The sequence below is a fragment of the Nilaparvata lugens genome, chromosome 1 (assembly GCF_014356525.2).
Source record: "Nilaparvata lugens isolate BPH chromosome 1, ASM1435652v1, whole genome shotgun sequence".
NCBI lineage: Eukaryota > Metazoa > Arthropoda > Insecta > Hemiptera > Delphacidae > Nilaparvata > Nilaparvata lugens.
Window position 1 is genome coordinate 52487468 of NC_052504.1, and position 109172 is coordinate 52596639.

Below are 109172 nucleotides of genomic sequence, written 5' to 3' on the forward strand. Positions count from 1 at the left end.
TCATGTGAGTAAAAGTTACCTAAAAATTACCTAGTTACTCAAGCTATCCACCACAATGGATGAAGGACCAATTTCTGTTCAAACGTGAACAGTTCACAATATTACAGCATCAATTGGATAACTTTTGCCGAGAATTTAAAATTTAAAAAAAATGTATTTTTAAAACTTTTTTCAACCTATAAAAAGATGAAATTTTGCATTGAACACTTTCAAGTTTTAATTCCTACAAAAATGAAAATTACACTTCTGAAGAATGAATCAAGTAATGAACAACATAATAAAAAGGAGACACTTTTCGAATAAACATGTGCCAAACATGTGGACTGGGAGAGAGCAATATTTCGTAATGAAGCATGCATAAATGACAGTACTATGTAATCCAGGAATGGGTAAAAAGGGTAAACATTCAAGGATGAAACACTTGGTTTATTTACTGATGCTTCTAACTCCACTTGGACTCGATTTTCCACCACTGGAGTCCATCTCTCTCTGTCTCCACTTGGACTCGATCTTCCACTACTGGATTCCTTCTCGCTCTACCTCCACTTGGACCCGATTCTTCCACTACTGGATACCTACTCGCTCTATCTCCACTTGGACCAGATCTCCACTACCAGTTCTTCCTCAATCTTCATCTTATCACCATTAGGATTATTCATCACCGAAACTCCACACATCTACATCTTATTGTGTTTAGTGAATTTTTGAACTAGTGCTTTAAATAGTGAAGGGAGCCGAACTGTCAAGGCATACTGAATGCACTCGAATCAAGAGACTTTTTCATTTAGGTTAAGTTTTATCAGTTTCATCCCCATTTCCCCCGTCATGTGTCGTTCTGAGGTCGGTTCACGATTGGTCTGCTGCTTCCATGATGCCTCTCACTGACACGTCAGCTCGCTCGCCCTCAAGTAGGTATGATTATTTCAATAATAGTCATAATGACGCAGGTATGTTTCTAGCAAATAAGCTCCACTCTTTCAAAAAACTTTTCAAGGCTGCTCACCTTAACGTACAATCCCTCAGTTGCCACATTGATGAACTCAGAGCAATCTTCCGTTTTCAGGACTTCAATATAATCAGAAATCCAAATCATTTTTGAAGCCTAGTATTTCATCAAATTTTGTTGCATTGCCTGGATATAATCTTTTCCGGAATGATAGATTAAATAAAGCTTGTGGGGGTGTAGCAATTTATGTGAAAGATGGTATCAAAACAAAAGTTTTAATCACATCTAAACAAGAGTATTGTTCCAGACCAGAGTTTATGCTACTTGAATTATCCTTATCTAGTAATGATAAATTACTCGTTGGTATCTGTTATCGCCCACCAAAAATAGGTCATTTCACAGATTTCGAAAGTGCCTTGCTTTCTCTTATGCCTTGTTATAACCGTATACTAGTTATGGGGGATATGAACACCGACTTGAACATGACAAATCGTAACTTTGACTACTTTCAACTGACTACAATTTTCCAATGCCTAAACATGACTATTTTACCTCTCGAACCAACTCATCATACTAATGAATCAGACACATTCATTGACCTTCTTATTGTTAGTGATCCCAATGAGGTTGTTCAAGCAGGCCAAATCTCAGTCCCAGCTATTTCTAGACATGATTTGATCTACTGTATACTTTCCCATAAGATACCCAAGCCAGAACAGAAAATTATCACTTATAGAGACTTCAAAAACTTTGATGAAGCCGCCTTCCTGACTGATGTGGCTCAGACTCCATGGCATCAAATTGAAGCATTACCCTCAGTTGATGGTCAGACTTTCGAGAATTGGACTTTGACTTTGTATGACAAACATGCACCTTATGTGACAAGGAGGATTAATAGAAAACGACGAGTACCGTGGATGACTGAAGACATACTTAAGATGATGGGACGTAGAGACAAAGCACATAGAAAATTTAAAAAGACATTTGACTTGGACAGTTTGATAGAGTATAGGAGCCTTAGAAATAGGGTTAAACAGGAATTACGGAACTCAAAGATTAGGTATTTGAATTCGTTTATGACAAACAATACACAAGACTCTAAATCACTTTGGCAGGAATAAAAGAATTCGGGCTTGGCAAACAGAAATCGAATCCACAAATTGACTTACCATTGAATAATATAAATGACCATTTCGTTTCACACTCTAACTTCTTCTTCTCTTCTTCTTCTTCTTCTTCTTCTTCTTTCTTTTTCTTTTCTTCTTTTTCTTCTCTCCTTGATTAATTCAAGATCACAATACAATGTTCTATTTCTTATTCTATAGTTCAGTTTCATAAGTTCTTCTCAATTTGTGCACATTCCTTCTTTCTCTTCTTTCCTTCCCTATTATTATCATTATTTTCCTGTGATTTTTCCACTAGCTATCCAGCATGTTCAAATGTTTATTTTTCTTTCTATAACTATTTATCTTTCTACCTTTTCTCTTTCTATCTGATTACCTTCTACTAATATCCATATATTATATTATAATATCCATATATTTATCCATATAATATTCGATTCTTTCCACATTAAATCATACTATTCCTCTTCAATTTTATGCGAATATTATTCATTATCAGTTGTATTATGTATCTTTCCTCTATTGATAACTTTCTTCAAAGATTTTTCGTTTTTCTGCTGGCTTCTTCTTCTCTTTTCAGTTTTTACCGGATTTCATCTCTCTCTATCTCCACTTGGACTCGATTTTCCACCACTGGATTCCATCTCTCTCTGTCTCCACTTGGACTCGATCTTCCACTACTGGATTCCTTCTCGCTCTACCTCCACTTGGACCCGATTCTTCCACTACTGGATACCTACTCGCTCTATCTCCACTTGGACCAGATCTCCCACTACCAGTTCTTCCTCAATCTTCATCTTATTCACCATTAGGATTATTCATCACCGAAACTCCACACATCTACATCTTATTGTGTTTAGTGAATTTCTGAACTAGTGCTTTAAATAGTGAAGGGAGCCGAACTGTCAAGGCATACTGAATGCACTCGAATCAAGAGACTTTTTCATTTAGGTTAAGTTTTATCAGTTTCATCCCCATTTCCCCCGTCATGTGTCGTTCTGAGGTCGGTTCACGATTGGTCTGCTGCTTCCATGATGCCTCTTACTGACACGTCAGCTCGCTCGCCCTCAAGTAGGTATGATTATTTCAATAATAGTAATAATGACGCAGGTATGTTTCTAGCAAATAAGCTCCACTCTTTCAAAAAACTTTTCAAGGCTGCTCACCTTAACGTACAATCCCTCAGTTGCCACATTGATGAACTCAGAGCAATCTTCCGTTTTCAGGACTTCAATATAATCGGAATTTCCGAATCATTTTTGAAGCCTAGTATTTCATCAAATTTTGTTGCATTGCCTGGATATAATCTTTTCCGGAATGATAGATTAAATAAAGCTTGTGGGGGTGTAGCAATTTATGTGAAAGATGGTATCAAAACAAAAGTTTTAATCACATCTAAACAAGAGTATTGTTCCAGACCAGAGTTTATGCTACTTGAATTATCCTTATCTAGTAATGATAAATTACTCGTTGGTATCTGTTATCGCCCACCAAAAATAGGTCATTTCACAGATTTCGAAAATGCCTTGCTTTCTCTTATGCTTGTTATAACCGTATACTAGTTATGGGGGATATGAACACCGACTTGAACATGACGAATCATAACTTTGACTACTTTCAACTGACTACAATTTTCCAATGCCTAAACATGACTATTTTACCCCTCGATCCAACTCATCATACTAATGAATCAGACACACTCATTGACCTTCTCATTGTTAGTGATCCCAATGAGGTTGTTCAAGCAGGCCAAATCTCAGTCCCAGCTATTTCTAGACATGATTTGATCTACTGTGTACTTCCCATAAGATACCCAAGCCAGAACAGAAAATTATCACTTATAGAGACTTCAAAAACTTTGATGAAGCCGCCTTCCTGACTGATGTGGCTCAGACTCCATGGCATCAAATTGAAGCATTACCCTCAGTTGATGACATGGTCAAGACTTTCGAAAATTGGACTTCGACTTTGTATGACAAACATGCACCTTATGTGACAAGGAGGATTAATAGAAAACGACGAGTACCGTGGATGACTGAAGACATACTTAAGATGATGGGACGTAGAGACAAAGCACATAGAAAATTTAAAAAGACATTTGACTTGGACAGTTTGATAGAGTATAGGAGCCTTAGAAATAGGGTTAAACAGGAATTACGGAACTCAAAGATTAGGTACTTGAATTCGTTTATGACAAACAATAGACAAGACTCTAAATCACTTTGGCAGGGAATAAAAGAATTCGGGCTTGGCAAACAGAAATCGAATCCACAAATTGACTTACCATTGAATAATATAAATGACCATTTCGTTTCACACTCTAACCAACGCGACGAAGTTGTCATTGCTAATCATATAGATGATCTTGAAGAGCAGGTTACAAACTTAGATTTACCAATCACTGATCAATTTCATTTCCATCCAATCTCAGAAGAAGACACTTTCAGAGCAATTCAACGTATTCATAGTAATGCTATGGGTGTAGACAAAATTCCTATTAAATTTATCAAGAAGATGTTATTTGCTGTTTTACCAACCATTACATACATTTTCAACAAGTCACTTGAAGAAGGCATTTTCCCTGAAAACTGGAAGTTTGCTCTGGTTCGCCCTCTAAATAAAGTTCCATCACCCAATAAAGTTGAGGATTTTAGACCAATCAGTATTTTACCTGCATTGTCCAAAGTGCTAGAAAGACTCATTCATGCTCAAGTTGTAAAATTCTAGACAACAATAGTAAGCTTCATAACTTTCAATCAGGCTTTAGAAAATTCCATTCAACTGAGACAGCTCTGCTTCGTGTCACTGATGATATAAGGTTAGCTATGGACCAAAGAAAATGCACCATCCTCACCCTATTTGATTTTTCTAAAGCATTCGATACTGTTGATCATACAGTCCTTCTGAATAAGTTGGCTATTCTTGGTTTCAGTCACAACTCGTTAGTTTGGTTTAAATCCTATCTATTAGGTAGGAAACAATGTGTATCTGTCGGTGACAAAAAGTCAACTTGGAAAAACGTTATGCATGGAGTACCACAAGGTTCAATTTTAGGCCCTCTCCTCTTCACTTTGTATGCTAATGACCTTTCTTCCATTATCAAATTCTCCAGTTTCCATACTTATGCAGACGACCTTCAAATCTATTTAAGCTGTCCCATAACAAAAATTAATGAAACAGTTGGAATAATGAATCAGGATATCAATTCGATAGTGGAATGGACAAAGAAAAATGGCCTTAAGCTTAATCCCATCAAAACACAACCCATTATAATTGGATATTCTCGTCTTATAAACAATATTGACCTTGAATCGATTCACAAAATTAGTGTAGACGGTAATGACATTCCTTACTGTAGCTCAGTTAAAAATTTAGGCATTATTATGAATAATACTCTTGACTGGTCAGAACAAGTGAACAAAACTTGTAAAAAGGTATTCTCAGCCATGCATGCATTGAAGAAAATGCACGATATCCTCCCTAGAAACATTAAATTATTATTGGTTCAATCTCTCATCTTCCCACATTTAATGTATTGTAATTCTGTTCTTAACGATATGCAAGTCACTCTGAATGATAAACTACAGCGTTGCCAAAATTATTGTCTACGTTTCGTCTACTCTCTCCAACGCCATGATCATATCACCCCAGCCCACATTGCTAGTTCAACATTGAAGCTTCCCGATCAGAGGCTTTTTCGAATAGTCAAGCTTGTTAGAGATATCTTGAAATACGGTAATCCGAACTATTTTAAAGATGATTTCAAATTTGTCTCTGAAGGTAGGAGGATAGATGCTTCACATACTAGAACCGGAGAAAGTACTTTAAGGATACCCAATCATCGAACTACTATTTTCACAAAATCCTTCTTAGTCAGTGCCTGTCGTGCATGGAATACACTTCCTGTTTCTATCAGGTCTATCGAGAGCCGAGCGAGCTTCAACCTGACTTTAAAAAAACATATTTTGGAACAAATGACTGAAACTGTCCGGCCCTAGAACGATCACATGACAACCATCCCTCACCCATTCCACCAATATAAACCTTTAAACCATGTTATAGAACGAATTGTATATATATATATATATATATATATATAGATATATATATATATATATACAATTCGTTCTATATATATAGAACTCTATATACAATTCGTTCTATCGTTCTTATATATATATATTATATATATATATATATATATATTATTATAAACTCATGTTATTTCAATTATCCACTGCATACTGCTGTATATTACTGAATTTGATAACCCTGATCTACTTTCAGCCTACTTCATTTTATTAATCAATTATTTGATCTTATCTTGACAACTCTCAGCTCAATTATTATACTTACATCAGTAGTCAGTCGACTCCTGGAAGTCACTTTTTCATGAACTGGGCAACTTTCTGAACTTTACTGTAAAATTAGTGTTGAAAATTGAAAGTTCAGATAAGCAAGTGAACAAGAATGCCATTTATCCGCTCCTGATTGAGAGTAGAAAGTTTCGATAAATCGAGCATTTAGCTAAGAAAATCTTTCATGAAACAAGTTATACAATGTTCTAAAGTTAGGGTGTACACTCAATGTTCCCAGTCACGAGCATTGCAGTTTATAATTATTAGTGGAGTAAGCTCGTAAACGAGGTAGGCTACCAATTATTCATGACTAGCAGGTAACCCGTCCTTCGCAAGGGTCTTTCTTAAAACTTGACGTGATGAAATCTAGAAGAATTCAAAATAGGCCTATAAGAATCCTCGGTTGATTAAGAATTTATATGCTGCATTTCAAGTAAATCAGTATGACCACCTTTCAATTAAAAAAAGAAGTTGGATTCAAAATGGCGGAAAAAATTTGGGTGTGACGGAAAACCTGTTTTTATCATTCGAAAAGGATCCTCAATCATACATATCTTCTAATTTCCCTTTTAAGAGAAATGTTCTCCTGCTTCCATACAAAACTGGAAGCATGACAAATAATTGAAAACTTGACAAACTGAGAGCTTGGTGTAATCAAATCTTGAAGAATTTAAAATTGGTCTTTAACCACCCTCGGTTAAGCAAGAATCTATCAAGTTAATCAGTCCAGTAGTTCTGACGTGATAATGCGTCAAAAATAATTTCCCTATACTTTACACCTGTATAGGCTACGTTTATAATCCAGTTCTTTCCTTTATTATAGTATAGAAGATGATACATGGATGGATGAATATTTTACTAAGAGATAGAATAAGTTGAATAGTTTCCCTTTCAGAGGGAGTTTTGACAACCCACAAAACTCATTTTACTTTCCTTGCCCTATTTTTTACTTTCCTTGCCCTATTACCATAGGTAAGGAAAGTATTGCTTTCCGAAAAAAATTAAGGTACCCCAATTTCTAAATTTCTATACGTTTCAAGGTCCCCTGAGTCCAAAAAAGTGTTTTTTGGGTATTGGTCTGTATGTGTGTGTGTGTGTGTGTGTGTGTGTGTGTGTGTGTGTGTATGAGTGTATGTGCGTCTGTGTACACGATATCTCATCTCCCAATCAACGTAATGACTTGAAATTTGGAACGTAAGCTCCTTACAATATAAAGATCCGACACGAACAATTTCGATCAAATGCGATTCAAGATGGCGGCTAAAATGGCGAAAATGTTGTCAAAAACAGGGGTTTTCGCGATTTTCTCGAAAACGGCTCCAACGATTTTGATTAAAGTTATACCTGAAATAGTCATCGATAAGCCCTATCAACTGCCAGAAGTCCCATATCTGTAAAAATTTCAGGAGTTCCGCTCCATCTATGCAAAGTTTGATTTTAGATTCTTAATTATCAAGCTTCAGATACAATTTAATCAAAAAAATTGGAGTGGAATAGATTTAGCATGAGAATCTCTACTATTAATGTTCAGTAACATTTTCACCTAAAATTAGAAATAAACTCGAAAATCGAGAAAATGTGATTATCCAATTGCAAACTATTGGCAACTGTTGATTCTGTTAAATGATTCACTATGAAAAGATAGCAGACCTCGTGTGTCTCCAGCGTTATTACCCTGTCACCAGCTGGCTCTAATCTTTGAATAGTAGACTTGAGATGCGCGGGAACACTACCGTAGCGTCAGGTGATCAATTTTCATAACGACAAGAAAAGTTGTGTGAGTGCACCACACCAGATTTTTTCATTTGAAGATATAACGAAAAGGTGCATATGACCTTATTTTTTTGCTCAGCTTGCCAAAATACCCCTCATTCCAATATTAAAATTTTCGACTGACTACAGTAAGTCAGTCATTCTATCAGGGCTTGAATAATTTTGAAATTCTAATTAAATAAAAATGGAAGAATATAATTTATTTATGTAAATAACAACACCTTCATACAAAGACAATACTAACTGCATGCGTTTTCATATTGCCGATACAGCATTGATTAAACTGTAGACGTTTATTTAGCACTTTGTCTCAAAAATTATTGTAGCTGAAAAATTAATAATCCATGCCACGTGTAGGCCTAAACATTGCATCAGGAAAACGAAGTTTCAAAACTATGTTTTACAGGTAGAAAGCAATATAGAAACAGGATGTTACTTTTTTAATTTCGACCATATGATTTGGTGATTTTTTAATGAAATCGAATACATCATTAATGAAATTTAAACATTAGTTCTGAAAAATCTAGAAGGAAAATTAAAATTTGGGCTTCCAGGTGCACGAGATTGATATTTTTAGAAGCTATGTGCAAAATTTGGAGATCTAAATCATTCCCGTTTTTCCGGTATGCAATCCACAAGTTGACATGTTTTTATGCGAACAAACTAACACACGAACACAACCCTACTCTCTCTTATTATACAGATACATGATTATATCAGTACTCTCTCAAAAATAGTAGCTTGATCCTCCATTGAGCATTCCCACTCTTATAAGTTGAAATTTGTACTCTCAGTCAACATTCTTACTTTTTGAAACTCTTTCCACTCTATTATTGGTGTTATTAGTGTTGTAGTGAAACAGCTTTAAATTTTTTTTACAAGGGTAATATTAAACAGTAGGTTCTATTGAGGATGGGATGAGAATGGAATAGATTAGTACATAGAAAATCTAAATTATCAAATTATACTTTTTCAAGTGTTGCGAAAACTTAGATAACATTTACCACCAACCATCATTTAATATAATAATTTTCATATTGATTATGGCACAACTCTCACTGTGAATGTCAACTTCATTGAGGTCCACGTTATAATGGCAGTGGAAAAAGATAGCAGAACAACGTTGCCGATCCTCTCCCTAGCCAATGTATTCTATAGACAGTAACTGATACAGGTTTATTGATGTATAATTGAATGTTCATTCTAGTTTAAAATAATCAATTATATTTTATTAAGCAAGAAATTATATCTTTCAATAATTTCATAATGAACTTTCATAATAAGGATTATATACTTTGATGATCAATTATTAATTCTACATTGTTTAAAGAAGATCTGGCAACAGAACAAAGCGAGAAAGAGCTATTGCTATCTGCTTTGTTGAATGGTAGAGAAGGATAGCAATACCATTGCTAATTAATCACTGCCATTATAACGTGGACATCACTGTAGTCAGATGACCACACATTGAAATGCTGTTTAGCACTCAACAAACTCTCAAACGCCTATAACGAAGCTGCTACAACAGTGGATTATCACTTCAATATTCACCTTATCAGGTGACATGAACGAACAAAAATTGATAGCATTATAACCTTTGAGAAACAATGAATTTTAGACTATTTATATTTGAATGAATCTCGCTATAGCAATTCCAAATATATTGTCATCAAAGCTTGATGCAGGTACTTGCAACATGACATGAGTCTATTGAAATGAAGATCATTGTTGGGGATTCAGTTACACGTATCCTGATTATTGAGTTACAGTGTTCCGAATTTACAGGGAAGCATGCAGGGTAGTTAGAGATCGGCTAGCTACAGAGTTCCGTGTATTTTAGGCATGATGGCATTGAATCAACTATCAAAAACGAAACAATGGGTTGGACAAGGACAGTAAATAACAGCATATATGGTTGTCTGTAATTAAGAGAGATGAATCGCCCCTTTTTTCAGCGATCGACGTTGGATGAGCAGTCAAATTCGGCCGGTGTTGTGTTCCAGATCACAACAAATGACTCTCTCCGTCAACAATCGAGAGGTAAGCAGAACTACAATGTTATTTCAGTTTTAACAGCGATCGAGATCTGTCAGAGATATTCTGACTGCCAAAAAAAAAATTGCGATTTCGAGTGTATTACATGAGTGTTTCGAGTGGGAATCAATATACTGTAATATTCTTATTGTTTATTTTTAAGTTATATTTATCTTATTGTTTATTCTTCTGGTGATTGAGGGAGAACAAGCAGTGTAACGATTTAGACTCTCTGGTTCCAGGCTATTTACTATGTATACTCAAACCCTGCAAAAATTCAGCTTTACCCTAATTTGTAGCGCACCAATGTCTTTATTGACTGGGCTATGAAGTAAAGTTATTCATTCATGAATATTTTAAGGTATCAATACAGCAGACAGATAGTAATGAACGCATTATTTGGTTTAAGAGGTCTAATAGGCTAGCATTTTTAAGGGAGAATAAAAGTTCTCAAAATAAGTTTATATTCCCATTTGAACTCTGGTATCACAATAATGTACCATAATATGTGTGGCGAATCATATGATTGCCATCGTCACCTGTGATGTTTTCAACCGGCATAGTTTGTTTATCACTTGTAACAGTTCATATCAAATTTTATCCAGATTCCAATTATGTCATTCCAACATTAAAAATATTTCATCATTCATCTAGTTTCATTTAATCAATTTCAACATAGGAAATCAACAAATTATATTCCTATATTGGTGACCCCGACATGATCAACAGCAAGCATTTTTACAGATATATTTCATGTGAGTAAAAGTTACCTAAAAATTACCTAGTTACTCAAGTTATCCACCACAATGGATGAAGGACCAATTTCTGTTCAAACGTGAACAGTTCACAATATTACAGCATCAATTGGATAACTTTTGCCGAGAATTTAAAATTTAAAAAAAAATGTATTTTTAAAACTTTTATCAACCTATAAAAAGATGAAATTTTGCATTGAACACTTTCAAGTTTTAATTCCTACAAAAATGAAAATTACACTTCTGAAGAATGAATCAAGTAATGAACAACATAATAAAAAGGAGACACTTTTTGAATACAGCCAAACATGTGGACTGGGAGAGAGCAATATTTCGTAATGAAGCATGCATAAATGACAGTACTATGTAATCCAGGAATGGGTAAAAAGGGTAAACATTCAAGGATGAAACACTTGGTTTATTTACTGATGCTTCTAACTACTCAGTTGGAGAATGCTTACAACTGGTTGAAGGCGTATGGCAACCTCTTGCTTTCTTTTCAAAAAAATTATCTTTGAAAGAAAGTTGCTGGCCAGTATACTATCGCTAGCTACTTGCTGTTTATGTAGTGATGCGGTCTACTTACCAACCAATCAACTCTACAAACTCAATCAAACAATCAACAATCAACCAATCAACTTCCACCAATCCAACTCAACCAATTATCATTCACCTCTGAGTTTCCGATGAATATACAATATGTCAAAGGTACCCAACTTCAGAAGATAACACCAGAGAATTCTCCTCTTCCTTTGAAACGTGTACCCATTCCTGGATCACCACTTACTGTGCTCTGTGATGTTTCTACAGAGAAACCTTGACCGTTCATTCACAAACTTTTAGACGAAAAGTCTTCGACAGCTTCTACAATCTGAGTTGTTTTCCTCGATATCAATTACAACGATGTTCTCCTGTGAATTACGAATTGAGTGCCGCAAATGGAAGCCAGCATACATCCTTCAAGACGACTCACCTCAGCATTCCCACCCTGTTCCAGGAGAGAAGTGAGCTTCAAAATTTCGGATAGCCAAATCGTCTGCCCGGGGGGGGGGGGTGATGTGGCGAATCATATTATTGCCACCGCCACTTGTGATGTTTTCAACCGGCATAGTTTGTTTATCACTTGTAACAGTTTATTTCAAATTTTATCCAGAGTCCAATTTTGTCATTCCAACATTAAAAATATTTCATTTAATCAATTTCAACATAGAAAATTAACATATTAAATTCCTATATATGCCAAAAAACTGTGGATCTATGGTATTACCGATGAGGTATACAGTTAAAAATTAATAGATTATTATATTTCTCCAATATATCAATGCCGATTTTGTTCAGAATGGTTGCTGGGTTTAGCTAAAATATCAGTTTTCAAATACTAAATAATCTGAGTTTTAGTATTAAATTGGAAAAAATGAATCATTTTATTCCTAACAGACTCCAGAACAGCTCTCTATTAGCCTTATAGAGCTGTTATACAGCTGATGTGTTTCTTATTAGAAAATAATAAAGCAGGGAACCCACTATGCCGTCACCGTCAGGCGCCGTCCCGTTGCGTACCGGCAACATTGCTTTGCATTGTTTTAAACGAACGGCAACCCACTATACCCGTCCGTCACCGGCCAAGACCGTGTCCGTCAGTCACCGTCGGCCACCATTGCTGTTTGGGGCATTCTTGCCGGATAGCCGGTCCGTTTTTTATCATTCTTCCAGTCGACATACAACTATCAGTGAAGTCACACCGCCAGTGTTTTGTTGTAGTGCGCCTTTGTTCTGTGAGCGATGAGTACGGACGAAATGTTGATAGAGGCTATTAGGGAGTATCCCTTCCTGTATAATACTAGTGAAAATAGTTATCACGACAACAGGAACAAAGATGATGCTTGGCAGGAAATCTCAGAAAAGTTTGATACCATGTCAGGTGAGTTATTTACAAATATTATTCTGTTAGCGAAATTATGAAATCAAAGTTTTGGCCGTTTGACAAATCACACAATGATGGGAAAATTAACATGACATTTATATATTTACTTACTTCAGTGTCAAGCCCAGCCGTTCCTCAGGACCAATGACCTCACGGAAGTTACTGTGTTTCACTGGGAATTTCAGTAACTCGAGCAATTCGTAGAACTTCTTTGGAGTCATGCGGAAATATATAAATATCAAAATCCAGCACTAACGCTCAATTATTATTTTCAAGACAATAATGTACGTAGTAGCGTTAGTGCTGGATTTTGATAGAGAAATATAGTCGGCGCTCACCTTTTGCACGTAGCGGAGTTTTGAGCCGAGCAGCAAATGGGAGCTGAGAGTGGGTATGGTAGCCAAGGAGAAAGTATGACCGTATTTTGGATTTTGTCGAGTACACCTAAAACCCACATAAAGCAGAGCAGAGACCCATCTGGCCCAACCCGGAAAGGATTTCTGTTACACTTACTTTCACGTCACTGTTCCTTTTTCTTTCTCACTCTTCTATTTTTCCGCTCTACCTTTATTTTCTTTGTCCTATTATTGTCGAATTGTCAACCCTATTCCTCGGCATCTCTCTCATACTCATTCATTTCATTTCGTCTCACTCTAAAATTGGAGTACTCAATTTTTCGCTCCTCCTTCTTATTTACCTTCTTCTAATCCACCTCCTTCATCGTCTTCTTCTATTGCTACTTTTTCCTCTCTCTTTTTTCCATCCACTCCACCCTTCATCTTTTATCTTCATCTCCACTTTCTTTCTCACCCTATTCTTCCTTCCTGTATTGCTTCTTCTTGTCTCTTCCTGGATTTTTCTCTTCCCATCTCTTTCATTTTTTTCTCACTGCACCACTTGGTCATTCTCAATCTATCATCTATACCTTGTCGCTTTTTTTTAAATCCATCCACATTATTTTGCCTTTGCTAAACTTTTCCATTTTCCAACACTAATACCCTATTCCTGCTCTCCCTCCCCCCACACTATTCAGATTAATTTCTGGTCTTTTCCCATTTCCATTCTTTTTTCTCACTCAAGGTTCTTCAATTTCCATTTCTCTCCTCAATGCTCCCTCTCTTTATGTAATATCATTCTCTTCTTTATGATCTGCTTATTTCCCTTTCTTCTTCTTCTCCACTCAAAGTCCTTCTTCTTTTTTGATTCAACTCCTAATCTTTCTCCTTCTTCTCTTCCTCTTCCATCTTTTTTCTCCTCCTCCTTTTATCCTATTTCCGCTTCCTTTCTTTTCTTCTTCCATCTCCTTCCACTTCTTTCTCTTTCTTCTCCTTTTTTCTTCTCATTCCCTCACTTTCCCCCTAATTTCTCAATTCTCTTTCCTCCATTTCTCAACCTCCTCCCAAATTTCGAGCACCTTCTCTTCCCGTTATCAACTCAACCCTTCAAAGCCATGAAAGGGTAGCGCGCAAAACGACTGACCTAGGTATAATTGAACGACCGTGCTGTACCGAGCTGTGTTGCTGACTCTTTTGTCCACATGCAAATTTCACACATCCGCATTTCCCACATGAAACACTTAACGACCTATTAACACACATTGTAAGCCTGTTATGATATTGAAGGGCCACCCATTTAAGCCCCCACTCTCACTTCCCGCCTCAACACAATCTTCAGATCTCAAATCGACAGTCAATATTATGTTGAGGATAGGAGTCCATTTATAGACTATATAAGTATTTATTGTGAATGAGTAGAGTCAGGATACGAGTTCGTTTATTGTCTATGAGTACACACCTTTACAGTTGCAGAATCAACTTCGCCATAGGTACACAGTGAATGATAAAGCTCTCCAAAAGCGTCAGATCAATAGAGTCTACTATCATTGTGTTCCTCAACAACTGAATGACGTAGCTTAAGTCCCTTTCTTGGATACATAAGTACAATACAATAATGAACACTTACTCATTCTGTAACCCATATTGCATGAGAGATCGAGTTATTCTCAATGTGAGGACTTGAAATTTATTCAATAATAATATGTTGTGTCATTGATACAATAATAATAATAATAGGTCTCTAATAATAATAAAATAATTATAAGTCTGTAACGACTTCATCATCTCTTACTATATTTTTTAGATTTCGTACAATATTATCACATTTTCCTGGAGTGTTAATTTTTTGACAATTATGCATAAATATATAAATATGAAAGGTTCCTTTCATTGAAAAATGAAATTTTTCATTTAAACTTCCATTAAAACGTGAAAGATCGGCATTCAGCTGCTTAAATCATCCTGCCTAGCCTTACAATACGGTGAAAAGAGATTAACTGTAACCAATCAATTTATGAAAGAACGTATGATCACTGAAATCCTGCATTCTGAGAAAATGAATTCCCTGTTTGATAATACAAAGAACATAGCATGAAAGTTTAGATATGACAAAACAAGAGAGGATATAAGAGATTTAACAAAGTGAGAGGACACAGAATATTCGGCGACATATTGAAACCGCCTGCTACTTTTAGCTTTCAACAGCTTATTGTCGACTTTCTTTCTATTTGCACACTTCGCAAAGTTTTCAAACCATCTACATACATGTGTATGGGTGGAGTGAGTAGATTGATACATGTATGAGGTCCCCAAATCCTCGCTCAATACTCCTTTCAATCGTGAGTTTGTTGTTACCATCTTTAACCTGTCTAGCCTGTTGCTGTGGCGCAAGTATGAATCTCTGAGATCTCACCTCTTTCTGACTTTTCCTCACTCTATTACTGGCACTCTCACTCATTCTTTCTCTTTCCCTCTCTCACTCTCTCTCTCTCTATCTCTCTAAATAAATAATCAATCTCTCTCTCTCTCTCTCTCTCTCTCTCTCTCTCACTCACTCACTTTCTCTCTCTCTCTCTCTCTCTCTCTCTCTCCTCTCTCTCTCTCTCACACTCTCTCTCTCTCTATCTATCTATCTATCTATCTATCTATCCATTCAACATTAATTTTTGTACAAATTATTTTGTATTAGTTATCAATTTGAAGTTTGGATTTTCTGTTCATTTTTCTATTTTTTTATAATATTGATTATTTTGTTATGATAGTATTCATTTGTATGTAATGTAAAGGGTTGTGTGGCAGAGAGGACCTGGAGTCCCAACTCCGCCCTTAATAAAGGCCCTTAATAAATCAATCAATCTCTCTCTCTCTCTGTCTGTATCCCTCTCTCTCTCTCTCTCTCTCTCTCTCTCTCTCTCTTTCTCTTTCTCTCACTATGACTTTTACTCTCAATAATATTATACTCACCCTTTCTTCAAATGTCTCTCACACTACGTACTTACTCATTCTCTCCCATTTTGTTTATTCTCCCTCTGAATAATTCTCTATTTAACACTTTTCTCTCGTTCTCACTCTCCAAAAATCATTAACTCTCTTTCACTACTTCTGAATTTTTTCAAACTCTTCCAATCATTCTTTCTCTTGCACTCTCTTGTTTCTTCTCTCAATAATCATTCCATTTATTCGTTGCTATCTTCTTAAACCTGAGCAGCATGTTGCTGTCCAGAAAGAATTAGACTCACAGATTCAATCTTTCTCTCTCTCCCTTCCACTCTTGCTCTCTCCCTCTTTCTCTCATTCTCTCTTTTAATCTGTCTCTCTGACTTTTCCCTCTCATTCACAATCTTTCTTTTTTCTCACTCTATAGTTTACTATTTATCCTACTCTTTATCCTATTTCTTCCTAATTGATATCGTCCCTCTAATTTACTCACAATTTAAATCTACATAAGTTACATAAGAGTATGCATATCTTATCAATATCTCACACTCTATCTATTATAAACACATACTTGAATACTATAATCTGTCTGAAGCACATCAATTTCTCTCTCATTCTTCCATCTCTCTTTCTCTAACATTATCTTTCGTAATCTCTCTCCCTCTAAATCTTCATTGAATCCTTCTTTTTTTATCCACTTTCTCTTTTCTTCTAGGCTACTGATAAATGCAAATTTGCGAAGCACAATGCACCCAGTTCGAACATACAGCTCCACCTTTTCGGGCAGGCAGTCTCGCTACGAGTCGCATATACAGCTTTTCGCGTCTGAATTATTCAGCTATCGCCTTATACTCACCTGATCAACACGAAGATGTTACTACAACTGGAGGTAGCTCGGAAAAGTAGCTGCGGAAGCTTAGGAAAAGCTCAATGCATGAAGCGTTGAAAATGTGGATTTACTCGTTTTATCTTGAAAATTTGATTCTTCAACAGTGTTCTAATTCCTTGTAATTATTAACTGCATAGCCATCAATATAATCTTCATACTTTCTGAAAATTTTTCTCAATTTTTCCCTGCTTCTTTAATATCAGAAGCATCATATTTAATCACTATAATTTATTTATTGTTGATTTGGCCAATGCTGGATTATATCATCCAGGATGAATCATTCAAATTCGGGATTAGTGAGTGAGATCAGTTGATGCAACCAACGCGATTCAACAGATAACACAGGATGAGGGAAGAAGTCTTCATCTTATTGGGAGGCGAAATATGTGACTTAGTATTTTTCATTGTAGATGCGATACCCAAAGGTGAGCTCTCTCATTCAAGCCAGTTACACACACATCGATTTTTGGACGTTTAATTTTTTGCCGTCCTTATGAATTCTACCAGATTGAACAGAACCTGAAAAACAGACTCTGTTTGACATCATCTGTTTAATGTAATAACATTTATAGGGACGGGAAAAATCTATAGCCTTTCAGAGCTGTTGAAGATATCGATTATACCAGAACATCATACTGGCTCAAGATTGAGGCTGTTAGCATCCTAGTTTCTAAAATTAATAGAATATTAGCAATGCCTAACCTTCGAGTAACTGTACAGCACTCTCTCTCAATAATCGACAGAGAAGGAATTATGCTAATGTAGCCAATAAAAGTCAGATTATGATAACAAGGAATTTATTCAAAGGAATAAAATTAATGATGAAATACAATTCAAGGCCAACAATTTTGGCAAGAGAATGAAATTAAACAATTTAAGTAATTTTGAGCAAAATGTAATTAATAATTTTGGATGTAGATTTCAAAGTGATTGACAATGTCTGAAATGAAAGAACCAAATTAATGAAACAGCAAACATGAAATGGCTTCATGAAGGGAGTTGGTACAAGAGATGCCTTGTTTTGTCTACAGGTCTTGTTCCAATGCTGTAGAGACATGAACTGTAATGTTTTTGCATGTTTCATCGATTACAAGAAGGCATTCGATAGGATTCAGCATGTGAAAATGATGGAGATCTTGGGAGCACAGGATTGGATGAGAAAGATTTTCAAATCATTCAAAACCTGTATTGAAATCAGTCCTCCACTATAAGGATCAGTGCAGAGGAGCAGACCAATGCGGTTGACATTCTTCGAGGCGTTAGGCAGGGCTGCATCCTTTCACCATTGATATTCAATCTTTATTCAGAGGAAATCTTCAGGGAGGCCCTTGAGAATACTGAAATGGGAGTATTGTTAAATGGATAACGCTTGAACAACATCCAATATGCAGATGATACTGTAATTTTGCTGACAGCATGAACAGCCTGTAGGAGCTTGTGAACAAGATAGGAGGCGTCAGTGAACAATATGGCTTGGAAATCAATGTAAACAAAACAAAGTTCATGGTGATAAGTAAGGGAGCAGTGGGAGGATGTGACTTGATGCTTAATACCGAGCCGATAGAGAGGGTGCAACAGTTCACATATCTGGGAACCTTGATCAATGAGAAATTGGATTATTTTCAAGAGGTAAAATGCAGAATAGAAAAAGCGAGGGCTGCATTCAATCAGATGGCAAAACTGTTCAAGAGTCAACATTAATATGCACATCAAAATCAAACTCCTCCATTGCTACATTTTCTCAATACTCTTCTATGGGATGGAGTCATGGACATTGACCAAGTCAACTGAAAAAAGACTCGAGGCTTTTGAGATGTGGCTGTAAAGAAGAGTGTAGAGAATTTCATGGATGGATAAAGTGACCAACAAAGCTGTATTGGAGCAAATGGATAAGGATTTGGAAGTGATGAACATCATTAAGTGCAGGAAGCTTGTATATTTTGGGCCATATCATGCGCAATGAAGAAAAATACGGCCTGCTGAAATCCGTTCTCAAAGGAAAGATTTATGGCAGAAGAGGACCAGGAAGTAGGAGAATATCATGACTGAGAAACCTGCATACCTGGTTCTCCAAAACTACAACAGAACTTTCCAGGATGGCTATAAATAAGATATCCATAGTCAGGCTGATCGCCAATATTCGGAACGAATAGGCACTAGCAGAAGAAGAAGAAGAAACATGAAATCAATAATTTAATAAAAAGGCAATTGGCAATTGAAATAATAGATCAAAAGAATAGCTAGAATCTCTGAATAAATGAAGTTACACCTGAACTGCAGGTAAGGAAATTTACAATGCTGAATTTGAATCAAAGTTAATAATATGCATAGACTAATATTCAAAATGAAATATAGGTAATTCTAAATAGTTAATTGAATTAACCTTATTGGCAGGTAACATGTTTCACAACAGTGAATTTCAAAGTGGTCAAAATAGGGAAGTAAGTGATTGAATAGAAATTCAAATTACAACAATCAATTTCCAATGTAGTCAAAGCAGGGAAGTAAGTGATTGAATAAAAATTAAAATTACAACAATCAATTCTCAATGTACTCAAAGCAGGTAAGTAAGTGATTGAATAAAGATTCAATTCACAACAATCAAATTTCAGTATAGTCTAAATTGTAATACAATTGACTAGTAACAATTTTACAATAAACAATGCAAATGAATAAATAAATTGGAACAAATACCGCCTTTGTGGATGCTCCAACCTCGCTGAAGCTGAAGAGGGTCACAATGGACATAGGATGTGAATTGGAATGAGTTGTGAGCGCACAGAGCCAACCATGACAGAGATCAGCCAACAACCAAGCCCAGCACCATCAGAAGGAAATCTCAGTTGTTGAAAGTACTTGAAGAAATTCTTGATACAATTATCAAAGGAATGTAGAATTGTAAATAGCAGTGGAATATATGTGGTTGAGTGTATAGTTGAATGGCACAACACAAATAGTAGGTTGAATGCAAGTGCATGTTATTTGAATGTGGCAATAGCACTATCCAAAGTTTAAAAGTGAGAACTAACCTTAACAAGCTAGTAAGGTAAGCTAGTGGAATTCGAAATAATTATGTATGGCAAATCACGAATTCATAAGTCATGGCACAATAGTTAGTTTTTGACGTTGCAGTTGTCAATAAATTAAACGTTTTAGAAGGTTTAATTCTTGAGTGAAACTTGAGTTCAGTGAAGTTAACACAATACTATCTCAGCGTTGCAGTTGCTGAAGAATTAATGTTTGAAGAATAAGATGTGAATGTAATAAAACAGTTAAATTGGTGTTGCAGTTGCCAATAAATACTTGAAACTTGAGAGTTCAGTGAAGCTAACACAATAATATCTCAGCGTTGCAGTTGCTGAAGAATTAATGTTTGAAGAATAAGATGTGAATGTAATAAAACAATTAAATTGGCGTTGCAGTTGCCAATAAATACTTGAAACTTGAGAGTTCAGTGAAGCTAACACAATAATATCTCAGCGTTGCAGTTGCTGAAGAATTAATGTTTGAAGAATAAGATGTGAATGTAATAAAACAGTTAAATTGGCGTTGCAGTTGCCAATAAATACTTGAAACTTGAGAGTTCAGTGAAGCTAACACAATAATATCTCAGCGTTGCAGTTGGAGTTGCTGAAGAATAATGTTTGAAGAATAAGATATGAATGTAATAAAACAGTTAAATTGGCGATGCAGTTGCCAATAAATACTTGAAACTTGAGAGTTCAGTGAAGCTAACACAATAATATCTCAGCGTTGCAGTTGCTGAAGAATTAATGTTTGAAGAATAAGATGTGAATGTAATAAAACAGTTAAATTGGCGATGCAGTTGCCAATAAATACTTGAAACTTGAGAGTTCAGTGAAGCTAACACAATAATATCTCAGCGTTGCAGTTGCTGAAGAATTAATGTTTGAAGAATAAGATGTGAATGTAATAAAACAGTTAAATTGGCGATGCAGTTGCCAATAAATACTTGAAACTTGAGAGTTCAGTGAAGCTAACACAATAATATCTCAGCGTTGCAGTTGCTGAAGAATCAATGTTTGAAGAATAAGATGTGAATGTAATAAAACAGTTAAATTGGCGATGCAGTTGCCAATAAATACTTGAAACTTGAGAGTTCAGTGAAGCTAACACAATAATATCTCAGCGTTGCAGTTGCTGAAGAATTAATGTTTGAAGAATAAGATGTGAATGTAATAAAACAGTTAAATTGGCGATGCAGTTGCCAATAAATACTTGAAACTTGAGAGTTCAGTGAAGCTAACACAATAATATCTCAGCGTTGCAGTTGCTGAAGAATTAATGTTTGAAGAATAAGATATGAATGTAATAAAACAGTTAAATTGGCGATGCAGTTGCCAATAAATACTTGAAACTTGAGAGTTCAGTGAAGCTAACACAATAATATCTCAGCGTTGCAGTTGCTGAAGAATTAATGTTTGAAGAATAAGATGTGAATGTAATAAAACAGTTAAATTGGCGATGCAGTTGCCAATAAATACTTGAAACTTGAGAGTTCAGTGAAGCTAACACAATAATATCTCAGCGTTGCAGTTGGAGTTGCTGAAGAATAAATGTGAGACATCGAACGAACAAGAAACAGGAGTGAAGAGGTTAGAACAAGCGGGGGAAAGAAAAGAACATGAAGAAGAAAGGATATGCAACAGATGCGGGAGAAAAACTGCAGATGTTGGCAATGAACTGTAGCGCGCGCTGTACAAAAATTTGAAAAAGCCTTTCTAGTTTTAACAGAGGCTTTATCAATTAACAATCTCACGATACAATCTAAGCCGATGATTATAAAGTGCATCTTCAATTCAATTCAATTTATTCACAACACACAAAAATCTGTTGTGGCGCACTCACACAACTTTCCTTGCCATTATGAAAACTGATCACCTGACGCTAGTGTTCCCGCGCATCTCAATTCAAAGATTTGAGCCAGCTGGTGACAGGGCAATAACCCTGGAGACACACATGAGGTCTGCTATCTCTTCATAGTGAATGATTTAATACAATCAACAATAATTTGCAATTGAATAATCACATTATCTCGAATTTTAAAGCTTATTTCTAATTTTAGGTGAAAATGTTACTGAACATTAATTGTAGAGATTTTCATGCTCAATCTACTCCACTTAATTTTTTTTGTTTCAATTGTATCTGAAGCCTGATAATTGGTAATCTATCTACATTGATGGGGCGGAGCTCCTGAAATTTTTACAGATATGGGACTTGTGGCAGTTGATAGAGCTTATCGATGACTATTTTAGGTATGAATTTGATCAAAATCGTTGGAGCCGTTTCCGAGAAAATCACGAAAAACCCTGTTTTTGACAACATTTTCGCCATTTTAGCCGCCATCTTCAATTGCATTTGATCGAAATTGTTCGTATCGGATCCTTATAGTGAAAGGACCTTAAGTTCCAAATTTCAAGTCATTCCGTTAATTGGGAGATGAGATATCGTGTACACAGACGCACATACACTCATACACACACACACACACACACACACACACACACACACACACACACACACACACACACACACATACGTGTTTATAAGCCGAGTTGAGATCCATGTGTTCCACCAGCTGAACGAGATCCAGCAGAAGGAGCCATTTTAGAGGAAAAATACCTGACACTTTTGTAGTTCCAATCTTCTACATCACTGCAATCACTTTTGTTTTATCATTATTCCAATAATCAAAATGAGTTGGGTGCTATCACTGCGAGATCCAATATGTGAGTCGCTGTGAGATCCATCAACCTTTGAAAAGTGGTGGGGAGAGCACACCCTTGTTTGATTACGGTCACAAGCAGATCCGACTAATACACATCCTTGGTTGATTGCGGTTGGAAGCAGATCCGCCTAATGCGACGTTGCCAAGTGATACCTGTGTTGCCAGATCTGAACTAAACAGCAATTTAGAGGCGCACCGTATTTTTTCCCTTTCTTGTCATCCAAGCTGTTCACACACTGAACAATACAACATGGTCACTGTGAGATCCACTAATTGATGTGTGATATTATTCAATTATCATTATTATTATGAGATATAATTTTAATCAGCAACATTATTTCTGACTATAAAGACATCAATAAATATGATTAATTTGCATTGCATGAAACATTTCATTATATTAGTATATAGGCCTAAGGTGTTTTTTAAATAATAATACAAAAATCACTTTGTCCAGATTTCAATCAAAATTGTGCCATAACTTGGTGCTGAATAAGTTTTGTACCTCTTTCAGGGCGGGGGCATCTTCACAGTGCTGACAAAATTTGCAGCAAATAGCTGCACATGTGGCCTTGGCCTTATAATAAACTGAATTATTATTTTGATGGAATGAATCTTTATTTTGATTTTTTATACACATTAAATCCTCCATATAGAATTTAGTTTTTTAAAAATTAGTCTAAATACAAAATGAATCATAATAGAAACTATTGAAGGTTGCAATGTCAACAGGTTCTGATCTATTCTGAAAGTTTCAAGTCTCTAGCTCGTTAGGAAGTGGATGAAAATTAATTGACAAAATTCCAACCTGACCAACAACCCCCAAAGCAAGTTGAATAAAACGCTGTTAGAAAAAAATGAGAATAATTGTGGGCTATCGATAGAACTAAAAAAAAAACTTGATGAGTTGAGAATGTCTCATTATACATTGTACTTTCACTCATTTTATTCAAAAAGTTTACTGTAGAAAAGTTCTGTTTGACTGTTCTGATCAAATTTTATAATCAGTAAAATAAATATCCAATGTTCACTATCTAATGTTGAGTAATTAAAGTAGAGGATAAAATAGCGACAATGGAATTGCTGAAGGACTCTTTTTAATTCCATCTTAAAAGTGAGTAGTTTCCACTAAAAATCTCTTATGGCATCCTTTTGGGTACCAGAATATAGAACTAGAGTAGTCTGCCATCTGCCATCTCAATTTATAAGCATGAATGAATAATCTTTCCTCTTTATTCCTTATAACAATGAATGATATTGATTGATCTGATAAAGTAGGACTCCAATTATCACTAATTAAGATTGGACACCATCAAATAAATGAAAAAAAATTCAATTTTATTCCATATTCATTTAATTATCAAAATTATGAATAATAATAATAGCCTACATTATAAAGTTACAATATTAAGCCACGGGATGACCCAAAACGGCTTACATAGTGAAATAAAATTCTTATTATAGAAATCAGTTCAAGCTTGATAGAAAAAAACAATTGAATTTAAATAAACATTTCACTAATAAATTAATTCATTTGAAATCAAAACATTAGATCTCCAGACTCAACTTTCAGCGGACAATGGATCTTAGTTTTTTTAAAATTTCAGCTCTAATTTATATCAGAATCAAAAAAATCTAAATACTGACTGATGTCAGTCACAATAAAATTTGTAGTCACCAAAAAGTTTTTAGTCACCAAAAATTGTATATACTTTTTTAGAACAACAAAAAAAGAGGTTGGTTTTGTATAATTTTGTGGTGGTGAAAAACAAAACAATACAATAGAGTCTATATTAGCCTATATAAGGCTACATTGATATCAAAAATCATAAATTGCAAGTCCTGACAGGAGAAGAGGAAAAAAGCCACGTGCTGGTAGCATATTACAATACATGCATTAATAACTATAACTATAGGTGATGGCAATGCTAACTATATAATCATATTCAATAGTTAATTCATGGAAAATTTAAAACAAACAATTGTATAGAACATACAATCATATTACATACGGTAGTGAATTCATAGAACATTTCATATAAACCATATTAAAGTATATAAAAAGAGTTTCTTATTCCACATGATCAATTATAGATGAAATGAAATGAGAAAAACCATTCCATGAACGTGGAAAATCAAAACCAAATGTATTATATAATGTATCAAGTGTACATGTTCAAATTCATCATCAAATTAGTTCAAATAGAAAAGCTTCAAATTCCTTATGTAGTTGTTTCTGGACAAGTAGGGATTTTAGTTCACTTCACAAAAGTAATAATCATGATCTTAATGCTAACTATTATATAATCATATTCAATAGTTTAGTTTATTCATAGACAAAATAAGAAGTATTTTATACTATATAACCAGAGTTCCTTATCTTACATGATCAATTATACTCGAAATAAAACAAAAATTACATTCCATGAACGTGGAAAATAATTCAAAACCAAATGTATTATAAAATGTACTGAGAGTACATGTTCAAATTCATCATCAAATTAGTTCAAATAAAAAAAAGCTTCAAATTCCTTATGTAAGAATTCCTAGACAAGTTGGGATTTTAGTTCACTTCACAAAAGTAATAATCATAATCTTAATGCTAACTATTATATAATCATATTCAATAGTTTAGTTTATTTGTAGACAAAATAAGAAGTATTTTATACTATATAACCAGAGTTCCTTATCTCACATGATCAATTATATATGAAATAGAATGAGAGAAACCATTCCATGAACATGGAAAATAATACAAAATCAAATTTATTATGGAGTTTTAATAGCAAAAAAGGTTTAGGCCTATCATGTATTTTATTTCGACATCACGTGCATAAACGTTGCTAAAAATATTTAGATATTGTTTTAGAATAAGTTTGAAGTTGAGTTTAAGCTTTAAAAACTACAACATTCATAGTTAGGTTCTTCACAAGTTGAAACAGTATAAAGGGAAAACTGTTTTTTAATAATAGAATTTCTTTGAAGGAAATTGAAGCAATTGGGAGGAGTTTGAAGCTCTCTTATTTGTGGGAATTTGATGAAAAAATTGATAATGTATGCACAGATTAAGGTATTAATTGCATTTCAACGCAGTTTATTAAACATGTTTTTCACATGATATTTAATGTTAGACCATGACCTATTGCTCAAACAAGCTTCTTTTTCCAAACACCGGTCACATTCTTCTTTGTTTGGAACCTTTTTCATGATTATATGTTTTTGAAAGTGTCTTACTACAGCATCGGTTTCTTCTTGGGACCACATCTTTCTTACAACAGTAACTCTACGTTTCTTCACTCTAGTGTTGGCTCTACCAGAAGCAACGGTAGACTGTCCATCATGAGGCCTTTCACTTTTATTTTCTGGGGATGAAGTGTTTGAGTCAGCTTCATAAGTTTGAGATGTCAAAGGTTGATCTTCATTTATCTCAACACTTCTTGTCCCCTCATCTTCATGATCACTAGCATCTGACTCTGTTAAGCTATCATTGCCCATGTCAACTTGAAGGTCATCAAAGTTTTGTCCTTTCATTTCTTTCAACTTACCTGATTCTAAAGCTAGTAGTAACTTGCTTATTTTGGCTACTTGGCCCACATCGTCTGGGAGCCGGTAATATTCTTTGTGAACATTGACAGAATGACCCATAAATGTAGCCAAACACTCAATCTCATTTCCAGACAAATTCAGAAGTTGAGACATTGTTGCTACATGTTTACGCAATTTGGTGGACCTGATCAGCTCTGGGTACTGCACACCAGACTGTTTAGCAAAATGCCTTAGAACATCACAACCTCGAAAACAACTGTTTTTGGTTCTTGGTATGGCAAAAAAATATGGATTTTCAATACAGATGTTTGCTATGTCCCTTGTTGTCATAAGCAGTTCCATATTTTTTCTCATCCCTTCAGTTAAGAGAACAGGGACAGGGGCGCCTCTTTTGCCTCGACATTGAAATCTAGCCCATGTCTTGCACAATTTTTTTTCAGTTTCTGTTAACAGAGTGTCAATGTCAGAAGTAGTCTTGGGGTTATTTATAGTTAGGTAATGAGCAACCTCAATTCTTTGGGCTTCGCCAGATCTTCTCCTATTCAGTAGAATGATGTGGGCTAAAGATATTTTTCCTAGTTCCCTCCATACACTTTCAGAAGGAAGCTTTTTCATTTGGTCATACAAACTCTTTTCTTCTTTTATTATAAAATCATGAAGTTGTTTCAAATCTTCAGCAAGGGGAATTCTTGTGGGTTTATTCCACTTTGCTGTACTCAAAGTTTTTGATGCATTGGAAGATACATCATACTTCCACATTTTGGGTAAAAGCTGATGAAACCTCTTTCCTCTCTTTCGTAAATATTCGTTACTTGTTGTTGTACCCTTGAACTCAATGATTTCGGAGCAGCTCCTAAGGGAGTGCCCTAGTTTCAAGGCCAATGAAGGCACTTTGTATTTACCATTTTCTTCATTGAATCCGGCAATTGTGTTAACCGCCTTAACTACATCATTGTAAAAGTCAGGGTCTAAATAGTCTTCAAGTGTTTGAAGCTTTTTAATTTTACCTGACTTGTCTATTGCTGTTGGCTTATTTGTTAGAAGTTCTATCTTCAGTCTTGCTAATTCTCGCATCTTTTGGGATATTATTGGTTTTACATGTTGTTCTTTATGTTGTTTGAGCAACCTCAACCCAAATTCACATATAAGTTCATCTTCCTGTGCAGTTTTGCTTATTTTGTCATTTCTCATAATAGGAAAAATTTTTGTTTTCAAGCTGTCTGAACATGAAAAGTTAGCAACTACCAATAAGGCTTGACCTGCACTCTGCGCATTCCTAGAGCTTTCTTTTCCACTGTTTTCTTTGCAGTCTTTCATGTGTCGGTACAGTCGATTTTTGGAAAAAAATCCCAGACATAATTTGCATGGGAGATATTTTTCAATATTACAATCATTAGTTGGTCTTTGTACGGTAATAATATTACCAGATTTTTCTCTCAGAACGTTTGTGTTATAATTGAAATTTCCTTTCTTTCGGAGCTTTTCGATCATAGATCTCCTCATTGCAGAACCTTTGGGTTGAGCTAAAATTTCGGCAACTTTCATTTCTTCAGAATGGTTCCTTGTTAGATGTCTTATGAAGTTTGTGACTAGTAAATCACAAAAAATACAAGAATCTCTTTTGTCCCAAATCCTCTTTCCATCTTGTCTTTTTTTGGCAACCATTACATTAATGTTCTCTCCATCAGATAGGCCTGCACCAGAAGCACTGGTAGATTGGCCTGCGCCAGAAGCAATGGTAGACTGCCCACCGCCAGCAGATTCCTCTACACCACCTGAAATTGTGGATTGGCATGCGCCCAAAGCAATAGTAGACTGTCCACTACCAGTACATTCCTCAGCACCAGCTGAAATGGTACATTGGCCTGCACCAGAAGCAATTGTAGACTGCCCATCACCAGTAGATTCTTCAGCACCAGATGAGATGGTAGATTGGCCTGCACCAGAAGCAATTGTAGACTGCCCATCACCAGTAGATTCTTCAGCACCAGCTGAGATGGTAGATTGGCCTGCACCAGAAGCAATTGTAGACTGCCCACCAGCTGAGCCTTCTTCTTCAAACTCATCAGGATCCCAATCAGTAAGCTAGAAAGAGGAACAAAAGATTAACCACTACTTCATGTGTAATAAGTAGTTGAGATGATATTGTGGTAGATATCTCTAGTGAATAAAGACTAGAAATTATTAGACTACTACTTCATGGTAAAACTGAATCAAAGGTATTGTACTGACCTTACTAAGGTATTTAATAATTCCTCATCATTCATGTCATCCTATTTCCCACAAACTTGCTGCTTTCAATATTATGATTTATAGAGCTTCAACTATACCATTGACCCACCATAATAATTTTAGTCAGAAGATAAGGATCATTAAGCAAATAGCTGCCAAAAATGGGTATGAGGAACTCATGGTGGATAGAATATTTCATAAAATTAGCAGACATTCAGGATGGTCCTGATGTAGCTTTTAGAACAACACCTATTTAGTTGTAGTAAGGACAAAATTAATATGTGGTATAAGAGTGAAAGTTAAACTGTGCTGATAGTAAAGCCTGTTATACAGGCCAGTCAAGCCGGATAGAAGTTTCAAATGTAGGATAAGGAAACATATTAGGCACTAGAAGAGAACTAGGAGGGGAATTAATAATTAATTATAGAAAATATATATATTTCATCTGTATATTTTATGAAAAATATGCAATTTTATGAAATATTAGTGGTATATGGGTATACCAATATGAGTTTTTCAGGTATGAAAATGGACAAATTTTATGCAAATTTGACATGATGGGCTAAAAAAAACTTGATTTCCCATTTGATTGTTAAAACCTGATCTAAATCTCATGAATATGGAATTCTATTGAACAGAACAAAATGATTTTTCATTTTTGCTGTTTTTGTCTGTTCTTTTAATCCTGATATCTAGGTTTGGGTGAGTTATTTGACAGGCCATTTTATATCCAGAATTGAATTCTCTACAAGTCTTATCAATTTAAAATACTGGTTTATCGAACAAATAATCAAGTTTTATCCCTTCAAAGTTGAAACATCAAGTTTTCCAACATATTTTGACAAATCTCAATAATAATGAAATTTCAATAACCACTGCACTCACAAACATCTGATTCTAACAGATTTCCCAGCCAATTTGACATAAAATCTGCAATTTTCCGCCATATTTATCTTAGTAACAAAGCATTTTTGGGACTTTTAAAAATATATATTTTATTTGTACTAGTGTTTGAGAACCGCTGACCTAAGGTATAATTCAGCTGAGTTCTGAAAAACACTGGAAGATGAATATTTGAAAAAACATATCATTATTAACACGTAGCCTATACAAAGATCAAAAGTTACTTACGAAGTTACATGCTTCAGTTACAACATTCAACTGCTCTTGTGTCAATGGCGATTCACAGTCTGAAATCAAACAATGAGTTTTGTCTTCAAACAAGTTTTCTGAGGTTTCAAGTAAGAGAAATTGTATTGTCTGTTTCAAGGTTGGGATGGTACAAAACTAATTGGGGGTCCTCTTAGCAGGAATCAAGCACAACAATTCACACATTGAATTCAAGAGCAATAAATAAACCAGTTTGCTCTCAGTATGATGTGCATTATTCAAGGTCTATTGGAAGGAATTGTTTTGGCTAAAACCAAACTTATAAATACAGAACAGCCTGTATTCTCCAAACTAATGACGTAAAATATCTCTGATTAGAAATTTGTGCTTGATATAAACATAGCTTTACAATGATAGGTCAAATGTGACTATTATTTGAACAAATAAAATTTTCATAAATAGCTTTACCATTTATTGGACTTGAAAAAAAACAAGTAATTAGTCAAACAACATTTTCATTAGGCCAAACCAAACAAAAAATTTATAAGTAAGTTATTCAGAAAAATATCCCCTGGGCCTACTAGGCTGAATAATGAAAAACATTACATACAAATTATAATAACTTGATCTTCAAAATAAATAAAAGTTTGTAACCTGAGAACTGTACAGTAACCTGAGAATTTGTCCTAACTTAAATGGGAGGGCATTCTTTCACATCACTACTCTTGTTTACAATAAATTGTGCAAGATCCACACAGTAATAGTTCTATTATCATAGTTGATGATATGAAAATATGATTTTCAACTCTTTTCATAATCATGATGAACTATGATACTATAAATATTAATGTGTAATACCATCCTTAAGCCACGTTTACACTGGAATGTTAATAACATTTGTTAATAACATTTTATAATTAGTTAGGCCTATATAATATATAAGTCTACATAATAATATGTACGTTATTCAAAGAAGTTATTAACAAAAATGTTATTAACATTCCAGTGTAAACGTGGCATAAGACCCTTTTATTCCTTGAAATGAACAATTTCCCAATTTTCCCAGCTGTAACTTAAGTCTCATAAATAACAACCAGACAATAATTTTTTAGTCAATGCCACATAATTTAAATTGATGATATGAATGTGAGTTTGTTTTAAATGTAAAAGATTTTTGCAAAAAATTTCCCATAAGTTGAAGTAAATTGAAATGTTGGATATTCTAGCCTTGAAACAGAAAAAATTCCAATCATGTTTTAAAATACATGAATAAAAAAAAGATAGTAAGCGATAGAGAAAAATTGCCTACCTGAAGAGTATTCACTCCCAGAGGGACTCCAAGGGGGATCCTTGTCCGAGTCATAATTCAATGAACTATCTGAACTATCTTTGGACTCAGCTGCAACCTAGAACATTAAACCATTTTTGTACTGGTAGTAGGTACCATGATAGCTAAAGGTTATATTGTATTTAAAAAATAGGAAACTAAACAAACAACATATAGGCCTAATTTATTGTTTGAAAAATGATTCATCTAATGCAATAAGAATACCGCCAATGCATAAACCATTTCCCCAATTATATTTTTAACAAGAATTTAATTGGAACTGATTTATTACCAACTCAAATAATTACAAATAATAATTACGGTACAATTAGTAGGTTTGCTACAACAAGAACGGTGAAAAATGGGTTCTTGTGTGAAATTTTTCCATGAATTAAAAGCATAATAAAGCTTCAGTTCAAAGCACAATATTTGTAAATTCTGAGTTGTGGTTGATAATTTGTGTAGGCTATGAGTTTTTTTTGTATTCAAGTTTCAGAAACTTGTTGAGTTCATAATTTTGAAATGTTATTTCATTCATTACGTGGGCCTAAATAGTATATGATTAGTGAGAAAGTTTTTTGTATTATTTTCATACATTAAAATTTATGAATGTCCAAGTAAAATACATGAATAAATACAGCTGACGCCAATTAGTTAGGAGGTAGGCAAATGCCTTTTATTAATTCTCAGCTCTGTCAGGACAGTCTGAAGCTGTCTTTGAGAGCAAATTAGTATTGCTGGGGTCACTCTCTTTTCGATGTACATGTACTCTCGTAGACAGCTCGACAACTGTCCTGACAAAGCTGAGAATTACACATAATTTCCATGTTCTCGATCAAAGCCTGGGCATTATATCGTAGCCACAGTCATTATTATAATAGATATTATGGGATCTCTATTATCACAGATGATGCTAAGCCAGATAAGGGCCTTATTAAAAGACTACTTCAAGTCTCAAAATTCAAGAAAAATAACAGATAAAATTCATACAGAAAATTGTTGTAACTTATTATTAGGTAGGTAGTTTCAAGTTTCATGAAAAAGATCTCACATATAATTTGAATTATGGAACGATTAGGCAGGTATTGCTAACCTGTTTGCAATGCTCTAAAATTAGTAACTTATCAAAACTTGAATAAACTTATTAGGCTACCAAGTTATTAAGTTATTCCATAATCTGTGACATGATCTATTTGAAACTTGTTCCAGTCAGCAATTCACTCCGATACAATAGTTTTTATAGTAGATTTACAGAATCTGAGGGCCTTATAAAACGATCATAATTATATTATATAGGCCTATAGCCTACTGTATTATAATATAAATATTTTAAAATAGATCTTTGATATTGCAAGTACCTTGAATTACTTATAGGCCTACAGCTACAAGACACCATAGCATAGAGCCTTTTAATGGAACATTTTATGCTAAAATGTTGATAGTAATTTATTTAGATAGGCTAGATTGCAAACCAACTAAGACGTGAGGAAGCATTTTTTCAACTTACCTTGTCTCTTTCTCTGCACTTTGAAACGTGAACCATAAATGCACATCTTTTCAGAAAATTCTGACTGCAGTGGCCACAACAAAACATCACTCCTACAGAACATGAACATGAACATTCCAGGAGTTTGTGAAGAGGATAAGGAAGCGGGAACAGCCCAGGAGTCCAAGCACTACGCTAGAGAAAAATTCCCTAGGTCTACAAAAAATTCCCTACTTTGGCAACACTGAGCTGCTGTGTGTAGGCGACGCTAGCGCGACGTGGTATCAATTTTCAAAAGCTTTACACCTCACACGCACAGACAATATTAGTCAAAATGAGATCCAAGTTGAAAAACAAAGTGGGGGACTTTTTTTCTATGAATTCGATGCGTAGACAACGAATCAGAGGCTTTCGCTCACTGAGATCCGGGGGATAGGATCTCGCCGAGCCAGCGGATCTCGCTGCGTGGGTGTGCAACCATATACCAGATCTCGTCCCGACACATTCACAAGAGCACACACACACACACACACACACACACACACACACACACACACACACACACACACACACACACACACACACACACACACACACACACACACACACACACACACACACACACACACACACACACACACACACACACACACACACACCACACACACACACACACACACACACACACACACCACACCACACACACACACACACACACACACACAACACACACACACACACACACACACACACACACACACACACACAGACCAATACCCAAAAACCACTTTTTTGGACTCAGGGGACCTTGAAACGTATAGAAATTAAGAAATTGGGGTACCTTAATTTTTTTCAGAAAGCAATACTTTCCTTACCTATGGTAATAGGGCAAGGAAAGTAAAAATAGAATATTGCTAAAATTATGTGTGCTGGAAGAAAGAGGAGGAGAATGATCAAGTAATCACTATCCCAATCAGTTTATCAATCAAAATAAAAATAATTATCTATTGAATGTCAAAGTCATTTATCAAAAAATCTATGATTGTTATTGGGAAATATACAGTTTTCATCAATTATTTCAAAAATACTTTATGAATTACAGTGGGGATTTATTCATCAACTTGAAAATAATGAGCTGAATTTTAGCTCATAGCTTAATTTTAACACTGTCTAGTGAGAGTTTTGATTCGTCTAGTGAGAGTTCTAACTAGTTCTTTTAACTGAATGAATTCCAGAGTTCAACATTTTTAGCATTCAGAATGGGTCAACTCATCAATTTTGAATCCAGTGTCCTACTCATCTCTAATCTAATTATAAAGTTTTGCGATTTTTCTAAGTTTTGTGTATATGTTTGTTTTGCACTCGACCACATAAATAGGCGCCGGCAATTGTGTAAAATGGAGAAAATTCCAAGTTCTGGGATAAGTCAAGTGTCTTCCTGGCAGAACGAAGGGAAGAAAGCGTAATCAAGATAGCATTTCAGACGTAATTCCCTACAGGAGAATAAAAACGACGGTGGGTATCGAACAGAAGGGTTGAAAGAGTGCGGAAGGAGTAGGAAGAGGAAGGACGGAGGAGGGAAAGGAGAAGGATGAGGTTGAGGAGTATTGGTAGAGAAGGGTTTGAAGAGAATGAATAGGATGTGGAGCAGGAAATGATTAGGAGGAGAGGGGATGACGAAGAGGTGGTGGAGGAGGGGGATTATGAGGAGGAGGTTGAGGAGGAAGGATGTTTAAACATATCCTCAGGAGGTGTGCGTTAAGACCAAGCCCAGGGCACACAAATCAGATCCCGCCACGGGCTAGCCACGACATTTGGGCTGGGGCCAAGTGAGCCTCAAATCCCCTAACCCTTCCTCGCCACTCACTCCACTTATAAAATAACATTCTTTTTAAAACTTCGCGCCACCGTACGATCCGCCACGCTAGAGCTACCCCCGATTTATTATTATTAAATTTCTAATGTTGGCTTTTACGTTTTTACCCAATGCTGCTACCCACAACCACCACTTACCACCGCTTGAATCTAGACTAGATTTTATCAATTCTCCCACAAAATATTTCTTGCAAAATACAATCTTCGAGTCACTCCCTTAATACTCCAATCATATTTGTAGGTGTGAAACAGCACAGGTTGGTTAAAATATTTATGTAGTGACACTGAACACAGTTACAGCTTATGTAACAACATGTTTTATTGTTTTGAGTTTATTTAATGAGAATGTCAACAGTGTTTGATGCAAGCCATCGTGATACAGGCTCACCTCCCAAGACATGGAATACCTCTCTCTTTTATGGAATGAAAAATAATATGCTCTTCTCGAAAGAGAAAAATTTCACGTAACACTCATTTTGTCAATTTATATTACTGGTGCTTTCACTTCCATTATTCATATTCGTCATTTCCTTTTTAAAAATCATATACTGTGCTTGTAAGTGAAGAGTTGTGTGATGAATTTACTTGACCTCCAGGTACCAGAAGGCAATGAGTATTTAGAGTATTCTTATTATTACCGTAGTTCATGAAGTTTGAGCTTCCCTCACACGAGAAATCATCTATCTATGCTGAATGATTTTTTATGATAATAATAATATTATCATTCTCCACCAACAGGCTTTTAAGAGCTACAAAGCCTGATTTTCTCCTTGACATTGCTTCAAATGCAATGTTCGTCAATGATTTTTCAGCACCAGCTGAGGGTACATGTTTACCTTCTGGTATAACTGACAATCATTATCACCAAAGAGGAGGAAAACAGACAAAATATCATGACCTACTAACAGAGCTGCGCAGGCTAAACCCAGGCTACTCTATGAGAATGGTGGTGCTGATTGTAGGTGTACTGGGGGGCATGAGACCCCCTCATTTTTGGTTAATCTAGAACGATTCCAGCCTGTGAGAGAACTGCTGCTGTGCTCGCGGGTCAAATGCAGAAGGCTGTCATCCTTGGTTTATTACGTCTACTCAGAGCGAACTATTTTTTATTTACTTTTTTTTAATTTATTAGAATATTACAAAAAGTAACATTACACATATGCAAGCTCTTTCGAGCATGACCGCATATGGGAGAAATTGATGGTAATGGACCCAGTATGATTGTTTACCACACGGACATGTGGAGCAGTCACTCTGGTAAAATCGCTTGTCACTCTTCCTTGGGGGTCGGAGCCCAGGGAAAGGGTGGTCAAGCAAAACCTCAAACAGGAGAATAATAATGATGAGATTTCTAAGCAATTTCTTTCATATTATTTATATGATACTGAAAATTGTTCATACTAATACAGAAATCTGTCCAAAAAATTTCCCTCTCCTAAAGTTGGTTAATTACAATATTTAAAATCATTGCAAAACGAGAGCTCTAGGCTTGCAGAAGCACGAATTACCATAATGAAAAGTAATTAATTGCATCCTAAATTGAAAATTCTCAACAGTAAGGCTCGATGAGAGCAGCAGCTATCCTCTAAGGCCTCTTTCACACGATAGGAGACGTACAACTTGAACACTGAACAGAGTTCACGTTTTTTGGTCGAAGTACATTGAGTCCAATCGTGTCTTTCACATGGTGATCCCGAGTCAGGAACCTCCTTTTGTCACGTCTTTTTCCCTCGAGACAAGCAGAAACCTGATTTGATCGAGATACTAGTGGACATATCGCCGCTTTCACATGGTGATTCTACGTCTCTCCAGTCATCACTTTTTCTCAAAATCTATCTTTCTTGAAAATAAAGATAGAAAGATTCTGATTTTGGATTTGGATTCAGCGACCCCAAATTCAGTTCCTATTTCGCATAGATCGATTCAGATTACCACAATGTTTATAATAGATTTTTCTGATTGTTGCAAAGAAATATTTACTGGTATTTTGGAGTTATATTCAACTATTTGAACCTGATATACTAGATTGTTGAATGACAATTGAAATTCAGTGAAGCTTACTTGTCCTTTTCCTCGTATTTTATTGGGTGATGAGTGGAGATGATTTATGGGTTCATATTTGGATTCATCTTTTCAAAGTTTAATTTCCTTTTGAACTTTTAAAAATTAATAATGTTCATGTTTAAACTTTTTAGGTGTTTGAAAACTTCTTAAAACCTTTGCCTGTCTCTTCGTGAGGCAGGAGTATTGTTATCTTTGTACGTTTACTATATAATCATATGATAATGGAAAGCTGTATTAAGAACAGCTATAACTCCCTTGTTTTTGGGTATTTTTGAAAAGGGGACTTACGCTTTTTAGAATTTGGGGTCACTGAATCCAAATCCGAAATCAGAAATCTTCTATCTATATTTTTAAGGAAGTTAGACTTTGAGAAAAAGTGATGAGTCATACTTTGAGCAAACGTCGGCGTAATTGTTAGATCCGTCGGCTTATTTGTGAGATCCCCATGTGAAAGCACAGGAGAGCTGCGAAATATGAAATATGATCTTCCGTAATATGATCTTCAGGAGCTAGGATTCTGCCGTGTGAAAGAGGCCTAATAGAAATGGTATATAAAAAAAATTATTCAGAATCTATACCTATTGAAATAGTTAGGCCAGTTTCACACGGCAGAATCTTGGCTCCTGAAGATCATATTAGGGAAGATAATATTTCAAATTTCGCAGCTCTCCTGTGCTTTCACATGGAGATCTTACAATTAAGCCGACGGATCTTACAATTAAGCTGACGGTTGATCAAAGTATGACTCATCACTTTTTCTCAAAGTCTAACTTCCTTGAAAGTATAGATAGAAGATTTCTGATTCCGGATTTAAATTCAGCGACCCCAAATTCTTTGTGATGTAAGTCCCATTTTCAAAAATACCCGAAAACAAGGGAGTTATAGCTGTTTTTAATATAGCTTTCCATTATCATATAATTATATAGTAAACGTACTAAGATAATAATACTCCTACCTCACAAAGGTTTCAAGAAGTTTTTAAACACCTGAAAAGTTTTAATATAAACATTTTCAATTTTTTAAAGATGAATCCAAATATGAAATCAGAAATCATCTCCACTCATCACCCAAAAAAATACGAGGAAAAGGAATATTGTACAGTAAACTTCACTGAATTTCAATTGTCATTCATCAATCCAATCTATCAGGTTCAAATCGTTGAATATCACTTTAAATTCTCAGTAATGACTATTTATTTGCAACAATCAGAAAAATCTATCATGAACATACAGTATAAACATTGTGCTGATCTGAATCGATCTATGGTAATAATAGGGAGAATAAAAAATGGAATTGGATAGGAATTGAAAGAATAAAAAATGTCATTCCATTCCAAGTAAAACGAAACTGATGTCTGTGTTACTGTTAGAACTGCTGAGTTGATAATGCATACTGAAAAAGTAAAGTCAAGTAAACAACTGACAGTGTCAACTTGAGAAGTGAGTGAGCAAGCACAGTGTTGTCATTATGCGGAAAGCATAACTATTGTACCAATCATCCTAAATTTATCATCGTACTGTATTTCGTGAAGCCATGTTTTGTTAAAGCCAGTTACTCAGAGAGCGATTTTTTGGTGTTCGATGTTTTGCCGTCCTTATGAATTCCGTAGAATCAAACATAATGTTATTTAAGAAGTTGTGCTGAACCTGGTAGAATTCATAGGAACGGTAAAAAAACAATTTTACGAAAATCAATGTACATGTAGCTGGATTTAGAAGATCAATACGATAATGTGTTCTATCACAATTTAATGATTATCACAGAAATGTTCAAGTGAAAAAGTTGGGCGCAAACCTACTGCCATGGGGAGACAAATAAGTTTATGGAACGCTTGATAGCTTGAATAGTGATCTGGATATCTGTTACACGTTTTTAGTTTAAGACATAATATGTCTTAGAATAATTTTTTATCTGTTTTGTCAATCGGCAGGAAAACGTTGGTTTTTCAAAGTTATCTAAGGCTAGTTACATACACATCGATTTTTGGTCGTACGATATTTTACCGTCCTTATAAATTCTATTAGATTGAACAGATGATTTCAAACATATGATGTTTGCCAAGTTCCGTTTAATCTGATAGAATTCATAGTGACGGTAAAATATCGTACGACCAAAAATCGATGTGTATGTAACTAGCCTTACTCCCATATTTTTGGGTATTTTCAGAAATCAAGATAAATAACCCACCAAATTTCCAATCAGCAGGAAAACGTTGGTTTTCCAAAGTTATCTTTCTCCCACCAAAGTTATCCCACCAAATTTCCTACACGGATACAGTGTAGGCTACATACATGCAGTATAGTACAGTACCTGTTCGTTTTTACAGTAAAATTATATGATAATAGAAAGCTCTATTAAACAGCTATAACTTCTTTGTTTTCAGATATTTTCGAGAACGGGACTAATGCTTAGTAGAATTTGGGGTCGCTGAATCCAAATCCGAAATCATTCTATCTTTCTATCTTTATTTTCAAGAATAATAGATTTTGAGAAAAAGTAATGATCGGAGAGGCATATAGGATCCTCATGTGAAAGCGGCGATTTGTCCGCTAGTATCTCGATCAAAACAGGTTTCTGCTTGCCTTGAGGGGAAAAGACGGTAACAAAAGACGCTTCCTGGCTCGGGATCACCATGTGAAAGACACGATTGGACTCAATGTACTTTGACAAAAAACGTGAACACTGTTCAGTGTTCAAGTTGCACGTCTCCTATCGTGTGAAAGAGGCCTTATGGTGATAGCATTTTTCAAAATGATCTCAGTCGAATAACCAACAAATTTGCTTTATTTGTATCTGAAAAAATATGGAAATCAAAATGCGACTAGGCCTATTTTGGCAGTATAGGCCTACAGTAGTACCTCGCACCAAAATTAAAGCCTATAGCCTCTTAGAGGCGATATAAATATTATTTGAATAGAATGTTCTGAATAAGGGATTCATAACTCAAACCAAACAAACTATTGCAGCTATCAAGGAATAAAATGGAAGTTATTCAAAGTCAAGACGTTCATCATTCTAAGTATAATGTGATCCAAGAATTTTGAGTGCTAGCAAGCGCTGACGAAGAATTTGTTTTGTTATTAGAAGGAATGCTCGGGTGCGGTAGCTTGCGGAGTTGATGACATTGTAAACGCTCAGCTCAAAATCTAAGACACGTCTTGGCGCCCTTTGGCATCTCTTCATTCGGCTTACATCTCATTTTCTCCTCTTTGTCAGCAGCTGTGGCGCTTCCTCGTTAAATTACCTGAAGAGCAAGTGGCGCCACTTTGTCACTGAGAGAGCAGCGCCTCACAGAATGCATTGTCTCTGAGAATGTGCGCGTCATGAATGAGAAAGTACATCAGCGTAGTGGAAGCGCAAGACATCTCACTAGCTTGCAGCAAACTTGAGAAAACTTATACTTATTTAAATACCTATTAGAAATTAGATTGTTCTATTCTATCCTCATAAAGCCAGCGACACACCTGACATGCAGCGTTCTATTCTCACTCCGGTCATACAGGCCGACCACAAATAATATTAGGCAACAGATTTTATTGCGACAAGCCTCATCCGTTCGTCATATGACCTGTTCCACCAACAACCCTCCACAGAAATCGGACATGAGTCAGATCGGAACAATGCATGTCAAGTGTGTCCCTGCCTTAACTCAGTCAAATTACACTGTGTAATAATGCTGAAATACGTCACATCTTCTACCAAAATATAACTATATAAATATATGATGGGAAGTACAGTATTCACGGTTTACGGACGCTACACGCATGATATAGTTTCTAGGTGTTTTTCCCGCCTCTGGGACTTCCTGCAACTACAGCTAACGCAGTATTTTCGTCTTACTAATCCACTAAGAGGGATTTCTATTTATTTGAAACAGAAACTATGTCAGTGGAATCATTACCTAAGGTCGTGAACATTGAATTGAATTGCCAAAAATCACAAATACATATTTTTACAAGAGTATACAATACAAATGAAAAATAGATTGTAACTTGAGTGTAACAAGCTAATTGTAAATAATATCAATGTAATATTTGGCACTGCCAACATAAGATTCCTTGTGTGTTGGCAGTGAGTTGCAGTTAACTGATTATGCTTCAATTCAGGTCCAGTACGAAATGATATACAATTGAATTCAATGATGCTAAAGAAGATATTATACCTATTATAAAAAATCACAAAGGCTCCGAAAAAACCCTCGAGAATACTACATACTATATGACAAAGTTAAAATCAAATTAATCATTTCTCATTAAGAAAATGCTAATAGTATTACCAAGAAATGCTTTATTACAGTATTTCAAATGAATCCTGAATAATACTATCAATTTTATATTTGTTTATTGGCATCATTTCTTGAATATTAATAATATTAATTTGTTGATAAATTTCCATTATTTCAAATCAGTTAATCTAAATTTCAATTCCTTACTTGGAACCGTTACTATAAGTTATCTTTCAGTTTATTCAGCTTGTCAATCAAACTTGATTGTAATATATCACCTATGGAAGAACCTGACCCCCCTATCACCCTCATGGATCACAGAAAATTCTGGATTTATGTGAGCGAAGGTGGACGTATTCCTCCTGTGGTGATCCTCTCAACAAAAGTAAACTCAGTAAACTCAACAAAAACCTACCTATTCCGGAGCAAAAAGAGATGGATCATTACAATACATAAATAAATACATAAAATACATACATACAGAAATTGCTCGCTCAATATAATAGGATACTTTTGATTAAATCACGTGTGATTTGTTTATCTAAAAAATCGCTTGGAATTTTATTCATAATATAGCTACAATAATATGTGGATTGATGCCTGCATATGGTTAGCTAGATGAGTTCTGTGTTGAATCTATTGTTAGGACGTGTATTATGGGGTGAAATGTGTGTCGCAAAATTGGATTTATTTTTAGTGAAATGGAGTAGGCCAATTATGTTTTTCATATAATTCTGTCTTATAAATTCAAGTACCTTAAATTCAAGAAAAATTTCCCCACTAGGATAGAGTCGAGGCCTTCCCAATGCTGCTCTTATAATATGTTCATGTAGGATGAATTTTTCTTTTTTTTTTTTTTTGTTAACATAAAAGTGAAGTTAAACCCAAGGTACCTTCGTCTTCTTACAAGCATAATGCATTAAGTCAAAAAAGGACAAAATGAGGTTTTTGCACTAAGTGATACATTTTTCGATGCTGTTTCGACTGGTGAAAAGCACTAAGCTCTGATGTTGATATTCCCAGAGATACAGGTGATTCAAAAAAGCATCAAGTCAGGTTGTGTTGTTTTATTTCAGGAGAAAATCACTAAGAGGACTTAGTTATTTCATTCAAACTCACTACACATTCTTGATCAAGAGAAACGCATTAAATCGACTTGGTGCGTTTCACCAGTAACACAAATCTTATTATATAACACAGATAATTAGAGTGAGCATGCAAACTTTCAAAATCGCTTTTCTCAAAACTATCATGTTTGACCTGGTGCCTTCAGCTTGTAATCTGACGCGTGTATTCTAGGTACATTTGTTGAACCTGTTGTAGAAGTGCAGCATCGATCAGCTGTTCCGACTTGATTGATGGCGATTCGCTTTTCACTTCGAATATCGGGGACCGAGCTTCGCTCTGGTGTACAAAAGCATAAAAAATTTATTACGAAAGAAGAAATTATAATAACATTCATACATGAAATTTTCTATCTGATCACAGTAAATTGAGATTAATTCCCACAGGAATGCAGAAATTTCCCTCACAAAGGCCCGGTTGCACAAAAGTTGAATTTTAATACTGATTAATTTCACGTGAATCAAATCAAAGAAGACCATTTCAGGAAATTTTTTACTTTTCAATTATCAGTTCAACAGTTTTTTCACACACTTTAACTTATTAACACTGTTATTTCACATTTTATTTACACTGTACTTACACACTTTAATCAAATTCCCCTCTCACACTTTATTTACACTGTTCTTTTACACTTCATGTAAACTGTTGTTTTGTAGGATTGAAGTTCTTTTTGTTATCGCTTGTATAGGCTACATTTTCGTTTCAAGTTTTATCTCTCGGAAAAGAGAATACAAAAACTTTTGGAGTCTTGTTATAATTCCCGCGACAATTGGGTACACAACAACAGATTCCCATGATTTAAAACCCCAAATTTACCATTACTTTTCACAAACTATTATTAAAAAAATGATAAATGAACCATATTCATTGAGATGGAAGAACGTGAAAATCGAATTCGTAATTGGATTTTTGTTGGTTACCATAACAGATGTGATAACAAGCATCAGTGCTCTTATTTCGCTTGCCTATCGCCAGTAGATCATCGATCTACATGTGATGACGTCATAGTTTATCATAGCTTCAGTTGTGGGGCCTGAAGTAATAGTAGGTATTGGTCCCACACACATGAACTCGCTCACTCACTTCCATCACCAACAGACGACGAAATAATTATTATCAGCTGTTTTCCTAAGGATGAATAATAATTATCCTTTTAATGTCCTTCAGCGAGTTTTCCCAGGGATGAGACCTAGTGTAATCGAATCTTTATATTATAAACCTACTATGTTCTGAATTTCGTGAGAATCGTTAGAGCCGTTTTCGAAATCCGGAGGAATACAAACATATAAATATCTAAACATCTAAACATCTAAACATCTAAACATCTAAACATCTGAACATCTGAACATCTAAACATCTAAACATCTAAACATCTAAACATCTAAACATCTAAACATCTAAACATCTAAACATCTAAACATCTAAACATCTAAACATCTAAACATATAAACATCTAAACATCTAAACATCTAAACATCTAAACATATAAACATAATAAACAATATAAAGAAGTTGCTCGTTTAATAGTACAGGATAAGTGATTGAAGTGTGACTGAATATGATAAGCATGACCGATGATAAGCACTAGATACAGTTGAGGAGTGGAAAGTTGATCTCTATTTGTACGGTGCGGGGGCGGGTGGAGATACTAATGTATTCCTAATTATTATAAAACTATGGAATGCTGGCTGGTTAAGTTGAATAGCTGGATAAAAATCTACATGATCAGAATTTGATGTTGTTGCAACGTATAGTAGGTTATGATGCAGTGGAAGGGATAAATCGACCCACTGATCTACAATCCAGTCCACGAATGTAGAAAATTGATTTCGAATTAAGTTCGATTGTAGTAGGAATTCAGGAATTCATCACTCTGTTTATGAATCAAGCAATATTACACACAAGGTTCATATTATTCAAGTGTCAAGTTGTATTGTATTTATGGAGAATGAATCTCTCATTATACTTTTCTTAGCCTATTACTCTTCAGTACTCTGGCTCTGGCTCTTTTCTTCAATAATGCTCCTTTACCTGAAATTGATTATTATTTCTTTCAATTACAAAATAATATCCAACGTTTCTCAGAATTTATTAATTGATTTATTTATTAGTTGATTACACCTATAACTAGTAGTTCTGTGAACAGTAGACCTCGCGCTCAGTAAGTTACATTGACCTGTTGTTATGTTTTCTCAAAAATTGATAAATAATTTATCAATTTAAAGTTTCTAGAGAAAATCCTAAATAAACATAGAGCATTCTGTCCTATCGTACCGTGACGTGTCTTCCTGGAATGTGAGTGTGAGCGCTGTTATCAGGTCTGGCTGCAACTGTCTACAACGTTGATGGAAAGATACATTTTCAAGATGTTCGATGTTTTTGAACGGGTAGTATTATAGTCAACTGTCTACAACTAACGTTGATGGAAAGATACATTTTCAAGATGTTCGATGTTTTTGAACGGGTAGTATTATAGTCCACTAAACAGCTGATTTCTGATGAATTATTCTATAGTCTGATTGTTACTCTAATATTTTCGTATGAAGGAGGCTCCTTTTTCCTTTTATATTATCCTTGAAATACAAAATTTCCAAAAACCTTGTATATACGTCGACGCGCAATAAATTTAAAAAGGAACATACCTGTCAAATTTCATGAAAATCTATTACCGCGTTTCGCCGTGAATGCTCAACATAAAAACATATAAACATTTAAACATTAAGAGAAATGCCAAACCGTCGACTTGAATCTTAGACCTCACTTCGCTCGGTCAACTAGAATATAATACTATTTATAAAGCAGTAAAAACATCTATGAAAAAATAATCTTATCGTATTACTGTTATAATAAACTTGGGCGATTTAACTTTATTTGTGGATAACCTTTAATAATTGAATCCACTTCTCGACCCGGAATAACTTGGGTGTGAGAGCCAACCCAAGGAATTCTGCCGAGCTCATCAACAAGAGGTATGAATATAAATCTGAATGAAAACTTCTTTCGGTTATCAGTTTTGCGTTATAATTTAATTGTCTGGCCGTGCTTTATTGGGGATGAATCTTTGCTGGTAGGGTAATTGCCTATTCTTAATTGACTAGTTTCGTGGAAAGTGTGGAGAGAAAAAGAAAGAGTTTGTGAGAGAGAAAGACAGAGTGCTTCAGATAAAAAGAGTGAGAGTTCGTGAATGAATGGGTGAGGAAGTGAAAGAGCAGAAGTTTTAGTCTCAGCAAGGTGGTATAGTTCGAGAGCAGAAAAGTGTGAGAATTGAGACGGAATAGAGAATGAGAAATAGAAGAGAGAAATAAGAGGGAGGAAGTTGTGGAGAGTTTGAAAGAGAAAATTCTCGTGGAAATCAGGAAAGCAGGACAGGAATAGGACGACCCATATTGAGAGATGATAGAAAGAGAGAATAAAGTTTAACAGAGAATTTCCAGGAGAGAAAAGAGTTGAGGGCAAGTTGATAAGGCGGAGAGTAAAGTAGTGTAGGAAGGAAGGCAATTTCATTACATTACGCCCCTGGAAAGTTGCTCGTGAGAGCTACCGGACTCACTTTTAAATGTCCAATCAAAAAGTTTCTCATAGAATTAAAATGTTCTGGAAGTTGACTTGCCCGCATAACTTTCCACCGATTCATGGAGCGCTCTAGCTTCCCTATCTGCTCAAGCAAATGGCCAACATAGAAGCTATACTGCTTGCGGCCAAAATCTAGGGAGTATTAACAACTTGTTTCCACTTATAATTCAGATGCTTGTTAATTATCAATGAATAGTCCAGTTTCTAGATGGTAGAAAAATCGCAAACTTCTAGGCTACAGTATATAATTAGATTCAAACTGATGTAATTCCATCAGGAGTTCAGGAGATATGAATACGAAACCAAAATAACTGCTATAACTCCACGACTGATGAACTTAACGTTCACTGAAGATGAGTTCAACCTTGCCAAATAAGAGTTGTTCAACATCGACCACAGCTGATTTTATAAAAATGTGAATCTATATCTATATTCTATATCTATATCTATCTATATATTATATAAAAGCGAAATGGCACTCACTCACTGACTGACTGACTGACTGACTGACTGACTCACTCACTCACTCACTCACTCACTCACTCATTCACTCACTCGCAGAACTAAAAATCTACCGGACCAAAAACGTTCAAATTTGGTAGGTATGTTCAGTTGGCCCTTTAGAGGCGCACTAAGAAATCTTTTAGCGATATTCTAACTCTAAGGGTGGTTTTGAAGGGTTTAAAGTTCGTCTTTTAGCATGTATATTCTTCTTATTCCAATATCTTAAAATTATAATTGGAATGTCCATACCATTTATGTTAATATAGAACTATAATCTAGAGAGAGTACCTCTTCGAAACAGTTGTTCTGGTAACTAAATTAAAAATTTTGTCAGGTTGGCATTAAGTTGAGTTGACTTTGTTAGGTTGGCACCAAGTTGAAGATTGGAATGCATTTATCCAGGACCTCCTAAATACCAATTTATCCAGTACCTCCTAAATACCTATTTAGGAGGTCCTGATTTATTGCGGAAAAATTGATTGGGCACTGCTACTTCAATCAGAGCTATTCCTGGGAATATTATATTACTAGCCGTCAGGCTCGTTTCGCTCGCCATATCCGATTAGCCAGACGTTTAGTCTGGACCCCCGACTGGATCGTCCTAACATATGATAAAAATATGACATAACATTTCAAATTTGGTAGGTGTGTTCAGTTGGCCCTTTAGAGGCGCAATAAGAATGAATTTGGAAAAATTTCCAAAGATAACTTACGCCCAAAATCTGCGTATTTTAGCGTTTTCTCAGCTTTATCGAGAATAAATAAACAGAAAATGTTCAATTTTACTACAGAAGCTCAGCTGGGGTGCAATAATGTTGTGTTAGAAGGAATTTGAAATAACGCCAAAGATACGCCCAAAATTAGCGTTTCCTCAGCTTTTCTGCGTTACCTCTCCTTTTTCAATAATTGATGGAAATATATTAAAAAAAATTCAGTACACAGGTTTAGCTGAGGTGGAAGAATTTTGTTCGCCAAAGATACGCCGATATAGTAACAGGTGTTTTTCGAGATCAAATTGACATACGTTCAAATTCGGTACAGAGGTTCCGCTGAGGTCTACATGCAGGCGAGCGAAGCGAGCCCGCTGATCTCATATTTGGACGATTCAGTCGGGGGTCCAGGGGGCGGAGCCTTCTGGCTAGACGGATATGGCGAGCGAAGCGAGCCTGACGGCTATTTTATTAATATTTTCATAATACCCTCGACGAATTGGCAACGTTTCTATGGGCATTAGGGGGTGAAGGGGGGACTAATCTGTTCCAATTTCCATTGGACTATTTTCGTACAGTTGACTATAATAGAGTACTAATAAGTATTGTAATCTTTCACACTCTATAATAGATTGAGGTGAGATGAATCAGTCTCAAAAAATTAAAATACTGAATGCTTCATGTACTTTAATGAAAATTCAAGAAATTCATAAGTTAGTATTCAGACGTGATGATTCATGAATTCCTATCCCATACATATTCAAGCCTATTCTTTCCTTCATTTTATCATATATATATATATATATATAATATATATATATATAGATATAGATAATAGATGGATAAATATAGAAATATTTTATCATATATAAGACAATAGATTTAGGAACTGTAGAGTAAGCACTTTGTACTACTATTTAAACCTCTGTAAGATTATTTCTCGTGTCATTCCGTTACCAATAGTCATGCTGCCATTATGTACGTGTTTTATTTGTTAAATAAATCTTTTTAAAAAGTGAGTTGCGCGTTCGTTTATCTTATCTGGCGCCCGATGCACAGGGACTACAGAAGTTTTTTCGGTAAAAGTTCAATTAACTTTTTCGCGACCTACGTTCTCGAGTGCCGAAAAACGTGAGTTTCAACTCTTTATCTGTGGTTCTACAACCCTACACGGACAACTCAACTCCAACTACACGCTGGCAAGCAGACAAGACATCACTTGATACGACGCTTGCAGAACTTTCCGCAGCCCATCGTCGGACGAGGAGGAAGACCCGGATGAGGACTCTACTGCAGTAAGTCCTTCCGTCAACGCAGAGATCATCCATCAAGAAACAAGGTTAGAAACTCTTTCTAATATTACCATGGCAACTAGCAAGCCCTTACCACATGAACTTCTTAAGTGCTGTCACGTGGTATTTTGGCACCACAAAATATTTTTGAAATAAACTATTGAGCTTCAATGGAATTATAAAATTGAAAGGAAAGATAGCCTAGTCAAAGTACCACTCAAGTGAAATCGAATGTTATTAGTGATAAAGAGTAATCATATTATCTAAAGCGATAAGAAAAATATGCATAATTGTAATTCAACAATAATGAGAATCCATTGGCAGAATTAAAAATTATAAAGCGGCTTATTTATTATTGGCAGATCATAAAAAATAAAAGTTTGCATGTACATTTGAGGTTAGAATTGTTTGTTTATGTTTTAAAATGAATCAATCGATCTAGGATGAATCGATAGTTATTTGAATCAACACCTAACGAATCAGCTGATTGTTCGATCAACCAGAATAAGTTGAATTATAAAGTTTACTCACAAAATATTGTAACGTTCGAAATCCGAATAGATAAATAAAAATTCCTATTTGAAGAAATTTATAGGTCTAAGTGAAATAATAGGCTAATATCGCCAAAGATGATAATGTTAAAGATTAGATAATATCAGGCATCATGGCTAAATTGTACAACAGCCGAATAGAAATGAAAATAATTTTTGCTACCTACATAATATTACATAAAATATTGAAAAGTTGAGGTTAGGCGTAAAACATCTACTGATCGGCGACCTAATGATCGACCGAGTCGCATAACGTGGCTAATTATTGTAATATGAGAAACAACCTATAATCTGTAAAAAATTACTTTGCATGTAAAAAACGTATTAAAAAACCCAGACAAAAATAATTAAATGTATTAAGGAAGTAGGAGGTTCCTAGGCGCATGAATACTATAATAATTTGCATGCACCAATCAAATGGTAGCAATTGATAGGCGGCAATAGTGAGCCGATTCAAATATATTTCTACAAATGATAAGAATTTATGAGTTATTGTTGTACAGTTTATGTTTTGGATATGGCCCGAAGGCAAATAAATTATTAAAGATGTAACATAAGTAATAATTTAATAGTTTGGTACGGTCTATTTGAGCCATGAATGGCGGAGGAAAAGATTATTTAAATTTTATGTAAATTTGGAAATCGGAAATGAAAATTGTAAATTAGAAAATAGAACTTCGACACTTGCCTGCCAACGACCACCATGAGATGTCACCAAAAATTATAGAGCGCAATATCTTACTGTACCTTTTTAATAACTTAAAGTTAAATCGAATTATTAATTTTTCATAAGACTTTGTGATGCTATAGTAAAGCAAAAGTCATTTAAATATTTTTAATCCCTTGGAAGAGACGACTTCGGCCACCAGTAATCCAGGACTACCAGGAGTTTGGATCGCCATCAGCAACTTATAGAAAATCCAGCACGTGAGTGAATAATATTTGAAATAGTGATAGGGCGCCCTCAGTGCTTTGAATGAAATAAGAAATAAAAGCTAGCTCGTCGAAAAGGTTTTAAAAATTAAGAAATTAATAAAAATACTTGCACAAGTTTTAAAATGGTATAAGAAATATTTTATTGAATAGTAACGATTCAATTCATATATCAAAAGATACACAAATTAAAAGGAATACTAAGTTCTAAGCAAATAATACAAATGTTCACATGATCATTGTTTCTATAAGGTAATTTGTGATAATATAATGTAGCTCTGGTTCATTAGATAAATTGATCTATCTATTTCTGTCAGGTGCCGAGTCTTGCACCCTGAGATATATATATATATATATTATATATATATATATTTATTTATTTATTTATTTATTTATTTATTTATTATTTATTTATTAGAAACCGTAGGAATTAATATATATTTGATTATTGATTTGTCAATTTATCATGTTCTGATTTGGGAAGTTAATTTATATATGAAATAGGATTATCCAAATCAACAAGCAACAGCATGCAGATAAATGCATATGATCAATGAAATGAAAGCACATGGTAAAGTTTCGTGCTATAGAACTAGAAAATAGTATCAATCTGTGATATTTTATTTGATTTCGTTTCTTGTTTCATCATATATTTTTGTTGCTCTATATATTTTTCTTTGACCTAAATTTTGAGATTATTTGTTTAATATATGTATCAAATTTTTCATGGTGTACCATTCATTTTATTCCTCAATACCATAGGATATAAATTATATCTATATATATATCTATATATATATATATATATAATATATATATATATATATATATATATATATATATTTTTTTTTTTTTTTTTTTTTTTCATAAATTATCAGTATTATATTATTGCGAAAGCTCCTGTCTGAGCCTATTAAGATTTTAGTGAGATTATATCCTAGAAAACCACGACCAGATTTTATAGTTATTAAGCTAACTCTCATGCTCTACCGATTGACGCCAAGCAAGAGGCTAAGCGTTATTCCACCAAAAGTAACGTGACAACATTTAAACATTTAAACATTTAAACATTTAAACATTTAAACATTTAAACATTTAAACATTTAAACATTTAAACATTTAAACATTTAAACATTTAAACATTTAAACATTAAACATTTAAACATTTAACATTTAAACATTTAAACATTTAAACATTTAAACATTTAAACATTTAAACATTTAAACATTTAACATTTAAACATTTAAACATTTAAACATTTAAACATTTAAACATTAAACATTTAAACATTTAAACATTTAAACATTTAAACATTTGAACATTTAAACATTTAAACATTTAAACATTTAAACATTAAACATTTAAACATTTAAACATTAAAACATTTAAACATTTAAACATTTAAACATTTAAACATTTAAACATTTAAACATTTAAACATTTAAACATTTAAACATTTGAACATTAAGAGAAATGCCAAACCGACGACTTGAATCTTAGACCTCACTTCGCTCGGTCAATAATATTGATATTGAACTGTTAGTGCATTCAAATATTGAATAGCAGCTACAGTTGCTATTAAATGAGACTTTTTGATAAAATTTTGCATAGAAAACTATCTAATACACCTTTTACTGTTTACAATCAACTGGACGGTTAAATCAGAGTTTTCATCAACTTTAAGATAATTATGCAACTCTTTGTAGAAAATCTTCACAATAACTTAAGAGATAATTTTCCTTCAAGTTTTTGAATTAAAGGAGGCAATACTTCTCTAGCCTTCTTTGTACAGGACTTTTTTCACTGTGACTGCAGACTGCAAGAATTTGAATCCTGGAGATCCTGACCTGCAAGTCTTTGTAAAATCAATCCACTAATATTAATATTGGATGATCCATCGAATGCTTACCACAACAGTTAGCCGAATAAAGTCCAAGATTTGCAAAGTCTTGTGAAATCAAAGATGCCAATTTCACCACTCGAATTCACTGCATCAACAAAAGTGATGATTTTACTTTTTCAATCTTGCATTCTGTGGAAGAAATCATTTTTATCATTTCATCGAATTAAATTTGAAATGGAATGAAATCATCCACAACTCCTTATCCTTAATGATTACTGAGTAACAATATTTCAAAAATAATACCTTGATGGAGCTATAAAACTTTTTTACTTCAGTCATTTTCTCCCTCAGGAATATTGTTCCCTCATCGCAGTTTCTCTCGAAGAGAAAGAGTTCCTCTTCAGTTCCTATAGTCAAATTCATTTTAAACTGTCAGCATGCCCTGGAAATAACATCAATGCTCCCCATCCATCCTGATAATAGTTATTTATGTATTAAGAGTGTAAAACGCGACTTTATAGCTCGAGTCAAAACAGTTACTACGTGACGCGTAGCAGAGTGTGGTAATTTTGACGAGAGCGATAAAGAAGCTTTCCACTTGAATTACATACAAAATTTTTTTCCACAACTGCAGTATTGAATTCCAATACAATAAACAGTTTTTTTTAAATAATTTATCCAACTTTTTTGATAAATCAATGTGATAATAATAGAATGATACAATTTAATTAGTCTATCTAATCATAATGATTTATTATCCGAATAAAATAAAACAATTAGTATCATCTGCAAAAGAAATTGGTAGGATCGTGATTTGAACCTGGAACCTTCAGCGTGAGAGGCAATGCTCTACGAGACTTTGACACTATGACTGTTGAAAGTGGAGCGAAAAAGTAGGGACATGAACTTATTGGAATTGCATTTTTCTAAAATGTAGCCTACTGCACATGCGCTGCGGTTAGCCAGCGTAAAGAACAGCTGGCGAGCTTAAAGTAGATTATCGCTCACTCCTCACAAAACAACTGTTTTATGATGATTTTTCAGTTTGTAAAGAAGAACTTTAAAGAACTTTGTAAGGCCAGTTGTTTCACATGGCAGAGTCCTCGCTCCTGGAAGATCATATTACTGAAGATCATATTTCATATTAATTAGCAGCTCTCCTGTGCTTTCACATGGGGATCTTACGAATAAGCTGACAGATCTAACAACTACGCCAACGTTTGCTCAAAGTATGGCTCATCACTTTTTCTCAAAGTCTAACTTCCTTAAAAATATAGATAGAAGATTTATGATTTCGCATTTGGATTCAGTGACCCCAAATTCTTTAAAGCGTATGTCCCATTTTCAAAAATACCCAAAAACAAGGGAGTTATAGCTGTTTTTAATATAGCTTTCCATTATCATATGATTATATAGTACGTACTAAGATAATAATACTCCTGCCTCACAAAGGGACAGGCAAAGGTTTCAAGAAGTTTTTGAACACCTGAGAAGTTTAAACATAAACATTTTTAATTTTTAAAAGTTCTAGTTTTCCAAAAAAATATTGAACTATGAAAAGATGAATCCAAATATGAAATCATAAATCTTATCCAAAATAAAATAGGAGGAAAAGGAATGTTTTACAGTAAAATTCACTGAATCTCAATTGTCATTCAACAATCCAATTTATCAGGTTCAAATCGTTGAATATCACTTTAAATTCCCAGCAATTATTGACTATTTCTTTTTAACAATCAGAAAAATCTATTATGAACATACAGTATAAACATTGTGCTGATCTGAATCGATCTATGGTAATAATAGGAATTGAAAGAATAGAAAATGTCATGCCATTCCAAGTAGTGATGTCTGTGTATTAGAACTGCTGAGTGGATAATGCATACTGAAAAAGTCATGAATAGTTCAGACCAGCCTGGCGACTTTGATGCTTTTGAAACCGGAATCTTGTTTTATTCTTATTAAAGAATTATACGGAATGAAAACCATGTATCATAGTACAAAGCAGTTCGATACTTTGTATCATGAGTAAGATTAACATAATCATGGCCTGTCGATTTTAGTCGCTGAGCTAAATCCTCAGTGTTGCCATAATGCGGAAAGCATAACCATTGTACCAACTATTCTAAATTATCGTACTGTATTTCGTGAAGCTTTGTTAAAGCCAGTTACTCAGAAAGTGTTTTTTTGTTGTTCGATGTTTTGTCGTCCTTATGAATTCTGTTGAATCAAACATAATGTTATTTAAGAAGTTGTGCTGAACCTGTTAGAATTCATAGGAAAGGTAAAAAATCAATTTTACGAAAATCAATGTACATATGTAACTGGATTTGGAAGATCAATATGATAATGTGTTCTATCACAATTTAATCACAGAAATGTTTAAGTGAAAACGTTGGGCGCAAACCTTCTGCCACGAGGAGACAAATAAATTTATGAAAAGCTTGATAGCTTGAATAGTGATCTGATATTTGTTACTCGTTTTTAGTCTAAGACATAATATGTCCTAGACTAATTTTTAATGTTTCTTCAATCGGCAGGAAAACTTTGGTTTTTCAAAGTTATCTTACTCCCTATTATAATACAACTTACACTGTATTCGTGTGGGAAATTTGGTAGGATATTTATCTTTATTTCTGAAAATACCCCAAAATAAGGGAGTAAGATAACTTTGAAAAACCAAAGTTTTCCTGCCGATTGAAGAAACATTAAAAATTAGTCTAGGACATATTATGTCTTAGACTAAAAACGAGTAACAAATATCAGATCACTATTCAAGCTATCAAGCTTTTCATAAATTTATTTGTCTCCTCATGGCAGAAGGTTTGCGCCCAACGTTTTCACTTAAACATTTCTGTGATTAAATTGTGATAGAACACATTATCATATTGATCTTCCAAATCCAGTTACATATGTACATCGATTTTCGTAAAATTGATTTTTTAAAAGTAGATTCTCCTCAGAAATAAGCTGTTTTACAAGGAGAATTGAGTGTGTAAATTCTTTCTTTACACACAGTTGTAGAAAAATTTTCTTTACACTCGCAAATCATTCAAGCATGCACAGAAGAGTTTCTTCACGCTCGCCAATCAGATGATGGTAAGCAGCTCGCCAAAACGTCAGATCTTAACCTAAAAAGTCGGTAATTGTAACTCCACTTATATATAAGTAATTTAACAGGTTTGTGCAGTTGTAAAAAAATTGTGTAAGTAATACGCACGTAATGCTTCTTTATCGCTCTTGCAAAATTATCACACTCCGCTTCCCGTCGCGTGATAACTGTTTTGCGCGAGCGATGAAGTTGCGCATTATGCTCTTAATACATAAATAGCTAATTCTGATTATTGACAGGTAAAAAATAAAAAAAACATATTTGAACATTGACATACATAATATACAACATCAATCACAACTTTATAAAAGTCATAATACAAAACATAAATTATCTCATATAATATTAAAAACTGGAATGGCTCGTACAAACATTTAAATAACTTACAAAATATCGAATGAAGTACTTATTCTAGAATGTGATGTATCGTGTGTCTATTCTTACAAAAATTATAGTTAGGCTATACACTTATCATTTATACTCTGAAGCTTCCTATACTCTTGTACTAAACGACATTTCACAGTTATTTTGAATCATTATTTACAGTAGCACCTCCTACATTCACAACTTAAAGGTTTATGCTCCACGAATGGAATGTGAATATATTATAATATTCTACAACACAATATTTGCTTTATTCTGGAGGAGGAATCCATCCACCAAATTCTTTTTCTAGAGCCTGACTCACTGCTATTGTCAAACGGTCCTGTCCTTGCCAACCAACCACCTGTCAAAGTAATAAAAATTCAAATTAATCTTATCCACAGAACCACAACACTGGGATATTAGACTTTATAGTAAAATGTGGTTGCCTACAATTCAACATGTATTTTGAATCTTATCAACAGAATCACAATAATACTGTGACATTAGACGTTCTAGTAAACTGCTGTTGCCTACAACTCATAATCAAATATAACTGATCGGAAGGAGGAATCAATAAATCATATTTGAAATGGATGTCAAATGTTCAAAGGTGAAGCAACGATTTAGGTATATCACATACAGAAAAACTACACCATTTGGACGCTGTATCTACCTTGTTCAGTACATTAGTAAACGAACAATTTATTTTTAAAAATATTTCATAGAATAGACTTTTTCAAGATGATAAAATTTAGGGAACTCAACAAACCTGAATTCCCATTGGAAGACCCTCGTGATTCAGACCAAGCGGACATGCAGTGACCGGCATCTCCAGAACATTGTATATTGCAAGGTAGCTTGTATTCATCAGATTGTAGAAGATCTGATAATGATTTTGAGCTGGATAAGGAAATGTGGGGTATAGGAAAACTCCAGTACTTCCAAGAAGCTCCTGTAGAATAAAAAAGTGTCATAATAAATTTCATAATATGAGTACCGTACAGTAGTTTTATTTATTCTGCACATTTGGAGGCACAAGGAAGCTATCCTATAATAATTGGACTCGTGACACAAATATAATGTAATGGGAAGCATAAAAGAGAGAATCGAGAATATGGTTACTTGAATGTTACATTCATTTTTGAGGATGATTGAGGTAGCATAGTTTGGTATTGAGCAAGTCATCAAATTAATAATCAGAAGGGAAGTGAAGATGTGATAAAACAGTTTGAATAACTGTTTGCCTCCAACAATATTATGTTTTATCATAATAATAATATATAAATAGGAAATATTCATCCTATTGTAATAGTGTGAATATTGAGTGGGTATTATTGTAGTTGATTTGTGTATCTTATATTATTTTTCAGGTTTTTGAACTGGAATGAACTTTGATTCGTACTTTGAGTTATAGTGTGAGAATAATTGACCATGCTTTTATTGAATTTGCTAACTTGTTGCTTAGTTGTCAGAATTAAAGCAATTTTCGTGCATTTTTCAAATACAGTTTCAATTCCATGTCAAAAAAAACACTATATTTGAAAATTGTACGAGCATTGACATTTTGCAGCTTTGGCTTTTCCACTGGAAGTTACAGTATGCTCAATGCTCGTGGAGGGAGAATAATTTTCAATGAAAATGCTACAGTTCGAATTGAGACGTAACCAGGAAAACATGTAACGGTGGGCGAGCCTCAGTCCTCTGAATGGATCTGTTTTACATTCAGAGGGACAAATTGTTAAGTTTTCAGTTATCAGTAATTTATATCTAGTTGAATAGGAAACCAAATTTTATAGAGTTAGCAGGAATAGAATCAGGAAATAATTTGTGCGTGTGAGTTCAAGTATAGTGAGTTTTATTAAATCGTATGTGAGCGTTTCTGAAGAGTCCAAGTTTAAATATTGTTTCAATGGTGAGTGCCGAACTTTTGTTGTTTTTGTTATCAAGGTCAAAATTCAGTTTCTCTAATTCAAGACTTGATCATATTCTAACAATCACTTGGACGGCAAGGGAATTTTACATTTCATTGTTTCTTTTATATCCGAAATTTCACTTGATTGCCGGGGTAACTGATTATCATTACCTGGAATTGGTCCATGATGTCTCGTTTCCTCAGAAGCATTGTTTTGTAGTAATCATCAGATACTCTGTCAGCTACGCATTTGGCGGGTGCATACAGTATACTAGGGAGAGTTGCAGAAGAAAGGCATGCTATCCTCTTCAGAACTTCGAGAGTTACACTGTTCCACTCCTATTAAAAGTAGAATGAAAGCATATTTCCATGAACAATTTATTAGCAATGCAAAATCCAATTACGGTACATCACAATGAGGAGTATAAGCTTATACTCCTATATTGTATAGAGTTTATCCTATGCTCTATAGAGCATAGCCTACCAATATTTGAAAATAAGTCTACCTTTTAGTACAGTCAGGATAAGACATTTTGTAGAAATTGGTAGGCCTACTGTATCAAAATTAGCTTTTTTGCTCACTTTTCTGTTTTTATTCAAATTATTTTTCCACATTGCCATGTTTGTAACCTACCTAGAGAATATTCACTTCTACAGTATTATGACACACCTATATTCACATGTATACAGTGTTTCTTATCAATAAAATTCAATACATTTCAGATTATTAATAGTTCTGTGAACTATACTCTCGCCTATTGACTACTACCATAGCCACCTCTAAGACAGGTGTATTAGAGGTGGCTATGCTACTACCCATTCAATTCTCATCCAAGCATGTGTAAAGACAAGATGCGGTACCCATTACTACTAGAATGAATAATACGGTTCCTATTATACAGTATAAATGAATGACAGAATAATATTATTGGAATGAGAAGGTAATTGATGGGAAGTGAATAAATTACAATATATAAATAATTGTACTCACATCGGGATCATTCTCTGACTTCTGAAATACATTTGGAATGCCTCTCATCCTCAGCATAATCATAGCGCTCAATTCCAGAGAGTCTTCCAAGCCCTTTATATGTACCTGTTACAAGAGACATTGAGCACCGTAATAAAAAAAAAGTTTAGTATGTCTCATTCAATTTTTTAGTAAATTCAATAATTAGTAGCCTAATTATAATTTTTCATGACTAAAAGACTCTTCTATTGAATGCATCAATATCAATATTGGGGAGTTTAGGACGCAGATTGCTGAATAGTCAATTTAGAGAGCTAGATTTTGATTCGTATTATGTAAGTAGAAGAATTAGAAATAGAATTAGAACAATTAATATCGAGGGAGAGATTTCATACAAATATGACAATAAAATCACTTCAATTGTACTTTTTTGGGCTACTTTTTTAAAAATTTATAAAAAACACAATAAAAAAATATGTTTATTCATTCGAAAATGGCCAAAGGTCGAAACTAGTTCTTTAAAATGTTTTAAATAAAAGGTTACTTTAATAAATATGACAATATGTGATGAGAAAAATGTCTTTAGAACACGTCACAAAGAATATTGTAGAATAAAATAGGTTTAATATGCCGGCTATAGTTTTGTTGTCTTAGTCACTCATATTGTCATACATAGTGCACCTACTGTAGTGATAAAAAGCTCAATAGACAAATAGAAACAAGTGATTTCCATTAATTATTCCCCAATTCAATATTGTAAAATAATTTTGAAAATAAACGGAGATATCCCTAACAAATCCCGTCCATTTTCCATCCAAGGAAAGCCTATTGTGTGTAACAAAATAAAACTTTTTGCAATTCCAACGAAAGTAGTCTTAGGCCTATTATGTTTTGGAATGAGTAGGTAGCTTCAATCATTTATGTAATTGCATGTAATAGGCTATCGCCTATCTCATTCGAAATCTAATAGGAAATAATGGTTATAGTCTAGTTTGCATACCTTTTTTGCTTCTATTCCGTATTTTACTTTCAAATGATGTACTGCTCTTCTCAATGCATCTCTCATTTCTGTACACATTCTGTCTGATGTGATTGAGTTAGGTCCCTCATCCTCCGCATAAAATATTTTCACTTTTTTCAGATCAACCTGAGAAAATCAAATAAAATAGGTTAAAATATATTACAGAACTGTAGTATTTATTATTGAAGAGTTATTCAGCCTATTAAAGAGTTATTTATTGAATTATCTATTTATGAATTGGATTTCATGTCAGTATGGTACCTACCAGACTTAAACTGGAAATGTTTTGTTCCTTTGCCCTTATAATCAAGTAGGCCCATAGACCTACATTCATTTCATACAGCGGCATTATCACTTATCCATTCATTATAAACAAACCATCAATAGAAAAAATACAACATTTTTTGAACCAACTAAGTCAAATACTTTTTCTCTTCTAATTTTTTCAATTTTTTGAATTTCTATTAAATATGTAGGCTCCCTGTTTTGGTTCCAGCAAAGATTCACGTGCAGCTCAAGAAACAAAATTATATACTACAGATAGTGAAGATATAATTCCGCATACCCCTATTTAAAATCAATCAAATTTATTTTCTTCAAAAATACAATAAAAGTACTAGTATTTGAAATCAAACATTAATAATTCAAAAGTTAGTAACACTCAATTAATATTATAGGAATTGTAGTAGGCTAAAATTGACGGTCTAATGCGAAGTTTATGAATATTATATAGGTACTGTACTTTAAATAATATCATTATTCCGCATACCTATAATATTGAAATGTTAGTTGAGATAGGAGACAAAACACACAAAAATACCATAATATACGCTATAACGCTCTAGTTAGATTCACTTCAAACTGTCAGCATTTGTTTATTGAAAAGCATAGATTTTTCTTATAAGGAATGCTGACAGTTCAAAGAGAATTTCATAATAGAAATAGGATTCCTTTTTAAAAACTTTGATAGAATAAAAATGTCAATTGGGCTTCACATTCTCAACTGAAAGTGGAAAAAATCACTCACTGGTTCCCGTAGTTTGAGTTCGTTCACTTTCAATGGGTCTTCGATGATGCAACTCAACAGTTGAGGAAGGTCCTCGGCAAATCTGCACATGGGACCCAGTGTGAAGAAATTGTTCCAGTGCTTATCAGTCGCTGTTGGAACGTGACCTCTGTTAGAAACATATCCTGAAACACAATATTACAGTAAATATTATCCTAAAAAATTGTTTACAATAAAAATAGTTGAAAGCGTAGCTTAATGGTTAAAAAATATAGTTGAAACAATTTGATTTGAGTAGCTGAGTTTGGGAAAACTTATTATATCTTATTGAAGAATTAAGTTCATTGAAATGTTGTAAGCTATAGCTGTAAATATGGTACCTAGTTGTTCATTTTCCATGGCTCTTGAAATTTGCTGCAATTCATTTTCATAATGAAATGACTATAGACTGAAAATATTACCACTATCGACTGAAATGTAGAATACATTAGCAGTAACTTAGCAAGGATTTTGAAATAGGAGGAGGGAGGAGGTTGACCGAAAAATTACCAGCAAACAATATTCAAGTTAAACAAATTATTTGAGGTCATTTTTGTATAGTGCATCTTGGATTTCCGGGAATATTTTTTGGGCTCATGGGAGATTGTAACCTGGAACTCCCCCATTTGGCTGCGCCACTGTGATATTATGCAATATATCACATGAGCTACAATAACGATTGAATGGAAGGCAATGTTATATTCTTCATAAGGAATGCTGAAAGTCTTTTTTTCATAAAATCTTACTATGGAAACTTGAAATCAAAAAGAGGCGGTTTGCACTCAGTGTCTATATGTATAGTTTATGTTATTATTAAAATATAGGCCTACTTTAGTGACTTCAAAAATGTAGTTGATTCTCCGCTAGGCTATAGACCTACCTGGTGTGGGTTTATGTCCAAATACACCAGTGTACATAGCAGGTAGACGAGCTGATCCACCAATATCAGACGCCATTCCAATAACTGACGCTCCCGCTCCCAGTAGGGCAGCCTGAAACGAATAAAAATCAACAATATTTTTAATTGAATTAAATGGAAATTTACTTTTCTATGGACGTAATGAATAAAATGGCGTTTCTTGAATATAATGAATACCGGTATGTAAATATAATGAATTAATAATGATTTAACATGAAATTGAAGTTTCTAGAAGAATTGACTCTTCACCTACAATCTATACTTCCTTCAAGATAAAACAGTCTGAAAACATTCAACATCTCCTAATAATTTATTTTAATATATTCATCAATTCCAATATCTTGAAGAATATTTCAACAAGCATATATCATCATGTTTTCAAATAATAATTTTTTCATTCTCCAATCAACTAATACGGTACCGTACTGAAACTGACTAAGCCTACTACTGAACATCCATTCAACTTCGAAGCTTATAAGTAGCCTATTACCCTCGCCAAAATTATAGAATCAGAAGAACAAGCCTCAACATGAGTCTTGGGTTTCAAAAAAAAAAATGAAGGTAGGTGAAATCACTAAAATAGAGAGGGTAGCTTATTGCTAAGCTGCTCATACAAATTAATTTGTAATACACACTTACTTGGAAAAACTTGGTTCAACAAATTGGGTATGATGTTTAGCCCTATATAGCATATCATTTAATTTTTCCATTGGAATTCTGATTGAACCAATTAATTTACATATAACTTGAATGTTTCTGTACTGTGTAATACCATTTTGAAATTATTGTCCAGCTTTAGTCTTCTAAACTGATTTATTGATTTAAATAAGTTCTTATTATTATTCATTCGTTCATAAAGTTATTTATAAGAATTTGATGACGACAAAATGTTCGTTCCTTCATTATAATTTCAAATACTTGAATAAGTGGAGTAGTTCACTGTATTCAAAAAGTTTAAAACTTTTTATTACAGTACTTTTTTCTATCAAAGACTGACACAAAAGAAATTTTTAAAAATATATAGTTTTTCAAGAGCACTTATTGTACAAGTTTCTATACAATTGTGATATATTTTCATTCAACATGAGTTCGAGTTCTAGTTTGAAGGAATTGATGAGCTATGCCCTATCCTCTGGCCTGTATACATAAATTATCATCTACATTATTTATCAATTATCAACTGATTTTTCATCATATCAATTGAAACTTTATAATGTTCAATTCATTATTGATTCATCATTGTATAGGGCTGGATGATATTTAATAATTTGGAACATTTATTTATTTACCTCACCACCGGATGAGCCACCAGGAGATCGTTTCAAGTTGTAGGGGTTATTGGTGCGGCCAGTCTTGTTGTTGAAGGTCTCCCAGCAGAGGCACAGTTCTGGGGTATTTGTGACGCAGAGAATGATGAAGCCAGCCTGCCGCATCAGCCTCACTGTATCAGCGTCCTCGTCAGCTCGGTGCTCGTTCACGTTGCTACGAGCTGCGTTGTTGCTCATACCTGCACAAATTGCATTCCCGGTCAAATCGTTCTATATAATAATCTTGTAGTTGAAATTCGAGGTTAACTTCGTTTGTAAATTCATATTTACCTAAAAGCTCCAACAGTTTTTTTTTTTCAATTATATTCTTGTGCTGAAAGATCTAACAGAGTTGTGAATTGTATTTTTTTGTATATAGTCATCTAGTACATTATCTTGAGATAGGACATGGGTGATAGGATTATTCATCGAAATTTCTTTCTTTCAGTAAATCTGAATAAATTTGGAAGGAAAATGTTCAGGACATGCAGTCAATCAGAAAATGCATAACATTATATCTTTCCATAATATAGTAATTTATTTTGATTTGTAAACATGTTGATAATCAAATTAAAATGAGAATTGAATAAAAAGTTAAATTTCAATAAAGAAATTCAATGATCATTTTGAAAAATATGAATACAGTACAAAAAATAGAGTCGGCCTTATTTATTAAAATATGTTAATGTTCTGCTAATGTTACTGTTCAGTATCCATTTATTGATTGGGTTCTATCTAGTTAACAATGACACCCTATCTTTCCTAAGTTCTCCAAGTTGACAGTTCAAGTAGGTTAAAGGTTTATTGTGTTCAATTAATTGTAGGCATATAGCATAGCCACCTCTAATAAGCCTGTATTAAAGGTGGCTATGCATACAGGCATATTAACGAAATAATTTAGGAATGGCCTGATGTTCTGGCATAGGTTTACAAATATAATGCATACCCGAATAATATTTTCAAATTTGTAACTTCCAATTGATCCATATTTTTTTAAAAAGAGATCAAGCACTAGTTTGAAGGAAAAAATATCCCTGAAAATCTCTAAAATGAAATTCTGTACAATTAACATTTCTTCTCTGATAAAAATTCTCTGCTTTCTCTACAAAATCATGTAAAAAATTGACAAAAAGTTCTTATATCAATAATTCAATGTGATGAAGAATTTTGAGTGTTCTCGATAGATTGCCCATATCTCATGAAGCCCTCATATCACCACGTTCATTATTGTTTATATACAACATAAAATGATATATTCTCAGAATAAATGGACAGAAAAGACAAATATTGTTCATTCCAGGAAAGATTTATTTGTGAAAATGGCAATATCTTCTCCATTCATTCATCCTTATTAATTGTATTCCATGAAGTGCTTTATCATAAAGTCATGTTAATGAAGAATTTCCATTTTCATTAAGATGTACTGTCATTTAAATAATATGCTAGTTGGATTAATCATAAAACATTGGTTATCGCTTTTCAATCATTTCAATTATCCGTTACTCATTCATTTCAATCTTTTTTATTGACAATTATCGGAAAGAAATAATATAAAGTGGACAGATGAGCAGAAACCATTATCCCCTAATACTGTATATAGTAGCAGCAGAAGAGGTATCTTCTTGACTAAACTATTGGAAGCCGTTAGCAACTTGAAATAATGTTTCCTATCAACAATTTCCTCATTTTAATTAAATCTGTTACCTTGTACACTTATACTCTCTTTCACTGTGGCAGGAACTCCAAGGAAGGGTGTCTCCGTTGCAATGACATCCTCCGCCTTTGTGTTGGATGCAATGAGACTGTCCACAGCCTGAGCCTCTTTCAGTGCCTCCTGGAATCTATCTTCAACGACTGCATTCAGGGATTGATTCACTTCTCGTATTCTGGTGATGTAGGCTGTCACAACTTCCACGCAGGAAAGCTGGAGAGTGATAAAAAAATTCAGCAATTGCCACTAGTTATGCAAATTGAGAAGAAAATTTTTATTTTCCACAATTGATTCACAAAATAGTACATATTAAAAATTTCAAGCTATATTTGAGAAACACATAACATAACTTGCCATAATAAACATAACTTTGAGAACAGGAGCGTGATATGATTTATTCATAAGAACTATAATGAAATTAATTTGATAAATGAAGTAGGCTATGTTATAAATTATGTAACACATAGAATGATAGAGGTTTTTGTGTAGTTAAGAAGTTGATATTGTGGTAATTATTCATATTGAATGAAAAAGACTAAGAAATTGTCAAAAACCACAGATTTATTGATACTTAGAAAGACCGGTTTCGGTTATTACACCATTGTCAATCTTTGATAAACAATCATTCAAAGTGATAGAGGTGTTACGGTGACTATTCACGATACCGTCGAACACATTCAAGACAGGACACCTTCGGATTTTTCATATGAATACCATGCGATATTCATTTTTGAATATGCGATCAAAAAATGAGATGAGTTGGATTTAGCAGTCCTGCCCAATAAGTAATTTAATTTTCTGTTTTTATTTGCTACATTCCAATACAATTGAAACATTATTTTTCTCGGACACATTGATAACGGTAGCCCATACATTTTTTATATTGTTTTATAATGTTCCATTCGTATTTGCTTGAGCAAACTACGGAAATGTTCAAATCAAATCAAATCAAAATTGTTTATTGTCATTACAAAACAAATTGTATAACAAGGTCAGGTACATTTACAATTCATAACATTCTTCATTCATCAATCCATGAATAAGTATGGTAACGTTTTGTAACACTAACAATAATAATAGTAATAACAAATCAACAATATAAAAACAGGACAACAACAATAATATTCTATATGTCTAAAGATGTGTTATCAAGTGTCAAACATTCTACAAAGTCATTAACACTATAGACACAAAGCTCACATGTAATGAAAAACCTCTGCATTCTAGGCTTTATTGATCAGTAATGAATTCATAACAGATTCAAAATTAGAATAAATAGTTCAACATCTGATAACAGAAGCATAAGAAGAAAAACACTAGTCATATGATGATTCAATATCATCACATTCTTCCCGTCTTTAGGAATTCAATGAATAGTCTTTCAAATAAGAAGGCATTTTGCGCTCTCTATAAGATCTTCGCAGGGTGCCATCAGGAGGTTCTTCTTCATCACTGAGGGGGAATCCTGTATTTGTTTCATCTTGATTTTCATGATAATTTTCTTAATTGTTCTCAGGCTCTGCGTGATCACTAAGGCTTGATCCTGCATTTGTATCATCTTGATTTTTATCGTTATCTTCTTGAATGCTCTCTTCTCCTCGAGGGGCAAGGATTTTCAATGATACAGTTGTCTCTCTTCCATCACTAAGCCGTACCTTGGCATATTGTGGGTTGATTTGAAGAATATCCACCTCCTCGACCAATGGATCGAATTTACTTCTTCGTATAGGTTCTTTCATTAGGACTTTGTTTGAAGGGGCAAGCCAGGTTGGAAGTGCTATACCATTAGATGATTGTCTATAGTGTCGGAACATCCTATCATGTGGCGTCTCATTAGTAGCCGTGCACAATAGGGATCGAATAGAATGTAGAGAATCTGGGAGCACAGATTCCCAATCAGATACATCCAAATTTCTATGCTTCAATGTAAGAGACACTGTGCGCCAAATTGTACCATTTTCTCGTTCGATTTGGCCATTTCCTGGTGCGTTATAAGGTGATGACATGGAAGTGGCTACTCCTCGATTATGAAGGAATTCCTGCAGCTCTCTGGATTTGAAAGAGGTTCCATTGTCAGTATGTACATAAGAAGGTAAACCAAATGTGGTAAACAAGTTCACAAGGCACTGAATTACAGTTGATGAATTCATATTCGGACAAGGGTATGCAAATGGAAACCTAGAGTACTCATCAATTATTGTCAACAAATATTTGTTTTTAGTTTTTGATGGAAGAGGACCCTTGAAGTCCATGCTTAATCTTTCAAATGGATGTGTCGCCTTTATGAGAGTAGATTTCAATTTCTTGAAAAATTGAGGTTTTATGGCATTACATGTTTGACATGAAGAAGTCATTTTTCTGACATCCTCAACTGAATAGGGTAAATTATGAGTTCTTACCCAATGAATCATTCTGGTCACTCCAGGGTGACACAAGTCACAGTGTAGGGAGTGTAATTTATCGGTTTGAGTTGCATTACACACTCTGGAAAGTGCATCTGCTACTTGGTTGTCCTTTCCTGGTCTGTAAATTATTTCGTAATTGTAGCATGACATCTCCAATCGCCATCGTTGTATTTTTTCATTTTTTATTTTATTTTGATGAGTCATATCAAACATGAATGATACAGAGCGCTGGTCAGTGATAATTTTGAAGAATCTTCCAAGTAAGAAATGTCTCCACTTTTTAAGAGCACACACAATAGCAAAAGCCTCTTTTTCAATGGATGAATGTTTACGCTCACTATCATTCAGCTTCTGAGAAAAGAATGCTACTGGACGTCCACAGTAAAAAGGTTCAGCTGAAATTGAAAAATCAGATGCATCTGTTTCAACCACAAAAGGTTCAAAGTCGTCAATTGTACTAACTACTGCCTTAGAAATCTCAGTTTTGAGTTGATTGAAGTCAGCTATAGCTTCAAAAGTCAAAGGAAAGGTCTTTGCTGTAAGAAGCCGTTTAGCTTTATCTGAATAGTTGGATATCCATTTGGAATAGTGTGCAAACATTCCAATTGTTCGCTCAAGAGCCTTTCTATTATCTGGGGGTGGAAGATTGAGCAATGGTTTCAGACGTTCAGGGTCAGGAGAAATTGTCCCATTTTCAATTTTATAGCCAAGCAAGCTTATTGAAGTAAGTGAATATTTGCTTTTTTCTGTATTGATTGTAAAATTATATTTTTGTACTGCATCTAAAAATTTTTTGAGATTCAAATCATGTTCCTTCTCATTCTTACCACATATTGTCACATCATCCAGGTATGCATACGTTTTTTCAAGTTTTTCATTATTAATAACATTATCAATGACTCGCTGAAAAGTGGGTACACCATCTGTCAGACCAAAAGCAAGCCTTCGAAATTGATACAAACGGCCACATGCCTCAAATGCAGTGAAAGGTCGATCTTTTTCTCGTAGGGGTACCTGGTGGTAAGCGCTTTTCAAGTCAATAGTGGTGAATACAGAGTTTTTTGAGACCTTAGAAACAATATCTTCAAGACTAGGGAGGGGATATGCGTCAAGATGTGTGTATCGGTTAATAGTTTGAGAATAGTCTATTACCATTCGCTTTTTGTGATTTTCGTTCTTCACTACAAATGCTTGAGCTCTCCAGGGAGACCTGCTTTCTTCAATAATTCCATCAGCTAGCAGTTTCTCAATTTCTTTCTCCATGAAACTAGTGTCTTCAAGAGAATGCTTTCGGGATTTAGTAATTATAGGTTTAATGTCTTTAGTTAAAAACTCAAAAAGTGGTGGAGGTTCTATCTTTGCTGGAGCCAGATAATTGATAGTCAATGGGGGTTTAGTTCCTCCAAATGAAACTCTAAGTTCAGAGTGTTGATTAAGTAAGTCATGTCCTACAATAACATTAGCACACAAATCAGGCAATACACTGAATTTTGTTTTGGGGTAATGTTGACCTGAAAATTCTAAATGAGCTACACAATAAAAGGAAATGTTCTTTCTTAGTGATGTTGAAGCCATGGACACTGTACCAGTTGTAGGGTACATTTCAAGTCCACATTTTTTAGCAAAACAGTGTGAAATAAATGTCTCAGAGCTTCCTGTATCTATCAAAGCAGAAGTAGGAATGTTGTTTACCTGAGCTTGTACTGTAGCATTTTCAAGAACAGTAGAGGCTGCAATAAGCGCCGAAGATGAAGAAGTTTTAGTAGATTTGCAGACATTTTTCCAATGACCTATTTTCTGGCATTTTTCGCATGAGTCATTATTTAGTGCAGGCACTGCTGACGTGTTTTATGTCGCTGACGACCACAAAAATAACATTTTTGAAAACTTGAGCTTCCAGTTTTTACAGCTGACAAATTTGTTTCTTTACATGAATTTTCTGAAGAATTATTTGAAGTGGCATTAAGAGTTATTTCAGAAGAGTAAGAAGCTGATTGATTTCTGGCAGATTCCAAGGCACGTGCTTTTTCAATAGCTTCATCAAGAGTTAGCTTGTCAAACTCCAAAAGTCTCAGTCTTATCTGATGAGAGCTGAGGCCCCGGATAAATGAATCACGAATGTATGTTTTCCTATGAGTTTCAGAATCAACATCTGCAAACCCACAATTCTTACTCAGTTGTTGTAAAGCTTGGTTATATTGGTCAATTGTCTCATCTGAAGACTGTTTTCTAGTTGCCAATTTATGTCTAGCGAATATTTCATTTATTGGTTTTACATATGCAGATTTTAGTGCGTCAATAGCCGAAGTATATGAATTTTTGTCGGCAATTGTTTGATAAACAGAATGAGATAGAAAGTTGGTAAGCAACCGCAACTTACTTTCATCATCGATGTCTTCTTCGTCAAAAGATGCGATGAAATTCTCAAAAGTCTTTAGCCAGAAGTTCCATTCTTGTAGAGCTGTTGGAGAATTCGGATCACCATCAAACTTGTCTGGTTTCAAAAATTTGTCCATCGTAACGCGAATTTTCAGTTTTCGTTTCCAGAAAAGATTTGAAGATTATACATTTGTTGTTGAATAGAAATTGTGAAATAGAGAATAGAAATTGATTGACTCGTATTTGATAAGATGAATTGATTTGATGATTTTTAGATTACTGATCAATAAATTGTAATGAAAAACCTCTGCATTCTAGGCTTTATTGATCAGTAATGAATTCATAACAGATTCAAAATTAGAATAAATAGTTCAACATCTGATAACAGAAGCATAAGAAGAAAAACACTAGTCATATGATGATTCAATATCATCACATCACACAACATATCTTTCACGCATTTTTTAAAACTGCTCATATTTAATTCTCTGACTTCCGTTGGCAACAAGTTATAAATTCTCTTACCAAATTCATAAAAACTGTTCAGAGTTAGTTGTAAGTTACATTGACTTCTATGCAACAATGTCTTCTGGCGTGTTCCATAATTGTGAATGTAATTATTTGTCCGCATTTCATGCATGTAACTTTTTACATACAACAGACACTCAAGAATAAAAAGAGATGGAACCGTTAGTATTCTTAGCTCTCTGATCAAAGGTTTACAATGAGTTCTACAGTGGACATTAGAAATAGCTCTCACAGCTCTTTTTTGTAAAATCATGAGCTTTTTCATTTCAGACGAGTGTCCCCAAACCACTATGCCATATGACAAATGACTTTGAATGTGTGCATAGTAATTGACAGCAATACATCAACATTGACAAAAGGTCTAAATTTCCTGATGAGAAATACACCCCCAGCAACTTTTTTACTTATATTTTCAATGTGTATGCCCCATTTCATGTTTGACTCTAACGTCACACCCAAAAACTTCACCTCCCATTTTCTGAATAATTAGCCAAGGAAAAATTCATCGTTTGGGTTTTGTTGCTGTTCAGACTAAGTGAGTTGGCTGCTGTCCAGTCTTTTATAACAGTATTTGCATCATTTATAAAACGTTCAACTGAATTTAAACATTTATTATTTACCTGAATTGCCAAGTCATCAGCATACATGTATGCATTCACTCTATCGTCTCCTATCGCTAATGGTAAGTCATTAACATATATTATAAACAATGTGGGTCCTAATATGGATCCCTGAGGTACCCCTGATTTGAGAGGCAGATATGCTGAAAAGGACCCGTTAAAATAAACCGATTGGTACCTCCCTGACAAATATTCTTTAAATAGTTGTAATGCAAACCGATCAAAGCCATAGTATTTCAATTTATATAACAATATATCATGGGATATTGTGTCAAATGCTCTACTCATATCATACCAGCTCCCCATGACCTTTCCTCTACTATCTAAAGCATCCACACAAGCTTTCACAAAATTACGAATTGCAGTATTGGTTCCTCTTTTGGATCTGAAACCATATTGTTTATCTGAAAAAAGCTGTTCACCCTCAAAATATTTAACTAATCGAGTATTCAGCAATATTTCAAAAACCTTAGCAATAATTGGTATGATTGACACTGGTCGATAGTTACTACAATCAGATTTAGTACCTCTCTTATACAGTGGAATAACTTTTGACAATTTCAAGCACACAGGAATTACACCCTCTTTCACACATTGATTGAATAAATATGACAATACCTCCACTATATAAGGTGCAGCAAGTTTTAAAAGAGCAGAATTCAAACAATACACATCCAAACTCATACTATTACTGAGAGAAAAAATGGCGTTATAGACCTCTTCAACACTGAAATGGCCAACTGAGAAAACAGAGTTGATATTATTCTGTCTAGCATAAACAAATTTATTCAAATAATATGGCATATCATGTCTTGATTGTTGGATATTTTGTTTTGTTGACTCTACATTATCAAGGAAGCATTTATTAAATTTATCACTAGTGAGATCAGTTACCTGTGGTACCGATGTTCTATCGTTAACATTCAAATTCTCTTTTATAACTGACCAAATAGCATGTGATTTATTTTTAGTATGCAATACTTTATTACAATAATACTCACGCTTAGCATGAAATACCATGTATTTGTACCTGGATCTCAATATCTTATACAATTCACAATGGTAAGCCAGACCCGTGTACTTGTAAAGACTATACATATTCAAACATTCCTCTTTGAGAGCTGATAAATTATCAGTGCTGTACCCTTCTCACACTTTAAAGATTTTTCTGAATCTGCTGTAAGAGTTGAGATACATTTTGAGAAGAGAAAATTGTTCTATCTTTTTCGCAACAATTTCAAGGAATCACATTTTTCACCGAAACGAAAGTTCTTGATTAATTCATTATTTTAAAATATACTATTTCTCCCTTGAACTTATTTTAACTTCACCAGCAATTGAAATACTGTTAAAAAATGACATAATTTCCTAGTATTTCACATTGAGACAGATTTTTAACTGACTGAGAATACTGGTAATACCAGTATTTAAACTAAATATCAGTAGTTTAAACCACTGAGTTTTCAGATTTCACTCAAACTATACTTTTGTATTTTTATGTAGGCCTAGGCCCAACTTTAAAGTGAAAAAAACACTCACATTCTTTGGTGTGGCGACGACCATTTCGTTCTGGTGTTGCACATTCTCAAGCCAAACAGAAACTGAAGTGTTTATGGTTACGAGGGTGTTTTTTTTTCACTTCAAAGTTTTATAAAAATACAATAGTAATAATATTAGTGAAAACAAGATGGATAGCCAACAACAAACTATACTGTTGAATTTATACTGTGCAAATGGGCTTCAACATGCAAATAGCCTCACCGTTAATGACATTGTTGATCATCAAAATTTCAATGGGAAAATAAGGATGATGAATATGAAAGAATTAAAAGACTCATGACAGGCAACTTAAACATTTGAATTAATTTAGCAATAAAGGAAATGTTTTGTCCTCCCATGTTCTTTTTACAACATTGAGAAAAAAATAATAGCCTACAAAATTACGAAAAGTGATTATAATATACCTATGTAATATACATAATCCAATAGTAATAAGATTCTACATCATTACGTACACAGAACTTGAAGTACATAGTTTATAATGTGTCGTATAGCTTCTTACCTGCTTCGTCCTAATTTTATGAGCTAATGATGACCCACTCAACATCAGTATCTGATTCCTGATAGGTGGACACTTCTTGGTCGGGCCTATACTAACAACTGCTGTTATCGGCCAAATTATTGTGAATTTGAGGAACTTCAATCCTATGAATAATAGGTACTTCACGAACGGTGAAATCATCTGAAAAAAGAGAAAAATATTATTTACATTGAAAAAGATTCACGGTAGAAATGTACAAAAATTTCAACGAAAATTGAATAATATAAAATCAATATAATTACAAGTCTTCATCGATACAACATAATATAAATATGAATAGATAATTCATATAAATTGTCTTCCATAAGAAGTAACAGTTAAAGTTTCCATAATTCATCACAATCCAAATTGCACATAAAATCAATAATTTCAATATCGTATAGGATAAGCATCAATAAAGATTTATTTAGATTCAAGAATAATCCACTGTTCCAGTCTAGAGTTTGTGAGTACTACAATATTATTAATGTTGATAAACCAATTGAAAGCATTGAAAGCATTGACAGTCATCAGTGACAGGTTGATATCCATATAATTCCAATATTATTTATCAGAAAAAAATTCAAAATTCTTCTTTTTTTAAAATGCATGGAATATTTGTCCTTTATACAGTATCACATAATAATAGTTCTAATCGATTCTACCAATTAAATAATACCGTACAAAGTTTTTGTTACACAGGAAATTCAATGCAGTTCAGTATCAATAATACACTTAGTTACTATTATATTCTTATATTTAATTATTCTTAGTTACAATAAACACTGTTTCTACCCCAGTTTAATCACATCGATACTCTTATCACACACTATCGGTGTATCTAATCCAATATTATTGTTACATGATAACTCACAAAATACACTTGGGCATTCACTATTAAACTCTAGAACGTTTCAATGAAGAGACGATAAAATAGCAATACAAACGATCAATGATTATTCAACTACATATAGGACATTTTTATTATCAATGAAATAATACAATGACGTATTTCATATAGAAATAATGTGGCATGACTGATAATAACCTTCACAAATAGTTTTCCATTAAAGATTGATTTTGGTCGTATTATTTCCGCCTTATTGCTTGAGATAAGAAAATAATTATCAATAAAATGCTCATAATATTTAATTTTTCTCAAATCTGAATGATTTGATGAGATGATTGGTGAAAGAGATATCGATAGGCCTACTATATGAAAAGCAATGGATCTAGTAATACGATAATCTACTAGGATCTATAATGAAGGATAGTCTCACAAAAAGTTTTTTTTATTCAACCCACAATTGATCATGAATAATTCTTTCTCGTTACATATTTCAAGAAGTACTGTAAACCACAATGGCTGTTTTTCTTATATCCTACCTATAAAATGTTATACTAGTTTTCTTATATACTATTATATTAAAATGTGTTTTGTATTCTCATGTATAAGTATTTTTTATACGGTATTTTGTTTCTTTCGTTTTGTAGATTAGAGTTGTTTCTTACAGCTGCAATCTCTATAGTTTGGTCCACATTGTAATGGCAGTGGAAAAAGATAGGAGAACAGCCTTGCCGATTCTCTGCCTTGCTAATGCCAGTATATCTGATGTAGGTACTGTTTATTCTTCAAAATAATCAATTGCTGTATATTTTTTTTTGTCAAGTAAATATATTTTTCGATGATTAAACATTAATAATTATATATTGTATTATAGATTTATCGAATATTTAGTTATAATATTTCAGGTAATTATATTTCTACATTGTTAAAAAACGATCCGTCAACGAGCGATGATAGAAAAAGATAGCGCCACTATCTGCTTTGTTAGACAAGGATAGCAAAACCAATGTTAATCAAATATAAATATAACTATATAAATTTCATTCTTTGAAAAACTTTTCTAGTTCCTTATTCTCATACCAACATCAAATTTCACATTATCATTAAAATAATATATTGACTATATTCTAAACAATACATACCCGGTACATCTTTTACGTATCAAGAGACGCTTAGGTACCTACCATACTCTTCTGCCCTAAGTATTCGACATAATATTGTTGTCATGTAATGGATAAACATTAAACATTATATTTCATTATTTCATTTTTTCTATTTTTAACAATATTTGCATTATTTATAATTGAGAAGATACTTGTTGTTTGAATAACGTTTCATGAATTAAAATTAAAATTACCATCAAATTGAAATTAGATGAATGGACCTTATATTGGAGTCAGCATTCAAGCCTTTGTGCACACCACTGTGATTCGCATGAAGGCGACGGGAGAGGAAGAAATATTAATCCGTGATTTGCCATTTTAACAGTCACTTACTTTTTGCAACTCGACACGGCTCTACAGGACAGGTAAAGCTCTCCGGTTGGCTGATTGTTGATACGTCAACTTCATCAGCCAATAGGAGAGCAGCATTTTGTCCTGTCGTGTTGTGTCGTGTCGGCGAGAAATCGGAAATTGTGGAAACGGCCAATCAATGATCGAGATCGTTGCCGCCATGCGATTTGCAGTGGTGTGTGAAAGGCTTTTAATATAGATTTCTAATAATTACCAGGATCTCATGTGAGAGCAGGCTCCACTCCAAAATTATTTACCAAGGACATTATTCGTGATTAGGCCTTATCAATATCATGCATGTTTCTGTAGAAGATTTAATTGAGAGAATATTCAGAATAGGCTACAGTAGGCTATAATATCGTATATAAATTCCAAAAATGGTTCAATTCAATTTCCAGTCTCACATGGGGACGGCTTAATAACCAGAACTAATATTATTCTTGCTGAAAAAGTTGATTTATTCCATTTTTGAGAGTAGCTATGCTATTTTGTGTTAAGTGCTTTTCTTGTTATTTTCGGGACACTATTATTTTATCTGTCTGCATAAAATATAGCACGAAATTGATTTAAAACACCTTCCTTATAGGTGTTAGGTATACCTAAAGCTTATAGATAGAAATGATAGTATAATAATAGCAAAGAGATGATAAAGCTTGGATTATAAATCTTCCAATTTTCAAATTACTGCCATTCATTATTGCTATTCGCGGTAATCAACTTACACCTTTGAGAAAAATGCATGTGAAATGATAAATCAATTCATTAATTTATTTTTAAATGCTGTTAGGTCCTACCGTTACAAAATATGTACGGTATAGTCTGTATCAAATAAAGTTGAGACTTGAACTTCTATCTGAGGGAAATTACAACGTTGTTGAGTTGTTTAAATATTGTAACTTTTTCAAATTTTAAATATACAGTAACCACATTGTAACCTATCAAGGATATACCGTATTTGTTTGTAGAATATCATTCCAGTAGTACTGAGAAAGGTTCAGATTTGAAGTATTATGTAAAGGAATATTCAATTTGTGATAGAATTGAACACATTGCGAAAATATGTTTTTCTTTTGAATATTTTAAATCATGTTCGTCAATAAGGAGACATTCGAGTAAAAACCATGACATTTTCGACTTGCAAGAAACGTTTTTGTTTCAAAATATAAGTGGGTGATGGAAGCGAGAACGTTTCTCAGAAATAATTTAAATTATTTTTCCAATTGTCAAAAGTAGTTGAAAATCCATATCTCTTGGGGGTTTTAAAATTAGGAGAGCGGCTGCATTGTGAACTAAAGATTTGAATGCTAAAATTGTAAGATAAAGAACTTTAAATGAACTTTGACTGTGGCTGAAAAATTTAGAAGGTATTTCACTCCAAAATAAGATTTTACTAATAATTCACAGAATTTGTTCAGGTTAAAAAAATGGATTAAATTGAACTATAGCTGCTGATTACTCATCTTCTGGTCTTGTAAAGTTCATTGAACCATCAAATATTCGTTAGTCATAATTGTTATTATTTACTTTGGGCATTGAAAAAAAAAATTAATTTGCTTGAAAACTATGTGGAAAATGAGGCTTCAGTGTAATAAATGATCACAGGTGGGTTACTCACAATCAACAATAAATAATCAATGACAGCTGTCAGCAATCCGTTGTGAGTGGACGCAGACATGATGGTGATTTGCTGATCTCAAGTAGAAATGACCGACGTATTCCGAGCTCAGGTCTATACAAAGTTGGATGTTTATGATAATAGTGTTAGGGTCAAAGTTTATAGATGAAATGAAACAGATAAATTCAGATGTGAGTAACCTTATGAATGCGCTATGGGTCGGACTCCATTCTGATACTCAACTTTTTTATTATTGGTCCACTGCATTATTATTTACTATCAACAAATCAGAAAAAATCGTTTGAAGTCATTTGCATTTGCATTTGATTAAAAAAATAATCACCAATTAATTTTTAAAAAATCGTTTATTTCCTGCAAAGAAGAATATAGAAAAACAAGAGATGAGGAGATTTTTCTCCATACAAATAGTTTAAAAAATGAGTTTTTATATCAATTCTATCAAAAACGATTTGTATAAAAAACATTTGACATTTTTAAAGCAATTGGTTATAAAAATGGTGAATTTTTTCGTAAGAAGTACACGGTATGAATTGGAGGAATATTTTTTTCGATGTGGTACAAATAGTATTAGATATTGAAAAAGCAATTAATTATTTTGTTTCCATATACTAGAAATCAATGAACCTTGAATACAATATGTGTTCCAGGTACATTACTGCAAACTGATTGCAATCTTTGAGCAGAATACCAGTTGCTTAAATTCAACCTACAATAATGATTTAGCCTATTACTACTTACTACAACAAGGCTCAGGCATATCCAAAGTAGAATGTCAATAACAAATTAATAACAATATAATGGAGCCTGATGTTTGAATAATAAATAATGTTTTTTTCTATCTATATATATATGAAAATGAATGTCTGTGTGTGTGTTAGTTTGTTTGTTCCCTATAGACTCGAAAACTACTTGACATAACGGCATGAAACTTTGGGAATATGTTGTGTGAATATTGGGGATGGTTTCTGACCAGAAATTCCAATATGGGGGGGGGCTAATAATAATTATTTATTAATTCATTTCACAAACCTATGTTTTCGAAATCTTCGGCCGAGCGGCTACCTATGATTTAGCATCTAAAGTTATCAGCTGTATAATAAACACGTCACCCTGTGATAAATTATGTACTGGTATTAAAACGGTAGTTTGGAGTTAAAGTTAGTGTAGTTGATTGGTACCACCTGTAGATAATCGTTCCTTAGAAGACCTATACAAAATAATAATTATCACTCCCCTATCATTGAGAAACTGGAAAATGTTGGAAAAAAATTATTCATCTCATGAAATAGAGTTTTTCATATTGCATTCATCAATTACTGAAGAATGACAGACTAAATTAGATTTTCTTTCGAATTTAGCTTAGCTATATTCATCCTAAAATAGAAGATGGAAAGAATATAGAATTCTGTGTAATTCATCGTACATCGCATATTTCCTGGTCTATCTATTGACAATCAACAACTATGAAAACATTAAATTCATCTTTGAAACACAGATTTGACCTTTTTTTATTCAACACTTTACTGATAGATATTACTACCAATTGATTGAGAAGAATATGTTTTTGGAATAATAAATGCAGTGACTAAGCACACAGAAAGTCAGTATTAAAATATCTGAGAATTGTCAGATAAATTTCATGATTAACCAAATTAAGTCAAGTGTTACATGAGATACATTGACTTTTTGGCGGTATGTAGTTCGCCGGGTAAGCTAGTGAATATTGATGATTGCAACTCAATATATTCAACCTATTCGAACTTCTAACACAAAAAGTATTGTATAACACTTGCGATTGTAAAATAAATTATTTGTAACACGTATTGTACAATATTAAAAGATGATGAATCTTAGAAAATTGAAAAAATTCAAATTTTATAAAAAAGTGGCAGAGTTTATGAATTTATCAGATTTTAAAATAAAGAACAATTTTGGGTTTAAAAGCTTCATTGCAATCGCTTAAGAAGAAATGTTTTAGTAGATAATAATTATTTTAAAAATAATATTCCGAAATCTCTCAATTTCTACTTACGGTACCTATAAACTAATTTTTGATCAATACTATTTATTGAATAGTACGAACAGTCGCGGAAAATGCATGAAGATGAGCATTTAGTTATCAGTAGACGATGATTAAAAATTATTGTCTTGGAATAATATTAAAACTGGACTTCAAACATTTCATCTACCGCGATAAAAAAACTACTAACCGGTATTTTTAAGTATTTCCTAGCTCTCTCTCCCAACCGGCAAGGCCACGGATAATATACACGGAGAGACGATAATTTCATTACTCTTCCGGAGCCAGTCTATCAGCGAACTGGTCATCAAAACTTTTTATCTCAATTAATTTCAAAGATAACATCTGAACATGCATGAATTGCGACAGTAATGACACAAGTCTTACCTACTATATTACAAGGGCAGAGAGTAAATAACAATAATAATAATTATAACATTTGATCAATGAGCTCTTCCAATACGCAGAACCGAATTCGTCAAATGTTTGAAGCGTTGAACTGTATATATTTTTTACATTTTGGAAATTGATCACTGAGTTGTTGAATTTGAAGGAAAGATTGTTCATCAGTTCTATCATTGTATCAGTCTATGTACAAATAAGGTAATTTTCAACGAATGATGCCTACATCATTCTATATAGAAACCAGGTTGAAAGATAAATTAAATCTAGTTCAAATGTTATGAGATTCACTTTATAATTAATTTAAGCGTGCAGTGTTTCATATAAATGACTAGGCTTCCCATTCAGCCAATGCTGACAGTCGTGGACAGTAGGCTACTATAATTGAATCTCTATTTATATTTTAATATCAATAATTCACAGTACCTACTTAGATAGCCTACTATAGAAAATGTCCTTGCACATATTTGATTGTCCATTAGAAGTTCAATGTGGTTTAGTTTGTTTAAATTTTACTATGGTATTTCGTTTTTATTCGAAATAAAACTTTAACAAAGCAAAGCTTCTCGTCCTTTCCAAGTCGTAGTTATCAGTGCTGCTTTTTCTCAATTTACTATGGTAAAACTCACTACAAAATGTCAGCATTGTTTGATTGAAAGCATTGATATAATTAGTATCCATGAATAATGTTGAAACTCTGAAGTCGAAGTCACTATATTACTTGATAAAAAATGATTGCTTGATTGAATGCTAGAAGGCTAAACTTTTTAGAAAGGCTGCATATTTCAATTATTTCATTCAAGTGGATCCAATTAGATGAAATATTATCATCATGCATTTATTCGAACCACACTATTTTATATGATAATTTATCGCAAAATAATAAGAAAAGCATATTTTACTAGAGCATTATATTGATTATCTCAATTATCTTCTTTCTTGAAATATATTTCATCTTTTTTCGTGTAACATATGGTTTTTTCATTACTACATGATCACTTCTATTGACAATAATGCTATTGAGAATAGTATGAGAAAAGTATTTTTCTTGTATAATATTTATACAATTTGTAGATTTATAGTCTCCTCATCAAATGTTGATTCAGTTATGAGAATACAATCTTTAGAAAATAATAATATATACAGAGTTCTTTAGGCGTCATCTGAAACGGCGGATTCACGATTTATGGGCCCCTAGGCAATTTTGAGATGCGGACTCTTCACCATTGCGCCTTCTCTGAAGCCGATCCAGAATGATATTATTTCCTAGGAAGGAATTATTACGATTCTCATGCAACACTCTCTGCTAATTTATAAAGTATAGAGCTAAAGATGCTAAAAATTCTGTCTGGATGAAGAACAGCTCTAAATTAAGGTGATTAGCTAATCTGGTGTTTAAATTCAAGATTATTACACTTTGAAAGGTTTCAATCAAACAATGATTATTTTTCTTCAATGATCCTTAAATTATATGATAGTGCTTGCTCCTCAATGAAGTTTAAATTTCTATCTCTTAGAGAGTAAGTTGATACGAAACTTTTATTTACGGTATTCATTCTCTGATAATGCTTCAATGGCGTCTTCTTGATTCTTGAGTGGAAGAGCAAATAAGTAAGTATAAAACTAACAAAATTTGGTGAGTGAACTGAATTTTATTTTCCCAGGAAATAAAAGTTTTTTGAATAATATTATTCAAAGTAGTATGTAATAAATTAAATACGTGAAGTACTTATTGATACAATACATGAAGAAAATAATTATTCACTCCATTTTCAAATAGGCTATTATTATATTGATCACTTCCAATAAATTCGAATGGATAGTAAATCGACATAGGCCTACCTTCCACTCCTAATTTGAATTTGAACACATACCCCAATAAATTCTGTCACCTATTGACTGACAGAGCTTGGAATTACAATACGTCTATCAATCAGCGAGAGAGAAAGAGTGAGAGAGAGAGCGAGCGAATAAGGCGGACTGGAAAGTATTCCCAAACATCTACTGCTGTCCACAGGGAGAATTCCGAATTAGCAACCCAACAGGTGCTGGTTATTGGCGAAATTCTAAACTGGAAATTTTTCACACTTTTAATCTTATTCCTGTACTATTAGGCCTACTTTCAAGAGAAGATTTTCATCCATAAATTTCTCAAAGTATTTTCCAAGTATATTTTCTATTCTCTCAAGTATTATGAAGATTAAAACAGTTCCCACAGAGGTAGGTTGAGACGCAGACTGTGTCCTTGTAACTCTAGGGGGTGGGGGTAAAGCTCAAGAAATGAATTTAAGAGGGGGGTCCCAAAATAGGTAGTGTCAGCGGTGTTTAAAACAGTATTTTTTAACAGTATTTTTCAAGCAGTATTTTGACGACTGACAACCTTTTTTTCGTGAGGTTACCAATTATTTATAGTGGGGACAAAAACTGAGTTTTCCAAATGGAATGAGGGTTCGATGAGCGTGAGGGAGAGCCTGGTTGCCCTGTAATAATGATCCAAAGATCACAGAGTACATGATGAAAATGAGCTTTTAGAAATATATGACGAAAGACGAATCAAGCCAATCAAGTCATACATCAAATCACGGAGTAAAAATCTATCCTTATTCCGTGTCATAATAACAATAAGAAAAGCGTGACGAAAAATGTTAGGCAACGAAATGTCAATGTCATGAAAAATATTAGGCTACAAAAATCAAAATTCATTGAAGCCTAGTTTAAATCACTTGTCACATTGTCACAGGATAGGATGAATTTTGATTTGTCACTTGAATGGAACGTTTGGGCTATAGACTATAACTTATTTTTACCAACACCATCACACAGCAATATAAAGTGATATTCCTTCACATACCTGTCCAACTACTGGATAAATATGTTAGCCAAAAATCACTGGACCGCTTAGTAAGCGGCTTTCACCATTTTGGAAAAAACTTCACTAATTTTATTAATTTTTAGCACGGTTAGCGTAATAAGTAGCGACACGAAAAATTTGTATAAACAACAAGCTAAACTTCCACCAAAGTATTAGTCGAATCTCTTAGGTAGGTAGTAAGTATCCACCAATGATGTTATCCACAGACCGACTGCGGACTGAATAACACCGACAAAACATTTGTGTACTGCTGATAAAATCTGTTCTTAATTTTAGACGAAATCCGGAAGATCATTAATGAGATTGTTTGTGTAATAGTAATCGTGAAGACGTACAATAATTGACCAAGTGAACATGAACAGCTCGTGAAGAGATAGTGTTATGTTTCAATTGCCTGTTCATTAGTAATTAGCTTGCATATTATTCGAAACACCTTTTTTGCAACAAACCAATTTTTTCTCACGTTCTTTTACTGTCTCTCTCTATCTCTCTATCACTCTATCTCTCTCTCCCTCACTCACTCAGTCTCTCTCTCTCACTCTCTCTCTATCTATATCTTTATCTCTCTCTCTCTCTCTCTCTCTCTCTCTCTCTCTCTCTCTTCTCTCTCTCTCTCTCTCTCTCTCTCTCTCTCTCTCTCTCTCTCTCGGTGTTCACCTTGACTACTACTTGTGTTGTAGTCTACTAATTGCTACAGAATTTTATCTATGCATCATCAATATTGGTTTTTATTGTTTTCGGATAAATTTCACTGAATAATACTGTTCCACTGCCAATTCCTAAAACATACTTTCCTCTTTGTCAAGCAAATATAATAACCAAGCAAATATAATATATTTGATTGTCATCAAATATAATTTGATTGTTGGTGGAATGAATGAATGAATCAATTCCATTATCACCAATCAATGGAGTAATTCAATAATTTTGACAATGCCCAATCCCTGAGAAGAAGAAGATGATTGCGTTGTAAGCAGATAGTATAGAATGCAATACATTCATTTTATACATTGTATGAAATTCATTTCATTCATTGTATACATCTTTATCACGTTCTATCCTCTCTAGTTGTAAGTTCATGAATGAGGTGAAATAGGCTATCACTTTCTTTATTATTTCGTACTTTATTCAACAAAAATAATAAAAGTAGTGATATCACTCTGAACAACTCTAGTATTTTTGTTTTTGAGAAAATCGTCAATGATAATAAAAAGCGCAAAGCCACAACGTAAATATACAACGCCAGAACATACGTACAACTGGGGAAGTGGAAAAATTTATTTAATGTCAGAAAAAACAATGATAGGCCTAATTCTCGAACTTATTCTCCCCTAGCCGGCAGACTCGCTTCGCTTGCTCTATCCGTCTAGCAAGTTTGCTCTGCTCCCTGGACCCGGCTGAATCATCCAAAAAAAGAACAGCAAAAATGCAAAAATAATGTGCAAAACATCAGAAAATAATCAGACTTGTCAAAGTCATCCTGAATTTTGTAATTTTGAAAAGCTGTCTTGTGTTAGAATTTTTACTTAGTGAAATTTTCAATATTTTTGTGATTGTGAAGGAAGATTTTTGTTTGGATTTGTATTTTGAAACTAATTAATCTGATAAATTTGAAACTATTGTAGTACATACATTTTTGGACTCAAAATAGTGTGTGAATTAAGTTATCATTTACATAACCTCTAGACTGTGTATTCCAAATTAAGGTTTGAAGCAGTTTTGGGCGAATGCCTGTTGTTTTTACCTGCATTGTATCTATTGTCTATGAATAAATGAAATGAATAGTGCAAGGGCCAAAGTAATGGTAGATGGCAAGGCAGGAGAGGAATTTGAGCTTAGGCAGGGTGTGAAACAAGGAGATGCTCTCTCAGCTACTCTAATATAGCGCTGCAAAGTGTTAGAGAATGTTATGGATACCGGTAGCATTATATTATACAAGTCAAGGCAAATGTGCGCTTACGCCGATGATATAGTGCTAGAAGCTAGAAATGAGAGAGAGAGAGAGAGAGAGCTAAATGGAATGTTCCTTTAGATGTCAAGAGAGGGAAGAATGATGGGCCTTGAAGTCAACGAAGGGAAAACAAAATTCATGAAAATGACACAAAATTTAAATAGACGCAAGCTGAATGCAGTAGATGGGTGGACATTAAAAAATGTATAAGCAATTTTTCTTATCGCTGGGTGTAGATGTGAATAGCTCCAATAATATCAGCGATGAAATAAAACAAAGATTCATAGCTAGGAATCGTGCCTATTACGCAAGTATCATGCTCATAACCTCCAGAGTGACCAAATTGAATTTTACAGGAAATTGATAAGACCTGTAGTAACATATGTGCGGAAGCCTGGAGTATCACAAACTCGGATGCATTCAAGCTCAAGATATTTGAAAGAAAGGTTGTTAGAAGAATCTATGGAGGTATTAATGGAGGAGGTGAATAGAGGCAGAGGACAAACCGAGAAATAGATTATATTCTCCATGGTAGGGACGTTGTGCGACATATAAAATCACAGAGGCTACAATGGATTGGGTACCTAGAAAGATGGCTGAACAGAGAATACCCGAAAACATGTATAAGGCCCTTTGCACACTGGGCCACCATGGAAGCGCTTCCACGGAAGCTTCCTTGCAAGCGCCACCATCAAAAATTTGATAGCATTTTGCACACTACAGCCACCACCACCACGCAGCCACCACTTGACTCATCACTCCATTTCACTAGTCAACTCATTATCAGTTGAAGAATGGACGTGGAAGAAACAGGACTATTGGCAGATGTTGAATAATAAAATAAATAATGCTCAAGAAAAGTGGTTGTATAACTTAACAGATTTATTTTGTTCATTTTCTGTGAGGTTATATTTTTCAATGAAAAGATTTACCAGCTCCCTACAAGAATTTTTCTTCACATCCCGGTCTGCATATAATTTTGAAGACATATCCCACATAGCTGGTCTGCTTTCAACTTCAAGAATGAACCTTTCTGTATCAAATTTTTCAATATTCATTACGACGACTTCAACAGTAGACAACTGTACTGAACTTGATTTGTATTGACACTGAACTGGAGATGATTTTCTGGTGGCTGGTAGCTGGTGGCTCTAGTGTGCAATGACATCGGTAGCTTATTACTATCGGTAGAGGAGATACATGCTTTTGTATAGTAATTTTGTAATTCCTGTAAAATAATATTTTATTTTATTTTAAATTTGATCCACTCTACTGCTGTATAGTCATTTTTGGATAACAGCAGTGGAATTGATGTTGTCTCAATCTCTTCGTTAGGTCTAGCATAATAAGGATCGTGATGATGATAAGTCGAAATCACAGGCAAACACCTCGGAAACAAGATGGCCGCCAAAATTTTCAGGGATTTGCAATATCGCTTGTATTAATAACCGTTCATGATAAATTCAATATTCAACCGTTCTTTTAGACGCAAATATTTTTAAAATCTTCCTCTACAGATGGAAATTACTGAGATATTGCAATTTTTCAAATGCTAATGAATCAATTATTATTACAGCATGTATTTGGATTCTCGTCTAATAATAATAATTTCTTCCTCTACAATTTTGTTCTAAAAAATTTTCCTCTAAAACGCATATGTTTTTAGTAACCTTCAAAAGCCCCAAAAACGTTTTTTCTAAATGCTTTCAAATTTCATTCCATTATAACTCTTTTTTTGTGCAAGAGATACAGATAAATTTTTAATCTATGAAATTTAGAGCATTTTTTCAACTATGGAACAATATATCTTCATGCACTGTACGTCAAAAAATGAGTTCTCCAGCGCCCTCCAAAGAAAACCCTGCATGGTTTCTGCATGGTGCGTTTGTCCATTTGCAGAGTTAACAAGCTAGCTATAAAACCGATTTTTTCATGACTACTTCAAGATAGAGACTTGCAAATGGTCTCAATCTCTTTCTTACAACAAGCCGAATAAGAATATTGATGATGGAAACAACGAAAATATTCGACATTATTGAAAAATTTAAGATGGCTGGCATTATTAACATAAATTTTTATATCGCTCGCTATTCAGTTATAGTGAGAGATATCGGATTGGTTCGATCACCAAAGTGTTTAGAATTAACCAAACTATGAAGTTCAAGAGAATCGTCTCATTTCGAGCACTCTTTTCATGATTTATTCAACTTAAAAAACTTGAAAAATACATTTTTCGGGGACAATATTCCACTTTCCACCCTGTAAATGTATTTGCAGTAGGCATACACTAGTGTTATTGGTACAGTGTTTTAGAATTTTCCCAAAGCTTTGAAATGACATCTCGTTTGAGGCTGTAAGTCCATATTCCACGGCTGGAGCGTCATCGGAGAAAGAGGATACTGCGATATAGCAAAACCCTGAAAATTTTGGCGGCCATCTTGTTTCCGAGGTGTTTGCCTGTGATTTCGACTTATCATAATCACGATCCTTATTATGCTAGACCTAACGAAGAGATTGAGACATCTTCTACGGCCGTTACCCAAAAATGACCACGGAGTGCCTTATTCATGACATTTGCGCCTTCAGTTAAACTATTCATGTCACTTATCATTCCATATTTGTTTGAAAACTATGATTTTGATTGTCTCCATCAGTAGCTTTGGATATATAAAAAAAAGTACTTTGTACCCAATCCCAGTGAGCATTTTTACAGACTCAAGTCAAACAAAAGATAATACGTAAGAGTACAACAATCTAACATTAAAGTAAATGACCGCCTTATTGACAATTACAGCGTTGTAACTTCTTTTACGCATTGTTGAAGACAGTGAAGAATCTGTTTACATGGAAAAGAGACAACATAATAATAATGCATCAAGAAGCAAACAGGCTGTCTCTAGAAGTCTACAATTTGAAGTCCATACAATTCAATGAAATTCACATGGAACTGTCAGCATTAGTTAGATGGGTGGAAGTATTGACGTTGTCTATAAGGAGTACTGACAGTAGGAAGTGAGCCTCACTAGTTTTTGGTTTTTGTACTGTTTGCCGGTTATCACGTGAGATCCAATTGTTAAGTGACCGAGAGAGGGACCTTGAAATAGTTTGACTGAATTGAAAATTAAATCGATTATTATGAATTATATAATTTACCAGTGCATTGTTGATGGGCTAATGTGGGCTAGTGTATATGGACCACATACGGTATAGTAGTTTTTTCCGATGTCAAAAGAGAGCCAATTATAATGGTATGTTATATAGCCTACAGTAGGCTACCGGTAGCCTACTGGTATTAGAAGTGATACAGGCTTTTCCATATGGTTAGGCCTACTCCTGAGAGTAGGGTAAAGAGTGCAATAATTTACATACTATTCACTCTATGCTACTCGGTACTACCTGTACTTGAAAGTATTGATTGATCAGTACGGGTGAATCTCATAGAACATAATCTCATGAACTCATCAATATAATATCTGCCTCCACTTCATCCAGCCAACGATTTCTTGGTCTGCCTCTTTGTCTTCTTCCCTCCAATCTACCATTAGGCCATTCGCACACTGGGCCACCATGGGAGCGCTTCCACGGAAGCGCCACCATCAAAATTTGATAGCATTGCATACTACAGCCACCACCACATATCACCATAATTATTGTCTATCTACCCACTTGCTACTAGCCTATACTGTATGTGACCAATACAATAAGTATTATGATAATAATCAATTTACTCCATTAGTAATACATAATGTATATAAATCATACCAATCGATCACCCCAAGAATTTCAATGACGAAGTCTACATCTTCACCTCAACAGAACCAGTGGGCAGCCCTTTCCATAATATTTTTTTAAACTTTATTTTTATATTTTTTATCGTATCAAATAAACAAAAATATTTTTCATCTGTTGAGATACTATTCCTTCACTTCCCCAATCAGCGTTATCATTTTTTTTCTCCTCTTTTTCTTCTTCTTCTTCTATTTTACCGGTCCTATCCAATAGATTTGATAGTGATAGTACAAGATAGGTTTGACAGTGATGACCTCGTTACGAGCGCTGCGCGTTCAGTTGTGGTGCGGCATCCGAACCTGCAGGATTTGTATGAGATTTACTCCCTTAGACCTGTTGCTTTCACCACAGCTTATTCTCATTTTTAATTGAGCCAGAAATTTAGTTTTGAAAAATGAAAATAACTATTCCTAAAAGAAGAGAAACAGTGAAACACAAGACAGAAACATTAAAAAACTCATCAATAGTCTTACATCTCGAAACTGTTTTGAAAACTTGAACACACCATAAAACAATTTGAGGTTGGGATATGTTCGTAATCTTTACTTTAAAGTTACTTCATGAGAAATTCACTTTCAAGAAAACATTTTGTTCTCAAACCTTTAGAACTAAGAGTTATGTAAGTTAGTTGACAAACTAATAATATAAGACTTTTGAAAAATGTATCCAAAAAGGAGAATAAAAATTAAATTTTGTTATAAAACTAAGACTTTAGAAATCTTCAACTCCGTTGGTTGTCATTTTATTTCAATAATATTTTTGTAGACTCAGCTCTTCGGTTTTAGAGCTTATAATCAATTTCAGAATCACAACACTCACAATATCAGCGTTGAGTTCAACAGCTCAATCTTCAAATAAAATATTCTTCCTTCCTCATCTTTGGAATAAAATCTATAACTAACAACGAATCTTCGGATTCGGAAAAGCATTCTTGTTGCAAAAAACCTGAAGTTCCCTTTGGCAAGCACCAACCAGCATGTTGGCAATCCGGTTCTGCTCTTAGCAGTCCACTATCGTCATTAAACTTTACGAAATACAGCGGCATTGCCTTGAGATGAACTTGGCCTTGATGACTGTTGACTTGTAAGTCCATGATGTAAACTTTCCTACCTCATTATCTATTCGGTAATCTAGTTTTTTGAAAGCTTAGTGCAGTCCACAATTTCCTGAATCATATGCATGAAACAATAAATTGAGGCGTTCGATTTCTTTAGGCACTCTCATTGCCTATCCTATCGGTCTCAGAATTTCATTCGAGAATAATAAATTACCAAAGAACTTAGTTGTAATCATTTTTGAAATCCAATTCAATATTCGATTCATTTATGTTTATCCACTTTTGAAATTAATTCGAGTCAGAAAATGAAAAAAGATAATCACAACATGACAAAATTAATTGAAATGATCTTGAAGGTGATAACTTAGATTGTAAAGTGTATCGTGATTGAATTTCTGTGATTATGAGCAAATGAAAAATGCTCAATCGTCATTCCAAGAGTCATGCTGAATAATAATTTCATCAATGATCTTAATGTGGAGTCGATTATTTTTCCAATTACATATTATCTTATATCATTGATTTATCATATACACCTTACCTGACACTCCATCAAACAGAGAGAAATATGATTATTGCCCCAACGTGCCAATTCGAAGTTCTCCATTGAAGCATTTGCATGAAAAGTTATCCAAAGATAATACCAATGACATTATTGAACAATTCAATAATATTCACTCTTGTCGTTAAGAGTAAGAAGCACCAATAATGTTAACAGTACGCATTAATATTGAATAGACTCACCTATTCACATTGAAAAAGTTCACTAATGATCCGTGAGGAATAATCTTTCGAAAATTAACATGAGATACGGTACAACTATACAACTGACCAAACAAATAACAAATAATGATAGATTCAAATTTGAAACTAGATCCCGACTGAATGAGTTTTCGAGCTCACAATGATCTATGCTGAAACTATTAATATTTTCTCCACTTCAGCATTTTAAATTATTATTATTTCAAGATCATTGCCGTAGTACTAGACAATGGCCTGTCGAATACTATAGAAATTACTATGCCAACAATATAGGTTACAACTATTGTTTCAATTCAATGAAATAGCTGCTCATATATAAATAACCCAGAGAATTTGATAGCTCCAAGCAAAAACCCTCATTCAGGAAATCGTGGCTTGTTTAAATTCAAAAAAAATTTTACGTTATCTTTCAGAATGATGACTGCTCGTGAACAATTATTCTAGAGAGGTTCATAGTTGAAAACTTCTATGTCACTCATTTAGGGAACTTGCTGCTTGTATAACATTATCAACATAATTTTTTTAGCTCAAAACCATAACCCTCAATGAGGGAGAATTTGCACAATCATAACCTCCATTAAGGTATTTCATTTCTCTTATATAATCTAGTCCAGGAAACTTCATACTGTAACCTTTCAATATGGAATAAATTTTAGAGAAAAAAATGAATGATTGCTGTTCAACAATCCACTCTCCACTCACCCTTATGAAAATGTAGCCATGGGTTTTCGAGTACTCTTTTTTATACCCCATCTTGTATACCGCCGTGCACTGGTTCACTATCACTTATTATCACTGAGGAAAGGCGAACGTGATGTACTAGACACAAATTAATACCGCTTCAGCCTAAAATTGGAACGCGTGTACAACCAACTTTTTTGGTCAGCTTGTTTGTAGCTTGAGTCACGATGATACTCCGCCGATTTGAGGAGCAGAAAACTTAACTTCAACCTGCTACACAACTCACGCGTGATACGAACACAGAGCACAGAGCACAGACTGACACTGGGTTGCGAGTTATTGTGTGCTACACGACTGGATAACGTCTTCGAGGTTAACTGCTGGGCCTGCTCTCAACAAGAGCACATCAGGTGCAGGTTGCGTGCATACCGCTAAGTGGTTATTGACAAAGACATTCTTTTACAAAAATGTTATTATGTGTGTGAAGGAGCGAGTAATTAGCCACACTCTTGTTGATATCGTTAAGAGTGAGAAAGACCGAGAATATTAACTACGGTTAACACGTGAATAACATCAAAGAAAATAGAAGATGAACTGAGTTCTACAGTTTCTGTTTTCCTTCAAATTATTTTAATTATGTGATACCTTGTTGATATTTTAATGCCTGTACTTTATAAGTACCGCTTGTCTAGGAAGTATAATCCAGTTGCACGTAGATCTTAGAATTGTATGAATGTATATAATCTACATACTACATTCGGCTTATAAGAGGAAGGAAGACAATATTAGTAAATGCTTTGCCAGTTTGTTATAATTCAGTAAAGAGTAGAAACTTCTCATTTTTTCAAATTGAGTCTTGAATTATTATTATCAACTTTATTATAATCGATGCAATTACTGAAAATCAGTCCTCTACGGTCGCAGGCCTCGACTGTCGAGTCCCCAAATTATTAACATTGATATTGTCTCATGAACATAGAATTTTCAACTTGACTGAGAAATAGATTATCCAATCTTGATGACTATTGTTACGATATTTTGAGAAATACAGAAATTATCTGAATTATTGTGAAATTTCTCCCTGCTCCTAATATTATGAGCTTTTCTCTGGATATTTCATTTTGATCTACATATTCTACCACCCAAGAGACATTAGTATTCTTCGTCAAGTGTACTAATAATAGTTTTTTATTCATAAAGCGTTATTGACATGCACACAGAGAGTAGCCTATGGAATTTAATCTCTACGATATTAATCTATTACAAGTGTCAGTATAATTTAAAAATTTCAACACATTTGTCATATCGCATGAGCTTATTATTTGAAGCTGTTGCGCCAACAAACCAAATCAATAAACAGGCAAGCACCATTCATAATAATTTTTGTACCATGCAGTAGGTACTTACTAGCAACACATTGTCGCATAATCTCATTGTAGCCAAGTATATCGCATAATTCATGTTATAAAATCATGATCTCAAAAAGCTTTCTTCTCACTTTCATTTAATAAATTAGAATACCATAATCCAATAACACTTTTTGACATAATTACCACTGACTCTTGAAAGATTTGTTTGAGTTGTTGCTGCTGTTATCCATAATATTCACAATCCACATCGTAAAAGATATTATAATTCACATTATCCGCCTGTACATTATTCTTCATGAAACTGCTAAAAATACCGCCAAAAACAAAACTCTTGAAGGAGCTAACGCGGATTGCTCTAACAGGAAATTCAGTTTTCTATCTCTACACCTGAATTACAGATCATTAATACATGCAGTTGAACTAGAGGGATTTACAAACTTGGAACTAGTTTGAAGTGCACAACGAACGAAGTTCAAAGTTGAACTAATATGCTTTTGTGTAAAGATTGAATCTCAGTTCAATTTTCAGAAATCCTTGTAGCAAAAACTTGATTTTGTTAGGCCTACCACTATGAGTAGTATTGGCACTATCACCAGGAAGGATGAGGAATAATTTATTTCAAAACAAGTTATAATGTTAATCCATAAGCCATTATATTAGTAAACACACATCAGCACAGTTTTATAAGTTTGAATAAACACTATAACATTATGGTACACATTTGATTAATAGATAGGATTTGATCGCTTTTAGCTATAAGCTATGAAACTGTTTATTAAATTCCGGTATTAGAGTTCATTCTGAAAATAATTCATCCTGACATGTAAATGTGAGCTATTCCTCACAATCCTGACTCATAATATAAACCTTCAACTTGACATAGAAGTTCTCATTGAACGCAAAAACTATCAGATGTAGACAGACAGACTACACTCATAAGAGCCAACACTTGTCATAAAATAGTGGAATGGAGTTTGAAAATAAACATTTATTACTCGAAGTAATAGGTAATGTTGAGTTGATTTTATTCAAGGTTGATGAATTTCACTTGAACACGATCCATTGGCTATTTCCATTGTAGCGGTTCCCAAAAAGGAACTCTTCCAATACCAATAGTTGTCAACTGAACACGAGCAAACAGAATGCAAGTCTCAATACAGACTTTGAATTGAAATTCATAATTGTTTGCTACATCATTTCATCCTCAAACACGTAACTTACTTTACCACTTATACTTACTTTAATTTTATAACGAACTGGAGAGTTCATAAATATTACTATACTCGTACTACATTGCATAGATTCCTGCAAATGATCTCCAATGCACAGTCTTCATTAATTTGAAGGAATGTAGAACTACTGACATTTCAAGAACTATTGACTATTTGAGAGATTTATTCCGGTTCAGTTTGATAGCTCGGAAGGTTTCTGATTTTTGAATTTCCAAATCGTTCTGAAACGGAAGTGTGTTCGAATAAAATAAAATATTGATTCACAAGCTCTTAATTGAATAGAATGCAACGAGTTTTCTGCTGAAAATAAAATCAGACTTGAAGCAATTAAATGTTAGTCTCGTAATAACTAACTTGAGTGAAGTTAAAATCTTCCATCCTTCAGCGACTTCTCAATCTTTCCCACTCTTCCAAGTCATTATATTATATCTACTCTCTCATACACTCTTCTTTTTCCCATTCTCTCTTACTTCAAGATCAGACGAACTCAAGGAAGCAAAAATGAAAGTGAAAGGAGAACTTTCCGGTTGAACAAGGTGCTCTCTGCTTATCTCATGCACTTGACCATCAAGTGAGAGTGTCTGAGTTTCCTTGTGGAGTCTTTAACTGAATTTTGTAACCAGGCTATTGGATGTATTAGATCTTCTCATCACAATAAATTAAGAATCTGAAGATCATCTGGCTTCTTCTATGAGTAATGAAATCTCGAACAATTATGAAAAAAGCTGGATGAAACACTAAGGGCCGTTTGCACAGTATCAGTTTAAACTAAATTTTATTTTAAACTGGATTGAAACCATATAAAGTCTCATTCATTATAATGTGGCTCATTTCTAGTTTAAGCCACCAGCTGATTGAATTCAGTTTAAGCGTTGACTGTGCAAACGGCCCTAAGTGAGATGTGTCAGAAGTTAGTGGAATCTCAGAGTAAAGGAGCTAAGGGTGGGACCCTATTGGGCGTTTTCAGAGTCGGCAGGGCAGAATCCTCGCCGATTGGCTGATTATGTTGGCGCCTGAAAAACCGCCTAATACGGTCTCGCCCTCACTGTCCATCATTTCGTCCATCTGTTTAATTCAATCTCCATCACACATGAGAGCACACATAACTCCATCGTATGGATAGTTAATGTAGACCTACAAAAAGATAGGCAGGCATTCATACTGTTCTCTTTTTCTCTCCCACTAATATCCAACAATAAATCAAATAATAAGGTACGTAGGATTCTTACGCCAAGAAAATGTTTGAACTTATTTTAAGACTGACATCAGCTCTCTGTCATCAACCACTCGGACCGCCGATTACATTTCCATCCAGCTAATATCCATCAATTAATCAAACTAGTCAAAAATGTTCACGGAGAAGGTGTTTGAACTGATGTTTCTGTAATTATCTGCTAGACTGCTACAGCAGTTCTAACGTCAACTTCTCGGACCACCGTTTCCTCTAAATTGGTCTGTGCGTCACTGCTCAAGGCACCGATGGATGATCTTTCACAAACAGCCAGCAGCAAAGTAAAATTGCATTTTCGCTTGAAAATTTGGCTCCTCAATAGTGAAGGACGAACATAAGAACTAGAGAAGGAAAATATTCACTCAATGGCTTAACATCCAATACACAATCAAAGTATGATGATTAGCGTCTTTTTGAAGGCTCATGCTGCTTATCAAAAAAATACTTCACTACTTTACTTTTTTGCAAGTCATCAAAGAAGAGCAAAATGAGTAGGGTTCGACTCTAGTAGTTTATTGACCTTGGTAGCCTACCTATTAAAATTCCAATACTTGATTCTTGATTACCCTTATTGTACTTCAGACGTACGGTAATAAATAAAGTGCACTATCGCAAATCGGATTCATAAATCTCTGAAATAGTTGTAGGGTACAGTAAATTAATGGTGGTCAGGAAAGCCTTGAATAGACAAATTCATACAAACCTAATAGTGGACGGTACAGTCATAGAGAGGGTCCATAAGTATAGATATCTGGGGACGTGGGTAGAGGAAAATGGGAATTCGACGGGAGAGATAAGAAAAAGGATTGAGATGGCCAGATCGACATTTGTAAAAATGAAAAAATTGTTCACGAGCCGGATATAAATATAGAATTGAAAATGAGGATGTTACGCTGTTACGTGTTTTCCACTCTTTTGTATGGGATGGAATCATGGACCCTCAAAAAGAGCCATATGGATAAGTTGGAAGCCTTTGAGATGTGGTGCTACCGCAGGATGTGGCGGATACCGTGGACGGATAGAGTCACCAACATGCTAGTCCTAGGGAAAATGAAGAAACAATGTGAAATTGTTTACACCATAAAAAAGAGAAAACTCCTGTATCTTGGACATCTAATGAGAAGCCACAAATATAAAACTCTGCAGAATATAGTTCAAGGAAAAATCAGCGGAAAAAGGAGTGTTGGAAGGCGACGTGTTTCCTGGCTTAAAAATCTGAGGGATTGGTTTGACTGCAGCAGCAAAGACTTGTTTCGAGCGGCAGTGAATAAGATCCGGATTGCTGTGCTGATAGCGAACCTCCGATAGGAGACGCACTAGAAGAAGAAGAAACAGTAAATTTGTTGAAAAAACTTACCCTGTGCGGAAACTCTTGAGTAAGATAAAATATCGGAAACTCTACTTATTTAATACATTTTTCAAATTCATATTGTCAAGTATATTAGTAAATAGAAACAATATAATAAAACTCCAATTGAAACTTGGTGTTCCTACTTTGAGATTCTCGTTGAGATTCTGCGTACTTTTACTGGTACTAGGATATTCATGTCTACAATTTCATTATCAATAGCCTTGATCTTGAGAAATCTTTTCTACTTCATGAATATGCACAGTATTCGTCCTCTATAAGTTTTATGATCAGTCAATGAGATTATAATGGCAAACTATAGGCTTTTCATAGCCTAGTAACTTTTTCAAGTGATGAACTTATTTAATAACTCCTCACCATTCAGTTTAGCCAATACAACAATACCGGTTTTGTGAGAATCAGAATTGATTGTAATAATGGAGAAAATTATAGAATCATCGTGTGGGAGACTGTTAATATATTATTGTCCTTCAGTATCCTATCAAGGTGATCTAATTTTCTTGCCTACCCAGCATATAGGCTGTTGATAGGCCAATAATTCTAATAGTTCAATAAGTACACTGAGCCTATTGCTCATCGCATGCGTCATAAAAGTTCTTCATTGGATGGAAAGTTGATAGAACAAGCACGTGCAATAACCCTATCAGATAAAAATATCAATAATTAACTACATTCGATAGATCTTCTGAAAACTAAACTTTTCTATGAATCATTACAGAAGACCCTTATGGATAGTTCTAAGGTAATTGATAATCCACAACGATAATAAATCAATGATATAATCAGTCACTCTCTAAATCAAGGTTGAAGTTATCATTATGGAGTCTCATTAAACTTCTTGTATTGAATTTTTCCGAGTCCAACTGATGTAATGTGATGAAGTTGGATAGATTAGTTAAATCCATTCAAGAAGTTATTGATTTGAAATTGGAAGTGAGTTGGGACTGTTCTGACTCTGAAAAAAGAGTTTTCAGTTCCTAAAAATTTCAGACTTTATTCAAATAAGTTATGAATTGTCCTAGATTTACACGATGATGAATTGGCTATTGAATGGTTATTTCTACCATCAACATCTATGGGTAGCGGACATCTTCTACTTGATGAGGAGCGACCGAATTTCTCCATTATTTCTTTAGAATCTCTGTCAAACTCTCTGTATTCATGATAATTGAGATTAAAACAATTTAAAGAAAGAGTCAACTTCGATTAACATGAAAATAAAGCGGCTCACAATACGAGTAAAAATCTTAGTTCATTGTGCAGAAACCCTAATATGATAAGATAATATTAATAGATAGTTCATCAATTTTATTTTAGAAACACCGTATTCCATTAAGTTATAATATTACTCTGAATATTACAATAAACAAGTATTTTCCTACTACAGGATATATGATAATATATAAAATTTGATCATTTATACTCGTTGACTACTTCATTTCTATACTTAGATTTCTATACTGGAGGAACCCCCCTATTCTCTTTCATCTCCCATTGTTAATATGCTCTACTCTTCCTCTTGTACATGATAATGCACTTGTACCTTGAAAATGAAAAGACGATCACTCATACACTGGTACTCTCCTTATTGAACTTCTTTTTTGAAATGAGCAGAATGCCACTCAATGTCTCCAAAACAATAATTCTACTCGAATTCCTATTTATTCCTATTCTATCGGACGTAAGCTTTGAAGGTCAATCAATTGTTATTGAAACTTTCATAGTAAAGGTGTGATTGACTTCCACAACTTTCAAGACAATAGAGTGTAGTATTTGAACAATTGACTTTCTCTGTAGTGAATTGTGGTATTAGAAAAAAACAATACCATATAAATGTAATGCCAGACTTTTACTCTTTATTGCTTTCAAATAGATACATCGGTCTGTTAAAAATGAGTGTAAACAAATTTTGTAAGTGAAGGTTGTTGATTGAGAAGGTTGCCTAATATCTTATGTGATAAGATATAATTATGGTTACATGCTAAATTCATAAGTATAAAGGGGTAATCTAAATTTAACGTTTTGTAATCATCCGCAAATTACAATATTATTCAAGTGCTTCTAAATGTCATGTAACTTAATGTATCCGATTATTACATTTTCTATTTTTGACTCTATTCAATTTTAAATTTATTTCTTTGGATGGCTTCAGTGCTTTGATTCTACATTGTGAAGATAATCGTATCCTGGAATGGATTCAATAACCTTTTTCACGTGCTAGAATATAAACATTCTCACGCCTTCAAAATCATTCACTCTCTATCTAAAGGGTTTCAACATTTTATATGATGATTATCACATTTGTTGTTTAAGTTCATATTCTTCAAACATGAATATGCACGATAACTACTGCGAGGCGATGAGATTTAAGTTGAGACGATTTGTATGATCTTGACCTTGTTAGAATGTTTTTTCTCGTTTTTAATATCATCCTTTCAATTAACACCTCTGCAGTCACTGTCTTGCATGAATTCAAAGATAAATAATTTCTTTCAATTGTCCTGTTTGTCCTTCGCTCAGCTAATGCACTTGTTTGCATAAGCGCAAACTGTTTTTTTTTTTTTTTAACTATAAGTACTCAGTCATTTTTCACTTTTATAGTGAGGTGGATCGTACTATAGGAGGATGACTTGGAGGATAACAATAAATTCAAAAGCAATTATTATCTGAGCAATTATCAAGAATATGTTCCCCGATATCTATTATAAATCAGATAGGCTACTACCGGTAGGTACTGTACGTATGAATAACGGTACAGTGTAGAGGATGTAAGCGAGATACTGAAGATAATGTAATATAGACACGAGAGAAGGTTTTTTCATTCCTTCATTTTCTTTATCGTTTTTTACTTCTAAATTGATTATCCCAAAATTTCTTTTCAGCTAAAATCGGAGGAGGATCATCTCTATAATGAAGTTTAAAGACAATTTAATGAAAGCTTACAATTCAATGACAACACAATACAATAATGATATAGTTGACGACAATAGCAGTATAATACACATTGAGAGAATATAGAATCTATTCTCCCATGCCATCACTGATCACTTTCACGGTATGTTATCTGGCTTATCTCTTTCAGCTTGTCCTATTGATATTGATATCAGGTGTGCGCAAGACTCAAATTATTCATTTATTATTCATATTCTTTTAGATCTCCTTCTTGAAGTGTGTTTTATATTTCTAGAATAAGTAATATGTTATTTATATTCTTCTGTATCTCCTTCTCCTTCTTCTTGAAGTGTCCTGCATATTTCCAAAATATGTATATTCAAAGTTTTTCTTTTCATTCTCATTCTCTGCAAAACGAAAGTTTTGCTTTTTATCTTTCCTAACCCATAGAGAGTGATTTCTCATTTCAATATAGGATAATTGACTTATGTTCATCGAATAACAGAACTAACCCATTACCTCCGTAAACAAAGCCATAGTGCATTCTGGTGACATCAGCACAGGTAGGGCTACTCACCCCCTCCTACACCAATAAAAACACTAAATCACATTTACAGAGGTAGTGAGTCACCCCATTGGCAATAGAATACAAATTAACTGGAGGCTGAACATAATTATCTCATCAATATAACATCCAGTACACACTTCACCAAACATCTGAGTTTACCTTACTATAGAGGTTGAAAATGATAATATTGTTTGACAAACGAAAAAAAAATAGTCCTATCATTCTCCAAATAATTGGTTGCGACAATTTAAAAGTCGATACGGGAATCTACTACAATATTAGTTTCACTACTCCAAATAAAGTTCGTTAGAAACTTTAATAATAATTGATAAACCTAGCAGCAAAGACAATAAGGTGAGATAATCAGAGAGAATAGATCTAAATATTCTAACTATAATATTCTCTCTAAATCTAAGTGGATCAGTAGATGTAGACCTGGTGAGATTCATTCCAAACTGTCAGCATTGATTGAATAGGGATCGCTGGTGCTGCTATTTCAAGGAATGCTGACAGCTTGCATCAGAGAGCATCAGCAATAATATTATAGATAAGAGAGCATCAACAGTAATGGAATGCATTTTTCAGATGGCTTGTCAGCATAGAGAGTTGAATGTTGAACTGATCTGTATTTTGACTATCAGTCATTTGACGGTCAATGTCTCCTATGCTGTTCCGCCATTGTTAGGTCTATGACAATGAGCTGAGCGCATACAGGCAATATAAAAGGCCTACTACAACAATGACTGGATTCACAATAATAAGCTATTACTATATAGGTAGCTTACAATGAATGTAGTCAGATACCTATTTTACAGTAAGAACGTCACTTCAAACTGTCTTATGAAATCAGTGCTCTCCAGTCAACTAATGCTGACAGTTTGTGATGAATCTCAGTAATAGTAGGCCAGCTCAATATCCCATCAGCCGCTCAGCCTAGTTGCTCCACTGAGATTCACATTAAACTGTCGGCATTTCTTGGGCATACATCATTCATGCTAAAATCAAATAATGCTGACATTGAGAAATGAATTTCACTAGTCTAACATTCCTCAGTAGAGAACTCGCTAATGACAGAGAATAGAGAATAAGAGCGATTACCTACTCTCGAACCAGGTATCTAGCCAAGCCACATGAGGCGTTTTTCAAAAGAGTCGGCACACTACCTGCGTAAACAAAGCCATAGTACATGACTGGTAGTTGATGGTAACGTCTGCTCAGGTAGGGAGGGCTCTTACACCAATAAAAACACTAGCTGATATAGAACAGCTGAAATCAACAAATTGTTATTGGTGTAGGATCCCTACCTGTGCTGACGTCACCAGAATGCACAATGGCTTTGTTCACGGAGGTAGTGGTCGGCAGGGCAGGAAGCTCTTCGATTGGCTGATTGAGTTGGCATTCGGGAATCAGCTGAAAATCAGTCAATATCGTAGTATAGGAGAGCTTCCTGACCAGCCAACTCGTCTAAAAAGCGCCTCATATGGCTTTGCCTTGAATATGCATTGTAATGGTGCCGTAGTCCAACGCTATGATTTTAGAAAAATGATTGCAATAGGAAGTCGATAGCACAGTCAACAGAATAATACATTCACTCCTATCAATTTTTTAAATAATTGTAGCAGACTTGAAAATGATACACAACTGTCTTTTTCAAGGCTCATGCTGCTTATCAAAAAAATACTTCACTACTTTACTTTTTTGCAAGTCATCAAAGAAGAGCAAAATGAGTAGGGTTCGACTCTAGTAGTTTATTGACCTTGGTAGCCTACCTATTAAAATTCCAATACTTGATTCTTGATTACCCTTATTGTACTTCAGACGTACGGTAATAAATAAAGTGCACTATCGCAAATCGGATTCATAAATCTCTGAAATAGTTGTAGGGTACAGTAAATTAATGGTGGTCAGGAAAGCCTTGAATAGACAAATTCAGACAAACCTAATAGTGGACGGTACAGTCATAGAGAGGGTCCATAAGTATAGATATCTGGGGACGTGGGTAGAGGAAAATGGGGATTCGACGGGAGAGATAAGAAAAAGGATTGAGATGGCCAGATCGACATTTGTAAAAATGAAAAAATTGTTCACGAGCCGGGATATAAATATAGAATTGAAAATGAGGATGTTACGCTGTTACGTGTTTTCCACTCTTTTGTATGGGATGGAATCATGGACCCTCAAAAAGAGCCATATGGATAAGTTGGAAGCCTTTGAGATGTGGTGCTACCGCAGGATGTGGCGGATACCGTGGACGGATAGAGTCACCAACATGCAAGTCCTAGGGAAAATGAAGAAACAATGTGAAATTGTTTACACCATAAAAAAGAGAAAACTCCTGTATCTTGGACATCTAATGAGAAGCCACAAATATAAAACTCTGCAGAATATAGTTCAAGGAAAAATCAGCGGAAAAAGGAGTGTTGGAAGGCGACGTGTTTCCTGGCTTAAAAATCTGAGGGATTGGTTTGACTGCAGCAGCAAAGACTTGTTTCGAGCGGCAGTGAATAAGATCCGGATTGCTGTGCTGATAGCGAACCTCCGATAGGAGACGCACTAGAAGAAGAAGAAACAGTAAATTTGTTGATAAAACTTACCCTGTGCGGAAACTCTTGAGTAAGATAAAATATCGGAAACTTTTCTTATTTAATACATTTTTCAAATTCATATTGTCAAGTATATTAGTAAATAGAAACAATATAATAAAACTCCAGTTGAAACTTGGTGTTCCTACTTTGAGATTCTCGTTGAGATTCTGCGTACTTTTACTGGTACTAGGATATTCATGTCTACAATTTCATTATCAATAGCCTTGATCTTGAGAAATCTTTTCTACTTCATGAATATGCACAGTATTCGTCCTCTATAAGTTTTATGATCAGTCAATGAGATTATAATGGCAAACTATAGGCTTTTCATAGCCTAGTAACTTTTTCAAGTGATGAACTTATTTAATAACTCCTCACCATTCAGTTTAGCCAATACAACAATACCGGTTTTGTGAGAATCAGAATTGATTGTAATAATGGAGAAAATTATAGAATCATCGTGTGGGAGACTGTTAATATATTATTGTCCTTCAATATCCTATCAAGGTGATCTAATTTTCTTGCCTACCCAGCATATAGGCTGTTGATAGGCCAATAATTCTAATAGTTCAATAAGTACACTGAGCCTATTGCTCATCGCATGCGTCATAAAAGTTCTTCATTGGATGGAAAGTTGATAGAACAAGCACGTGGAATAACCCTATCAGATAAAAATATCAATAATTAACTACATTCGATAGATCTTCTGAAAACTAAACTGTTCTATGAATCATTACAGAAGACCCTTATGGATAGTTCTAAGGTAATTGATAATCCACAACGATAATAAATCAATGATATAATCAGTCACTCTCTAAATCAAGGTTGAAGTTATCAATAAATTATGGAGTCTCATTAAACTTCTTGTATTGAATTTTTCCGAGTCCAACTGATGTAATGTGATGAAGTTGGATAGATTAGTTAAATCCATTCAAGAAGTTATTGATTTGAAATTGGAAGTGAGTTGGGACTGTACTGACTCTGAAAAAGAGTTTTCAGTTCCTAAAAATTTCAGACTTTATTCAAAATAAGTTATGAATTGTCCTAGATTTACACGATGATGAATTGGCTATTGAATGGTTATTTCTACCATCAACATCTATGGGTAGCGGACATCTTCTACTTGATGAGGAGCGACCGAATTTCTCCATTATTTCTTTAGAATCTCTGTCAAACTCTCTGTATTCATGATAATTGAGATTAAAACAATTTAAAGAAAGAGTCAACTTCGATTAACATGAAAATAAAGCGGCTCACAATACGAGTAAAAATCTTAGTTCATTGTGCAGAAACCCTAATATGATAAGATAATATTAATAGATAGTTCATCAATTTTATTTTAGAAACACCGTATTCCATTAAGTTATAATATTACTCTGAATATTACAATAAACAAGTATTTTCCTACTACAGGATATATGCTAATATATAAAATTTGATCATTTATACTCGTTGACTACTTCATTTCTATACTTAGATTTCTATACTGGAGGAACCCCCCTATTCTCTTTCATCTCCCATTGTTAATATGCTCTACTCTTCCTCTTGTACATGATAATGCACTTGTACCTTGAAAATGAAAAGACGATCACTCATACACTGGTACTCTCCTTATTGAACTTCTTTTTTGAAATGAGCAGAATGCCACTCAATGTCTCCAAAACAATAATTCTACTCGAATTCCTATTTATTCCTATTCTATCGGACGTAAGCTTTGAAGGTCAATCAATTGTTATTGAAACTTTCATAGTAAAGGTGTGATTGACTTCCACAACTTTCAAGACAATAGAGTGTAGTATTTGAACAATCGACTTTCTCTGTAGTGAATTGTGGTATTAGAAAAAAAACAATACCATATAAATGTAATGCCAGACTTTTACTCTTTATTGCTTTCAAATAGATACATCGGTCTGTTAAAAATGAGTGTAAACAAATTTTGTAAGTGAAGGTTGTTGATTGAGAAGGTTGCCTCATATCTTATGTGATAAGATATAATTATGGTTACATGCTAAATTCATAAGTATAAAGGGGTAATCTAAATTTAACGTTTTGTAATCATCCGCAAATTACAATATTATTCAAGTGTTTCTAAATGTCATGTAACTCAATGTATCCGATTATTACATTTTCTATTTTTGACTCTATTCAATTTTAAATGTATTTCTTTGGATGGCTTCAGTGCTTTGATTCTACATTGTGAAGATAATCGTATCCTGGAATGGATTCAATAACCTTTTTCACGTGCTAGAATATAAACATTCTCACGCCTTCAAAATCATTCACTCTCTATCTAAAGGGTTTCAACATTTTATATGATGATTATCACATTTGTTGTTTAAGTTCATATTCTTCAAACATGAATATGCACGATAACTACTGCGAGGCGATGAGATTTAAGTTGAGACGATTTGTATGATCTTGACCTTGTTAGAATGTTTTTTCTCGTTTTTAATATCATCCTTTCAATTAACACCTCTGCAGTCACTGTCTTGCATGAATTCAAAGATAAATAATTTCTTTCAATTGTCCTGTTTGTCCTTCGCTCAGCTAATGCACTTGTTTGCATAAGCGCAAACTGTTTTTTTTTTTAACTATAAGTACTCAGTCATTTTTCACTTTTATAGTGAGGTGGATCGTACTATAGGAGGATGACTTGGAGGATAACAATAAATTCAAAAGCAATTATTATCTGAGCAATTATCAAGAATATGTTCCCCGATATCTATTATAAATCAGATAGGCTACTACCGGTACTGTACGTATGAATAACGATACAGTGTAGAGGATGTAAGCGAGATACTGAAGATAATGTAATATAGACACGAGAGAAGGTTTTTTCATTCCTTCATTTTCTTTATCGTTTTTTACTTCTAAATTGATTATCCCAAAATTTCTTTTCAGCTAAAATCGGAGGAGGATCATCTCTATAATGAAGTTTAATGACAATTTAATAAAAGCTTACAATTTAATGACAACACAATACAATAATGATATAGTTGACGACAATAGCAGTATAATACACATTGAGAGAATATAGAATCTATTCTCCCATGCCATCACTGATCACTTTCACGGTATGTTATCTGGCTTATCTCTTTCAGCTTGTCCTATTGATATTGATATCAGGTGTGCGCAAGACTCAAATTAGTCATTTATTATTCATATTCTTTTAGATCTCCTTCTTGAAGTGTGTTTTATATTTGGAGAATAAGTAATATGTTATTTATATTCCTCTGTATCTCCTTCTCCTTCTTCTTGAAGTGTCCTGCATATTTCCAAAATAGGCTATGTATATTCAACAAAGTTTTTCTTTTCATTCTCATTCTCTGCAAAACGAAAGTTTTGCTTTTTATCTATCCTAACCCATAGAGAGTGATTTCTCATTTCAATATAGGATAATTGACTTATGTTCATCGAATAACAGAACTAACCCATTACCTCCGTAAACAAGCCATAGTGCATTCTGGTGACATCAGCACAGGTAGGGCTACTCACCCCCTCCTACACCAATAAAGACACTAAATCACATTCACAGAGGTAGTGAGTCACCCCATTGGCAATAGAATACAAATTAACTGGAGGCTGAACATAATTATCTCATCAATATAACATCCAGTACACACTTCACCAAACATCTGAGTTTACCTTACTATAGAGGTTGAAAATGATAATATTGTTTGACAAACGGAAAAAAATAGTCCTATCATTCTCCAAATAATTGGTTGCGACAATTTAAAAGTCGATACGGGAATCTACTACAATATTAGTTTCACTACTCCAAATAAAGTTCGTTAGAAACTTTAATAATAATTGATAAACCTAGCAGCAAAGACAATAAGGTGATATAATCAGAGAGAATAGATCTAAATATTCTAATTATAATATTCTCTCTAAATCTAAGTGGATCAGTAGATGTAGACCTGGTGAGATTCATTCCAAACTGTCAGCATTGATTGAATAGGGATCGCTGGTGCTGCTATTTCAAGGAATGCTGACAGTTGAAGAGAGCATCAGCAATAATATTATAGATAAGAGAGCATCAACAGTAATGGAATGCATTTTTGAGATGGCTTGTCAGCATAGAGAGTTGAATGTTGAACTGATCTGTATTTTGACTATCAGTCATTTGACGGTCAATGTCTCCTATGCTGTTCCGCCATTGTTAGGTCTATGACAATGAGCTGAGCGCATACAGGCAATATAAAAGGCCTACTACAACAATGACTGGATTCACAATAATAAGCTATTACTATATAGGTAGCTTACAATGAATGTAGTCAGATACCTATTTTACAGTAAGAACGTCACTTCAAACTGTCTTATGAAATCAGTGCTCTCCAGTCAACTAATGCTGACAGTTTGTGATGAATCTCAGTAATAGTAGGCCAGCTCAATATCCCATCAGCCGCTCAGCCTAGTTGCTCCACTGAGATTCACATTAAACTGTCGGCATTTCTTGGGCATACATCATTCATGCTAAAATCAAATAATGCTGACATTGAGAAATGAATTTCACTAGTCTAACATTCCTCAGTAGAGAACTCGCTAATGACAGAGAATAGAGAATAAGAGCGATTACCTACTCTCGAACCAGGTATCTAGCCAAGCCACATGAGGCGTTTTTCAAAAGAGTCGGCACACTACCTGCGTAAACAAAGCCATAGTACATGACTGGTAGTTGATGGTAACGTCTGCTCAGGTAGGGAGGGCTCTTACACCAATAAAAACACTAGCTGATATAGATCAGCTGAAATCAACAAATTGTTATTGGTGTAGGATCCCTACCTGTGCTGACGTCACCAGAATGCACAATGGCTTTGTTCACGGAGGTAGTGGTCGGCAGGGCAGGAAGCTCTTCGATTGGCTGATTGAGTTGGCATTCGGGAATCAGCTGAAAATCAGTCAATATCGTAGTATAGGAGAGCTTCCTGACCAGCCAACTCGTCTAAAAAGCGCCTCATATGGCTTGGCCTTGTTTATGCATTGTAATGGTGCCGTAGACCAACGCTATGATTTTAGAAAAATGATTGCAATAGGAAGTCGATAGCACAGTCAACAGAATAATACATTCACTCCTATCAATTTTTTAAATAATTGTAGCAGACTTGAAAATGATACACAACTGTCTTTTTCATCACCAATAATTAACTGTATTCAAATATACTCTTAAAAAGAATACTATTTCCTTACCAAAAAATACCACTCACTATTAACTTGCTTTGAATAACTTAATTTCACCAATACGCTACTGGTACTTGACGTCCTTCCAATAAAATGTTAAGATCATCGTTTGCGTGATGAAAAATATTACTAAAATTCAATGTCACGAGTAATAATATAAGATATTACAGGCTTTGATGATATCCTTTTGTCCGGCTTCAAGCTAAATTTCGTCAACATCTGAACAACAAACAACTTGTTTGAGTAGTAGAAATTTTTCATTGATTTATATTATATTGTATGGAACAAGCAGCAAGGTCTTCACTTTATTATCACTCAACTCATAGAGGAAGATTATAGTTATTGATATTCCCTTAAAAATCCTCCCTGGTGAAAAGATTCTATTCTATTGAGCAGTAAAAATTAGTCAGAACTTGTCGAGTGACAATAATTATGCTAATTTGAAAGAAATATCCATATAATCTGGATATCGATACCGTAATTGACAGATCTTAATATCACTTAATATCTGAGTTTATAGAAGAAAATTCTTTCCACTAGAAAAATTCATTTTCCTTTTCCATTCCACAACGCTCATTTCATCCAAAATATTTTACAATAGATTTTTTAAGATTAATTGTTCAATATTTGTTAACTATTCAATGATAGAGAAGATGGTAACTTAGACTATACAGTAAATAAAAGAATATTATAAAAATTAACAATAATCAATTTATTGTTGAAAAAGCAAAAAATCTGTAGTTTTGTAGCAAAAAGAGAAAATTTCCAGATATCTTTTGTTTATTGACTTTTTCATTTTGAACTAAAAATATCATTAAATAATTTCAAAGGTAGTTATTACTGTAATGTATACTATACTATGAATTAGAAGCTCATATATATCATATTCATAGTATAAAGAACTATAACTTTCAATTGCTATCAAAGTCCTCATGGCAGCATATATTAATAACGTATTCTAACAATAACTATACCAATCATTTATACTATTCATAAGAATACAAGAAAATATATGTTTCGTTATGTATATTTTCTCGCTTCCTAATGTACTAAATACAGCCTACTGTATTGAGTTTGCGAATGAATAAGAGAGCACAAAATAACTATAAGATCATTCACGAGAACCACTAAATCAATTTAATGAATTATAAATTGATATCAATCAACAAAATAATAGCTTCATAAATACAATCAATAGTGGGGAAAAGAATTGGGAGATTATTTGAACACTTGGAAATATTAATTTATTCTGCAGAATTCATATAATTCTACTGTTATTGATACTAATATTACATTTCCTGTTAGTGTTTATATCTAAATTATTAGAGTTATGTCATAGTTTTACAACTAATTGATATTGCACCGGTACTTAGGACACTTACCTTCTTAACAAGACCAGCCATCTTATTGAGGACAATGTACTGTCAATCTAAGTAGATCAGAATAACAGTATACAAGAAAGAGATCGATTAGAGAGAAAGGAGCGCGGGATATAAGGACACTACGCTACTGAACTTCCTCACGGCAGAGGTAACAAGGATCTGTACCTGGCGAAAGTCACCGCGCAGTAGACTCTTTCTTATTGAAGAAACTCTCCTTGCCAGAGGTAGGTAGGTAGGTCTACTCCCTCCTGTAGGACGGTACCTACTCTACTAACACTTCTCACTCCCACAACAGATTATCGCTGTTGACCAGTCAACCACTTGATCACGTCTGGGGAGCTAGTAGATGAATCTACTGGTAGACGAAGAATTTCATCTCCAACAAGAAGACGACAAATATGCGGGAGATACTGGTTACCTCCACCCTACACAAGCTACCATGCTGTTCTACTAAATTATGAACAGAAAGTGAATGTGAAATTGTAGCTTGAAGGCAAAATTGAATGAGTTAGTTAGCTTCCTTACTAAACATTGGGAAGTTTATTATCATATGAGTGTGGTACCTGATGAACCTCTTATTAGTTTTCTTCATGTATAGGCTTCTCATTAATGGAGGAGCTCATTTTTCAACTCAGCCTTCAAATACAGGCAGTTTATATGTTGTAGCCTAAAAGTTTAAGAATTGTAGTACAGTATTATACAGTAGTATTTACGATACTGAAGGAAATACCACTTTCCATCTTTTCATGATTAATCAAGGTTAATCATGATTAGCCTATGTAGTCAATGCTAGAAACCTATTACCCAATCATTATAGAATAGTGCTCGATTGATACATGAAGGCCTCGCCTCATAGAGGAGTCAAGTGCCCATTAAATGGAATATGATCCCTTGAATAGAACAATTCATTTGAATGGAATTGATTGAGAAGAAATTTTGTTGCCAAAAAAGGGAAAATACATCCATGAATGAAAATACAATAATTATATAACATAATAATATAATACTCTGTGTTAAATCATATATTACAATAATATCATAAATTTAATTTTTGGCACTGCCAACATAAGGTCTCTTGTTTGTTGGCAGTGAGTTGCAGACTTATCCTGCGTCAGTTTTGGTCAATTACAAAATATAATAAAATTAAAATTTGATAATCCTAAAGGGAAAGAAAAGTTATACCTATCATACATAGATTTCTATGGATCAGAATAAAACAAAACTTAAAAATACTACATCTATATAATTATATAAAAGCGAAATGGCACTTATTCATTCACTCACTCACTCATTCATTAATCAACAGAACTGAAAATCTACTGGATCAAATACGTTCAAATTTGGCATGTATGTTGGCCATCTAGAGGCGCACTAAGAACGGATTTTTAAAAAAATTCAAAGATATGCCCAAATTTTGCATTTTTATATCGTCTTTCTACGCTTTCCTATCGTTTTTCTATCAGTTTTCTACTTTGTTCAGCTTTTTCAAGAACTAAATGACAAAAATGTTCGAATTTGATACAGAAGTAAAGCTAGGGTCTAGAAGCTTTGTCTTGAGAGAACTCTAGAATAACGCCAAAGATATACCTAAAATAGGCGGTTTTACTGCGTCGTCCTAGCGACACAAAACGTATAAAGATAAATATAAATATAAATAAAAATCTCAGTACCCTTTTTGAAATATTTTATCACAACATGTTGAAAATGGCATCAATGTCCGAATCATGTTGTGATAAAATATTTCAAAAAGGGTACTGAGATTTTTATTTTTCTTTATATTTATATTACAAGTAGCCCTATACAGAAAAGAGTATAAAGATAACTTTAAGGTGGATTTCAAGTTCATTGTATGATTGATTAGAAATAATATGTAGTCTATTTGGTGGATTATATCCTGAATCATAATGAAACAGTCAATTATTAATAATTATAACAGCGATAATTGTACCCTAATACATGAATATATTCATTCAACATTCCGTTTATGGTTCACATTACGGTTTCTGTACAAGTTAATACAGTTAATTGGAAATCTAACGTTATTATAATGTTCTGTTTATATTGAAGGCAAATCCAAAGTTGAATGCTTTAAACCACCCTGAAGACTTCTCTGCTCCTGCAAATATCAACAACAGGTGAACAGCTAGAAGAAAATTCTATGAGCTGTTGACAAATTCTATGACAAAATTCGCAGTAGCAGAAGTCTTCTTGGTTTACACCATTCAATTATTTTGG

At 34.0% G+C, this 109172-nt stretch overlaps 2 protein-coding genes across 10 annotated transcripts; both read right to left on the reverse strand.

The window, feature by feature from the left end:
• Positions 1–24141: 24141 nt before the first annotated feature.
• LOC120353260 lies at positions 24142–33131 on the reverse strand. The gene is made up of 4 exons (XM_039436246.1): positions 32547–33131; positions 31022–31118; positions 29734–29792; positions 24142–28455 (listed from the first exon to the last, which is right to left on the reverse strand). The coding sequence occupies exons 1-4, from the start codon at positions 32631–32633 to the stop codon at positions 25909–25911; spliced, it is 2790 nt and encodes a 929-aa protein (XP_039292180.1). The 5' UTR covers positions 32634–33131; the 3' UTR covers positions 24142–25908.
• A 21462-nt stretch (positions 33132–54593) lies between these two features.
• LOC111055797 (fatty-acid amide hydrolase 2-A) lies at positions 54594–107265 on the reverse strand. Of its 9 annotated transcripts, none has more exons than XM_039436257.1 (11): positions 77804–77899; positions 71579–71758; positions 63578–63797; positions 61856–62073; positions 60528–60639; positions 59630–59793; positions 58582–58728; positions 57603–57707; positions 56783–56950; positions 55469–55651; positions 54594–55060 (listed from the first exon to the last, which is right to left on the reverse strand). In XM_039436257.1, exons 1-11 carry the CDS (start codon positions 77882–77884, stop codon positions 54968–54970), a joined length of 1671 nt encoding a protein of 556 aa, XP_039292191.1. In that variant the 5' UTR covers positions 77885–77899; the 3' UTR covers positions 54594–54967. The 9 variants fall into 9 exon arrangements, with proteins under 9 accessions (XP_039292191.1, XP_022198779.1, XP_022198777.2 ...); XM_022343087.2 differs by lacking the exon at positions 77804–77899 and adding an exon at positions 106938–107265 and having other exon boundaries at positions 54608–55060; XM_022343085.2 differs by lacking the exon at positions 77804–77899 and adding an exon at positions 90535–90982 and having other exon boundaries at positions 54608–55060.
• Between the last annotated feature and the right edge of the window lie 1907 nt (positions 107266–109172).

Coding starts and splice junctions, on each gene's coding strand:
- LOC120353260 (XM_039436246.1), bottom strand. CDS start 32,633: ATGTTTTGTTGTGGCCACTGCAGTCAGAATTTTCTGAAAAGATGTGCA. Junction 31,119..32,546: donor AGTGCAGAGAAAGAGACAAG/GTAAGTTGAAAA, acceptor TTAATGTTCTAG/GTTGCAGCTGAGTCCAAAGA. Junction 28,456..29,733: donor TAACTGAAGCATGTAACTTC/GTAAGTAACTTT, acceptor TCCTCTTTCTAG/CTTACTGATTGGGATCCTGA.
- LOC111055797 (XM_039436257.1), bottom strand. CDS start 77,884: ATGAAATTATCGTCTCTCCGTGTATATTATCCGTGGCCTTGCCGGTTG. Junction 59,794..60,527: donor TGGACATAAACCCACACCAG/GTAGGTCTATAG, acceptor ATTGTGTTTCAG/GATATGTTTCTAACAGAGGT. Junction 58,729..59,629: donor AACTCAAACTACGGGAACCA/GTGAGTGATTTT, acceptor TGATTTTCTCAG/GTTGATCTGAAAAAAGTGAA.